The sequence below is a fragment of the Meles meles genome, chromosome 4 (assembly GCF_922984935.1).
Source record: "Meles meles chromosome 4, mMelMel3.1 paternal haplotype, whole genome shotgun sequence".
NCBI lineage: Eukaryota > Metazoa > Chordata > Mammalia > Carnivora > Mustelidae > Meles > Meles meles.
This window is the reverse complement of record NC_060069.1, coordinates 32,838,292-32,982,470: the sequence shown is the minus strand read 5'-3', so window position 1 is coordinate 32,982,470 and position 144,179 is coordinate 32,838,292. Positions and strand designations below refer to the sequence as shown.

Here is a 144,179-nt window from a genome sequence, read left to right as displayed (position 1 = left end):
AGAGAGAGAGCAAGAGAGCAGTAGTGGGGTGAAGGGCAGAGGGAGAAGGAGAAGCAGACTCCCTGCTGAGCTGGATGCCTGACAGGGAGCTCATTCCAAGACACCAGAATCATGACCTGGGTGGAAGGCAGACACTTAGCCAACTGAGCTACCCAAACACCTCTCCTGGTTCTTATATTTAGCTGAAGGGTTCCTGCTCTAAGGCAGGGATCTGCATATACTGTATGGAACTCACCGCCAAATCTGGCCCATTGCCAGCATGTGTAAATAAAGTTTTATTGGAATACAGCCATACCTGTTCCTTTACATATTGTCTATGCTGCTTTTGAAGAGTTGTGACAGAGACTGTGTATTCCACAACACCAAAAATATCTATTACCTCGTTCTTTACAGAAAAAGTTTGCAGAGCCTTCCTGTACTGTCAACACATTTCTGTTGTCTGGTTTTTTGATGGAATGGAGAAGAGCAAGCCACCACAGTGTACTTATTTGCTGTATGTTTAATAATGGTGAAGACTTTTCTGGAAAAAAAAAAATTCAAGCTCTTGGGGCACCTGGGTGGCTCAGTGGGTTAAGCTTCTGCCTTCGGCTCAGGTCATGATCTCAGGGTCCTGGGATTGAGCCCTGCATTGGGCTCTCTGCTCGGTGGGGAGCCCGCTTCCCTCTCTCTCTCTCTCTGCCTGCCTCTCTGCCTACTTGTGATCTCTGTCTGTCAAATAAAGAAATAAAATCTTTAAAAAAAAAATTCAAGCTCCTCATTCTCAGGTTTAAGGCAGTCATTCTGATTTAATCTAACCCTTTCAGTGTCCGACCATTCAGTAGGTTTACCTTCTCTCTGAACATTCTCACAACCCCTTCCAAGGAGGGAAGTCCAATGCAAGAGGGGAGACAAGCATTTCTGAACTCTCAGGAGCTTCCACGATGGAACACCTCTTGCAAACCCCATAAGTCTGTGAGATAAGGTCATCTTAGCATTTTTCTGAGGCTGTCCCATGTTTTTAAACACCTAGCAAAGCTGAGAATTGGAAAGCTTAAGAAACTCACCCAAAGTCACACAGCAGCCTTGTCAGTTGCACAGCTAAAATTGGAATCCAGGGTCCATGCTCCTTCTACCATGTCTTGCTGCCTGATGAATTTATCCACTTACTCATCCAGTAAATAATTACCGGGCACTATGAACATAGTTTTCCAGACGTTGAGGACACAAAGATCCTCAAAAACAATGAAGAGTGACGGATCCCACAATAAGATACCTTCCAAATAAGATTGCTATGACTCCCTACCTCAGAATCCCCCTCAATCCACAATCTAAATTTCTTTTGAAAATTAAGAGTAAGACTATCCTTGTGCTAATTCCATGATTTTATTTTTCTAAAAGATGTAGTGTTGAGTAATTAGGTTGTAACCCTGAAGTCTATCCATTATGTACTGAATGTTGGAATGACGTCAGAGAAGAAGCTGATGACATCTGAAACAATGTCTCAAGACAATTCAGTTTTTCTTTTATCTAGTTTGCTTTTGAATTTCTATTAACCTCCACCGCAGACATAATTCTGATGTCCTGTTGGCATGGAACGCACCTGATTGTGATAAGTCAGACACAATCGCTGTGCTCTCTAATTTGGCTGTCATTATTCTTTCAATATGGTCTTGGGCAATCTTTCTTGTCTAGAGTTTAAAATATTGGAAGTTTCTTCCACAATCTTTTTTTTAAAGATTTTATTTATTTATTTGGCAGAGAGAAACACAGTAAGAAAAGGAACACAAGGGCACCTGGGTGGCTCAGTGGGTTAAGCCGCTGTCTTCAGCTCAGGTCATGATCTCAGGGTCCTGGGATCGAGTCCCACATCGGGCTCTCTGCTTAGCAGAGAGCCTGCTTCCCTTCCTCTCTCTCTGCCTGCCTCTCTTGTGATTTCTCTCTGTCAGATAAATAAATGAAATCTTTAAAAAAAAAAAAAAAGAAAGAAAGAAAGAAAAGAAAAGGAACACAAGCAGGGGGAGGGGAGAGGGAGAATTGGGCTTCCCGCTGAGCAGGGAGCCCGATGCAGGGCTCCGTCCCAGGACCCTGGGATCATGACCTGAGCTGAAGGCAGACACTTGACAACTAAGCCACCCCCATGCCCCTCTTCCACAATCTTGATAGAGCATCTTAAATTTCCAATGGCAGCTCTGGATATTTCTTTCCACTGACTCTTCATAGCCGTATGAAGTGTTTCCTCGAAACCTAAAAGGGGTAAAAGAAATAGTATTGTAAACATTGCCACTCTAAATAATGTTTTTTTTAAATAATGTTTTAAATGTAAATAGTGAAGACTCCAGCAGAAACCTCAAACGTGATGTCTGTGCTGTGACAAGTGAATGATGCTAGGGACTGGTGTGTGGTATACACACACGTGGGGTTTTTTGCTATTTAGTTGAAAAGCAAGTCAGAGGTTCAACAGCAAAGATGTAAAATCTGATCATCACTGGATCAGCAATCCACTGAACTCTAATGCTGGAAAACAATCTCTCTTGAACCCATGTTGAAAAAAATGACAGGAAGTCATCTCCACTTTTCATCATTTTCAAACGAAGTAGAGTGACACACCCACAGTTATAGGTTAATCAGTTTCTCCCCACTGTCTCCAGAATGTTCCATGCCCCCAGTGTGACATTGTTAAATTGTTCACTAAGGGCTGAAAGAAAGAGCAAAACTACAGGTGTGGGACTCCATGCTGTACTCCTTACAGCAAAAACAGGAGTGAATACCTTGCAAAATCAGCCACAACCATCAAGACAGAATTATGCCTGTAGAGAAACCAGAGAGGGATATTGGCAAAAATCCTTTATCAAATGACAATATGGGGAGTCGCATTAGATCAGTGGAATACAAGGGGAAAGGGCAGTCTACACCGTGTGTGTGTGGTAGAAGTCACTTCAGCCTGGATTTGGACAAAGCACCGCAAAATGTCATCAGCTCTTGACCCAAACATGAGGGGAAAGTCCTCAATAACTCTCACACTCTGGGAGAAGAGTTTATTTTTGCAGCTGTACTGTAGACTGGAAAACAAAGGTTGGGGTCAGGACTGATGGAGACTCAGCCACCTAGGAACCAGAAAGGAAGATTCGGAGCCATTCCACACACAGTCTTATCAACAGAGGATATTCAGAGATCAACAGCATGCCTGCTGGTCCTGGTACCACGTCAAAGGAGCCAGTGAAAATCATGAACATGATCAAAGGACAGAGACGGAGTCAGTGTTTGCTTTCCCAGCATGCTGTGAGAAGGAAGGAGCACGAAGAACAATTCTGCTTTCCCACCCTCAAGGATGGACCGCTCAAGAAGTGTTACAGGGAATTACAGAGATGAAGATGAGATTGCCAAAGTGGCTTTTCCGTGCCATTGATAACATAAATAGAAGACTTCTTCTATGACTCCAAGTGGCAAGTGTCAGTGACATATGCAGGATCTTAGAGAAGCTGAAATTACAACCTCAAAGCTAATAAATATATCACAACTGGAAATATCAAAGATGAGATAGCAGACAATTCCAGAGGGGGATTGAGCTGTGGCACAGATGAGTGCATCACTGACTAGGACCTTTACCCTCCATTTTCTTTTCTTTATTCATCAGAGAAAAGTCATTATCATATTATTGAGCATGGTTAAAGGCCACGTTCAAACCCTGCACCAGACCATGAAGAAAAATCTTTCCTGGGCCAAGTCAAGCAATAGCAGAACGGGAATGAAGGAACGAATCTCTTCCAAGCTCAAACATTTACCCTCCAGGGCTCAAAGGGCAATGTCACTTTCAACTTAACAGACTTTGAGTGTAGTCTTCAGCACGCGATTTCTTAGTGATAGTCCAGTTCCAATATCCAAACAAACTAATAAAGCTATCAAACACCTGCTGATTTCCTGAGTGCCTGCAATTGTGATTTAGCAGAAATAAGGAGTTAGGAAAGAAAACAGAAAGAGAGTGAGCCTGACCTCCTGTTCATGCTGGTAGATGTAGATACCCTTGTGAGGAAAAACAAAACAAAACAAAACAAAACCTCTTCTTCTAGCTGATCTGAAACTATTGCTGTTCATCTTGAATTTTTAATGTCATGCTTTGTCATATTTGAAAACTGTGATGATATTTTGAACCTAAATTTGGTAAGTTGCCTGATCCAAATCCCCATGAGTGGTCCAAAGTAAAAAAACAGAATAAGTTCCCAAATAAGCATGTTAAAAATAAAAATACCACTGTAGCACAGTTATACTTGCAATATGAAATCTGGGCAGTCACGGCTGCGTCTGCATATCCATTGTCTTTTCTGTATGTAGTCCTTGAATTTGTCTTTACAGTTGCATAGAACCTTCCTGGCTTGAAATTTCAAGAATGCTGCAAGTCTTCCATGAATCTTCAGACCATCCCACTTGCAGTGAGAGTGGGTGGAGAACATGAGACCCAGGGAAATGAAACAGCCTTTTCTGTGTCACTGAAAAGACTAAGGATGAAAAAAATGTCCTAACTTTGTTTTGGTTCACCTTCAATAATACCGTTTCTTGCAGCATTTAACACCAAGAAAATTGGATAAAACCTCCTCACATTGTCCCTAAGTTTCAGAGAAAGTAGAATAATGTAGATTTTTAAGCTATTTTCAGCAAAGCATTTAAAAAGCACAATTATCTAACAAAGCAAAACTGATAATTATATAATTCCACAGCACTTGGCAGCATGATAACTTTAGTTTAAAGGAATGGGTGGGATTCGCTTTATTCCTTCGTGTCTACAGAACTTTGTGCCTCAGATCTCCAGAGATCTCTGGTGCAGAACAAGGTTATCACCAAGGAAATGTCTTGCAGGAACAGCCACTGTATTTCAGTCTCGGAAAATAGAAGTTGAAAAGTGTGAATGGAAATGAATGGTGATGAAAACAGTCAGGATATGGTTTAAAGAGTGTTTTCTCTGAAAAACAAAAGTAAATGTTCATGTCACACTATTGTGACAGAAGACTGGGTTCCCAGAAAGACGGCACCTCCCACACCTTGAACTTCAAGAAGGTATCACCTTGGTTCTTGGACAAAACCTCAGTTATAGCACATCTGTCATGTACTAAGTTCGTGTTGCTAGCTTTATACGAACGGTCCCATTTACTCCTCACAACAACTTATTTGTAGAAATTATTTCCACTTCAAAAGTGAATCAGATGAAGTGACTCACCAAGACCAGCTAATAAGCAACAAAAACAGGATTTGAACCCAGGTCTGTTGGACACCAAAGTCTTATATCACACTACATCACACAGTTGCAGGCTGGGAAATGAGTATATTGGTTAGTTTTGCTGTGTAACAAATAACCCCAAAACTTACGGACTTAAAATCACAATTGCTTATTCAGCTCATGATTTGTGAGTTAATGGTTTAGGCTGGGTTCTGATGGTCAGTTCCTCTTGCCTTGACTGGGCTCACTCATGCACCTGTAGCCAGCTGATGAGTTGGCTGGAGGCTATCTGGTGGTCCAGGGTGGCCTTGGCTGGCATTGCTTATCTCTGCTCCTGTCGTCTCCAGTCATAAAACAGGTTAGCTCAGGCCTGCACACACAGGAGCTTCTCAGTGTCCCAAGAAACAAGTGGAAGTATGTGAGACCTTGTGAGACCTAGGCACATCACCTCATTTCCATCACATTCTACTTTCCACAGCAAGTCACAATGCCAGCTCAGATTCAAGAGAGGAAACAAAGCACCTTTGTTATTATCTTATCTTTTATTATTTTTATTATCTTATCTTATCTTATATATTATCTTATATTGAAGAGAGGAGCTGCAAATCCCCAACGTGCACCACCAGCTCTGTGATTTTGCTTCCAGAAATCCACAGCATTTCTCTAAACATGAGACAGCATCTCATAAACATGAGAAAGAGGAACCCAAATTGAAGAATAGTCTTCAAAATACCTGACCGGTGTTCTTCAGAAGTGTCCAGGTCATGAAAGATAAGGAAAGACTGAGGAACCATTACAGATTGGTAGAGCAAATCAAGGAGACATGAAAACTAACAGTGACATGGGTTTGTGAATTGGATCCTGAAACAGACAAAGGATTTTGGTGGAAAACTGGTGAAATCCAAATAAAGTGACAGTTTTATTAAAAAGTAAAGTGTAGGGCGCCTGGGTGGCTCAGTGGGTTAAACCTCTGCCTTTGGCTAAGGTCATGATCTCAGGGTCCTGGGATCAAGGCCCACATCGGGCTCTCTGCTCAGTAGGGAGCCTGCTTCCCTATCTCTCTGCCTGCCTCTCTGCCTACTTGTGATCTCTCTGCCAAATAAATAAATAAAATCTTTAAAAAAATTTAAAAAAAAAAAGTAAAGTGTATTGTTTAGATTACTCTACTCATTCCTGACCTTGAAAGGAATGCTTTCCCCATTACCTCATTAAGTATGGTATTTGCTGTAGTCTTAATTGATGGCATTTATCAGGTTAAAGAAATCCCTGCCTTTTCCTAGTTTACTAAGAACTTTTCATAATAAAAGCATGTTGAATTTTAGTAATTTTTTTCTGTGTCCACTAGAATAATCATATGGTTTTTATTATTTCACATGCTAATTTACATAATTTCCTAGAATTAAGACAATCTTTTTTTAAGACAATTTTGTATTCTTCGAGTAATCCAACTAAATAATAATGTATTGATTTTTTTAATATATTGCAGAATTTGGTTTGATAATATTTTCTTTAGGATGTTTGCATTGATGTTTATCAATGAGATTGTTCTATAATTGACCTTACTTCATTCTTTCCTTGTAGGAGTTTGTTAGCTGTAATGCCAGACTGCTTCTTAAAATGAACAGACCTATCCCATTTTCTTAGATCGTCTATAGCAGTGAATATAGAATTAGAGTTAGCTGTTATTTCTGTGTTTCATAAAATTTGCCTGCAAAGTCAGACAGGTCTAGTATTTTCTTTGTAGAAAGATTTTGAATGCTTGATTCGAGTCATCATGTAGCTATAGGACTACGTATATTCTCTGCTGCTTCAAGACTTGGTTTTCATAAGTTGTGTTTATCTAAAAATTCATCCATTAATCTAACTTTTAAATTTTATTTGTATAAATTAATTCATAACATGCTCTCAATTTTTTTTAAGATTTATTTATTTTGGAGAGAGAGAGAGTGCATGAGTGGGGGAAGGGGCGGCAGGAAAGGGAGAGAGAATCTTAAGCAGACTCCACACTCAGCATGGAGCCTGACACAGAGCTGGATCCCATGACCTTGGGCCAAAACCAAGAGTCAGGCATTCAACTGACTGCACCAACCAGACATCCCACAGTCTCAATTTCTGTGTAATTTTTGTGGCACTGTCATTATGTTATTCTTTTGAATATTATTTATTTGAACCCTCCCTCTTTTGCATATTTTATTCATTAAAAACATACTTTGAGCCTGATCAACATTGATCATATGCTTGTTTAATATTTCATTAATTTTTGCACTTACCTTTTTTTCTACTCCCTTCTACTGTTGGGGTTTATCCTATCTTTCTTTTTCCGTCTTTTTTTTTTTCTTTTTTTTTTTTGAGAGAGAGAGAGAGACCAAGTATGGGAGAAGGAAGGGGCAAAGGAAGAGGGAGAAACAGGCTCCCTCCACTGAGCAGGGACCCTGACATAGGGCTCAATCCCAGAACCCCAGGATCACGAACTGAGCCAAAGGCAGATGCTTAACTACTGAGCCACCCAGGTCTCTGTCTTTTCCTGTCTTTTAGAGTTAAATGCTTAGTCCATTAATTTGGATGCTTTATTCCTCTCTAAGATAAGCATTTGAAGGCTCCACATTTCTTCTAAGTACTAATCACAAATTTTGTTCCATTCTAAGTATTTTCTAATTTCCATTATGATTTCTTTTCGACCCAGGAGTTGTTTTAAAAATGGGAGTCTTTAAGGATGCTTGGCTGGCTCAGTCAATAGAGTGTGTAACTCCCAATCTCAGGGTCATGAGTTCGAGCCCCACTTTGGGCAGAGAGCCTACTTAAAATTTAAAAAAAAATAGGAATCTTTGTTTTTAATTTCTAAATATATAATTTTTCTAGTTATCATTTTTATTATCATTTTCTAACAATTGTACATGAACATAATCTCAATATTTTAAAAATTGCTGAGGATAGCTTTATGGACTTACATGTGATCAACTTTTTACAAATTCAACATGTCCTTAAAAAGAATGAGCGTCCATCCACTCCTGAATACAACTCTCTATACATGTGTTCTAGATTATTTTCATTAACTGCATTTCCAAATTTTACATTATCTTTAGAGATTTTTTGCTGGTTAATCTATTAATTATTGAGAGTTGTATTTTGAATGTTGTGCCATAATAGTAGATATGAAAGCAATTTTCAATCATTCTTTTTTTTAAAGCAGAAGACTTTTTTTCTACTGAAATCTCACATGAAATCTTAATATATAAGACACACAACAGCAGAATTGTTTTTGTTAAAGATTCATTTTATATCGTCAGATTTATAACATATTTATGGTAAAGTAAAATGATGAGTATGTCAATGAAGTAAAGCTAAATGATGAGATTGTTTTGAGAACACAAAGTTTTGAAATGAGAGCTTTTGGAAGATAAGGTATTATGTAAGTCCCAGGATGCAGAAGGTAAGGTGTCCTAGTATATGGAAGGGAAGTCTGTGGAATATTAAAAATTTGTGAGAAAATGTTCAACTACAATTGCTCTGAAAGCAACATAATGCAGTGAGGGAAAAAAACAATATAACAACAGACAGAACCTCTTCTTGCCCATAGTACTCAATGCTGACAATTGTGGAGAGATAAATGCTCACAACCATTGCTTTGATAGCGGTATGGCCTTCGAAATATAATTAGGTTTGAGACTGTTAAAAAAAAATTGCATTCTTTTCCTCAGAAGTTTCCTTCCTAAAACTCTGTGCTGGAGAAATAGTCTTAGATACAGAAAGATGAAAGAAACTAATATTTACCTCATGTCTACTCTGTTAGATATTTTACTTGGGGTTTTGGACCCTGAAAAAACCATGAATTTTAGATACTAGTGATTCCATTTTATACAATGTCTAAGTAACTTATCTAACATCACACAGATATTCTTGTTCAGCTTGATCTAACTCTGAAGACTATACTTCTGTGTCTTTGAAATTTCTTGATTATCAAATACTGGTACTCAGAAGGACAGTCATTACTCATACTTCTTGGTATCCCACGTCATCTTCCTTCCCTCTTACCTAGAGTCCCAAACGCTATGACAAGCTGAGTGGGAATTTGAGGTTTCAAGAGACACAACTGAAGCCCTCAGCTGGAGAAGACTGATTAGATTCCAAACAAATGTCATCAGATGAAATTTTGTTCTTTTCACATTTGGAAAATTGCTGGAGGAAAACATCTGGATTGAAAGGAAGTTCTGAGAGAAACCCAAGCATGCAAGTGTGGGAACTCATCATAAAATTCTCAATTCTCAATGAAAAGTCCATCTGCAAGAGCACAGAGACAGATGTCGGTGTGTCGTGGGAATTGCACAAGGAATCCACTTAATGGGAAAAAATGTATTTTGGAGGCATAAAAATAATGCTGCTGTTAATAGTCTTCAACAACTCCCTTGAGACCTAAATCACAGAACATCCAACATGACTCAGGAACATTCTAGGGAATAGCTAATAAGACTCCCAAAGCCCCTTTTTTCTGCTCAGCCTACCTAAGGCTACCAATAAGCTGGAGTGCTCTGAGTAGTCAGGTCAGGAGAAGAAGACACACCCCCAAAGAAAGAGACTCAAAGAAAGAATTCCTAGATGGGGTTGTCATGCCACACCATCCATTTCAATATGGACTTTGTGGACAAGAGCATCATGAGCAATTACTGATGTCTGTCATGCTGATCTTGGGATGGAAGCTAAAGATCACCTAGGTGTGACTTGCCTTGTTGAAAGCCATGGATAAAGTTTGTTGTCCTGGCTAAGATCAGGCCTTATACCTTGGAAGGAAACAGTAATTTTTGGCTTTTCTAAAAGAATAAAAAATATGAAAGAAAGTGATGGCCACTTGTGACTATAGCCTGTTTGAGCTTTTGCCGGAAGTGAGGCTGCTCTCCCCTCCCTACTTCACCACACTTCTCTTACTGTTACTCAGGCCTTTCAGCCCTGCCAGCTTTGGAGGAGGGTTTTCTCAGCATAGGTGCACTTAAGATCACAGGTGATCCTTTAGATTCCCACAGGATTTGCATCCTTCCCGAAATCTGCATGAAGACAAGCCACAGAAAGAACAGGTTATAAAAAAAAATTCTCCCGAAACTCTTCACCCACCAGCCAGGCCCACAGTCTCTAAATGTCCCTGTGCCTCTGAGAATTCTCTCACGACAAACATAATATTTATCCAGGCCCTTGCATTGTTTCATTTCTGAGTCATCTGAAACTTTAAAATTTAGAAACATTGGAGAACAGGAAAGAAGCATCACATAAAAAATGAATAATAAAAAGGTCATATTCAATTACTGTATTGCTTCTTCTTTTCTAATTAAAACTTTCTTTTTCAGTCTTTGGAAAGTAACGAGAAAAAAAAGCTTTAAGAAAATATATGTAATGAAAGAAACATAAATATAGAATAAAAAGGGCTGGTGGGCTCATCAAAAATTTTCTAGCTACAATTTTCATACCCCTCCTCTCTCTCAGCCCCAGCATCTAGTGCATCAAAAGTCCTGTCAACTTACCACCAAAGTGACCCTCAAATGACCCGTCTCCATCTCAGCTACCACCACCCTTGTCCAACCTGTCATCACAACCTGCCTCAACCATTGCCATAATCTCCTAATTCTTCTCCCTGCTTAGATTCTTGTTCTTCACCCACCTAGTCCACACCAGAATCCGGAGAGGATTTCTTAGAATGCAAATATGATTGGGTCATGCTCCTGCATGAAAGTCTCTGATGGCCAATAAACATTTGAAAAGTTGCTCCCCTGTTTACTCATTATGAAAATGCAAATTAAAAACACGGTGAGATACCACTACAAAACAACCAGAAAAAGGGAGGAAAATACCAAGTATGCAGAATATATAGAGAGACCAGAACTGTCATACCTGCTGATGAAAACGTAAAATGCTCCCACCACTTTGGAAAACAATTTTGTAGTAGCTACTAAAACTGAACATATACCCATGCCAGAACCCTACAATTATACCATTAAGTATACGTCTACAACACAAATATGTATTTATTCATTATATTCACACAAGTTCTGAACAGCACAATTTGTAATAGCCAAAAAAAACCTAGGAACTTCCCAAAAGCTCACCCACATTAAGAATAGATTAACCATGGGGCACCTGAGTGGCTCAGTGGGTTAAAGCCTCTGCCTTCGGCTCAGGTCATGTTCTCAGGATCCTGGGATCGAGCCCCACGTCAGGCTCTCTGCTCAGCAGGGAGCCTGCTTCCTCCTCTCTCTCTCTCTCTCTCTCTCTCTCTCTCTCTGCCTGCCTCTCTGCCTACTTGTGATCTCTGTCTGTCAAGTAAATAAATAAAATCTTTAAAAAAAAAGAATAGATTAACCAAGTGTAGTACATTCATGAAATGACAATGACCAATCTATAACTACAAAAGTAACAGGTGAATCTCATAGATATATTTTTGAGTGAAAGAAACCAGATACCAGAGAGCATATTATGTAATTCCATTTATATAAAGTACAAAAACAGGCAAACAAATACAGTATATGTTGTTAAAAGTCCAGATAGTGCTTACTCTTGGAAGGAGGAGTGAGGACTGGAGGCAGGTGCAAGGGAAGTCCTTCTTGGTTTCTGGTAATGTTCTATTTTCTGATCTGGATGCTGATTATATGGATGTTCCATTTGTGAAAATCCAGCAAGCTGTGTGCTTATGTGCAATTTTCCATATGTGTTTATGGTTAAATAAAAATTATGTAGATTACTCAATCACTTCCCATTAAGAAAAAAATTCTAAATCCTCAGCATGGCCTACAAGACCACCAATTATCTAGTACCTGCTCCGTCCCTTCTCCCTTCTTGTGAACCATTCACTCCTGGCTTACTAACTCCAGTCACATGGACAGGGAATCAGTTCCTTGATTGTACCTCTTCTCTTCGAACCTCAAGGCTTTGTACCCACTGTTCTCTTGGCCTGGAATAGGGGTTGGCTTACTGTGGCAGGCCCACAGGCTAATCCTGCCCGCTACTTGTTTTTGCTAAAGTTTCATTGGAAGGCAGCTAACCATGCCCATTCATTCACGTACTGTCTACAGTTGCTTGGTAGTGCAAAAGCAACAGAGATGGTATGACCCACAAAATTGAAAATATTTACTACCTGGTCTTTTATAGAAAAACTTGGCAATCCCTGGCCCCAAACATTCTCACATGCCTGCTCTACCTTCAGCTCTCTAATTCCTGACCACCTTTCAGAATTCAACATTCTTTGTTCAAGGAAGCCTAAGTCCTTATTTTACATATTCCTGAACATTTTTTCTATGGCTCTCTCCTGTTTTGGGTCCTCATATGGCTTCCCTTGCTCTCAGAATAAAATGCGAAGTTCCTCACAGCCTATAACCCCACATGATTTGGCCCACATGTATCTCTCTGGCCTTTTCCCCTACACTTGCTCATTTGAGCTGATCTGAAAGGTGGTCTCATTCCAAGATTCAGTCAAGTTCTTCTATACCTCAGGGTCTTTGCCCATTCCACACCCTCTACCTCAAATGCTCTTTCCTCTCTTCTCACCTAGACAACATTTGCTCCTTCCTCACATGTCAGCTTAAATATCAGCCATAAGGGAGGCTGCCCCCTTACTGGGTTTAGCACAGCCCAATGCTGGCAGCTCCTCATCCAGTTTGGGACCCTTAGGTCCCACCCCTTTCCATCTTTGAGCTTCTTCTCGACATTGCCCATACTCACCCTTGGGTCCTACTTTCACTTTCCCCTCAGTAGAAGCTGCCCATTCCTCAGACACCACAGTTCCTCACACAGAGCCCACCTCTTGGCTCCTCAGAATGGGCCTTTCCTGGACACCTCTCCCAGCAGATGACCTTCACAGAAGTAGCTCCCATGATATCTTGCTCTCTGTCCTAACCCTAAACAAATTATGTCTCTCACTAGGAAGGGGACCAAGTTCCCTCACGGAGGGTCTCTGGGTCTTCTTTGTGGTTCAGATGTAGACATGAGCCACCCGGGCACCACCAAGAGAGAACATGTTGCCTACATCATCATTTCCTTCAGGATCAGCTGCAGAAAGCTATCTCAGCTGAGGTCATGCCCTTCCTGGGGCAGTCCACATCAGTTACTGAATGAGGGAAGGACTTTAGGGTCCAAGCATTTCAGGTCACCTCAAGATACTCACTCCAGGATACCCTGCCAAGATGGCCAAGACCTTGTTGGGCCAGCATTCTCTGTCTGCCCAATCTTTTTTAACTCCCTTCATTTCCCAGATTTTGATTCCTATAAACATCTTGAACCCCACACTGTGTCTCAGCATCTCCTTCCAGAGAACCCAACTTACAACATTTATTTATGTGGCATTATGGAGTGAACACAGAATTTGGAGTCAGAGAAACCTAGGCCTGAATCCTACCACTGGTACACACTAACTGGGTAGCCTTGGGAGAGTAATTTAAACTTCTATCCTCCTCATCAATTGGAGCTGATAATACCTTCATTGCTTTTAGGATTAATGGAAATTGTGTTATGTGACAGAATGTTAACATAGAGGTTGGGAATGAGATGCCAGGGTTATATATACCAGATACCAAACTGAACTGAAGGACAGAGCCCCCTGCTTTCAAACGACATTCAAAGTACCTTTCCCAAAATGGACTACAGAATGCTTAGAATTCCTCACACGCCAGTTTATAAACATTAAGATTACAGAATACATCTTAAAAGAGAGTTGTTTTGAGACCCATGCTTCATTCCTGGAGGTAAAGGTGAGTGGTACTTTTCAGTTTGCTTTGAGACAGAAAAGAGAGGTTCAGAAAACTGACTGCCCTAAAGTTACGGAGCTACCATGGCCCTTGCCTGATTCCCATGAGGGCTGGATGAAGTGGATGGAGGAGGGATTTCACTGTAGTGGAATTATCCTGTACTCCTTAACCGGGTCTAGGTAGAGAACAGGAGAGTATTTTCCACAGTCTGGATTTGGGGAATGCACAAGAAAAAGCCAGTCTGTGGGATGCCTTGGGAATTGTCTAGGAGGGCAACCTGGAAAGAAAAATAGAATTTAGCTCTGGAGAGGCTGAGGATACTGCCTGAGGGTCTAACCATGTGACCTGCATTATCTTAGCAGACATTAAGAAACCAAGAGTTAGCAATAAATAATTGGCGGGGGGTCTGGATGGCTCAGTCGATTGAGCATCCTACTCTTGATTTCTGCTCAGGTCATGATCTCGGGGTCATGGGATCAAGCCCTGCATTTGGCTCCCTGCTCAGCATGGAGTCTGCTTATCCCTCTCCCTCTGCTCCTTCTGCCGCCCCCCACTGCTCACACTCTCTCAATCTCTCTCTCTCAAATAAATAAATAAAATCTTCAAAGATAAAAGAAAAGAAGATGACAACTTGACCTTGTTAGAACCATGGGTTTGCCCAAGGTTGGGGCTTCACCCAGAAAGCCCTGCCAGAAAAGGAATCAGCGTCTTATGCCTGCCACGTCCAGGGCTGTAGAGACATCTTGTGATAGCCCTAGTTCCTCTCTGTGCTTTCTTCCCCTGTTCTACCCTGGAAGGACCAGAAACCAATATTACCCAGCAGGAGAGCAGTAGAAATGTGAGCAGAAATTCTCATAAACCTATGAGCATAAATTAAAAACAAAATAAAACAGAAACAATCCTGATAATATCAGATGCTGGTAAGAATGGGGAACAGCTAGAATTTTCATGATGTGCTAGTGAGTACAAAATGATTTGGAAAAGTATTTGACAATTCCTTATGAAGTTCCACATACACATCTTCTATGAGCTGGCCTCCCACCCTTAGGTATTTACCCAAGAGAAATGAAAACTACAAAGACCTGTACTTGAATGTTTACTACACGTTTACTTGTCATCATCCCAACCTGGAAACATGCCACATAAGCCACCAACTGGTGGATGGAGAAATTAACTATGTTCCATCCATCTAATGGAATGGTGCCATATGGATGATTCTCACATTTGCTAAATGAAAGAAGTCAGACAACAAAAACTTCAAGTGTATGGTTTCATTTCCATAACATTCTGGGAAAGGCAAAACTGTAGGAACAGAAATAACAGAAAGAGGAAATGGAGGACAGAACTGACTCCAAAGGGGTATGAGAGGACTTTTCAGGATGGTGGGAACATTCCGTATCTTGACACCGTTCACGGTGGTGGTGGTGGTGGAGGAGGATTATACAATTGAAGACACTTGCCAAAAACACGTAGAACTGTAAACCTGGAAGGGGGAATTTTAACGTATCTAAATGACAGTTCAATAAACTTTATTATTATGTAACTGGTGACACTGGACTTCAGACTTCCTTGACCTGTAAAGGACAAGAATAAAGAATAATAGAAGAAGAATAATAAGAAGAATAAAGCCTGCTGCATAACTTTACAAAGTAAAAATGTGAGATCTGTTGGTTTTGTATACCAGATACACTGGTAATGGGCCTCGTACAGTGCCTCATATTTAGTTGGCATTTAACAAATGCCAACTCCCTGCCCCCTACCAAGAGCCTCTTTTATCAACTACCTAGTAAATAGCAGCACTTACAGAAATCAGAAAACAAAACAAAAAATTGAAAATGGTAGAGAACCTGAAAGAAATACAACATTTGAGACTGATAAGGCAAAGATATCCCTAGTGTGGTTTGTTTTCCCACACAAATCTGAAGTCTGACTCATTTAGAGATAATTAAAAGACTGGTGGGCAGGTCTAAAAAGTGAGGTAATTCTTATCCAAATCATGTAACGGACACATCAAATAATATACGAACGCAAAAATGTTCTCCGATCTAAAAACTTTTCAATGAAGGAGAAGATTCTATGCATAAAAATATAACAGAATCAACTACTCAAATAAATATCAGAGTTCATCATGGTTTTCAGAAACAGCTAATACATAAAAACCATTTATAGGGGAGACAGAATAGGGAGATATTATTTAATGGGTGTAGAGTTTCAGCTTTACAAGATGAAGAGTTCTGGAGATAGAGGATGGTGATGGTTACAAATATATTTAGTACTGCTGGGCTGTACACTTAAAAAGGTTATGGTGGTCGATTTTATGCTATGTGTAATTTTACCACACTTTTTATAGTTGGGAAAAAAATCAATAGCAATTCAATCACTTTGGTTGAGTATCTACTAAAAATGAACATATGCAAACCCAATGATGTAACACCTCAGCTCCTAGGTGTATACTTTACAGAAATATGTACGTATGTTCACCAAAAGATATGTGCAAAACTGTCAGTAAGCAATGTTATTCACAACAGTTCATGAACTACAAACTATGCAGATGCCCATTAATAACAGAATAGACTAACTAGATGGTGATATATTCATATCCTGAAGTACCCGACAATCAATGAAAATGTATGATTTACAGCCCCAAGCAACAATATGTATGAATCTCACAAACACAAAACTGAACAAAAAAGAAGGCAGATGCTCATTGTCTCATTCCATTTATAGGAGGTATAAAAACAGGCAAAATTAATATAGGAAGTTAAAAGTCAAAGCAATAATGGCTATAAGGGGGCACAGATGGGGTTGCTGGTCAGGTTCAGATTCTCGGTCTGGGTGCCAGTTATATGGACGTGCTCAGTCGGTGGAAATCCACAATATGTTCATTTCTCTGTATGATATATTTACAATAGATAAACCTTACACAAGCAAAACCAATTAGACAATGTTGTAGAAAATAAAATCCTATCAAAGGGGATCAGAATATGCAATCCTAAAATATGCCACTTTGGCAGAAGGATGATTTTCAGTTGAAAGCATTTGAGAAGGAACAAACACAAAGGAAGCTCTCTACCTTCCCCCATCTGCCTAAAGGCAGGGCTTCGATTTTCCTTTGTCAAAGTAACATAAATCTCTCTCTGTACAGGTGTCTCCTCCCATACTAGGAAGAGGAGGATAGCCTTAGACTCTTAATCACCAACCGCTACCAACAGAAAAATTGAGGACTTGAATCTGCAAACACATCTTACTAATAATCCTTATCTTCCATTAGTTTCCTCCATATTTTTGCATTTCCACATTTACCACTCCTAAAAGACCAGAGTTAAAGAAAGAAAAGTAAAAGCAAATGCCACCACCTCACCCCTCCCCAGGGTCAGAGATGGCTCCCACACAGACTCAGACAATTGTTTCCAAATTAAAGCCTGGAAAGCTTACAGAAGAGTAATGCCTACACACTCAGTTCCTCCATCACTTGCATTGTTTTATCACCTGGATCACAAGGGGGTTCTTCTTCTCTCTCGGGAAGAACTCAATACTGTTCTGTCCAAGAGTCATTCCCTTATGCTGTGGGTGCCTTTGGTGAACTCACCAGTAAGGGAGTAACAGGCAGACTCAGCCTGAGGAGCCAAGGGGCAGAGCAGGCCTGCAAAACAGGTGTCAAGGGAAATACAGGACCTGGGTAGTGCACAGGACCAAAGAATGAGGAAATGAGGTTACACTTGTATTATTAAGTGACAGATAATGACAGTGGGTCAGGAGACTTCAGTCTGTAAAGATGGCTCCTGGAAGAGGTAGAGGTCAAATCTGATGAAACTGCAAGATTCTTTCTAGGTATCTCTTCCTGACCTGGTTTAATGATTTTATTTCACTCCATTTAGGCCTACATATTATATTCCCTGACCATACTAACTGTCCTCAGCTATGACATACCATACCATGGGGTCCACCTCTCCCTCACTGCGTGGGCTTTGCCCAACACCCCTTGCTCACAAGATGAGTAGGGAGGCATGGAAGAGAGCCCCAACTCAGCTAGGCCAGATTCTGCCAATGGCTTGGTCTCAGGATCTTTGTCTCTAATTTATCATCACTATCACCATCATCATCATCATCACCATCATCACCATCATTATCAAAATCATCAACACCATCATTGTCATTATTACCATCATCACCACCATTATCAACCACCATCATCACCATCATCACCACCATCATCACCATTATCACCATCATTATCAACATCATCATCAACATCCTCATCACCATCATCACCATCAGCAGCATCATCATCACCACCATTATCAACCACCATCATCACCATCACCAACATCACATTACATAACCCTTCATCTGTACCAGGCATTATTCTAAGAGCTATATCTATATTGTAGGGGCCAAGGACAGGCTGTTTCAAGATAAGCCACTTTGCCAAAAAGATTATTTTGAGTTAAAAGCAATCAAGACCCAACAAATTTGGGGAAAGTTCTTTACCCCCAGAACTGCCTAGAAGAATTTAGATAAAGGAGTTGCTCCAGGAAGAGAGCTATTGGCTAGATAACCACATTATGATATGAACTAGGTTTGGTAGACAGGAAGGAACCTAGCAAGTCCTATTTGATCAAAATCTCTCTTTGCCCCACTGTTTCTGAATGGCCCAGCAAACATTTATTTACCAAACATGTACTTTTTTTCATTCTTCATTCTTTAAAGATATGGACTAGTACCCCTTTCTCCTTAGTTCAGGATGACATACATACTTATTTTGCCTGATGTTCTTTGGAATTTCCATGTCTGTGGGTTCCCTGTACATATACTATAAAATTTTATTTTCTCCTGTTAATCTGTTTTATGGCAATTTGATTCTGAATCTAGCCAGAAGGACTTTGAAAGGGACAGAAAATCTTGCATCCTCACAATATTAACTCACTTAATTCTCAAACAACATAAGGAAGTAGGTACTAGTAACATTCTCCTTTTATAAATGTGAAACCAGAAACACAGAGAAGCTAAGCAACTTTCCTAAACTCACACAGCTAGTTAGTGGTAAAGCCTGAATGGGAACTCATGCAGTCTGACAAGAGTCCATGCCCTTAACAAATAGTTTCAATCATATTTGAAACACTGATTAATATGTAACTCACTAAAAAGGATTCTGGAAAAAAAAAGGATTCTGAAATGATGTCTGGATTCAAGAGGAAAAGTGCCACAATTGATTAGCAATGTCCACAATGATAGTGTCTATACGGTTTTTGCCATTATATTAGAGAATGATGAAGACGTTGCCCTTAACTAAACTTTAATCAGGCTCCTCTGAGCCCTCTTTTCTACTAGGTCTCAACATTGACCTTGATCCCATCTTTGGCCTGCCTATCTTGGTCTTAACAAGAATCCTTTCAAAGTCAATTTAGCAAGTTAGGGTAATACTTCAACAAGGGCAAGTGATAAAAGACTTATGCCAATGTGGCATACTTTGGAGTTGCTTATTCTGCTACCCTCAGTGGACACAGCATGATGAGAGTCTTAAAGTATCTTGATAAGTAAACAGTAGCTTCATAAGTGAGTGTTTGCCCTGATGAGCAAGATATGGTCCTGAGAAGGAAGCTTTTTGCAAACTGAACAAATCGGGTCATAGGAATTCCCTGAAGCAAATGAGGAAGCTATTTACTGGTTCAAAGCCTTAATTCCCAGACAAGAATTTTCTGGACTGGACAGGTGATCTAATTCTCTGTCCTGATTGTTAAGCTGTAAGGATGAAAGTAGTCTCAGTTCTTACAAGAAAAAGCACAGTAGGAACTGAGCTTTCAGCCTGGGCAGATGGTGATCCCAGCAACCAAATCTGGGTCTGGAGGATGAGGGAAGACCACATGGGGTCAGGAATTACACTTGAATTTGGAGGTGTTAAGTCTGAAGTGGCTAGGAGTCACCTAGATAGGGAGTCCAGTGGGCAGCAGGTGTTCATTGCTGAGAGCTGAGCTGTTGTTTAGAAGGGGGTGCTGTGAGGTGTTGATAGTTGTAGACAAGCCATGGGAGCATTTCAGTGAAAAACTGGCAGACGGTGCTTTATCCATAGTCCTCGACAGCTCTTCAGCTGTGGGTCTGGTGGATCCCAGATGGAGCCAGCATTCAGCCTGTTCCATGTGACGTTCTCTTTAGGAGGGGAATTCTAAAAATTTAATTTAGCCATGTAGAGCTAAAGACAGCTATGTTCTGGGCTTGATCAAAGACAGATCTTCTGTCTTTTGCTACAAGCATGAAAGCCTAGAGGCATCCGGTGACCCCAGAATTATACTTGATCCTCTATGCCAAAACCAAAATGGGTTGGTTAACTGCCACACTCAAAATGATCTCTGCTCAGCAAACTGGCTGTCTTAGACCCTTCAGTTCTGATTGCTTTCCTACATTAATCCTTTTCCGGCTAAAGCCTTTTGAAATCCATTCTGCTTATCCCCAACTCTCTCAGACCTGGCTTTAAATGTGAGTAGGGCTTACATGTGAGTTAGCAAGACACTTCCAAGATGTCATGTCAGGGATGTGGAGTCAATCTGGCTGCAACATCTGTCAACCCATTAATCGCCAAAGTTGATTTGGCTGATCTGGCTGGCTAGGTGAATGTTCCCTTCCCTACTCAGCAGTCCACATGTGTTCCTCCCAAAGCTGCACACTGGGTCAAAGAAGACAACCTTCCCCACTAGAAGACTGTTCTTTGCTCAAGGGTATAAAAGTAACTGTGTTCCTCTGCTAGACGCTCGAAGATGTTAGGTCAGAATCCTTGCATATGGCCCAAATGGAGTTCCATCTATACCACTTTCTCCAATATGCTGATTCAGGGAGCTTGCAGACTCCTATCAGCAATAATTCAATGGAAACCTAGGCTGGGAAGCAGGAGTCTCTAGTAGATCAGTCGTTTTTACTAGGATACACTGGGAAAACAAACAAAATCCTGGTGGCTTTTATCAGTGGTTTATTTATCATGCATCTGACATGTCTTCTGCTGCTTGGCTTTAACTTCTCCTTGTCCTTTTCATAATTGGATCAATGGCTGAAAAGACAAACCTTCTCATGGCAGAGATGAGAGCAATGTCAAGACAGAACAATGGCTTCCAAAGTTTCTACAGCAAGCAGCATTCATTTGTTCCATTTACATTTCCTTGGCCAAAGGAAGTCATATTTGGTCAAGACTGTTGTCGGTGTTAGAGAATCTTTTCCTCCTACTCAGAGGAGACTGCAAGTCACATGGCAACCATTAAGGAAGGACAACAAATAATTGGGATCAATAATACATTCTATGGTAGATTTCCTTCTTGGTCACAAATATTCTCTTCCCTGCCTTACACATCTGAATCCTGTCATCATTCATCCAAAACAAATATGCCATGGTGCCTGGCTGACTCCGTTAGAAAAGCATGCGATTCTTGGTATCAAGGTTATGAGTTCAAGCCCCATGTTGGGTTTAGAGATTACTTAAATAAAACTTAAATACAAAACATATATGTTTATTATTAATATTATTATTATTTATTATTAATATTATTAATATATATTATTTTAGAGACCAAAAAACAAACAAAAACAAAGCAAATGTGCCAGAAATCCATTCCAGTCACAGCACCAGTCTCAAAGTCCAGGATCTCACTATTGCAGATTGTGAAAACTGCCCCTCGCATCTTCAGCCCTGCAAATGGATATTTCAGATCCACAGATGTTCCATTGAAGAACAAGTTTATCTCTTCACCCACTGAATCTGGGCTTTGCCATGAAACTTACTTAGGCCAATGGGGCATTAGTGAACACAACACAGGCAGAAGCTTCAAGAGGACTTGACCACTTGGGCTTGCCCTATTACTGCACTTGGATCAGAACCTTGAGACCACCATGTGAATGAGCCTAGGCATGTTTACTAGATGTTGAGAGGTAAATAACCCAGTTATTCCTGCCTTAGCTAGCAACCCGTCAAACACCAGACATGTGAGTGAGGCTATCTTTGACCAATCAGCCCTCAACTAACCCACCAGCTGCATGCAGACACTCAGCTGAGCACAACCCAAACTGTGGATCCAAACAACCATGACTTAAATGAAGGATTTTTGGGGTGCCTCTGTGGCTCAGTTGGTTAAACAAACAACTCTTGATCTCATCTCAGGTCTGGATCTCAGGGTCATGATTTCAGACCCCACATCGGGCCCTACATTGGGCGTGGAGCCCACAATCAATAAATAAATAAATAATAAATAAATAAAAGGATTGTTGTTTTCAGCCATAAAATTTTGGGGTAGTTTGTTATGCAGCAAAAGCTAATTCAGAATAGTCTCTACATCAGATTCTAGGTGATTCTTCTTAATGGAATCACCCCCTAGATACACATCTCATGTCTGTACCAGTCAACTTAGGTTAACTTATGCTATGGAAAACACTAGCAACTCCCTGAAGATCTCCATGGTCTACAACAGCAAAGCATTATTACTATTTGTTCATATTACATGTGGACCACATCAGTATAGCCACACATGCCCCCTTCATTCTGGGATCCTGGCTGAAGGCACAGCCCTTCCTTACAGCATACCACTCTCACGGCAGAGGAAACAACAATGGTGGAACCTGATGCCTGTAAAGCTTATGTTTACATGTGGCAAATAGCACAGTATGTTGGCAAAAACAAGTCAAAATGTCTAAGTCTGATGTCATTGGTGGAAATGTCATCCAACCACATGCAGGAGCACCCACCAGAGAGGGGTACCCAAATGATAAACCTGGTGAGGAACAGGAGCTAACAATCAAGAATGATACAATATACCACAACTGATAACTAGTTTTCTAGTTCTGGCTCAGCTCTTTCTTTTCTGCCCTCACATCCTCTGCCATAAAGCGCGTGCGCACGTGTGTGTGTGTGTGTGTGTGTGTGTGTGTGTGTGTGTGTGTGTGGAGAGAGGAGGAGAGGTGGGAGGAGTGAGCCTCCAAGGATCTTTTCCAGTTTTGATGTTGATTTTTACAGTACCACTCTAGTTTCTAGATTCCCCTCTTGATGCTGATTTTTACAGTCCCACCCTAATTTCTAGATTCCCCTCTTATTGGTCCAACTGGGTTTAGAGCCATAAATTTCTATCCCTCTTAGCCTAGTAAACTGGATTGTTAACATAAACCAACAATTTTCAGTTTTCCTCTGACCCTAAGATTGACAGCTTCCATGCACAACCACCTGTGACCATTCCCAGTTTTATATGGAGAGGTTATATGAGAGTGGCAGAGCACACTTACCAGTGTCCCTCACCTTTATGGACGCAGTCAAGAAGTTCTGATTTGCTGTCTCTCACACACAGGTGTCTCCCTGCTAACACAACCTGCTCTTGGTTCCATCCACTATTCCTGATAATTATTGATGACTCCCCTCGAAATCCTCACAGCTGTATGAGAGTCTGTATGTGGCTGGGGGATGGAGGTGGGGGGGACTTGCTCTTCTGGTCCCACTGATTCCAGAACCCCATGATATAATCAGGGTGAATTCTATCCTTCCATCCCTGAGCCAACCTGAATCGCTAGCCCCAGATCAAACCACAGCATCACAACATACACATACATGTTTCTGTATCAAATGGTTGGGACAATCTTAGTCAGTGGAAACTTAAACAAGAAACAGAGTAGGGTGTTCAGAAAGGTCATCAAAAAGATGTGGCCACCAGTTGATCCGTGAACTGGACCCAGGCACTCAGAGAGACTCCTTACTCCCTCCTCATCCTTGGAATGTGGGTTCCCTTTGCCTTTCCCACTCCCAGAGGCTACTCCAAGGACACAGCCTTGAGATAGTGATGTGGTGTTGAGAACACCTGCACAGTATCTGTGACTGAGCCCAGTTAGGGCTTCTTTATGAACTTCTAAGATTTTGGGCAGCAGGTACAGGGGTACATTTGTCTTGAGCTGCCCAAGACGAGCCTTGTATATAAATTTCCTTCCTTATTAAACCTGCCACCTGCCAACCTGGAGTGGCCTGCCTCTTTCTTCCATCTCTCCCTGCCCTCTGCTGGTTTCAAATTTCACCTGAGAATTTCCCAGGGTTGTGAAAGGGTTTTTGGCCCTTTCCAGAGGCATGGTCCCCATGGATGCTTCCAGTTTCTTCACTCATCCTTTTTCCTATTGGACCTCCACTTTTCCATATTGATTATTCTCAACAGTATCTCAGTTCAGCGACCCCAACCACCACCTTATTTAAGTAACTTAACCCTTCCCACAAAAGGATGGGCTTCCTACATCCTGCAAATTTCCACCATGCCTCAGATTTTTAAGGCTGAACCATGGACATGAGAGGCAAACCAAAAGAGGGTACAAAAGATGCAAAGTCAACCTAAACAAACAAAGGCCTTCATTGTCACAGGTGTTAAGAACTGTGTAGGGAAAAACCATGTCTCCAGTCTCTGATGGGAGTGTAAGACGTCTTCAGTCACAGACCCGCTAATCTGTGATGCCAGGCAAGCACTACTAGAATGCAAATTTCCAGCACTAATAATATCACAAAAGTTGAGGTGACAAGGGTCCCTTATGGGCTGAGATCTCCTATGACAAACTCCCCTGAGAGCTGGCACACAGAGAATGCTGTTTGTAACTATCTCAGAATCCCAGTCTACATGACAGGCCACCAATGCACACCTGTAGGTGTGCCTTCCTAATGGCAGAGGCCATAGAGAATATCCTCATTGGTCACAAAGCTGATCTCTCAAGACACAGAACAAGACCAAAGGAAAAACCCAATCCAGTTTTTACGTGGGATACCCACCACAAAGTTTGCCTAAACAAATGTCTTCTGATGAGAACTAAGAACTCACTAGTCTGGTAGACTGGCTTGCACAACAGGCCAGTGGGTCCTATACCTGTGTCTTACGCTTTGGGTTTTTTGTTTTTTGTTTTTTTTTTTTCCTTATGACAAAGAATAGTAGCAACCAATTCTGGGAGGAAAAGGATCAGTAAAAACCAAGAGTACTCACACCAAATCTTCATCAGAGTCCCTATACCCAAGGATCTAGTTCCACAGATATTCTCTCCTGCTGATCTAAATTTAGAAAAAGAGAAAAACCACTCTTGCACTTTTGGCCCTGTCAGACCCTATAGACAGAGATCCAGGAGGCTGATGTCACAAGAATTCTTACCTTCTGCCAGCTTTGTGTCAGAGGTCCCGGGATCTCTTTGTCTGCGGCAGTCCTGGAAGTAGGCAGCATCTGATCCTGCCACCTGTACCCAAACTGTCAGAGAAGGGAAATTTTTCTACCCTCCCTGGTTCTTTTCTCTGCTCTAATAATTAAATTTACTGAGACAGGTTAATGGGAGGAAAAAACTAAATACATTCATACAGATGTCTCACCTATGTGTGACCCAAAGAAGTGACCCAAGTAGGTAGCTTTTATACTTTTTAGACAATGACACAATAAATTTGTGGAGAATTGACAAGACAAAGAAGTTTGGACTTGGGTAGTAAATCAATAAAGAAGTAACTAGCTGTGTTTTATGCCTTCTTGGCCTTGAATTCCCCCATCTCTGGCAATAAGGGTGTCTCCTTAGCTCCACGTGGAGATTCATCTCCTGCTTTCAGGTAGACAAAACACGGTCTGAGTGTTCTTCCTGCATCAGCTCTTTCTGTTAAGTAACTTTAATTAAAAATAATCAATATTCCACTTTTACTATTTCAGGGGGGACTGACCTGGGCCCCATTATAACTTTTCTGTAAGTTCAAAATTGTTAAAAATTAAAAATGTTATAAATAAAGCCAGAGTGAGGAAGGCTAGGGAAAAAAATCTTAGCATGCTGACTTACAAAAGAGTAAAGGGAGAACCAGACTTGCTTTCATGGCCACCTCTGTGTTCAGTGGTTTGGCCAAAATAGGTGTCCACTTAGATTACATTAATTCATTCATAAAATAATTATACACTATGTCTCAATATATTCTATGTCAACATTATGCCCTGGGGATACAAGAGTGAACAAACTAGGCACAGTCTCCCATCTACAAAAGTCAGTGAGCTAGCTGGGGTTACAGATAAGTAAAAAGGCAATAGCAACATACTTTATGGGCACATAAAACAACTACTCATATCCAGACTTTGGAAATGATGTAGTCTTCCCAAAGGGAGTAAGAGCCAAGGAGAGACTAAGCAAAAAGCCAGAAAGGAAGGTGATTTGAAGCATTTGCAAGCACATATTAAAATACGTTTCATATGTTATCAGACCCTAGCTATAGTTAATGCTAAAAGCTCAACCCCTCCTGGAATCAACAGTCTGATGTGGCAAGCATTTGAGCAGAGCAACGATGTTCCTTTGGAGATGTCTCTCCAGGTACTGTTCAACTCTCAACAAAAGATTCACTCTTTCCCCCATCACATGGAAGTGGGCATGGGTGTTAAACCAAAAACCATCTTCCAAAAGTGACAAAGCAAGGCATTCCTGGAGCTCTGGGGATTTTTCTGCAATGCCTTATAAACAGTTGCTATGAAAACAACCAAACAAAGCAGTTACCTAATGTATGCCTCTCAACTGGCTTTTGCTGACCTGCTTACTTGAGCTCATGCTCCCCTAAATGTTGCTCCCATGGAGTCTGTGCTTCAGTGCACATTTAGGGGGTTCTGTGTTGAGATGATGTTAAAGAGACTTAGTATATGGAATGTGAAAGAACTCGAAAACAAATAGCCAGGGCTATTTGGGAAAGAGACTAATAATATAAAGTGAAAAGCTTTTGTATTAAAATAACAAGTTAAAGCTTAGTGAATCTGGGGGTTTAGTTGTGCACAAATCTGCATAAACTCAAGATTTGGAGATGTCCTACCTACTTTTGAAATCGCCATACTCTGTTAGAGCATACCTAGAGCAATCTCGCAGCCAGGGTACAGGACCTTGGTCTCATTTTGCATGAAGGCACAGAGTCCTGACTCTTGGTTGGTTGAGGAAGATAAGACTGAATCACTTTTTCTACATCAGCAATGCCATCTGAGTTTTCTTGTTAGGTACAGCATTGGGCTGGACTAACTGGGGCCAGTCTAGAAGCAATTTATACTGGTAGAACTGTATACTGTATATTGGTGGAACTAGTCAAGCAGGATCTACCCCAAACCCTCAGAGGAGCAGAGCTTATAAAAGAACCTTGAACACCTATAGGTTGGAGGAAAGATGTTCCTCCTTTCTCTCCCAAATGTAAGGAATTGTGTGGGCTGCCAGTCTACAAGGCTATCTTGAAGAAGAGCCTTACAGACACTTCAAGTGTGATACAGCGACAATGCCAGGTACTGCCTAGATAAGATCAGGAGAAATCATGCTAATATGTAGGGCCATAGTCAGGTTAGCTGTGATAGACCTACAGCCCTAAATGCCTTTAAACCTGTCTGAAGGGTTCCATTCCAGTGGGCTTGGAAGGTCAGCGTGCCAATTATAGGCACTAAACTCTCTATGGGAACTTGTTCGAGAAAAACGTAGAGATGTGTGTGTTCTTGGGGTCTGTGCTCAATCTATTCCCATGGAAAGCAACCAGAAGAAGCAGGAGGGGACCAAATACAATTGGGGATTTTTAAAAAGTAGGCTATCTGAGCAGTTGACACAGAATTATTTGCTGTGAATGTCAACTGCCATGATAGTGACCCTTGTGCCTCATGGTCCTCACATCCCAGCCAATCCAGACCCCTTGACTGATCTGGGATGCACTCTTCAGCCCTACTTCCTCTTCCTCCTCTTGACAACCCACAACCCAGCCTCTCCCCACCCTTGGAAAAGGAGGAAGGGAAGCCTAGACAGGCCCCAGGAGGTCCATCACCCCACCCCACCTTTGCACCTTCAATCATTCATGCTTTCAAGAAATATGTACTAGGGTCTATGGTGCTGAAGAGATAAAAATGAATAAAGCAAATAATTCCAACTCTCAGGGAGGATAACAGGATAAATTCTAATTGTGGTAAATTCTACAAGGTTAGTAAAGCAGAAAGCGATGACTGAAGGAAGGTGGGGCCTCTCAGTGGTTTCTGGGCTAGTATGCTTGTGGCTGCTGAAAGCTTCAGTCCTCATCCTCCAAGGGAAGAAGAGAAGCACCTTGGGGGAGTGGGGGCGGTGTGGGGGTGGATCCCTCTGTCACTTCAGCAGACTGTTGGCATCTGAGCCCTTGTTGCCAGGCAACCCAGTCATGCCACAGGCAAACTTGGCCATGAGTTTGGAACCCAAGCAAGCAAAGTCAACTTCTGCTAAGCAAGAAAGCTCTCACCCAAAGTATCTTGGCATCTGGATGCCCTTGTCCTATGAGTCCTTGAAAGAGAGAGAGCAAGAAAAGCAATTTTGAGGGGGCCAGAATCAGAGGTCCCAACTCTTGGTTCATGGAAGAGGCAAGATTGAAACATTTTTTCAAAAAGAACAATGTCAACAGCAACAATGTGTAGCAGTAGACTAAATCTTGGCCAAAACCATCATCCAGCATCTCTTTTGATTACACCTCTCCTCCTTTCAGCTGATTGGCCTTGTGCTGCCCTCCCTGACTCCACCATACATCTGGCAAATTGACACTCAGTAGGAGAGACACCTAGAAGCAGGGGCTGTCCCTGGACGGCCAAATAGCTCTGAGGTGTGGACACCTGTATTGAGCAGGAGAGATGCCTCTCCTGCCCCCATTCTGACATCCCCCCCAACCATGAGCATTAGGTACGTTTCTTTAGCCCCAGTGGGAGAAAGCGCAAACGTTCTACTCAGAGAATCTCTTCCTACTGATGATCAATCCACACTTTGTGATGAGAAATCTACTCTTAAATCTTATTGAGTATCTCTTGTATGTGACCAATTCTCTGTTGCTGTTTTCAAGATTCTCTCATTGGCTTTTGGCTTTTGACAGTTTGAATATGACATTTCTAAGTGTGATTTTTCATTTTCAGTTGTGCTTTGCAACTCCAAAATTCCTATTCATTTCCTTTTTTATAAGTTCTGTCTTTTTATCAATGTTCCCTATGTCATGAAACCTTGTTCTCCTGCTTTTCTTTAGATCTTTGCCCATGGTTTCTTTTAGCTCTTTAAGCATATTTAAAACAGGTGGCTTAAATTCTTTGCCTGGTAATTCCAATATCAGGGTTTCTTTGGGGATAATTTCTATTAATTTCTCTTTTCCTATGAATAAACCACATTTAATAGCTTCTTTTCATGTCTTTTAATTTTTATGGAAAGCCATACATTTTTAATATTATAATTGGCAACTCTGGAAATCTGATCCTCTCCCCTCCCCCATATTTTTTGTTACTGCTGTTTACTATAGTTGTTTACTTAGTGAAATAATTTTATAGTCTGTAGTATTTGTCATGTGTGGCCTGAATTCTTCATTTCAGTAGTCCATTAGTGATTATCTAATGATGAGACAGATTTCCTTAAATTCCCAGAACCACAAAGTCTCTAGTCTTTGCTGAGAAGCTCTCTGTATATGTTGAGTTATATGTTTAACACAACCACACACTTTACAACCCTGCCTTAACCTTTACTTCCTGCTTCTTCAGAACCTTGAGATCAGAAGAAGGTGAATCCTTAGGACCCTCTTGAGTCGTTCCTAATAGCATGTGCACACACCTATGCATGCATGTGGCCTTCCATCCTTCCAGAAATATGTCACAACTTTTCACAGTCCTTATAGATATTTCATTGCTCAGCCTTTCCTCCCGAGATTTTAGGCTAGTCCGTTGTTGGCTCCAACTGTTACCTATCACCTCAAGCAGCACAACTGAGATGTTAGCCTGTTAGCTTGTAAAGGTTTTCAACAAATGCCCTTTGGGAAGCAAATTCAGCACTGGGCCAGGTCCAAGTTAGGCAAAATAAAAACAAGCTTTTGAGCCAGTCTTCCAGGAATCCAGCATACAATCAGAACAAATAATGAATTACAATTCTTCATGAATGAGGCCGATTTTTTTCCCTCTGGTACCAAGAATAGGTGCTATTGGAATGGGAAGTAAAGAATGGGGCTGAGATAAGTTAAAAGACCAAAAAGTTCATTATTATTACCAAGAATCAGCTGTTTTTCTTGAATAACTGTTCTCTGAGAGGCTATAAACCTTTGGTTAATTTCCAGAGTTTCAAAAATGTTGATTCTCACAGATTTTGCCCATTCTGTGTTGCTTTTATAAAAGGATGGAATGTAGAGTTCCTTACTCCACTGTTTTGCTGACTTCCTTACCATATATTTTTTTAAGATTTTATTTTTTTTATTTATTTGACAGAGAGAGACCACAAGCAGGCAGAGAGGCAGGCAGAGAGAGAGAGAGAGAGAGAGGGAAGCAGGCTCCCTGCTGAGCAGAGAGCCCGATGCGGGGCTCGATCCCAGGACCGTGAGGCTCCTTGTGCTTCCGCCGCCTTTGTGAAAAGGACATGCCCAAGCTCACCCACTGGTCCTAGGAGGGGAATGAAAGACAGAGGGAGCATATCTGTTCCAGTTAAGACTGCCTAAAGCTCAGCATGGAACAGAGACCCCAGATGACCCACAGACACATGAGCAAGCCTAGCTAAGATCAGCCAAACTCAGCCTCATGACCTGAGAGCTCTAAAAATAAATGATAGTCATTCTAAATGTTCTTTTTTTTTAAGATTTTGTTTATTTATTTGGCAGAGATCACAAGTAGGAAGAGAGGCAGGCAGGGGCGGGGGGAGCAGGCTCCCTGCTGAGCAGAAAGCCCCATGGGGGGCCCGATCCCAAAACCCTGGGATCATGACCTGAGCTGAAGGCAGAGACTTTAACCCACTGAGCCACTCAGGCACCTCTAAATGTCCTAAATATACTAAATTAAGGTGGTTTGTTACACAACAATTTCTAACCAGTAGGGCTGGAGTCAAGGTGTTTTAAGTATTATCCTGGGTGATATATGGTGAGACTAGAAGCAAATCGAGAGAGAGAAAGTTGAAAGACTTTTACAGTTTTGTTACTCACAGTTTCTCTTCTTCTTCACAGAGAGAAGTGACCATACAGGGTCAATCAGAGAAGCACAAAGGTTGGTCAGGAGGCAGAAGGAGAAAGGGAAACTATAGGCAAGTGCCTTTACGGTGGCTTCCAGGGAAAGGAATAGGCAGGCGGGGTGACCAGGTTTAGGACTGGCCAATTTGAATAATGTCTGGAGCATCGAGGCTGTCATTGGTTGTTCGGTTCCTGGCCCTGGGCGATCAGGGCAGCTGTGTGGTAGCCCTTGTGTGTGGTGATCGAGATGTAAAAACCTGATAAAGTGGGGGTGGACTTAGCTAATCAGGAAGGAGAACTCACCAGTCTCTAGCTAGGACCTCAAAACTGGATCAGGGAAGTATTTTTTAAAGCTACAATGCCCACCGTCATAGTCCCTGTGATCTTAAGGACTTTATCATGCAGTGTATGTGCTGAGAAGCAGTCAGAAGCAGCAATCCCAAAGGAAAACGAATCAGAAAAAGACTGCATCAATTATTGTTAATTATTGAGACTGAAAGCCCATTGGAGGTAGTCCAGTTACCATGGCTACAGAACAGACTACCCCAAAGCATGGTGACTTAAAACAACATTTATTTTGCTTACAGATCTGCAGTTTATGTAGGGTTCATTGAGATAACTTATCTACTCCATTAGGCATCATGTAGGGCAGCTCAAAGTTTGCGAGCTGGAATCATCGGACGTGTCTAGTGACTGGGTGTCTCATGTCGGCTGAGACCTAAGCCTGGGCTGTTGGTTGGAACACCCATAAATGGCCTTTCTGTATGGCTGCTTAAGCTTCCTTACAGCATGGTGGCTGGACTCTGGGAAAGAGAGCCAAGAGGAAGCCGAATCACTTCTTTTGACTTAGCCTTGGAAGTAACAGGTTCTTTCTATCATATTCTTTCCCTTAAGGTAGTAATAATGTCCTACCAGTTCAAGGGGATGGGAAATGAGCCATCTCTTTTTTTCTAAAGATTTTGTCTATTCATTTGAGAGCGAGCACACAAGCAGGAGGAACAGCAGAGGGAGAAGGAGAAGCAGGCTCCCCGCTGAGCAGGGAGCCCAACATGGGGCTCTATCCCAGGACTCTGGGATCATGACCTGAGCAGAAGGCAGACACTTAACTGACTGAGCCACCCAGGTGCCCCAAAGTGAACCATCTCTTGGTGAGAAATGTCGAACTGCTGGTAGAGCACATGGGCTAGAAATACTTTTGTGCCGTTTTTGGAAAACATAATCTGCCATGGGTGTGGGTGCAGAGAAAAAAGTCAAAGACAATAGAGGAGTCCAGGAGAGAGAAGGTGGGGGTGTCTCTTAGGTGAGAACTTGAGGAGGGGCATGAGGAAGCTGAGTTGCATGGAGCCCAAGAGAGGAAGCAAGCAGTCAGCTCCCCGGTCATGGTGGAAGCAACTGTGGGAGACATGGTAGGGCAGCTAGCAGGTTTCATGTCCGGCCTGACACTGTCCTCTTTCTTTAGAGGCATCTGAGCTAATGATGCAGTGGGGGCAGGGGTGGGGAGGCTGATGTTTTAACAGGAGTTGAGGGATTCAGAGGTACCTGATGCTTGATTGGGTCCTGGATGGGGTGCATGGCTCAGCCTGGTGGAAAGAGAGGCCAATCTGATTGCTGCTGAGGACACGGAGGGGACAGCCATAACGTCCTTCATGTGATTCTGCTCTAGCAAGGTGTAGAGCCGTGCTCAGCGAGGGGGGTGAGGGAAAAGCACCAGCAGGCAGCCTCCCCTCCTCACTCTTCTGTTTCAACCCTGCCTAATTTTCAAGGTCACCAGGAAGACTAAGCCCACTGACAGCCATGAGATCCCTGGCAGTCACTAGCTGCTCTGCGCAGAGACCACAATTGCTCTATTTGGATCGCTCATGAACTTTCTTGAGGGCAAATGACTGAACAATTCCTTCGCCAGGAATAGATTGAGTCCCAGGTGTCAACATGATCTTGTGAGGTTAATGCCTGGGCGCACTTAGAGGAAAGGCAACCAAGTTTGATCGAGGAGATGGCCCACTTCTTGATTTGCACCTGACGGAGCTCAGAACCTCCCACTCACAGCAGGAGGGCCTGCAGCCTGGCTTTCCCAAAGAAACCAGCTCCCTTTGGGCTGCAAGGGAAGCACCTCTGTTTGAAGCTAAGACTGACACACAGCCCTAGATTCAGCCTGGAAGATATCCAGGAGCCTTGCTCTTCCCCCTGGGCTTGGACCTCCCTGTACTCTCTACTGTCCCAGGCCCCTTCTCAGAGGCTAGGCTCAGGATGTTCTGGCTCCTCTGCAAGCTTGCCTGGCTGGCTGGGCAGTGCAGGACAAGGCAGCACAGTGGGACAGAGAACACAGGAGGCAGCCCTTGAAAATTCTGACAGTCCCAGACACATACGCTCGAATGCACACTCTTGGCCCTGATTCTGTTTTAAGCTGTGAGCCAAAAATGTGTCTCATCCAGATGGGAGAATGTATCTAGAATAGCAATTGTCTGCACCCACACACCCATACACACACACACACACACACACACACACACACACACACACACACAGCATCAGCCCCACCAAATTTGGGGGCTATATATTAGGCAAGTAGTAGGTGCTCAGCTCCCAGGCCTTCCCTTCTGTTCTCCCCATCCTTCTGCCCCTCAGGGGCAACTCTCAGTTCACTATGGAAGACGACAAAGCTGGTTCAAGGACACCAAAGACTCTCTCTCTTTTTTCTTTTAAGTAGTCTTCTGATTCTTTTACTTCCTCCAAAGCATATGTCCAACTTAATTCAACAAACATTTATGGAGCCCTTACCGCAGGCCAGGCACGTGTTTACCCCTAGGACAGGCATCTAGATTCTCGGGATCCAGAGCTGCACTGTCCAATAGAACATTCTGTGGCAATGGCAATGTTTTAGACCTGTGCTGTCCACTACAAAACCACCAGCCACATGTGGCTACAGAGCACTTGAAACGTGGCTGCTGTGACTGAGGAACGGAACTTTCAGTCATATTGAATTTGTCTGATTTTAGTTTAAATCACCGTATGTGATCAGTGACCTCTGGTGGACAGTGCAGACTAGAAGGAGGCAGGCATGTACACAAAAGTCCTATTGCACCTCTGCTAAAATGCCACAGTGGAAGTGCAGAGACCCCCTGGAAAAATAGGTGAATTTCCACGTGGGCATTATGGAGGTCTTCCTGGAGGTGGCAGCCAGGGAGAAGAGGATTCAGGGAGGGAAAATAATTTCAACAGATGAGTCTGGCTGGCAAATGGACTTGCGGGAGAAACCAGCATTGGGCAAAAGTGCAGGGGCTGGGAAGTGTGATATACACTCAGAACATTTAGGAAAGACAGAAAGTTCCTTGGGGGCAAAGGAGGCTGGAAAAGCAGGGTGGTGAGAGCCTGATTGACAGGCTAATGTTTAGGTGCCTCTGAGCAAGAGAACAATGTGGTCATCATGAGCTTTAGGAAGCAGATGGTATGGCTAAGACACAAATGAGGTGGAAAGATGAGCAGCACTGGGTGTGTGTGTGGCTGGGGGATGGGGTTCACAAACTCTCACCAGTACCCGAAGGCAGGCACGGAGAGACTGAGGAAAGAGATGGGCCACTCCAGATTGGCAGGTGGCAGTTTTCACAAAGAAGGGAACTTACTTACAGGCTTGTCTTAGGCGTCTGCAAGATGAATTGATCCCACACCTGCCACCAGAATTTTAGAAGTTTATGTAGGGGCCTTAAAGGGGCTCAGTCGTGTATAGTGTCCAGAGGATTTCAACCACACATTTCTCCCTCAAGGCTGTGTCCTTGAAAACAGCTCCCACTGTGGGAAAGGGGTTGGAACAGACCTTCCAATGAGAGGAGAAGGGTGAGGAGCCTCCAATTCCCCAGGTGTGGCTGCAGGTCATCCTCTCTATGACCTCCTCCAAGAGAGTGCCATGGTCCAAATGAGAGGGAACAAAGACCTGAGTCAGGACAGAGGATGCAGCTGGGGGGTGGGGAAGTGTGAACTCGTTCTTCAATGACACTCCTAGTGCCTCCTGCTCTGTCCTGCCTCCCTAACACCCAGCTACATTTCAGTCCATAAAATGAACTGTCAAGGGGCACCTGCATGGCTCAATGGGTTAAGTGTCTGCCTTCAGCTCCGGTCATGATCCCAGGGTTCTGGGATCGAACCCCACGTCAGACTCCCTGCTCAGCGGGGAGTCTGCTTCTCCCTCTCCCTCTGCTTCTCCACCCCCACCCCATGTTCGCTCTCACTCACTCTGCTTTCTCTCTCAAATAATTTTTTTAAATGGACTGTCAGAGCGCGTAGTAGATGTTTAATAAATGCAGAAAGATGGATGAGATTGAGCAAACTCTCAGGCTGGGTGATTGATTATAATTTAGTTTTGGGGATAAATTCATTCCATCAGCCTCCAGATAGTTACTGTGTGCCCACTAATGGCTGCACACAGAGGCATGGGAAGTGCAGCAATGAAACAGCCCAAGTCCTGCCCACAGGGAGGTCATAGTCATGTTGAAGGATGCAACCAGCTTCTTCTGAGACTCATGACAGAGGGGGAAGATGGCCCTTAATGGAGAGTGAGACATGAGGACAAAAGTTGGCCCAAGGGGGCAGAGCATTTTGTTTGGGGCACTGGAGTTTCGTGTACCAGTGAGAAATCAAGGTGGGAAAGGTCAACATGGCCTTGGAAGAGGTGTTGGGGCAGGAAGACGTGCTATGAAGCCATGAGCAAGCCAGGGAAACTGAGGCTGCCGGAATGATGGAGATATCCAAGCAGTAGGATCAGAAAAGACAAAAGGGAAACAGAAGACAGCGCTCAAAGGACTGCCTTTAGGCTACCCTTCAGCCGGCCAGTCATCCACGCCTTACTCTCAACATTAAGGTCAACTATCGTTTCTCAGCCTTTTGGCTAAGATCAAAAGTAGTAACATTATGGTCAACCAGATGTCCTCTCTGCTCAGCCCACACTTTCCCCTCACAGGCTCTGCTCTCTGCAGCTGGGCAGCCGGGGCTCACGGATCCAACCAAGAGCATTCTGCCTCAGGTGTTGCTCAGAAAAGCTGATGCTTTTACCTGCTGCTACAGGCTGAGTTGTATCCCCTAAAGTTCATAGGTCAAGGTCCTAACTGCCCTTACCTGAGAAGGTAGAGATAGGACCTTTTTAAAACCGGTAATTAAGGTGGGCCCTCATCTAATATGACCAGTGTCCTTAAGAAAAGAGGAAATTTGGACGCAGACTCACAAAGAGGGAAGACCGTGTGAAGACACACAGGAAAAACAGCCATTTCTGAGCCACAGAGAGAGTCTTTTGGAAAAATCAAACCCCTGGCACCTGGATCTCAGACTTCCAGCCTCCAGATCTGTGAGAAAACACATTTTGTTGTTTTAAGGCCCCTAGTCTCTGGCACTTTGTTATGGCGACCCTGGCGGTAATCTGCTGTGGGTGCGGGCTTCTCCCCTCCTGCCAGCTCCCTCCCTTGAGCGATGTAGTGCTTTCCCGCTGCCTCCAGCTCTCCGCTATCCCCGCCCCCACACACCTGCTCCCATCCCTGCAGGAGGAGAAAGGGATTCATAGGCCCCTTCAGACTCGGGCTCCCCCTTCATTATTTTAACTGTCTCCTGTAGAAAGGGTAGACAGAGCAGTGTTTTTCCCTTGGCAAAGACTCCTTCTCAGATACATTTGTAGATGGCAGTCCACTTGAACTACACAGCTGGGGCTTAATTACACCTGGACAACCCACCCCCACTCTGGGCAGCCTATTCGGGTTTTTTTTCTCCTTTAAATTAAATGCAAAGGAACAGACGGGATGAGAAATTCAACCACATGTACCTTCTTCCTTTATGCCCCAGTCCCCCTACACACACACACATGCGCGCGCGCATGCGCTCGCGCTCGCATGCAAGCATGCAGGTAGAGATGCTATTCTTTTCTCTTGGCCAGTGTCCCACCTGCCCAAAAGCTGTGCTCCTGGGGCCCAGGCCACATTCCTGCTCCTCAGCATAGACAGCCTGACAGCCGAGCATCTCTGGAGTCTACTTGAGTTCTAACTGGAACTGCTGCTTTAAAAATTTTTACTTGAGGACATGATTGGTTGGAATTTGAGGACACAGTTGGTTAAGCGACTGCCTTCAGCTGAGGTCATGATCCTTGAGTCCCAGGATCAAGTCCCACATCGGGCTCCCTGCTCAAGGGGGCGTCTGCTTCTCCCTCTGCCTCTCCCTCCTCTCAGGCTCTCTCTCTCTTTCTCATTCTCTCTCTCACAAATAAATAAGTTAAATCTCTAAAATCAAATTAATAAATAATAAAATAAAACTTGTATTTGAGAGCCCTTGATAGGAGGAAGATGAATGTTCTTCAAGGAAAGCACCACAATTACAAGCCCAGATCTCCCTGAAAACTCTGAGCATAAGAGTTTTCTTAAGAACCTAAGAATTTAGGTTCTTAAGAACTGAGTTTTAATGAGCCACAGGAAGTGATGATGAAAGTCAGCAATCCTGAGGACTCGGGTGTGGCATCAGGCACACAAAATCCAGCACGACCAACTGGATGTCGTGTGGCTTTTTTGAAGTCTCAGAGCCCTACCGGAAGGGCTTAAGTGTTCTTCCCCTCGCTCTGACCCAGAAGCTCTGAAAAAGCTTTCAAAAAGCTGAAAAAGTCTAATCTGTAGTTCTCTTTCATCCCTTGTGAAGTCAGGAGCATTCCATGTGAGGGACTCTTCCTCATCCTTGGATGCGCCAGAGCCCTGTGTGGTCCCAGGGGTCCCACTCCAAGAATGTCAACATGGTGGAAAGAATCCTTGACTTGGGCTCACCAAGTCTTCACTCTCACCAAAACAATAGACTTTGTGAACGGAGACTAAAACCAGACGCTGCCACCCTGATGAAGTTGTCGTGAGTGACCTTAAAGGGTCTCTACTATTCACAGCTCGCTGCAGATCCACTCAGTGGAATGGGATCAGCTGGGATGAGAGGCCCAGGACAGAGCCAGACCTCTGTGGGATCTCTAGGATGTCTAGAAGAGCCTCTTTTCCTACTGGATTGTCATCACCATGGGACATAGGACAGTACTGCTTTCTAAACACCTGAGAGGGGGAAGCATGTTCATCTCTTTGAGCAACAAATATTTGTCCCCTACACCTCTCCATTTTGATTTCTAAAAATAACCTTACTGGGGCGCCTGGGTGGCTCAGTGGGTTAAAGCCTCTGCCTTTCGCTCAGGTCGTGATCCCAAGGTCCTGGGATCGAGCCCCGCATCGGGCTCTCTGCTTGGCAGGGAGCCTGCTTCCTCCTCTCTCTCTCTCTCTCTCTCTCTGCCTGCCTCTCTGCCTACTTGTGATCTCTATCAAATGTATAAATAAAATCTTAAAAAAAAAATAAAAATAACCTTACTGTTTTCTGTGACTACAAATATAATCCAAACTAATTTTTTTTAAATCTGGCCCTTACAGAGTACTCAGAGTCACCATCACCACCTCTACCTCCTCCAATGTGGAATTCAATTTTTATTTATTTTTACAAAGGTGGATTGAATAGTAGAGCCTCCTTTTCAGCTTGAGTTTTCAGTGAGCAATTGATTTTTGCCATATTTCCACGCCAGCCCATTTAGTCCTTTTTAAAAACTGAAACATCTTCATGGTATTTGGCCATGTTCCTGCTGAATACTGGCGTTGTCTCCAATTTTGCACTGTCCCAGATGCTCCTGATGTTAGGAGGGATGCTGGCAATAAACATTTGATTGACTCTGTTTCAGTCCTAAGAAGGAAGGAAATTCAGACACATGCTACAACATAGGTGAAGCTTGAGGACTTGATTCGAAGTGAAGTAAGCCACCTGCAAAAAGACAAATATTACAGGAATCCACTTATATGCACCACCTAGAGTACTCAAAATTGTAGAGATAGGAAGTGGAAAGGTGGCTGCCAAAGGCTGAGGAGATGGGATATAGGGAAGTATGGTTCAATGGGTAGAGAGTTTCAGTTAAATTTCTGAAGACTGGTCACACAACAAGTGAATATAACTTAACACTACTGAGCTGTACACACAAAGGTTTAAGATTGGAAATTGTATGTTAGGTGTATCTTAGCCACAATTAAAATAATAATAATAAATAATGTTTTAAATCCCCCCACAAAAAATGGGAATGCCAAGTCCAAAGGTGATTCCAGTTGTCATTTTAAATCGATATTGGCCAAGTGCCTCTTGAAGGGCTGTACTGGTCTTATTGCCACCGCAGCCTGTGAGAGACCCATCGCCCACAGTCTTTCCGACACAGGCATTGCCAATCTGTTCTCCATCATGATTTGGTAATGGCAGATGGGGACAGAAAGAGGGCATAAATTCACACTCCCCTTGAAGTGTAACAAAAGAATGTTCTTCTGTTTAGCCCACCTCAACATATGAGGGACCACAAAGTGAATTTGGGTTGCAGCATTCTACAGGGTAGGTGTAGATCTCTTTGGATGCCTCCGGAAACTCCAGAGTTATTCTAGTTCTTCCCCATCCCATCCCACTCCCTCACCTTAAAATCATGACTCCAAATATCACGTACTGGCCTACATATTTTCCTGAAACAGCTGTCCCACAGAATCACTAAAACTTGGGTTAAAAATAGCCTCAGTCTCTAAAAGAAGGTTGAGTCCCTGGAAACAAAGCCCGCTTAGAAATGTCCCCACCTCCATAAAAGGCACACAAAAGCTGACCCGCCTCTGTCCCTTGAGCTAGTCTCTACCCGTGACCACCCCTTCCTGCCCTGGACACAAATACCTGCCTAAAATCTTTTCCCATTCTTGGTCCGTCTATGGAAGAAAAACAGGGAACAAGGGAGGATAGTGCAATTATAAACAAGCTACAAGCTCCTGTCCTTATTTCCATATTATAAATGCCCAAATGGGCTCAGAGACTTTAAATAACATGTCTGAATTCCCACAACCCATATAAAGAGCCAAATTTCAATCTTATGTCTCACTTCAAAGATACTGCAGTAACAATACCCTGCTTCCCCAGTGCAACCAGTCCCCCCTAAAGGGTCCTATCAGGTATTCAGGTCCCATCACCCCTGAAGAGGATCAGATGATGTGTCCTAGGAAGAAAACAGAGAATTCTGAATAGGGCTAGAATTCTGTAGCGCCAGGAGACGTTTCTAGACAACAACCCACCTAAAGAACGCCCGGTACCCTGTTGATGGCTTCTCCCTCCCCCTTAGCAAGTGGGGAGACACATTTCCCTAGGTGGTGGGTGGGAGTGAGGATCAGCTGTCTACTTTTGTTGGCAGACCTGGTTTCTCTGCTGTGGTAAGGACTGGAAGTTTATCAGGTTAAACAGGAAAGCTTCCCATGGGCTCTTAACCTCTGAGCTGTTATGGAGGTTGCCAGATGTGGAGATGGCCTCTGGCTGCCCGCTTGACCTTGCACTCTATGGTCCCGATCTCCAAAGCATATTTAGAATGACAAGATCTGACAAAGCCAGCCTCAGTTGCTTAGGAAAGATATTTGTGGCAGAAGGAAGAGCAGCTACCTGCTGCATTGGTTTACCCATCCTCTGAATCATAAACTTAAAGATGATCCCCAGGACACAGATGTCTGGCAATTAAATGGTATTGATCCAGGAGGACTTTCGGGGCATCCCAGACCCCAGATCAGCCTGGTGGAGAAGGCCAGGGATAATTCAGTGTGTGTGTGTGTGTGCATGTGTGTGTGAGAGAGAGACAGAGAGACAGAGATTGAGATGTTAAGCATTAAGATGGTTATTATGGCAGGAGAATCTGTGGATCCTGGATTCCTATCCTGCAAGGACCCTGCAAGGACAGAAGCATGAGAAGAAAAGCAGAGGCTTCCAGATCTCTTAAAGGCCAGACCCAGATCAGACAATGCCACTTCTGCTGTAATCTATTGGCCAAAGCAAGTCAGAAGGGGAAGAGAAACAGACTCCACCTCTTGATGGGCAGAATGACACATGCATGCAAGGACAGGAAGAAACAAGCAATAGCCATCTTTAAAATCTACCTACCATACTCCTCAACTCTTATTAGCTGTGAATTTGTGACTGTCTTCCCTGAGTGGCAGCAGGAGAAGACACGTTGGTTTCTTGGCCAGACATTCCACTTTCCTATAGGAAGACCGCAGTGCCAGAAACCGAGTGAGAAGTTGACATGGATGAGCTGTGTCAGTGCCCAGGGGCCAATTAGCATGTTCTATGTCCTGATACTGGGCGGCGGTGATGGGCTCCAGAAAGAACCACTGACATTTGCTGTTGATCCCAGTGCCTGAGTCCTCCACGGAGAGATGGGTGGCTGGCCTCCAAAAACCCAGTTCAGGTCTCAGCCCTGCCTCAGACAGGCTCTGTGACCTGGGGTAAGGTCCATCACCTGGACCTGTTTCTCCACCAACCATCTGAGGTGTCGGCACAGGGTTGTCGGCTTCCACATCAGGGCCCTTCCTTCTTCCAACCATTGGAAGACTGAACCCATGTCCGCAGAGAGAATCTGAGGAGAACAAGGGCTCTCAGCTAAGGACAGTCAGGCCAAATCTTGTGTGTGTTGGTAGGGGCCATCCAGCCCTTCCCTCAGCATCCTCCAGAGCCCTAAATACCATTCCGAATGGTTAATGCCGCCTACAAAGAAGTGGAATTAATGTCTGACACAGGTCAGAAAACAGCTGATTCTTCACAAGGAGGTTTTGGGAGATGAAAATTCCCTGAGAATTCACCCTCTGGGTTGGGGAGGAGACACTAGCTACGTACATGCTTGTCCAGCAGCTGGGTACCTGGGTGTCGGCGGCGGGGTTGGAGGGTGGTAGACAGGGTGGACCACAAGGCCAGCCGGTAGGGGTGATCATGACAGACCTCCAGCCTGGGGGATCCCCTTGTGCAGGAGAAAGTTAACACAGCCGGCCTGACTATTCTCTTATGAAAGGCCTGCTTATGAGGCTGCCCCTTGGCTGGTGTCTGGGAACTTGAATTTCTGGAGAGTTCCTGCCATCTCCAGAAGTAATAACCATGGCTCAAAGTACTCACACTCTTTGTACAAACAATGTAGTTTATGCTGAACACCTGCTTTCCTTCTGTGATGCTGTGACTCTGGTATATTCTAGGCAGAAGATGCCTACATGACCAGCCCCCATTAAAACCAGAGCACTGAGTCTCTAATAATTTTTGATTGGCAACAATTCATGTGCACTGTCACACTCATTGATGGGGGAACTAAGCGTGTCCTGTGTGAGTCCACTGGGAGAGGACCCTCAGATGCCTGTACCTGGTATCTGCCCCCAGACTCAGCCCACATGCCTTTTCCCTTCGAGGATGGTGCTTGGCATGCTTTGGCTATAATAAATCAGAGCCATAAATACAACCCCATACTGAGGCCTGTGAGCCTTCCTCATGAATTACCAAACCTGAAAGTAGTTTTGGGGTCATACAGCCCCCATCCTGGATTTCCAGGCAAGGCCAGGACACCAAAGCCCCTGCTACTGGGATGGCCTGCAGATTGAGGTCATTGGTGGGAATTAATGACCTGTTGCTGAATCCCATTCCTCCCAAACTCCACACCCACACGCTAAGCCACCCTATGAATTGAGGAGATGGATTCTTAGAAGTGGTTCTCTCCAAGGAGTCCTATCAGCAGTGTTGGTATAGAAGACAGCAGGCTTCTCTGGCCCACTTATGAGCCTCCTGGACCTTGAAGTAGAGGATCAGAGGACACTTTGTTCCCTGAGACTCGGCTGTCCTGCTCACCCAACATAAGCAAACCCTGAGATCACACAACCAAGACCTGAGGGTGCACAAAGCCATGGCAACAACTTACAGAACCACTGGGCATTGGGGCACAAAGGGCTCTGGGACCATTTGACTCCCCCAAAGGGGAAACTGAGGCCCACGGGGCTATATAAATGCAGCTGCCACCCCATACAATATGCATTGCTATCACGGCTGCTTTTCCACATTTACATCTCCCTCTCACAGCAGACTCCGAGCCCGCATATAGGTACTCAGTGATCTGACCCACCCCAGGTTACACTGCTCAGTAAGGGTGGGAGAGGATTCAGCTCTGGGCCTCCTGCCTCGCCCAGCTATGTTCTTGTTGGCGGCAGTCCCAGGAGGCAACCTTGAAGAAACTCCTTACAGTCCACACCCCAAATGTTCAGGAGGCACAGGCAAGCCCTCAAAAGACACCGCAACTAGCCATGAGTCCCCGTGGAGAGAGGGGACTGCATTTCAGAAGGCATAGCAAGCTTCCACTGGGGTCAGCATCAACCAGCTGACCAGAGAGAACCAGTGCTGGGGTTTACCCTTCACTCTCTAAGTGGAGACTAGAAATAAGTAAATGGACGGCTCCAGGTAAGAGAAACAATTTAACTTTATAAAAATGTGATAATACAGTAAGAGTTGATTGGGTTTTTTCCCTTTTTTTTTTTTCCGGCAAGTGAAGTTTATAAAAAACACCTGGAATAAAAATTAGAAACATAACCTAATAAAAATTAGAAACAAGGAAATAGAGTCATTTAGAAAGACAATAAAGAGAAAACAATAAGCAGCAAAAGCAGCAGCAACATGGGGAGAAGGTTGGCTCCGCTGTGCAGACAGAGCAAGGAAGGACCAACATAACCCAAGGTATCCCAGCAGGCGGAGCTGGGGGGCAGGGGAGGGGTGGCAGTAACCAGGATCGGCGTGAAGGCCTCCAGAATGGGACCACACGGACGGCCGCTGGCGTGGTGGGGGCTGGGGCTGAAGCAGCAGCCTCCTTCCGTCAAGAAAAAGAGACACAGGTAGGGCGACATACAAACACTTTTTGGAATGTCTGCACCATAGCCAAGGCAGAGTTAGGACCACCTTGGAGAGGCAGGCTGGGAACCCCCCGCAATGTTCCCCAGGCTTGCCTCCTAGGGCAGAAGTCCCGAGGCTCCCGCCCACAAGACGCAGGAGGAGCTCTGGACTACATTCTGAGGTAGTCTAACCGTCACTTGCACAGGGAGCTGAAAATTGTCACCAAAAAATGGGGAGAAGGAGGGCAGAAAAGGCGCACAGAAGAGGCTAATACACATAACAGAAGGGACCTTGCTCTTGCTACAAGTAGGTTCACAGATGACCAGAGGGTGTGGCGGGGGTCACAAGTGGCCAGCGTTGGGCCCACAGGGACCCTGGGCACACGCAGCTCTTAAACTACTTGATGCTGCAGCTGTGTGAAAGGAGATGAGGGAATCCGTGGAGGGATCTCCCAGCCCAGAGCAGCGCCAACTCTGAGATGAGGGTGTCCCTTGCTGATGACTCATATCACAATGGTGATGCACCAGAGACCCTCAGAACTTTGGGGTGAGGCATCTCAAGGTGATTTCCGCTATGACTCCTCTCATCTAAAAAAATTCTAGGGAGAACACTGCTAGACTTACAGGAGAGAGAGTGATCAGATCAAAGCCACCAGTGAGAGAAATAACGAGAACAAAAAATCAAAAGTGTTGCTAGACTCCCCTACTTTTTAAAACTAATTTACATTCCTTTTCTCATCTTCCCCAGCACTCAGAATTCTAAGTCAAGATGGAATGTTCTGAAGGCTTAAGAGGCAGCAACTGTGCGGACGTTAGTATTTTCTCTGCTTTCCACATTTCCGTGGACGTCTTCGAGGACGGAGTTCACCAAAGTCTTCCACTTCATTTTCATAATCATCTTCCTGAACAATACCTGTTTCAAAAGGAAAAAATATGTGTTGGGATGAGCACTGAGTGTTATACACAACTAATGAATCGTTGAACACTACATCAAAAACTAATGATGTTGGCTAAGTGAACATAAAAAAAATGGAAACAAAGTACAGAATAGTGATTTCTTTTTTTCACTCCACTATTAAATATAACATAATAGGAAAACCTGACATCTCTATAATTGTTTTAAAATTAAAGTGGGAAAAAAGCCTGATTCAGAGCCCAAGTGAACAACACCCTTCTCTAGAATTAAGTTCTTACACAGGCTGGTTCCTCTGCCCTCACTTCAGAGACCCGTTAAATGGCAAAGAAATCAAACAAAACCTAAAGACAACCACAAACTTGAGTTGCTATACCAGTTATCTTCCTTACAAAACAATCATAAAGGGCACCTGGGTGGTTCAGTAGGTTAGGCCTCTGCCTTCGGCTCAGGTTCCTGGGATCGAGCCCTGCATCGGGCTCTCTGCTCAGTGGAGAGCCTGCTCCCCACCCCCCTTCTCTCTGCCTGTCTCTGCCTACTTGTGATCGCTCTCTCTGTCAAATAAATAAATAAAGTCTTTAAAAAAAAAAAAAAAGAAACAATCATAAAAATCATAGTCCCAGTAGGCACTATATTCCAAAGATTTTTTACTGCCATAGATATTTGTGCCAGGTCCCTTCTAGTTTTCCCAGCTCTGGGATCAGGATTTTCCAGTAGTATAATGGATTAGGAGGACCCAGAGAAGAGAATTTTGGGACACATGAAATACATGGAGTAAGAAGAAATAAAACCTGGCCAGGAGCAGGCAACAATTGGAATGGGCAAGAGGTAAGACTTCCTAGTTGATAAAGAATTTGTCAAGATAATTCTCACTGTCAGGAGAGAAACTTGACTCACTCCATGTAAGTCCTTAACCCTCTATGGGAAGATGAATGCAAGTTTCTCTAATAATTTTGTTTGCTTTGCTCACAAATATGTTTGTTTTATATCCCCAAGCCCCAAACAGTTCTGATACATACTAGATAGTCAATAAATATTCACTGCCTACATGAATGGTTGACACAGGCAGGCTATGCACCAAGAGAAGGCTTTTCAGTACTTTGTCTATCCTTGGGAGTCACGATACTGCATGTGAGTAGTGACTGAGTATCATTGATAACAGCTCCCGAGTGGCAAGAGGTTGTCGAAAAAGCAATTAAAGGGAGCCCTCACAGTCAGATGGGGAAACTCGGATTCTATGTTGCTAATAATCTGACTGGGGGCAATGCTCCTGGACAGTGACTGGCCACTACTGACATCATAGGCAAGCCCACGTCACACTGACCCAGGAGTCAGCAGAACCAAGAATTACAATGCCCAGAGCATCACTCTGGGATAAAGGGCTGCTTACCTTCCTCCTTTAAGTGGAGCTCTGTCTTCATCAGCCACTCCCGTGCATCCCTGACTGACGGGATCAGAACGTTGACTAGTCGAGCCATCACTTCCTCTGCTACAGGAACCAAAGAACAAGGGCTCTGAGTGACGGAGCTATGGCAGAGACCAGACTACTCAGTACTAGAGCCAAGGCCCCCACACCTCAAGAGCCTGTCTCTGTGTTTCCCCAGAGGGGTGCGATGGGATAAGGACTCACAGCCACCATCTGCTGGCACAAACATAAACTACAATTAAATGCTAGCCTGACACCATCACCTGTGTGTCTATAGAAATTCCCAAGAGCAAACCTCTTAAGGAGGCTTTGTTCAACATGTCACTAAACCTTAAACTGGAGTGTCTGGATTATAGAATAAGTTTTAGACATCTAATTTCACTAATTTTATATATAACGTGACTTTCACTCAGTGTTGCTAAGAAATAGCTAATAAGGAAGTTAGAGGAAATCTGATTCAAAGGCCACATAAGAAATCTTATTGTTAAAGATTCATACTGGGTATGGTTTAAGAACCCTCCTAAAAGGAAGACACCAGCTACACACCTCCGGATCTTAGTCAAGAGTTCAGCACAGAGTAGGTGTTCAAGAAATAGTCACTGATGAACAGATCGGAATCTTACAGAGTTTGCTCAAGACTGAACGCTCTCCCTATATCCTCACCACAGAACTAGTCAGCCAGCCCTTTTTCTTGTCTGTAGTGCTGAGGAAACCAGCCTGGCCCAAGATAATCAGTGTTTTAACTGGCGGCCAGGGGGTTCAAAGAATGGGGTTTTGCTGTAATTTGAGAACACATGTTCCTCACTTGTGTCTCTGCCAACACCAAGTTCTATCATCCCCGAGGCAGATCTCGCCACCACAAAGGACCTGACTCTGACCTGTGTTCTCAAAGCCTGGGTTCTACCAGCACCTGGGTCCCCATTTCTGAAGACCCCCTTACCGCCAGCCCAGGCCTTGCGCCTGTAGAGGTCCTCCACCGTATCGGAAACCTTCTTGATGTTCTCCTGGACCTTCCTCTGCAGCATGTGGCTGTGCTCTTTGGAGCCCAAGTGACTGCGGATCCACATGCTCTGCTCAATGTCCTGTACCACCAGCTTGCCTTCAACAATGGCCGGGTCCACCTTCTCCCGGAAAAACTCGGAGTACTTCTGGTAGGCCACCTGCTGCCTCTGATGACCTTCTAGGTGGATGTGCTGCTCGTAAGACTCACTATTCCTCTCCCGACCCTCCGGGTCTCCCAGCTCGGCCTCGGAAATGGCCACCGCCTCTGAAGCCTCTCCCTCAAATGCCTTCCCGGGGCTGAAATAGTTGTCGGGACCTCGGGTGAACTTCACCCCACACAGGTCGCACTGGGTCCTGTCGACGTCGGCCTTCTTGAAGTTCCCGGCCCCGGGCTCCCTGGTCTCCTCCCGGAAGCACTCGGTCTGCGCATTCACCCTTCTCCTCCAGCTGATGCACAGGGACACCACCAGGCAGGCCCTCCTCAGCTTCCGCTGGATGGAAGCCTTCCGCTGCTTCTGTGAAAGGATGGCAGCAAGGAGGCGGTCCCGGTCTTCCAAGGCCAGCTCATCCGTCTCATCCTGACCGAACTCACACTCTGGCTCAGCAAAGTAGTCCACGGAGTCCACACAGAGCAGGCGGCTCAGTTTCACCTCCTCGTGATAGAGGCCGCGTACCACGGACCCCTTGGTGTGCACGCTGTCCCACCGCCAGTGGCAGTCCATGAGGTACTCTTCGTCCCGTTCAGAGAGCAGGTCCTGCAGCGCCTCAGCCACAGACTTCACATTGACCGCCGTTAGCACCCGCTTGACCACCTTCAGGAGCCTCTCGGGAACCTGGTCCGGGCAGTCCATGCTCATCAGCTGCAGCCTCCTCTGGATCTCCTGGAAGTGGCGGTACAGAAGAGGTTTGCAGTACGGCTGCAGAAGCTCCTCGGCATTCACCAGCATCACCAGGCACAGCACCAGCGTCCGCTCTGCCTCTCCAGACACCACACAGTCTATCTCACCAAAGGCATCGAGCAGGACATTGAAGTTCACATTCTCATAGCCACAGAGCACCTTGACGAGGTAGGAGAGGTGGAACCGGAAATCCTGAATGGCTCTTGTCACGTCCTTGGGTTTGTATTCCTGAATGATGGAGAACACGTCCCCGAGCTCCCTTTCCTTCTTGCTGAACAGGAACTCCCAGTAGTGCAAGAGCGCAATGTAGCTCTTGGGGAGGCACAGGATGGCGTTCTTCCAGAGGCGGGCCAGGACCACCGCACAGTGGACAAACTGGAACTCCAACAGGGCCACCGTGTTCCCGATGCTGGGGATGAGCGGTTCTTTGCACCTCTTGACCAGGACATTCATGAAGCGGAAAAAGAGCCTCTTGTAGTCTTCTGGGTTCCTGTATACATAGAACTGGTCAATGCAGTTCTCCAGCAGCCGGATGAAACAAAGGTGGGTCTTCTCAGTATTGTCATCGTCCTTGTTGGGCGCCAACATGCCGAATTTTCCTTCTATTCCCTTCATCTTGCTGCCTCTCCCCCTGCCCCTTTCCTCTTTTTCAGCCTCTAGAGCTTTGAGTTCCCTGTTGTAGTTGTCCTCCTCCTGGTGAAGAAGCTTTTCAAACTCCTCCGGATAGTTGGAGGAGACAAGGAAAGCCTGCATGGCGCTCAGCCACAAGTCTGTGGACTCCCGGCGGCTTCGTGCCCTTTCGTTTTGAAACAGGAAATGGATGTACTCTTTCAGAGCAGATCTGCAGGATCGAAAGGATTTGTAATTTGGTTTGAGGATTTCTTTGCATGCCATGGGGTTTTCTGACAACACTCTCTGATGGAAATGCTTAGGGAAGAGGACATTCAGGAAGGATTTACAAAGGCCATACATATCTGTAGGCAAAATATAACTAATTTCTTCAAGTTCTTCTGCTAAGATTTTAGGGAAGACTTTTTTGGCTTCCAAAAACAACCCACTGATGGCCACCAGGTGCATTTTTGACTGAACCAAACACTTGGCCTCACAACGCCGCAGAGGCCTGTGGAAATCTTTACAGTTTTCATCCTGACATTTCAAGCCTACAATAAACCTCATGCAGACTCCTGGGTAGGTCTTCCCAAGCAGGCTCTGTGTGATCTGACACAGCCTGCCCAAAAGGTGTTTGTTGAGGGCTAATTTCACTTGGTCAGTCATTATCAAGAAATAGTCTTTAGTTTTCTTTTCCCTCAAGTTCAAATCCAGGTCAAAAATTATTTTTAATATGGGTCCAGGGTCGTTCTGAGCTATCTGGCAATACTTAGCATCCACCTGAGAAATTCCAAAAAACTCAAAGCAAGACTTGACCATCTCCTTCTCAGCATTGTTGGTCACTCTTTTGAGGGCCCTGACAAGACTGAGGAGGACTTCTAGGCCTCCCGGAGCCAGGGCCAGGACCTTCTCAGCCTCAGCCTCACACTGGCTGGCAGCTTCGTAGAGTGCCTCTACCACTCCAGCTGAGTGATTGAGTGTGTCAAACTTGAAGAAGGCATCCTTGAGCTTTTGAAAGTCTCTCAGGATTACACCCTGGAGGAACTGGGCCTCAGCGATGCCAGACAACTGATTGGTTTGATAGCAGAGGTCAAGGGCTTCTCTCAGAATGGCCTTGGTATGCTCTACATCTGAATCCCTGGCCACATTGAGGCGGGCAGCCCCCAGCAGACAGGAGGCCTGGAAGTCCTTGTCGGCAGTGAGCCTGGCAGCCTCCAACAGGCAGCCATGTTGCTTCATCAGCAAGGCAGCCTCTTCTCTCCGACCCTCCCTGTTCAGCAGGTCTGCAGCTTCTGCCAGCCGTCCGCGAGACTTCAGGAACACCAGCTGGTCTTCTGTGTCTAGCTTCGAGAGGACAGCCATCATCTCCTTGATCTTACTTGCACTCAGGTACTTTGCTGCTGCTTCCAGGTAAAACTGACTGGCAGAATAAGACAGCTTGGATATGGGAAGGGTCTTGGCCCTTAGCATTTCTTCATACCTACAATGACAGACAACACAAATGTCAACTCATTACCACCCAATAGAAAGTGTTCTACAAAATACAGCACAGAGTCAGTTAACTACAATTCCCACACATAGATATAAATTACAAAATAGGACCTAACCAACCAGCATCTTTACAAAGCTTCATTTCACATGGATAGAATTAATTCTTTATTCTCCAAAGGAACCAAGCATTAGTATACTTAATTAATAAACATAATAAAGTTGCAACCTAAGCAAATGGAAGTTAGGTCTCAAAGTCAATTTGAGGGGCAACAATTATTATCCCTGAATAAAAAAAACCTTAAACTTTCATAAAATCATGATAATCATTTTGGGTCTACAAATTCCATTGAGTCCAAGACAAGACTAATGAGAAAGAATGAAGACAGAGAATGCACACATTCCAGCAGGACATTAACCTTCCTCTTATTACCCAAACTGTGATTTTTCTCTTCTACAGGTATACATGTGGTTGAGTTAGAGTGAGATTAATGAGGCTCTGAATGCTCCCCTTTAGTCTGCTGATCAAAGTCAATATATCCCACTCTACAGTCCCACAGTTTTCAAGGCACTGGAACAATCCAATAAAACGTGCTTGCTTTTGAACTCTCATTGGATAAAATCCATCTCATCACAATCAGGAAAGTGCCCGGGTGCCTTACGATGCCCCAGAGTTATGCTATAAACATCAGATTTCCTAGTAGAACAGGTTTCCCATGAGGGGTATAAATAAAGATGAAGAAAGGGATTATACTTCACATGTGAGCGGTGGCTGATGGAGTAAGGAGTAGTTTTAGCAAGCATAAAGAACTACCCAGGTATTTTCTTTTCAAATTTAAAGTGTCCTCAAAGTACTTTGAGTCAGGCCAGGTAGCAATTGAATTCTACACCCAGTATGCATGGTGTTCAAAAGACACTCAAATAGATCTAGTGTGAGGCTTCAGTTAAGACTCAGATTACACTTAGATCTCAACTCAACACATCATTAGAAACTCTCAGTTGTATACCTCAATAAAGCTGAAAAAAATAAATAAAAAAGATGTTTCTGGGGAAAATCTGTGACTGACTATTCAAGGTTCTTCTGGAAAACTGAGGACAGAAAGTTAAATAACTAATTAAAAGTTTCTTTTTTCTTTAAAAAAAAAAAGCTCTCAGTCAGTTTTGTCATATGAACTCACAAGGGAATTGGCCTGGTCAATTACTCCCACTGCCACTGCATAGTACCCTGATATCTGGGTACCCAATAAATGTCACAGCTGGCATCCTACTATGGACTGATAGTTTGTGTCCCTTAAAATTCATACATTCAGGCCCCAACTCCCAGTGTGGTTTTATTTGGAGAAGGGATCTCTAAGGAAGTAGCTAAGGTTAGCCCTGTTGCCCTGATTCAACAGAAGTAGTGTCCTTAGAAGAAGACTCCAGAGAGGGTCACCTGGGTGGCTAAGTTTTTTGGGGGCCTGACTCCTGGTTTAGGCTTGGGTCATCTTAGGGTCATGTGGTCCAGCCCCACATCAGGCTCTATGCTCAGCAGGGGGGCCTGCTTGAGGATTCTCTCTCTCCCTCTGCCCCTCCCCTCACCCATGCACACAAAAATAAATGAAATTTTTTTTAAAAGAAGACGACACCAGAGAGTGAATTCTCTTGTGTTCTTGTCTCTTTAAGAGCCAAGGAAAGGCTGCATGGGGACACAGTGAGAAGTCAGCAATCTACAAGCCATGGAAAGAGCCCTTAGCAGTAGCCCAACTGGTCAGAGCCTTGATCTGAGACTTCTAGCCTCCAAAAGTAGGAGAAAATAAATTTCTGTCATTTAAGCCACCCAATGTATGGCATTTCGTTACAGCAGCCTGAGCTGACTAATACACAGCTATTACATATATCCCATATATAATGGTACCAAACACCTGGATAGAAGAATATGCTTATTTGCTAGCCATGGCCCTGAATGCCTACTTTCCATTTCCAAAAATAAAAAAAGTAAAACTCAAGGTACTGAGTACCTTTATTGAGGTACTGGTTGCACAAGTCTATTAATTTTTTAAGAATTATGTGCACTTTTTTGAATATATATTATACGTTAATAAAAGCTGACTTAGAAAATAAAAATCTGAAGTTTGAACATCTAGGTCAGATATGTTCATTTTGTCATGTGTATAATTTGGTAGAAAGCAAAAAAAAAAAAAAGTAGAACCAACCCACACCCCATTTTCCCAGGAGCTGGGAGAGGACTCAAACTCCTGCTCAACAGAAATGCAGACTAGCAGACTCTGATTCTAGCCATCCCATACACCAGGAAGACTTCCTAGGAGGCATCAACAGCATGCTGTTTCTATATTCCTTGTCAATCATGAACCCCACCATCTCCACTTCACCTTTGGAATATGAACTGGGCTAAAGGCTCAAGAAGGCCTCCAGTGGGTCAAGTATGAAACTTATGAGGGTATGTGTTCATATATTTCATACACATAGGTATGAGTGCATGGCTGAGGATCTGCCAGTAGATGGTAGTGAAGCAAAATCCTGACGGCCCACCAGTGCTCTTACCTTTATCCATCCAGTCAGCAAAACTGTGAACTCATCAGGTAAAGGTGGAGAGGACAGAACCATCATTAAGCACCATGTGTGTTACATACACCCTTGTAACAAACCGCTCATCTTCTTCTACCCCCCTCCTCACCACACAGTGTCGAAGCTTATGAGAAGAGTAGAGCATATGAAATATACATATACTAAGATTGCATATGCTAAATGCACTGCAATGGCTGTCAATGAGGAGAGACCCAGAATGAAGACTGGCCGTGAAGAGAAAGAGGATAAACGAACTAAAACCAATGATGGGTTTGCTGTGAAAAGAAGATTATATTCCACTCTTTTTCCTCCCACACTTCCCATTCAGCTCCTCAGTTCATCCTTTAGGCTTGGCTCTTGCCTTCAAGGAGCTCCACCTCCGACAGATGCTCTCCAAGGAACATCCAGTACTGATGCCACCACTCAAGTGGAAGAAGGACGACTTTGGCAAGCCACTACAGAAGAGCAGGATAACACCATCCAGGGCAGGCTGACCCAGTGGGGCAGTGGGAGGGAAGGAGCAGGGTGGAGGAAGGGAGAGAATAAAACTACCTACTTTTCTACTGCGATAGCAGCTTCTTCAAAAAGCTCCTCTTGGCAGTACATTTTAAGTGCTAGATCGAATTCCTGAATCTGCTCAAAACATCTGAAAGCATCTTTGTAGCACTGGCTTCGCTTATAGAAACAGGCAGCATCTCTTATCTAGGACAGAGTAAAACATACTCTTAGAGTATTCAATAGCATAACTTTTTATCTTAAAAATAAGCCAACATCATGAATAATAATGTCTGCTATTTGTTAGGATCCAGCAAAAACACTAAGACATAGATAATATTAGGAAAACAAATTTGTTATAGAGAGAAAAACAAAGTTAAATCCCAACTTCACACCACATACAAATTTAACCTTCAGATAGGTCAAAGATCTAAATATGAGAGCTATTAGAAGAAAATGTATGAGAATATCTTTGTGACCTTTTTTTTACAAAAAAGTCTTCAACAAAACCCAAAACACTCACACTTCAGGGGAAAAACTGATGGATTCGATTACATCACAACTGTTGAACAAAGGGCATGTGAAATAAAGTTAACAGAGAAAAGGCAAACATCAACACCTAGATCAGCATTTTCAAATAAATCTTGCCATGAAGATGGAAATGTTCTACATCTATGCTAGCCAATATGGTAGCCACTAGCCACATGTGAATAGTGAGCACATGAAATGTAGATAGCGTAACTGAGGAACCAAATTTTTTATTTCGTTTCATTTTCATCAGTTTTAACCTTATTTTTCACCTGTGACTAATGCCTACTATATTCGACTGGACAGGTCTAGAACATTAAATGAATTCCTACAACCACAAGAAAAAGACTCCTGGAAACCCAAAAGAAAACTAGGTAAAGGATATAAGTTGGCAGATCATGGTGGGGGGAAACTTGAATGACTAACAAATCAATAAAGATGTTCAACCTCACTAATAAAGAAATGCAAATTGAAACCACAGTGAGATACACCCATGAAGTTTGCCAAAATTAGAAAAATCAGAACCCACTGAATGTGGTCAAGAAGGTGGGGCACCTGGAATCCCAATGCACAAACTGGCACAGCTGTTCTAGCAAGAAAAGTGGCTTCCACCTTCACTTAGTGAAATTAAGTATGTGCATACTCTAGTGCCAGCAAGGCCAGTTCAAGCTGTACCCAGGACCGGAAGGAGGTGCAGTGCTATATGTGGCAGTTGGAAGCTGGTGGCAACTTGGACGTTCACCACTAGGTAAATGTATAAGTCAAATGCAGGGATGCCCGTTGAAAAAAACTATCAGGGTTCCAAAACCTGACCGGACCTTAACACTAAAGCAGGGCGTGGAAAACGTAAAAAACAACAAAGCAAAACAAACCAGAAATATATGCCATTTAAACAAGCTTAAAATATGTATGTATAGAAAAATTACTATCTGCTCTTCAATTATGCATGCAAATGGGGGTTCCACATTAAATGTTCTGGAATGGCTGCCAGTGAGGAGAGAATGGGAACGGACACCAGCCATGAAGAGAAAGAGGATGAACAGAAAAAAACCACCAGTGGGTTTGCCGTGGACCCAAAATTATATCCCACTCTTCCTCCCACAATTCCACCAACCCCTTGGGCAATCCTTTATGCTTGGCTCTCCCAATGTTTCTCCAAATTCCCTTCCCACCACCTCCACCACCCTCATGGCAATCCAAGCCATATCATCCAGCCTCGGTCACTGCTCCCCACTGGCCTGTCTACTTCTACTCTTGTTGCCTACAGACCTCTACCCAGGGCATCCAAACAATGAGCTCCATGTTGCTCCTGTAGTCAGAACCTTCCACTGGCTCCTTGTCACATCGGAACAAAATCCCGTCCCTACCACGGATGTCGAGGCCCTACCTGATTTGCTCCTGCCACCCTCTCTGGCTCATTGTACCACTTCTACCCACTCACTCTGCTCTAGCCCAACCAGCTGTTCTTTGCTGTTCTTCAAGCTCTCCCACATGCTCCCACCTTGGCGGGCTCTTGCCTGCAAGGATGATTTGGCCTGTGATGCCCTGAAGCAGTTCTCCCAGTCTCTGCTCAAAAGGCAGCTCCCTTAACTGCAGAGAACAAACTGAGGATTGCTGGAAGGAGGTGGGTGGGGGATGGGCTTGATGGGGGATGGGTATTAAGGAGGGTACTTGTGATGATGGGCACTGAGTGTTATACGTAAATAACGAACCAACGAACTCTCTCCTGAAACCAATATTGAATTGCATGTCAACTAACTAGAATTTAAACTAAAAAAAAAAGGCAGCTCCCCGCCCTTCCCCTGCCTAAAACAGCAGCACCTGACACCTCTCTCCCCTCACCTAGTCACCTAGCCTCATCAGCACTGGCATCTCCTATACTAGTCTGTCAAGTCTGTCATCCCTCTCCCCCAAGGCAGGGCCCCCTCTGCTGCCACCTGCTGGCCACTGAGCACCCACAGTGTCCGGCACCCAGTAAGGGCCCATCTCTTTGTTGAATATTTCATTTCATAATTCTAACTAGCGGCACCTGACGTCCAAAGAGAAAACAAAATCCAAGTGAAACAAGACAAAACACATACACCAGTCCCTTTAATAAATCTTAGCTGGCTTTTATTTTTCTAGACAATCTACACCAAGGGCCAAAATACAAAGAAGATTCAGGCATGAGGTTCTTTTGTGTCCAGAGACCGAACAGAGCAGGGAGCATCTAGGCCCATCTCAACCACAAGAATACAATCCCAGAATCAGAGCACTTACCACCCCATCTCTCGTCCTCTCCTGACAATGCTGATTTACTCAGAAGGAAAACCCCAAGTGGGAATGCACCCGCTTGTAGGTGCCAAGCATGTGCCCAACCAGAGAGAGAGCAGTGGGATGGCTCAAAGAAATTCCCCTGCTCTGCACGCTCTGCTCCTGATGGGAGGGGTCCCCACCTGCCATCCTGAGCAAGGGCCTTAAGAGGTTTCCAGGGAAACCATGTTACTCTCAGGAAAGAAGCAAGAAGTAAGTGACGCAAAGGAATCCCTGGGGGGGGCGGGGAGGCTTGCATCTCCAGGGCCCCCTCACAAAACATTTGTTTGTGGGGGTAGCACGCAGGTGGGAGCTGGGAATACAGAGGCGATTTGATCTGAGGATGTTGATAAAGGCTGCTGCCAAACTGATCAACTTGAACCAGGCTGGTTAGTTTGGTGGGAGGACCACCTGACACTGGCTCAGGTTGGACCCCCTTCCAGGGAGGAGCCTAGGCAAAGAAAGGAATGAGACCGTTCCCTGGGTGGGGCTTGAAGCTGCTAGAACATGGGCGGGAGAGGAAAGAGAAGACCTGCCACCAGAGGTTAAGCCTGTGGAAGGGGAAGGAAACAAGGAAGGCTGTGTTTCCAGGAGCAGGATGGCCTCCACATTTTGAAGGCATTGAAGTCCCTAGGAAAGACTGCACTTAGGGTCTCTTGGTCCCCATGCCTCCTACTTTCTGAGGAAGAGCTTGCCAGGCTGGGGGAGGCAGGTGGGCAGTGTGAGTAAGGAGGAAATCTCTGACTCAGTCTTGGCAGGAACTGTTGGGCAAAAAGGGGAAGAAAAGGCTTAGGCTGCTTCCCTATAGTTGTCACCACTTCGGGTCCAGGTGGTGGCATGGGAGACGGAAGGAAGGGTTGGCAGCTAGGGAATGTGGTAAGGTTGGAGGCAACCCCAGTTCCTAGAATCTTAGGACCCAAACTCCTACCCACCCTGAAATCCCTATATCCCATCCCCATATCCCACAGCCTAACAAGTCACACCCCCTAATAAACATGGGGCAGGGCAGGCAGTACCAGGAGGGCCTTATGATCTTTAAACAGACTTGGGGCCACACTTCAAAGTCCTCAGCACGTGCCACCCGCACTCCACCCAATATCCAGGGTGCTCTGAGGATCCAGGAGCTAATACATTTCACAGAGAGATGTGGAAATCTACCCCTTCCTGGAGGGACATAAGTAGCCCCTACGGCAGTCGGGTTGGGGGGTTGCAGCAGCCCCAGCTGGGCTTTCTAGAGCACAGGTTCTCAAGCCACCGAGCTCTACACCTCTAGTCCCTCACAACTGATACACTGGAAATGAATCGCATGGGGTACAGCATGGTGGCTATAGTTAACACTGTCTTGTCTGTTTGAAAGTTACTAGGAGAATAGATCTCAAAAGATCTCATCACAAGAAAAAAAATTGTGTAATTCTGTATAGTGATGGATGTTAAAGAAACTTACTATAGTGATCATCTCGCAAAACATCCATATCATTGTGTTGTACCCCTCTCACCGATAGCATTTTACATGCCGATTATAGCTCAACGATAAAAAAGACAAAGGAATCGCTAAAAAAAAATCATCACCACTCGCATGTTATGGCAATGCCAAAGTGCTGTAACAGTCTCTCACTGGTTACTTTCATCTTCAGTGTTAATCTCATTGCAGACAAATAAAAATTTGTGGCCTGCCACCAGCCTGCCAGCCACTCCATGAGTAGCTATGTTTTAGACTATGCTTTCTGCAATGATGGAAATATACTGTAACAACGAGCACTTGAAGTGTGGCTAGTGAGACTGAGGAACAGTATTTGTAATTTTATTACATTTTAATTAACTCAAATTATAAATTAAATAGCGACACGTGGCTAGTGGCTGCCAGATTGGTTGGTACAGATCTAGAGCAACTGCTGAGAACACAGAAAAACCGCCATGTCAATGCCAGGCCATTCACGCAGGCAGACTCCAGACCGAACGTGGAGGATAGGAAGGCAGGAATATCCCAAAACCCGCCTCCCCTCTGATTTGAAGAGCTGGCCTCCCTGTGATTAATATCAGGTGGAAACATCCACACAGGTGTGGACATGCATGCGCACGCACATCTTTGGAGCTATGGAAATGCTCCGGCACGTGGAGAGGGAATGGCTGCCCTACAGTCCTCAGAGCCGACCTTTCCCTCTTGCGAGGCCTGGAGCCCTTCCCTGACACAAGCAGGGGCTGAGGGAGCCCTGTTCTCCCGTGGCCGTACCGGCTGGGTTCATACCTTCCCCAGCCTCTCACACAGCTGGGCGGACAGCTGGAACTCCTTGGCGTAGCTCAGGCACTTAAGAGACAGCTTTGGCTCCTTGCATTCCAGATAGGTCTTGGCCAGTTCCAAGTACTCCACCTGCTTCTCCCTGGAGGAGGGAGAGAAAACAGAGTACCCACCGAATGGTGACCTAGCCCCAACAGATCCCACCAGCTGATCTCACCAGAGCAGCCCTGAGATGACCCCCAGGGACTCTTACTTCGGGCTCACTTTCTTGGATTTCATGTTCAGGGCGGTGTTGTGGGCCAGCGCCAGCTTCTCCTTCTCAAATGCACCTCCTTTCTGGTAACACTTGGCTGCGACCTAAAACGGGCAAAAAGTCTTGATTCCCAGCAAGGGAATGGAGGTGACATACAGAACAAGGGTTAAAGCACACGTGCATGTTTGCGCTGACAAGGCACTGAGTCTCACTCCAGCCAAGCCTGAGGCGAAGGAGCAGGAATGTGCTGATGAGCTTAAAAAAAAGGCCCCACAGGCTAAAACCCAATAATGTTACCAGCAAATACTTCCCACTCAAAAGCTCCTTTTGAACAGCCCAGAGAGGTGCCTGGGTGGCTCAGTCGGTTAAGTATCTGCCTTTGCCTCAGGTCATGATCTCAGGGTCCTGGGATGGAGTCCTGCATTGGGCTCCCTATTCAGCAGGAATCCTGCTTCTCTTCCTCCCTCTGTCCCTCCATCCCCACTCAGGTGCACATGCACGCACTCTCTCTCTCTCAGATAAATAAAATCTTGAAAGTGCCCAGAATCCATGGAAAAGCAATACATAATATATTTTTATAAGCTGTCATAATTAACACCCTCACTTAATCTTCCAGTAGCCATGTGTGAGAAGTTTCATCCTTCTCATTGTATACATGAAGCCAGGGGCCTAAAGTCACCCAGTGGCTCTTCTGGGCCCCACACAGGTTTTCTCTAGTCAGTAACTACAATGGCTAACCAACAGTGTGGGTAGAAGAGCCGCAGCACAGGTAGAGATGGGGACGGAGATGATGTCACCACATATTCCAGAAAATAACTGGCTAGATCCCTGGCTCATGCAGGTCTGTGCTGAGCAAGTAGAAGGTGGGCAGATGGGCATCATGGGAATGTTGACTGGACCCCATTCCTGCCAGCAGAAAGCTGCTCTTCTAAATCAGGAATGCTGACACCATGTCTCAAAGACAGGCTGGAGGACAGAAAGTCACACTTGGTCCAGCATGTAAAGATTAGGTCTCAGTGTGGGTAGGGGAAGGATTAAGTAGAGAATATGACATCTTGTTCCCTTGGGCTCTTTGCTTCAGCTTCCCCAGCCTCATGGACCTCCTTACAGTCCCATGACCTGTGCCACACTCTTTCCCACCACAGGACCTTAGCACATGCTAGTCCTTCTGATTGAAATGCTCTTCCACCACTTCTCTGCCCAGTTAACTTCATTCATCCTATAGGCCTCAGTTCTAGGCTCCTACTTAGAGCAGCCTTCCCTGGCCTCCCTGTCCAGAACAGGTGGTCCTAGAGGCAGCTGGTCTCTCCCATGTGATACCTACAACAGCTAGAGCTGGACACCCTTTTGAGTGTCTGTCCGGCTCACCATCACATCCCTGCAACCTAAACACAATGTTTGGCCCACAGTTCAACAGGAATTTATTGAATGAATCTCAAGTGATTGCCATTTGTATGCTGGTTCTGGAATGTTTACTGACAGGCAGCCAAAAACTCAATAAATTCCCTGAGTCCTAAAGTCCCTTACTGGAGTCAAAATAAAATCAGGTGAGGAGAAGGCTTTTTATAACGTTCTCATCTGTGCCAACTCCCAGAGACAGATTTTAGACTCAAACCTTCAAAAGGCTTTTTTAAAGAGATAATGAATTGGAAACCCATGGGCAACATGTATGGGTTAACACCAACAGTGTTCTGAGGGGAATAAAGGGAAAGACTATCTGGTTTTCCAATTTCATATCCATACCTGCTGCCATACTATCCCTCCCTTCCCTCCCCGAAAAGGATCTTGGTTTTATAACAGCAGCCAAGTTATAACAAGGATGGGCATTGAATAAAGTTTCAGAGCTCTGTCAACCTCCAGCAGGTAAATACTATGGACTCATGGAAACAATTGCCGACACACCCAAACACACAACAATGTGCATTCTGTTTTCTCACCCCTTGGGACTGGTTGCAAGGTGGCGACAGTCCTTCTGTCCTCCCTGTATCCACCCACGCGCCTTTACTGTGCAATTCTGCAGCTTCTCCCAACAAGACTGCCTATGCCCCCTCCCTTCAGATCTGGGCTGTGACCTGCTCTGGCCAACAGAATGTAGCAGAAGCAACACAGGGCCAGCTCCGAGGCCAGGTGTCTGGGGGCCCCCTGTGCTCCTCTGCCCTTTGAACGCTGCTGGGGCATCAGGTGAACAAGCCCAGGCTCGCCCGCTGGAGGATGAATCACGTGATTCAGGAGCCCCATTCACTCCCATCATCCGAGCCAAGAGCCCACCAAGCCCCGGAAGTAGACCTGCTTGTTGACTGGTTACAGAGTTCAGACATGGGTCCCCTGGCTGAGACTACAGGAGCCACTCCGCTAAACTCGGCTGTTGATTAACCACCTGCAGCACTCCCCTATCCCTCCCTTGCATGATGGCAGGACCTCCCTCCCATGAAGAGCTGAAACTGCAGGATGGGACTGCTCTCCCAGACTGCCTTGCAACAGGCATGGCACGTGACCTAGTACCAAGCAGTGAAATGTAAGGAGAAGTCCACAGGGGACTTCATGATCAAGAAAGAGACCTACGAGAAGAAAAGGGTCCTCCCTTCAGCCCTGCCTGGGATGCTGTCCAGGGGAACGGGCAGCTTGGCACTGCATCAGTCATTAGGTTATCAGACGAGCCGCAGGTGACACAAGGAAGAACTGGAAGGAGACAGGACCCATGACGAGTTTGTTGAGCTGGAAGCGTCTGTGCCTAGCAGGTGGAGACTTCGTCACCACACATGCCATGGAACTGTGGGATGTGCAGGGATGCGGACGGTTGGGAGAGGGATGGGGCTCTTTGCGCTGGTTTCACTATTTCCAGAGGACCAGCAGAGGGAATGGTGGCCAGAAGAAGGCTGTGCAAGCTCACTAGGGTGGCCTGTGGCTGAGACTGCTCAACTCAGTCTAGAACGAAAGCTTAATCCCTGCTCACCAGACTCAGCTTGGGAGTCAAGTCCATGTCGGATCAATTTGAAAAACGAATGACCAATCTGTGACTATTTTAAAATGCAGTGGGATGGCAGCAAAAATGTTTAAACACAGAGCAGAGGAGGAAAAGGAAATAAGCAGAAGGCTCTGTCAGCGGGCCAGAGGCCGTGACGATCCATTATTGTGGCAGTCCAGCTGGCGCTCCGCCACAGTGAAGGGCTATCATGCTTGCCCTGCAGAAGGAGCTGGACAGGGAGCTCTCCTCATTGCAGGGTGGCCTGATGTTTCTGAAGAAGCAGCACGAGCACCACAGCCCTCGCCCTCTCCTGGTGACAAGCATGATGGTGGACAACCAGCCTGCAAAGCCAGACGAGCTCACCAGTCACACAGACACCCCCTCCCCTTACCTTCCAGCACTGGTGCTTAGCGTAGTACTCTCCTTGCGCGATCCACTCCTCGGGGGTAGAGGTCTTCACAAACATGCTGTCATCCAAGTCTGAAACAAAGAAAGAAGAGTGGGTTTGCTTCTCTGGGTGTTTATTCCCTTTAACTTGTCGTTATGGGCTGAAGTTTGCCCCCTTCCCCCACCACAAAAAAATACGTACATTGAAGCCCTAAACCTCACTGCTTCAGAATGTTTGGAGGCAGGGCTTTAAAATTGTGATGAAGTTACAACAAAGCCATTCAAGGGAATCCTAGTCCAATCTACGTCCTTAGGAGATGAGGAGATTAACACACTCGGAAAGAGACACCAGGGGCTCCCACGGAAGAAAAGCCATCTACAAGCCCAGGAGAGGGGCCTCAGAAGAAACCAAGTCTGCTGACACCTTGATCGTGGCCGTCTTGCCTCCAGGACTATAAGACAATACGCTTTATTACGGCAGCCCAGGCCAACAAATACACCTGTGCTGTCTGGCCAGGATTCATTTTAAGATGGATTTTAGCTTACCAAGCTAGGTCGTTGTGGGCTTTGGAAGGAGGAGTCAAGGATAAGAAAGGATATTGCTCAGTTTTTGAACTTCTGTCTACCTTCCTCTCCTATGGTGACAGATTAGAAGACAGAATATTCTAATTCCTCCTAGAAAATCCAAAGCCATGTGGCTCTTAACAAACTCCCACACAGGGGTTTTAGCAAAGAACAAAGTGACAGGGTTCTGCAGTATTTTCAAATGTGCAGACTTTGCCCTCAGGGTAAGCAACGTGACACGTCCCCATTGGTGGACACAGACAGTCACAACCACCAGCTGTCAGGCCCTTCTGTTGTCACACTAGCCTGTTGGCGACTAGATCAGTCACCCCTCCTGCAGCTCCCCTGAGCACCAACAGCCGTGGTCAGCCCTCTCTGAAGTTTCTCAGTCTCGGCTGCAAGAAGGACATGGAAATCTGACTATCGGCATGAAATTCAGTCAAATCTGGGCCAAAGGTCTCCAGGATACCCCGGTCCATGGATATCAAGGTAGGCAACCAGGCAGACACGCCAGCTTCCCTTAGAGGGCGCAAACCCCTCCTTGTCAGCCCTCTGCCGTGCCCTGCAGCAACGTGTGCAAAGATGGCTTTGCAGCATCTTGTCCTGACTCTGTGCGTGCTATCCGTGCTCTGGTGACATTTTGTCCTCACAGGGAGCTCCCCAGTATCTCCGCACAGGGCGGCTGAATGCTACCAGCACGATGATAAAGACACCCAAATTACACAGTTGCAATGCTCATCCCCAGCTCCCCCTGCACAGCGGTAACAGATTTCTCACAGACTTTACCATGTGCAACTTACAACACACTTAAGACTGTCCCTTTTTCTGGTGTTCTTAACACTACCAAGACAGAAAATAAATTGTGACCTTGTTTCATTCGGAATCTTTTTAAATGCAAGAAAATTGTCTATCTTGATGATCTCTTATAACAGGTGCCAGAATCTACTTTGGGGATGAAAGGAGTAGGCACCACAGGGAAGATTAAGAATGACCACAGCAAACCAGTACCATGCTCCCCCCACCCTAAAGCTTTTCTTTGAAGAAGTGAAGGCCCAGGTGAGGAAGTAGGCCTGGACAAGGTCACATGGCTGCACAGGTGGAAAATTCCAATGAGAAGCTAGGGTTTCTTCATTCCAAGACTTCAAATTTCCCCATTACACCTAACAGCCAGGGCCGAGGAACAGAACAGCTAACCCTGGGTGGGACCCAGGCTGAGCCATTGGCTGCAACCAGAAATAGTTTCCATAAAACTGGCCAGAAAATGCTCAAGAAAACAGCAGACCTCTGCACAGTGGCTGAGCCCTGCACTTTCCCCCATCCACAGAGAAATTAACTGCAGCCTGGAGGAGCCAACTTAACAGCTAACTCACAAAGACAACAATTTTCTCCGTTATGAAGGGCTGATGGCTTCTCTGCGAGTTATCCTATCAGGAGATCTTCACTCCATTTTTTAATTAGCCAGTCTCTGGAAGTGATCAAAACAACACACAATATTGGTTTGGCTTCTTAAACGTTGCAAATAGCACAGAAGGGCAAAAGGGGAAAAGTAAAAGTGTCCCTATATCCTCAACAACCCGCACTCACCAGACCCAGGACCAGAGCAGCCACCGTGAACAGTTCCTCACTAATGGACACTTAGGTCGTTTTAATTGCTTATAATTACAAGTGGGGCTGCGAGGAGCACTCAATGTGCATGTATCTTTGAGATTTTACACAAGAACATCTCTAGGATAGGTTCCTGGAAACAGGAATTACTGGGTCACTTTTAACCCAGTACATTTTTCTTTGACAGATATTGCCAGTCAACTGTCCAAAGACTGTAGCAATTTGTGTTCCCCCAACAAAGCCTATTTCCTCTCAACCTCGCCCAGGACCCTCACTTTTATTTTTTTTAAGGAGGCTCCACACACAACATGGGGCTTGAGCTTATGACCCTAAGATCAAGAGTCAAGATGCACTATTGACTAAGCCAGTCAGGCCCCCGCCATGACCCTCATTTTTAAAAGGCCAATAAAAGATCTTCCCTGAAGGAGTTAACCTCCCCCATCCCATTACAACCACACTTTCCCACACACCTTAGCAGTAAATACAAACTCTCATATCTCCAAAGAATATGGAAAGGAAAGAAAGCACTTCCCAAAACGTATATCCTTTATACCTCACCATAAGAAGTTGAGAGTAATATGTCTTGTTTTATTTTGTTTTGTTTTTTGTCGGGGAGTGGGGGTTATTATTTAAATGAGAGTAACATGCTTTGTATCCAAAATCCAGAATATCTTAATGAGATCTTACCTTTATTTTCATCTGTCTTTACAACTTGGACAAAATTTCTTCTCATGAAATATTTGAAAGCGGGAGCCCGCTTCTCTGGGTTTTCATCAAAGATCCAGAGGTTAACCCGGGCCCGTGTAATAGCAGTGTACAGCTGCTTCAGCTCTCCATTGAGGAGCTAAATTGAGGACAAAGACGGAGAGCATTTGTCTACAGCTTCAACGTGAAACACTTCAATGGGCTTACTCATTTTGGTGAAATACAAAAACCAAATTTAGGTATAGCAGAAGCATGAGCGGGACAGGAGGCTCACTGTGGCCACAGCAAAGATAAGTGAAGTTCCAGCAAGGGAGTACAACGTTAGCACAGGACTTCCCTTATCTGCTGTAATTTTATATTTTGAAATAATTATAGGTTCATAGGAAGGTAATATAGAATGGTCCTATGTGCCTTTTACTCAATTTATCCCAATGGCTACATCTTACACAATTACTGTAACTTATTTTTACAAATTAAGCCAGCCATATACTTCTATGACCACTATCATTAGTACAAAATTACTCATGACCTATGCCATGTTTGAGGGCTGCAGATATCAGGGTGTTATGACTTGAACACGGGGAGGCTCTACTTGATTAAATAATGCACATTTCAAAACAACAGTGGATTTGTGGCTACCTAGAGGTTTGCATAGTGAGGCAGTGATTTAACTTTTATTTCTGTAGAGCCTTCTGGGTATTTACTGAAATAATCTGATAACTGCTATTCTGTTTGTTTTGCACTTTGTAAAAGACTTAAAACCAGGGCAGTAGTTTCTCCCCAAAGTTTTTCATTTTACTGGTTCAGTTTTCACTCTCTCAAGGTTCCATCAACCTCCACCAGTCAAGAACTCTAAAGAACTGCTCAGCTTTGGCCTTCTTCTCAGTGAGGCAGCTGCGATGTGAAGGGAAAAGGAAGCTGGGTCCCTTCACAGTGTGGCGGAGAAAAATCTGTCACCCCAAAATGTGGACTGCCATCTCTTTGGCATGTGGATTATCTTAGGCTGATTTTTTTTTTTAATTTATTTATTTTCAGCGTAACAGAATTCATTGTTTATGCACCACACCCAGTGCTCCATGCAATACGTGCCCTCCATAATACCCACCCTCTGGCTCCCCAAACCTCCCACCCCCCCGCCCCTTCAAAACCCTCAGATTGTTTTTCAGAGTCTACAGTCTCTCATGGTTCATCTCCTCTTCCAATTTCCCTCAACTTTTAAGAAACAAAAGGTTCATGAAGAACCTTTGACCTTCCCCCTAACTGCCTAAGAGAATTTAGACAGAGAACCTGCTCCAGGAAGGGAGCAATCACCCTAGATAACCGTAGTATGCATGAAGTAGGGGTGCTAAACAGGGAGCACCATAGTAATATCTGTTTGTATGAACTCCTCTCTGGGTCCCATTGTTTCTGGATGGCCCAGCAAACATTTGCTTACCAAACATTCATCTTTTTCATATTCTGGTGAATTGCTTTCTTTCCCTTTGAAGCCCTAGATCCCTAGCCCCTTCTCCTTGGTTCAGGATGACATAAATACCCATTTTGCCTGTTTTTGGAATCTCATGTTTATGTTGATTCCCTGTACATACATAATTAAACTTTATTTTCCTTTTTTCACTTTTTTTTTTTAAGATTTTATGTATTTATTTGAGAGAGAGACACCATGAGTGAGAGAGCAGAAGCAGTGCACACAGCAGAGGGAGAGAGAAGCAGACTCCCCACTGAGCAGGGAACAAGATGCAGGCCTCAATCCCAAGACATGACCTGAGCCAAAGGCAGATGTTTCACCAAATGAGCCATCCAGGTGCCCCTAAATTTTATTTCCTTCTGTGAATCTGTTTCATATCAATTTAATTTTCAGACCAGCTAGAGGAATCTTAAAAGATAGAGAAAAATTTTTTCCTCCCCAACAACAGTCAAGCCTGGTATACAAGTCTCCACGAACTACTATCCTGGACTTCACAGCTGAGTTCCCTGTCAGCAACTTCAAAATTTCCGAAGAGAGTTGAGTTCCAGAGGTCAAGAGTAGGTACAACCCTCCCTCTTTCACTTTCAGACAGTGCCCCAGCCATCAAGCCCCACTTTCTGCTGAGAAAAGAGAGACTGAGATCCTTGCCATGCCTACTACCATCTTCCACTCCCTGGTGCTGACACACAAGAAAGCCAAGCAAGTACCGGGCTCTATTTTTAACCTCATTTTCTCATCCAAACCTTGTTTTCTGACCACCTGCCACCGCCCCCCCCCCCAACAACCCTGTCAAATAAGCACATGGACAAATGGCAGAAAATCACCTTGTACATTTCTGGATTCACCATGAGAGACCGACCCTGGGAGGAGCTGGGTTTCTCCAAGGGCACTTCAATCAGTGGTCGATTTTCCTGTCTGGAGTCAGATGATGAAGGAGTAAATGAAGAAATGATCTTCCACTCCTTGTAAGCCTGAACAACAATGACAAATTAAAAACCAATAGAATATGCCCTTCAACTGTACACACAGCCTCATGGTGAATTAAGCCCCTTTTCCTGGCTTGGGGGTCCCCAGCCCAGCTGTAAGGAGGGGGCCATCCTATAGCCTCAGCTGAGGGGACCTCAGGTGGCACAGGGAGGGAAAGGGGAAGCTACCATGGAAACTCTCCCAGACACTTGGCCAAGATGGCTGAGAAGCCAGGCACACACACCCACTTCCAAGAGGAATGCTAAACACCCAGGAATTTTCTTGCTTAAAGAATTTCAGCAAGCAGTATGGAGGGAGGAACCCAGTGTCCTTCACCCCTTTTCACAATGTGTGGAGAGATGCCACTTAGTGTCAGCTTTTAAGACATATATGACAAAATTTTCTAACTAAATTATTTACTCAAGGATGGAACAAAATTCAGGAGCTGTGGAGTACAGTGTGCATAGGAGACTGAGAACAGACAGAACACATTTTTATCTCTGTTCTTTCACTCCTTAGCTATGTGATCCCAAACAAATTGTCTATTTATTTCCTCCACGTCTCCTTTTCTTGCTCTCTAAAATGGGGATGACAGAACTATCCAAGTTTGTTCGGAAATAAAAGGAGATAATCAATGTCAAGTGTCTAATATAAACCTTGACAAATAGTTGGTATTTTAGCCATGTGTCCCTTTATCTAAACTCAACCACAAAACCACAGTGACTATGTAGACCAGAAGTTGGCAAGTTTTTTTGCCAAAAAGATCAGAGGATAAAAATTTCAGGTTTTGTGGGCCCTGTGGTCTCTCTCACAACTACTCAACTCTGTTATTATCATGCAAAAGAAGCCATTTTCAATTACATAGATGAATGGACATGTGTGTCCCAGTAAAATGTTATTTTTCAACACCAAGACTAAATTTATTGTAATTTTCATGTGTCATGTAACATTATTTTCCCTCAATTTTTTTTAACCATTTAAAAATGTAAAAACCACTGTTAGCCCACGAGCCATACAAAAGTAGGCAGTGGGCTGGATTTGGCTCGGGACCATGGTTGGCAGACCCTGGGAAAACTAAAATGCACAGAAAACATGCAATATTTAGAAGGCAGAATTCCTATGAAATTTCAGATTTCATACTTAACTGTATCCTGTGAGAGTAGCTAGTTAACTTCCCTCGGCCTTTACTTGTCCACATATAAAATGGTGCTCCTTGCCACCCAAGTATCTTCTCAAGAATAATGAAAACATGGAGTGAATACAGTTCATGACCTCCTTTAAGTAACCCCATAACTTAAACTAATAAGTTTCAGGTTAAATGCTTTAAGCACTAATTTATTTAATATTAATGAAATTATTATTACATTAAAATTATTTTTATAAATATAAACACAGTCTATTAAATAAGCATGGTTATGCTACTGACCAATTATGGAATTAATCACCACATTCTGAAAAGAGATGTGAATCATGTAATCATTGAAGTAGTTGGGAGTTTAAAAAAAAAAAAAAGCTTTCAGGACACATTTATGACTGTCCTCTTTGTAAAGCAGTTCGCACCCTGAATTTCTGGCCAAGGAAGGCACGCAAAAGATACAAGCATTTTGACGTTTGCAAGGCTCTCCTGGCACAGACCAGCCAACCTTGGAAGGGCTAGTAAAGCACACACAACGTATTTTAAAACTGCTGAATGAAAAGGAAAAACCACTCATACGGCCCAGGACTAACCTGTTTCCAGGAATAAAACACACTTTACTTTGAAGACAGAGCCTCTGAGGAGTGAGTATGTGTATTTGTGGCAAGAAGACAGGCCTACAGCACTGACAATGAATGCATGTAAGTCTTCCAGCGTCTTCTACTGGGACTGATCACTGTGAAGGTCACCTTGGTGGGGCCTGTTCTCTACGTGATTAACCCATAAAAGCTGTGGTTTTCCAAGTCCCTCCTATCCATTTCACATAGGAGTATGAAGGAAAGGACTCCCCTGCGAGTCCTTACACTGGGGCTGAGTGTAAATGGCAAGCACCCTTCTAAGTCCCCACAGGAGGGGTGTTTGGGGGTGACTGGGAGAAAGACTGCTGCTCCCCCAAATGAAGTCAAATCCTAGAAGAGAAGGACCTGGTGTAACCATTCGTTGATCCCTTCCCCATCTCAGAAGATGGCCCTGGCAACTACGTAGTTGAACAGGGAGCAACAAATTCTCTGAAGAGAAGAATCACACACCAAGACAACAAGAACACCCCCACACACATGTGCAGAGAGTGTCTGCCAGAAACATAAACCAAGGGTGGAAGAAGAGGCCAGGGGTGGGGAGAAGAGATCTCCACTGTCCCCTGTGTCAAATACAATTGTTATGCAGCAGCCTGCAGCCAGTCACCCCAAAGGAAACCCAACATGAGGAGCTAGACCTCAGGTGACTGAAGACTTAGGTGATCCCTGTCTTCCCTCTGCTTTGATTAAAGCACTTCCTCTCATTTAGAAATGAGATGTTTTTTTGGTCTTGACTCTGTTGATGATAAATGCAGGGTGTGCTTTGTGTTGGGGGAATGCATAATGACATTCCTCAGGAAGTCTACGGCCATACCACCCTGAACGCGCCCGATCTCGTCTGATCTCGGAAGCTAAGCAGGGTCGGGCCTGGTTAGTACTTGGATGGGAGACATTCCTCAGGAATCGAGAAGCACCACACGAGGAGACTTTTTGGAAGTCTTGTTGTGCACATGGGATGAAGTGGATGTTACTGAAAGATTCCACTTATGATTATTTTAATTTTATGCAACAAACTGAGCCATTGGTTGGGAGCACAGGGTCAAGATATCTGGGTCTTTGCCATTTCCATGATCAGGGTGAGACAAATAACTGGATTTTTCTTTCACAAACAGAATCGACCACAAGTTACAGATCCGTAAGTCCAGAGTTCCTCGGGCTTCTTACTGGCACAAGCATACAACTGGCAGTTAATAAAGGACAGGAACAACAAAGTCTTACCCCTTCCTCTTTCAGCACAGCCTCGGTCCAACCATGACCAATGGATGTATTATGAGAAAAAAGAGTTAGTTCTCAGAGAATAAAAATGGTTCCAGGATTAATGAAAGTGCATCTGATTTCATTAGCAAAAGTCAATAGAAAAGGAATGCACTTAAGGTATGGCAATGATATACTCATCGTGGAAGGTTCTGGAAGCCAATTTGCATGCGGGGCTTTAAAAGGAAAGGAGTACAGAAGGAAGATCGCAAAACTGAGAAACCAGAGCATCTGAGTTGGTGTCCGGGCTCTGGCATCTACACTATGACTATGGGCAATTTACTTAATTTCCATGACCCTCAGCTTTATCTGTAGAATGAGGGTAATGAAAATACATACAACCTCAGAGGGTTAGTAGAGGATGAAGGGAAACAAAACATTGGAAAAGGACTTTATAAACCGTGAAGTATCCATAGGAATACTAGTCAGAGGTATCATCAAGGCAATCCTATTTTTTAAAAGACTAGAAAAAAAAAAAATCAGGACTCCATTTAAAATAGTCAGTTCTGGGCAGGTTTTAAGGGGTCAAAGCTAACGGTGCTCCTCACCTAAGTATGAACCACAGCCCCTTCAAGCATGCACCATGTGCAGTGGGAAGTCTGCAACAGGGACCAGGACACAGCCAGCTAAGTGCCCAGAGGAGACCTCCCAGCACAGTCAGCAGCCAGCCTGAGCCCCCACCAAAAGACAGTGGTGAAAAAGGAACCAGTGGCTCGAGTTGGTGACTCTATCCATAATGTACTGAGCTCGGGAAGAAAGACCATCCCAAGGATTCGGGAGCCAAGTCAAAGCGGTGGGCTGGCACGGAGGTCCTGGGGGTCGATCCAGGCACTCTTTCACTGCCATGGTCTGCATGGGCCGCAAGCAGTGGTGAAGCCATGCCAGAAGGGATCTCCCAGGTGGGGCAGCTGTCCTCATCCCCCACATTACCTGATCCAGTGGCCAGGAACCAAGCCTCATTTGTCTTCCCGGAGTTTTCTCTTTCTATGAACTGAACTTGCCCAGTTCTGTCCTCATAGGGTGGACACTGCTAACCTTGCCTTCATTTGCAAAGCTCTCCTTAGAGCTCACTCCAACTGGAGCATCCTTGGGAGTCAAGGATAACAGAGCTAGTGAACACTGGTAGCTGGCACTCGGGTACCAGGCATTCAGAAGAAAGAGAGAGCAGGGCAGGGCACGGGAGAACCAGCCCATGACACACTGGGAAACCACCCACTGCCACTGACAAAACCCATATCCAAGCACACAAAGCCCCCACCAAATGGATGATGCTCCAGAACGGAAAGAGGTACCTGTGACAAACTCACTTCTACTCAGCTCCACGTTCTCTTTCCCAGAGCGGAAGTGTAGCTCATACATATACGCATGCACAGCATGAAAAAGAATCCAGCATAACATACCTCAGAGTCAGTGAAAAAGTTGTAAAGGAGGACATCGTCAAATTCTAAACCTTTTGCTTCATACACGGTTAGCACAAGGGCTAACCCCAGCTCTTCTGGAATTTTCTCTTTTGCCATTTCATTAGCTACAAGGATTACCTGGGGGAAAAGAAAGAAGAAGAAGGTAGGAAAGAGAAAACATCAAGTTCTACAACAAGGGATCTGGAAAAGCTCAGTCAACTTTTGTGGGAGGCAAATAACATCTTTTTTCTTTTTTTTAAGATTTTATTTATTTATTTGACAGACAGAGATCACAAGTAGGCAGAGAGGCAGGCAGAGAGGGGGGGGAGGCATGTTTCCCGCCAAGCAGAGGGCCTGACGTGGGGCTCAATCCAGGACCCCAGGATCATGATCCAAGCCGAAGGCAGAGGCTTTAACCCACTGAGTCACCCAGGCGCCCGAGGTAACATCTTTAAAAAGAAGTGGCTGGCCTGGATTTGGTCCACCAGTTGAAATATTAACAATTGCTCCCTCACCTGGAGCTGAAATTTACCTGTTCTGGCAGAGGAGCTACTGAGCTCTACAGCACAGAAAATTCACCCTCCTAAGCCTTTGTCCAACCACAGACTGCCTTTTATTTCACAACACGCAATCCCAAACTCACCTGGTGGGCTCCGAATTCAATAGGCTGGGTTTTCCTTTTGTTCCCTCGTAGCAAAATTGCCAAGTCGCTCACACTGCAAGACTCCAGAACTGTTGGTTTGGGACCATCAAAGAGGCCAGAATCCCTGGGGAGGCGATCAAAAGATTCCGGGAAATAGAACTGAAGTAAATCCACTACCCCCGATGCCAGATTGAGGATTCCTGAGATAAAACAGAAAACACATGTCAGATATGGAGCAACACGACGACAACATGACTGGGGGGGTTTTCTGGGTGCTTTTGTGGTTTTGTTTTTGTTTTTTAATTTGGCCTTTGTGTTTTGTTTTGTTTTGTTTTTCTTGAGGAACAATACTGGTCCTGATAGTATGGATAATTGCAAGTCAGTTTCTACTTCCCATTAGATTATCACTTTGGCTCTGGTTGGTATTACTCCAGGTACAGGGCATGAAGGCAGAGATACGTTGCTAAGAAGGTTTTGTTGGATCTCATTCCCGACCTAGACTCATTTTAGAAAAAATTACTTCATAAAGAAAAATCAAGGCATAAATATAATTTAAATAATTAGAGCTGTTAGAATGCTAATACAAGGGGCTGGCATAGATGGTAAGAAAACAAAAATTATTAGGACCCTCTCGTTGGAGCTTGGAGCCAGATAGACGTTGCCATGGTAACAGCAGTGCAGAATGTTAGGTGGGGGCCGCAAGCAAGGCCTCCATCACCCTCCCACTGGGTTTATACCCAGCTAAGAGGTCTAGCCTAAGAAAAATGGTGGAGCTGGAGATCCCTGGGTCCTGTTGCTTATCTAAGCTCTGAGTAATGTGGCCAGTCACACAGACTGAACACTACTGTGAGACAGGCACCTTCATAAAAATATCCCATTTAATCATCAGGACTGCCCAGTGATATAGATCAGACAATCCCACCTTTACAAGCAGAGACTCCAACGTCTAAGAAGTTAATAAAAACCTCTAAGTGATAGGATTTGAAGTTGAACTGAGCACCGAGCATCCTGGGTCTCTCTCCATGGTTCACTTGGTGCTGTGTGCCCTTTGCCTGATGGCAGGTAGAACACCGTGTTCTTGGTAGAACCCCAGGAAATGGGCCTATGGGCCTATGTGTCCCCACTGCTATAACCAAACAATAAGGAGAAATTTTACTACCCAGTAGTAATATTATTAGATGTATACAGTTGGGAGCACAAGTGGAAATTGCCGAACTGAAGAAAATCAGTGGCTACTGAGGTTCCCTCCTCTTTAAAAGCTAGCAAAGGCCAGAGGTGTACATTAATGGGGGAATCAGAAAAGGGCACAGAAGCATTGACTACAGTGATGAACAGGAATCCATGGAAATGCCCTTCCAGAGAAACTATATGATTAATCTTTAAATGAGCCTACCCAAAGAATTAAAGATGGTTCCACATAAAAAGGATCGAAACTCTGACACCTCCTACAACGTGGAGGAGCCCTGAAAACTTTATGTTAATCACTTAGCCAGACACAAAAGGCCACATATTGTATGATTCCTGTTAAATGAAATGTCCAGAATAGGCAAATCCACAGAGACAGAAAGTAGGGAGTGAGGAGGAGTGACTGCTAATGGTATAGGGTTTCTTTTTGGGGTGAAGAAAATTCTGGAATTGGGTAATGGTAATGGTTGCACAGCCTTGTGAACATATTAAAAGCAATAAACTGTATGTTTAAGCCAGTAATTGTTATGTTATGTGAATCTTAATTTTTAAAAAAGGGAAAATATTCCCTAAACATGGCGTATATTCACTACATAATCAATAAATACATGTGTGTGATAAATGCATTTAATGTATATAAAGAAAAAAGATCAAAAAGAAAAGAAAAAAAACGTTAGCCGTGAATGGCCTTAAAGGTAGCTTCTAATTTTTTTTTTAATGTTTTTAATGTTTTAGGTGTTTTACGAAGTCTCTAAAATCTAGTACATATGATTTGGGCTTTGTCTGGTTCTATACACAGAAGTATATACACACAGTCTTCACTCCAAGATGGGGTTTATGTAGTCATTGTCCTAATGGGTTACTTAGCAAAAACATCAAAATCCCTCCCAGGAACAACTCTTCCTGCCATGCTCTTTCTTGTCAATCAGAAAGGACGCTGGCCCCAGACCAGTGGCACTGAACAAAGGGGTCAGTCGGAATGAGGGGCTCATTCAACTCCTCATGCCAAACCCTTCTACTGGATCCAACAATAGAAAAGGGGGTGCCACTGCAGCCACATCCTGAGGACAGAAAGAGTGAGTTACATGCCTCGGTTACCCGGCCCACACACAGTGCCAGGCAGGGGAGCTCAATAAACACCTGAACAGATGAACGAGGGCCAGGGCTCTATTTCCTATTAAGAGAATCATTACTTTGTGCCAGCTCTTGCTACACAATCCAAGTCCCAGGTATAAGACCACGGAAGAACAAGAAGTTGAACTGCTCAGATGCAGTGAGATCCTGTGACTTTTTTTTTTTTTTAATGCACCATCAATGAGGAATTCCAGAGACCTGGAAACCTGGGCTGAGTTGTATGATAGAGCTACACTCTGGGGGGCCACCTGCCTTCTAATCATTTTCTGACTCCTGAACTAAACAAATCAGAGTTTTAATCTCATTTTACAATATGTGTGGGGAGAGGGTGGTAAGCACGTATTTTCTCTTTCCACCAAACCAAAGCCTACCTGAGCCGCATCTAGAAAAAAGCATCTATCAAAAACCTACAATAAACATTAGACTTAAATGGTGAAATGGTAAAAATATTCCCATTAACTGCAGAAATAACACACAGATGCCTGTTAAAGCTTCTGTTTAAGGTCCCAGCCAATTAAATAGAACAGGAAACAACGAATGACAAATATAGAACAAAGATAAAGACTGACCTTATCTGCAGAAAAATGCCATAATCTAAAAGTTAGAATGTTCAACATGATTGTTAGATTGACCAACTCAACACATAAAAACCAATAGCATTCCTCTATACCAGGAATAACTGATAGAAAATGTAAAAAAAGAAAGAAAGAAAAAAAAGAAAGAAAGGGGGGAAGCCATGATAGTTACAAAAAATATAAGACCCCCAGTACAAATCTAACAGCTGTGTAAAATGTCTGGGGAAAATTATAAAACAGTACTGAAAGCACTAAGAGAAGGCCTGAATAAAGAAATACGCCAACATCATGGTTCAGAAATCCCAAAGATATAAAGATGTGAATTCTTCCCAAAGAGCAATAAATTCAATGAAATTCCAATCAAAATTACAAAGAGTCAGAGAATCTGATAACTATGGCAAATGTAATATCATGCTAACAGTGCAAGAACAGACAAATGAGACAAATCAAAGGAAAGAGTAAGCCCAGAAACAGAGTCCCCGATACGTAAGAAAAGCCACCTTACAAATCAGAGGCAAGGATGTGCCAAGCAGTGAATGGCATCAGCACAACTGATTCTCCATATGGAAAAAAGTGAAATTAGATCAGAGAAGGATTAGTTCAATAAACACAATGTCACACCACATACATTTTAAACAGATAAAATTTAGTTACTTAAATTTACTCAAATTTAAATACCTGCCTACATATAAAAAGAAAAATTGAAAACCATTAGAAAATTATAAAGGAGGCTATCTTAATAACTTCAGATCAGAAAAATTTCTTAAGACACCAAAGAGCAAATCGAAAAGTAAATATTCATAAGTTAAAGTATCTTCCTACTCAAGAACACCATTATTTATACGCCATTTTACTGTAACAAAGAAAGACAAGAGCTGCAATTTTTATAATCAACAAAGGATGAGAAGGCAAAAATTCATAGGGAATTCTTAAAAAATCAGTAAGAAAAACAATTCATTAAAAAGGTAGGCAAAGGGGGCGCCTGGGTGGTTCCGTGGGTTAAAGCCTCTGCCTTCGGCTCAGATCATGATCTCAGGGTCCTGGGATCGAGCCCCACATCGGGCTCTCCACTCGGCAGGGAGCCTCCTTCCTTCCCTCTCTCTCTCTCTGCCTGCCTCTCTGCCTACTTGTGATCTCTGTCTGTCAAATAAATAAATAAAATCTTTAAAAAAAAAAAAAAAGGTAGGCAAAGGAGAACAGGAAATTCACGGAATACAGAATCGCCGGTAAACACACAAAAAGACGCCACATCTCAAGAAAATGAAAATTCAAACTATACCAGATGTCATTTCACACCCATCCCAAGAGCAAAGTAAGAGGATATAACATAGATCCAAAGAGACTTGCTCAGGAAGGTTCGCTCGAGCATTATATGTCACAGTGAAAAACTGCCAGGAGCTTACCATTCATTACTGGAAAACGAGTAATAAACTGATACAGCCATAAAATGGAATGCTAACGCTAGTTAGAAATGCAGGGTCTAGAGTACTACATCATCAGTATGCAGAAATCCCAGCATGTAACATGAAGCAAAAATACAAAGTGGCAGAAAGATATGTCTGGCATGATCCCATTAAATAAAGTTTCTAAGCACGTAAAATGGTACTCTATATTGTTCATGGACACATACAGGGCACAGGACGTGAATGGGTGAGCATTTTATAAACCTAAAGGAAGGATTCTGGCATGGATGTTGTGTTTTTCAAACACTGCGTGCCTCAGTGTCCTCTGTAAAATGTGAAGGCTGCCTACCTGGCAGGGTCATTGCGAAGATGAAGTAGGGGTGGTCTACACTGACTGCCTGGCATCACTCCTGGCACAGAGAAGGGGCACAACTTAGGTTCAAGTTAAAGGCCTCTGCATAAGTGCTATCTCGTGCCACGCCCTAGCCCTTTTTTTTTTTTTTTTTTTTTTTTGGCTTCTCCTTGGGAGAAAAGCTGCTTGGGAATTAATCTAATCAACATATTGCTTTCTGTGCCACAAGACCGTGCATCCGAAGTGCTTTACCAAAAGTTCCCAAGCAGTTTAAATGCGCCCCTGTAATGTTTACATGTCATGACATTTTCCACAAACTCTGAGATACTCTCCTTACTTCAGCTACAAAAGCCTAACAAAATAGTGCAAGATGGTGCCCAAGCACCTTCCTTCCAGGGAAGCACGAAGCCCGGACATACCCGAATGGGACCTGTAATTCTGGTACAGCTGGTGGATCTTCTTGGGCTTCCGGACGGCACACTGCTTGTCCATGGTGTTTCGGCTGGCATAGTGGAACAGAGAGCGCAGGTCGCTGAAGCGGAAGGCCACACCCTTCATGATGCTCTGGGCCGTGTCGCCCGTGAGGAACATGGCATTGGGGTCATTGATACATTTCATCAGCAGCGTCAGCTCGGCTTGGGTGAAGTCTTGAATCTCATCGCCATAGAGTTCATGGATGGACCACGGGAGCACCTTGAGCTTCGAAAGCCTCCGGGACAGGTTATACAGAACATCTTCTTCATCGAAATAACCTTTCTGAGACCTGATCTGCTGGTACAGGCAGAAGAGACTGTAGATCTCGCTCCGGTCTTCCTTGAAATTGGGGGACCGCTTCCTCCCTAATTTCTTATACGCTTCTTCTGTGAGCCTCCCCTGGGGGCAGCTGAGGGCCTCAAAAGACCCCTTCAGAAAAGATTTTATTTCTTTCCAAATCAGCGCAGGGTTGTAGGAGGTTTTCCCTTTGATCATTTTCGGCCATATTTCATTGGCAAAAACCTCAAACGTCACATACACCCGGGGGTCGCTCTCACACATACGTGTTTCTGGAGCTTTATCCTCCTCGCCATTGTCCCCGTCAGCCTCGGTTTCCTCCTCATCCTCCTGCCAGTTGGGGATGGTCAACTCTTCCTGTGTGGACCACCCCACGATGGCTCTTTTCAAGCTGCCATCTTCATTTCTCAGAAAAAATGGTTTGGGCAGAGAAGCATCAAGCAGGAGAAGCAGCTGCTTGGAAGTGACAAAGAGAGGAAAGTTCTCATCCCTTAAGTCCTGAAGTTTGTGGACATTGGGTTCCAGTGGTTTGTAGTGACTGGTGGCCTTGGTAGACTTGGAAAGCTCGATGAAATTCCTCTGCACCTCCTGACACAGGACATGGTTCTTGGTCACGAAGATCTGATGTAAATGCTCCAGCTGGTGGGGTTGCTCTGCGGCGCACACTTCCGCCGCCTGCCCGGGCTCCACCAGCTCTCCACTGGGTCCCCCTGCACAGGCTTCACTATCCTGATCCTCATCTACGCTGTCCACTGTTTCCACTTCCACGGAACCCTCCTCTTCCTCCTCCTCCACTTCTTCCTCCTTGTCCACTTCTTCTGTACGAGGACCTTCCTTTCCGGATTCCACTTCCAACCTTCTCTTCAGCCATATCTGCTTGGCCAGCAGCGGGCTTCCTGCCTGCTCGGCCTTCTCCCAGTAAATGTGGAATTTCTTCCACAGCCTATACAAGCAGCAAGTGGTCTTCCCAGTGCCACTCCGCCCAATGAGGATGATGGGCTCCAGCGGCCTGGGGTTGAGGTCGATCACGGCATACTCCAGCTCACCCACCCGGAAGGGGTACTCCACCGTCGCTGTGGTGTCGTTGAGGATGTTGGAGGCCATGCTATTACTGAAGCTGTGGAACTTCATGATGTTGTACTCCGTCTCCACGGCGCTGGCTGGAGGGAAATACTCCGGGTTCGCGTGCTCCCGGTTCTTCTCGGCTTCTGTGTCCTCCACGTAGAAGCGAGGTATGCGCTTTTGGATCTTCACGTTGGCTGACAGCTGGCCTTGGTGGATGCCCTTCAGCTTCTTCCGCAGGACACAGGATAGGCCCCGGTTGTAGGCACTACAGATGGCCCTGATGGAGTCAGACAGCTTGCAGTGGTCCAGGACGATGTCCCAGATCCGGATGATTTCTGTGTAGACCCGACCTGACTTCTCCGGGCTGTTCAGATTCCGCTCTGCGGCAGCGATGATCTTCTCTGGGTTCTCACTGCACCGAGGGGAGAAGTCAATGGCCAGCTCCCACAGCATTCGGGCCCCCTTGTCCAGCTTGGCCTCGAAGAGCTGGATGCTTCCCTTCAGGTGCTTCAGCCGCTTCTGCAGGCCCTGCGTCCACTCACCGTTCCCCAGCTGCTGGATAGCTAGGATGATTTTCTTCTTCATGACCTTTGTCATGACCTTACTGGACAGCTTTTTCAGCATTTCCGAGGTGCACTCAATCTCCCACGTCATGTTCTCGAAGTCCTGGAGGCAGGCCTCGATATCCTGCGTGTTCCAGCTGTCTGGATCATCTCTGCCCTCACTCCCTCTGTGGCCAGCAGGAATGAGCTGTGAGGCCCCGAGGCCTGCCTGCACACCTGCCCCCCCTGCCTCAAAGACACTGTGCTTGCTCCCACTTGAGTCAGAACCTTGTGCCCCCAGGGCTCGCTGGAGCTCATCCTTCTTTACTTCCGTTCCAACACCCGTCTGAAGAGGCTCAGAGTCCTGAGGACCGTCCTCGGGGAGGGATGTATCCAATTCAACCTGCTGAATTAAATCTGTGATGTCCTGTACCAGGCGGTCTCTCAGAGAGCAGGGCCTGACAGCTCCAGGCTCCTCCCTCATCGCCTGCACATTTGGGAGAGCCTCCCAGCTGTCGGGGACCATGGCTCCTTCAGGCAGGGCCCTGGCAGGGACGCTGCACGGCAGTGACTTGGATGAACCCTGGGACTTGAGCTGAGACGTGTGGCCAGGGGCAGTGGGCCTCGGGAGCTTCCCTGGGTGGGCAGCAGGGTCCTGCCGGTTCCTCCGTTTGCTCTCCATCAGAGCTTTGTTCCAGGTCAAGAGCAGAGCATCGTTCTTCTTGATCCGGTGCCTTGCGTCTTTGCCTTCTTTGTTCTTCAAGTTGAGGTTGATGTCGAACTTCACCAGCAGGTCTATCAGCTTCTTCATGCGTTTCAGCATACCCTTCTGGAAGATGATGTGCATCAGTGTGTTCCCGTTGCTGTCCTGGCTGTTGGGGTTGAGGTAGCAAAATTCAGTGGGGTTGGACCAGAAGAGAGCCAACAGGTGGCTGAGGAAGTTAAAACCGATGTCAGCTGGAAGACACAAACAAAATGCTGTGAGTCCTGAGCCACTCTTCCCAGGGAACAGAAACCCCTGGGTTTGGAGGGATGCCAGCCAGGGCCATCTCAGAACACCATACCTCCCCAAGTACTCGATAATCCCGTGGATGAAAATCAGGGACCATTTGCTCCCAAGGGATATGTGCCCATGTCTGTAGGAAAGTCAACTTTGAAACTTAAGACTCCTCCTCAGTCAACCCACCCTGACCATTCACCGTGATGGCTTCTCCTTCTCACCCAGCTATGGGTCGGAGGCCAGGGGATAACAGGTGGGCCTGACCAAGAAACAGAGCTTTTTCAGATCGTTGGTTTTCTCAATAAGATGAAAAAGTGTAGCATTGGTTGTACTATCCAGCTTCCTCTTCAAGGAAAAGACTACTTGAAAAATAAAGGCTTAGGGGCGCCTGGGTGGTTCAGTGGGTTAAAGCCTCTGCCTTCGGCTCAGGTCATGGTCCCAGGGTCCTGGGATCGAGCCCCACATTGGGCTCTCTGCTCGGTGGGGAGCCTGCTTCCCCCTCTTTCTCTGCCTGCCTCTCTGCCTACTTGTGGTCTCTGTCTGTCAAATCAATAAAAATAAAATCTTTAAAATACAAAAATAAAGGCTTACCATTAATGTCCAAAAAGATGTGGAGTGCTGCATGCAAAGGAGTATCACCTTCTGTGAGGGAGATTCTGCGGGGGTCTGCACCCTTGGTCAAGAGAAGAAACGCCAGCTCGAAGTCCTCATGTTTCAGGCACGTGACAAGTGGCGTCTCCTGACTATCATGGAGACCCTCGGGCAAGGCTGAGGAGACAGAGGAGAAGGGCACAGCCCCGTGAGGGATGTACCCTGTGACAAAGGACTGCCTGGCTCACCTGAGGAGGAGAGGATGGCTTCTGCCATGTGCTCCAAGAGAAGAGCTGATGCTGACCCGACTTCCTAGGTGAAGGCTTCCCAGAGCCCTCAGAGTGAAAGCCCAACTGCTTCCGGTGTCCCGTTCATGGGCCGGGCCTCTCCACTCTCCTGCTCCCCTCTGTGTCCCCAGGCCCCATCTTCAGCACTGCCCGGGAGTGGGGACAGGGCCTGGGAACAATAGAAACCCCAGTGCCTATCCAACACCCTACCAGACACATAGTCAGTGATCAGGATATAAGGATGGCTTCCTACATCCTTTGTTTCTAGACGCTTCTTCCTGAGGATGCCCACCTACCCTCAAATGGCATCTTCCCTGACACCTCTCCACCCCCAACATCAGCTTCCCTTTAGCTCAGTCCATGCCTCCCCTCTACGCTGCAGTCTCCGAGACCTGCACCCCTGCAATCTGCACACCCCCACACAGCAGCCGCACATTCACTCTGTCCCTGGTCCCTGGCACCCGACTGCAGGCAGGTGCTTCATAAGTGCTGGCTGACTCGGGAATAAAACAGGAAGGCCATGACAGCAGCAGTTTCCAGCCAAAGGTAATAATATTTCCCTCGAGGAATGGTTTTGAAGAAATAAACTACAGGAGGCATTCCATCTACCTCTTGGAACCTGTGGAAACAGCCAAAGCCCAAAGGCTTTGTATGGCCCTTTGAGAGCTAAGGACCAAGAGAGGGCATCCCCTCTTCAACAGCCAAGCAAGCAGAAAACCACACAGCCACAGTGCTCTTCCAAGAACGTGCATGCATGAGCTCATTTAACATTCACAACAGCCCTGAGAGAGACGGACTGTTATTTCCATTTTATAAACAAGGAGATGTCTGAGACCACACAACTAGTAGTGGCATGAGTAGGGGGGTGGGAAATGGGGACAGGAGGAGGCTGGGGTTTCCAAATGAGTTATAAAATAAAACCCAGTCCAGGGCACCTGGGTGGCTCAGTCGGCTAAGCATCTGCCTTCAGCTCAGGTCATGATCTTGCGATCCTGGGATCGAGTCCCGCATGGGGCTCCCCCGCCAGAGTAAGAGAGCTTCTCGCTCTCCCTCTGCCCTTCCCTCCTCTCATGATCTCTCTGTCTCTCTCAAACAAGTAAATGAAATCTTTCAAACTAAATTTTTTTAAATAAATAAATAATACCCAATCAGGCAAGGCACTGGCTCTTTCCAGACATACCTCTAGCCAAGTGTGATTGCGCTGATCACAGCGGCAAATGTTTCCACCCACCAACTATTTAGCTGTTTCTTTACAAAGAAGCACCTCAAATCCTAATCCGCTGATTAGAAAAGAATGCCGGAGAGTTAACAGGGACACACGCAGCATACTGAGTGCGGGGGGAAAAGTCTAGCCGGCAGTTGCAGTCGAAGTTGGGAGGAAAGGACCCTGTGTGCCACACCCAGGGCCAAGGGCCACCCCCACACACACACCTGAGGTTTCTCACACAAGGCAGAAGAAAAGACAACAATGGTGACTAGAGTTCCCAAGGACGCAGAACTACGAGGCCAGCACCCACTGACACGGCACTAACCGGGTCGCTGTGCAAAATGAGAAGCTGTGGAAGAAGACAATGGGCCAGACTCTAAAGCAGTCTCCAAAGTCAAGTGAAAGACCCAGGACCAGTGGCACCCAAGGGACAAGTCTCCAGGGCTCACTGCGAGCATTCTCACCTCCACTGTCAATGAGGCAGCCCAGGAGCTGCATCCTTCGAGGGTCCCAGGTGCTGAGGCGGGGGATGACAGTGCAGAGGTCAAGGTCTGAGAAGTTGCAGCCTTTGATGAGGCAGTCTCCCAGCGGTGGCTCCCCACTTACTTTGCGGGTCAGCAACAGAAGCACTTCTGGCCATTTCTGTTTCTCCAGTAAAAACTTGATGAAGGTGTTGGCGCAGTCACGGTTAATGTCACAGACCAGGTCAGGAGGAATTTCTTTCAAAAATAAGAATACACCACACTCCCAAAAAGGTTCATATGATTCCTGTCCCCAAATACCGCCCAACACCTTTAGGCATAATTAACAAGAATTGTCGGTCAGTATGTTTAACCTCTGGGGAAAAATACAGGCAAGTAATTGCTTCGGACAGCTACTCAACCACTCGTAAACGTCAGTATAAGCTCTGGCCATGTGACCTTCTGGAAAGGTCAGAAATACTTTAAGGAGAGTAGAGACTGGCCCGGGAAAAGAGCAGAATTGACTGTGTCTTGGAAGAATACGTGAGTTAGAGCATTCTACTGAGATCAGAAGGACAAGAGCCTGGCTTAAGTTTTGCATAATACTAATGGAGAGTGTGCATTGAAATACAGGGAGACACTATAGAATAATTAAAAAGTTGAGAGTCATCAGGTAGCGGTGAGAGGATGGTCTAATCTTCAATTCTTTTTTTTTAAATATGCAATAATTATTTTATTGATGTGAAGGGAATGAATTATTCATGGTTTCAAAGTATCTGTGAATAATTCTAATTACCTGCTTTTAAAAGATATGAGACCCACTGAAAGTACATTAACAATTTTGATTGAACACCTGCTATCTAGTAGTATACGGCAGGCAGCAGAGCCAGAATCCACTGTGTGTGCATGTGTGTGTGTTGTGTGCGTTCTGGTTTTCTAGGTGATCATTATACACTGTGCTTTGTTGGTCTTGGATATAATGCTTTGATAGTCGTAAAAATAGATCATCCAAGGTGATAAAGCCAAATTATTCCTAAGTCAAATACATTATGCATTTTCTAGCAATCTCAGTTCATTTGCAGCAATGAAACACATTTTGAAACATGGCAAATGCTTGCTGAGAAGGTTTTCTCAGATAGGAACTTGCTTATATATCTCTGTATTCTCTTCAGACTACTGGATGGAGAATACATAGGTATATAATCCTCAGTTCTTAAGTTCATATCATAATAGGCTAAGTATTTCCATCTGATATCTAACGTACGCAGACAGGATCATCGTTATCCCAGTTCATGATGTTGGTATATCCTATAGATGAAAAACTTCTAAAAGAGGTCCTCAGTAAGTAAATTGCCAGATTTGGCAAATAAAAACAGATGTCAGTTAAATTTGAATTTCATGTAAACAACAAATAAAATTTTACTATAGTTCATGCAATATTTGGGACACAAACTGTATTCACTGTTTATTCAAAGTTATAACGCAACCAGCATTCTGTAATTTGGCAACCCTACCAGTAAGAAAACGGGAAGGAAGAGAAGAGAAAAAATCAAGAGTTAACCTATATAAGAGCAATTTTATTTGCATTTGCTGGTTTTTGCTTTCCACCATGTTCTAGGATTTCTAACACGAATATTCATTTTGGTGTTTAATATTTAATGTGAAAACCAGAAAAACAATTTTGTGTGAATGACCCTGGATTAAGTGCTCCACACCCAACATCTCAGCAGATAAGTACCCTAGCTAATGCAAGAGTGAAGGGACTAAAGTTTAAGAAGTTAAATAATTGGCCCAAGGTCCCAGATCTGCTAAGTGGTAGAATTAAGATGAAATGTAAAACTCCAAGCCTTAAACACTAAGATCTGCTGCATCCCCTGAAGAGCACTTTTGTTCCGCTGGCCACCCCTTCCAGCACTCTCTGGAAAATTAAGAAATCTCAGCTCTTTGAATGGTCCGAGTGAGTACTTTACAGCCCATACTGACAGCCAATTTAAAAATACCAAAATACCAAATTTCACCTACTTAGGATTTCTAGAATCTTCCCTAAGTATTATCTAAAATGTGTCATCTTAAGTTCTTTTCTAGAACTTTCCTCATTTCCCCATAGTGGAAAAAAAAATTAACATCCACTTCCACAAGAACTTCATATACCAACATTAGCCAAGATCTATGGAAGAGAGAAATATTTTAAAATATTTAAAAAGGGGCCATATGTGCAAAAGTAATTCTAGCAGAATACGTGAAAAACCAGACACAGAGACAGACACTAGGGGTGGGATTTAGGTACTCCCGTTCAGGGTGGATGATCCAGACTTTCCACCAAATAACGTTCTGTGCTGTTGAATGTTTTACTTGTTTACTTTTACTTGTTTAATTAACTGTTTTTCAAGATATTAGCAAAGGGTTCTAATGGGCATAAATCATCTTCGGCACACCTGAATGTTGGGCGGAAAGTTACCTTGCAGAGAAGAAAGAAGGCGCAAGAACCTCTGAACTACTTCTTGCTTCAGAAAGTTTTTATGCAGTAGCCGGTTTCCTGAGTTCATGTACTTCACCAGCTGCTCAGAGGCCTTCCGGAAAATGTCGGTCTCACTAACAGGTCCATCACCATTGTTCAGTCCTGCAAAGCAAGTAGGTGATGCTTCTGAAGACAGAGACTACAGCTGTGGGAGATTGCAAAAATCACCCTGGTTCTCCACTCCTCTGGATGTCCTTGCTTTGCCGGGTGACTATGGGTCTCCTTCCATCGAGAAGTGGGACCTATTTTCTTCCTCCCCCTGGCCCAGCTTCCGGATTTGGTATGACAGATAGAAGAGAGTCATGAGATTTCTGTCCTTGTTCGAGGTGGGACCTCAAGAGGTCTGGCTTAGTTCTACTCACTCTCTTGAGACCCTGGCCTATGCCATGGGCACTGGTCCAGTCTCAACTTTAGGGGGACAAGAAACAGCATCGAACAAACAGGAATCAGCCGCTTGTCCAAACTGAGGATGCATAGATGTGAAAGAGCCTGGCCAAGATCAACAAGACCACAGCCACTGGAAGGAATTCAGTTAAACTTATGAAAACAGCCCAGCCTAAATTGCTGGCCTGCAGATCAGGAGCGAAAGAAATGCCTGTTGTTTAAAATGACTAAATTTTGGGAGCAGTCTGTCATACAGCAATAGATAACTGCCAGAAGCATTGAAGGAAGAGACATCAAGAGGAGAGCTTAGCACCACAATGACATCCAGCCACATGCCAGCCACCTATATGTCCTAGGGGCCAGCAGGAAACCCAAGAGGAAGGAGCCGCATCTCTGGCCGAAGAAGGGAAGACAATATCCCCTTGGTGAGTTAATTTGAGAAAGTAGTCATGATTAGGAAAGGAAAAAAAACCCTGATAGAAAGTTGAAATGGGCAAATGCTTTCTTTGGTATCAGGTAATATACTCAAAAAGCACTGTTGCTCAAAACAAAATCTTACTGAGCACAATAGGGGAGCAAAAATTTAAAAATAAATAAATAAAATAAAAGATATGGACTATTTGCAAATGAGGAAAAAATGAAAAGCATCCTATCTTCATCGGGGTTTCCAGCAGTGATTGCATGGAAGTGGTTCCCGGAGGAAGTGACAGGTAGGAAGCAGACTGGTGGGGTGGGGGTGGGGGGGAGCAGGGAGGAAGCCAGGTGGCCTCACCTGATCCCACAGGGGAGCTCTGGAGAGAGTGCTCCTCCCCGCTGTCCCCACCCAGGGACTTTCAAACTGTCGATCTATCACTGGCTACAGGCTGCTCTTGGAGGATGTGAGTTCTCAGGTGCTTCCAGCTTAGAAGATCCCCAGCAAAACTGGTCCTATACGCTGTTCCCTGTGAGAGGAAGCCTTAGGTGCTGGCTTCCCAAAGTGAAGGTACCCCCATGTCGGGCACACACAACAATGGTGAAAGGGATCTAGGGGATTCAAGCAGAGCTCCAACATTATCTGCTGTGCCTTCTCATACACACCGGCCTCACCTTTCAACAATTCAAGTCAGAACACCAGACACATACACGCACGCGCACACACACACACACACACTGACGTCAGGGACAAATGCTCACTGCCCTCTACTCAAGAGACCTTGAGGTGTCAGAGAGAAGCAAGACCCACTTTAGCACCATCCTCCAGAGAAAAAGAAAGGGAAACCACTTAGCAAAAGAAGACCTACATCACCTCAGCTAGAAGCCCGGAAAACGTCTATGCGCTCTGACAGTGACTCGGCTCTCCCACCTTCTTCCTAAAATACCTACGAACACACAGAAATGGTAAAAACTCACAGTACAGAAAAATACGACCCTTGGAAAAGGAGCAACTTCCTTCACTAGCATGTGTTACTTGTCCCCCACCCTCATGCCGTTAAAATCTTCTCTAGAACACCATTCTTCAACTAGGGAAATTATAAGTCACTTGACACTGAACAGAAACAGACTAAGCTGACCGTGCAGATAATTACAAGCAGTTGTATAATAAACGCATGGTTGTGTGGTTCAGAAAGTTAAGCAATGGGCCAGAGAAAGTTCCACATGTCAGGAAAGAAACCAGAGAGTGATATCAACAATGTAAACACACATAAAAGGAAAGGTGCTGGCGATGGTGCCCCTCGGTAGATAGACGTGGGCGACTTATTTATTACTCTGAGTTTGTCTGGTTTTCTTCTAAGTTTCCTATAAGCTTAGTAAGAGACAAAAAAAAAAATGTCAGAGGGGCGCTTGGGTGGCTCAGTTGGTTAGGCGGCTGCCTTCAGCTCAGGTCATGATCCCAGGGTCCTGGGATCGAGCCCTGCATCGAGTTCTTTGCTCAGCGAGGGGCCTGCTTCTCCCCTGCCTCCCATTCTCCCTGCTGTGCTTTCATGCTCTCTCTCTCTCTCTCTCTGTCAAATAAAAAGTAAATAAAAGAAACATCAGAATATAAAGTCGCTTATGTATTATAATCACAGATTGCTTTTTAAAAGATGATTATGTAAGTGCTAAACACCACCAACAAAAATATGCCAAAGTATAATTACAATAAATTTTTGTTTTTACATAAAACTATGCTTTTACAAATTTTCTACAATGATATTCCTTTCCTATATTTTGTAATTTTTTAAAGAAAACGTTGCATTTATAATAAGGAAAAAGTATCATGAGCATCCTTTAGGTGGATTCTGGACACCTGTATTTGCTGAAAACAAGGCACCATTTCAGTGCTGAGGGATGGTAAAATGACAAATCAGGGCCTCTGAGTCCCAGGCTCTGTCTGTGGGGAAAATCGACACAGACGGACGGTTCCAGTTTCCTCCGAGTGCTGTGTCTGAGGTGCCTGCATGAATACAAAGCAGAAAGCAGCCAGGTCCCACTGGAGCTTGAGAGACAAGGCCTCAGAGGCCTGGAATGGTCCTCACTCTGAGTGATCAGAGATTGCGAACCCTGAGAAGGAAGGCTCCAATCTGGTTCTTGAGCCTGAGAAAAGTGAAGCAGCAGCCAGAGAGGTGGACATGCTGCCACCTAGTGGTGACCATGAGAAGCAGGTAAAAGCAGGTAAGAGTTCACTTTCCACCCAACTACAGTCCAGAAGCAGATGATCCTCCTTATGACAAACCCTCAGAAGGTCAATAGTAGGGACACCTCGGTGGCTCAGTCAGTTAAGCATCCAACTCTTGGTTTCGGCTCAGGTCATGATCTCAGGGTTGTGGGATGGAGCTCACTGCCAGGCTCTGCACTCAGCTCGGAATCTGCTTGAGAGTCTCTCTTCCTCTCTCTCCACCCCTCCCCCCATACTCTCTCTCTCTAAAATAATAAATAAATCTCAAAAAAAAAAAAAAAAGGTCAGTAGTAGCCTAATGCTCTGTCACAGATCTTATGTCGTTCTCATTTCATCTGATCAGGGAGGCATTTTCTCATCCCATATCATCACAAGAAGGGTGAGTACAGTACAATCAAGTGTTTTGTGAAAGAGAGAGATGATATTCACATAACTTTTATTACTGTAGATTGTTATAATTGTTCTATTTTATTCTGAGTTACTGTTGTTAATCTCCCACTGGGCATATTTTATAAATCAAACCTTATGGGATGTATGCATAGGAAAAAACAGTACATACAAGGTTTGGTACCATCTGCAGTTTCGGGCATCCACAGGGAGGCTTGGAAGAATCCCCTGCAGATAAGGGGGGACTGCTGTATATAGTCCTGGCTGCTTAGGGGTAAAGCCTTGCTCCTTCAAGTGGGCTCTGCCTTCCCCAGGTACTCTGCAAGAGCTGCAGATTCTCAGATCCCGCCCTGAACCTGCTAACTCAAAACCTCCATTTTAAGAGGCTCCCAAATGGTTCCTGTTAACATTGGGAAGCTCTGGTTTAGAGAACAGCGGAAATCTTCAGCAAGACCCTTCATTTCTCACCTTGGTGCAAAAGCCACCTTCTCCAAAGTCATCCTCACCATAATCATCAAAGTGTTGCACGGCAACATTCAGGATGAGCCAGGGGTGAGAGCATCCTTTATCCTAGTCTTGAAGTTAGAATGCTGTTTGTCTGGGTACAAAAAGCTAACATCCTTATGGTGCTTTACCTGGGGCCACAGATGTGAAAAAACAAAATCATTCAGTCCGTGGACTCAGGTCAGGAACAAGGGTACCCAACTCCCCAACAGTAACTCCTCCCAAAGACAGTGTGCTTCCATTAAGCCCATTAGTGTGTGAGGATGGGGAGGGATTAAAGTCCATAAAATCTTCATTTTTATGACTGGAGATCTATCTTTATGCCCATGGCCCCTGGTCCTCCCTTTGCCTGTCTTCTCAATTGCTACACTGGTTAAAAAGACCATGTTAGGGGCTCCTGGGTGGCTCAGTCAGTTAAGTACATGCCTTCAGCTCAGATCATGATCCCAGGGTCCTGGGATGGAGGCCCCCATCGGGTTCCCTGCTCGGCAGGAAACCTGCTTCTTCCTCTCCCACTACCCCTGCTTGTGTTCCCTCTCTTGCTGTCTCTCTCTCTGTCAAATAAATGAAATCTTTAAAAAAAAAAAAAAAGAAAGAAAGAAAGAAAAGAAAAAGGGACCATGCTAGGACTAAAGTCTAAAACTACGCTACCCATTACAGTGGCCACTAACTTAATTATGTAAAATTAAAATGAATTAAGTAAAATCAGAATTTCAATTCTTCTGTTGCATGAGTCCCACCCTTTTCAAGTGCTCAAAAATAGGTGACCAGAGGCTATCCTATGAGACAGAGCAGATATAGAATATTTACATCAGTACCGAAAATTATATTGCATGGTCCTCGTTTACAAAGATTCCCCAGCTCCATCTCACGTTTTAAAGTTTGTACTACTGGCAAAGATCTTAGAAACAAAATGTACATATACAACTCTATGTCCATATGGATACGCAAAGGAGCCATGATATTAAGTACAGATGTCATATTCCAATACTGACGTCTACAAGGGTCCCACGGCTAGGAGTCTTTGGGAAGTGCACTACGGGAAGATGCCAACTCGCAAGCCCCGCCTGATAACTGGTCATCCTCCACTTGTCCAATTTTTGTCAGTTTCTTTTGCTTTTTTTGACTCTGTGTTTTCCTACAGTCTTTCAATATTCTTCTAGCATGGCAAGGAAAAATTCACGGTCGATGGTCTGAGAAAACTTTTAAGTAATCAAATTTCCAATAAGCTTACCAATGAGTATCAGTGGCTGTGGGCTTCACTGCATCCACTGCCTACCATCCACAAACTACCCAGTGAGCCAAAAGACAGGCTTGGAAGGAGGCACGTTCCTCTTGAATGTGCCTCTATTCCCAAGCGAGCATAACTGAATTCTAGTAAGGAGAAAGGGAACCAGCTACTTTTCTACTGACTCTTTTCTTCTGGTTTCACCACAAATATAGTTAGTGAAGGTAGAGAGAGAGGAAAGGAGAGTGGGACCCCGTCTCAGAAACTGAGCTGTTTTTAGGGTTAGCAGATATCCAAAGATTCTATTATGCTCCCCCCCCAAAAAATAAAAATAAGATAAAGAAAAACTTTAAAAAGTAAACAGAAATGCACGACTTATGTTACAGCCTATTAACATTAGATATAGCATACACAAAACACATATACAGTATTCTAAGAATTAAGGTTAGAACTAATTGCGAACAAAAAAATTAAATGTAAGAGAAAGACCTGCAAACAAATTAGCCATTTCCCACCCTTAACTGGTGGTCCTTTTTTGCTGTTACACTAAAACCTGGAAATTCGCTGGCAAAGAAATCTGTTCAGTTAGTTTCAATTTCTCAAACAGTAGAACCCAATCTGAAGCTGAGATTACAGGCATAAACTCTCAGAAAGCATTTCACAGTGATTTACTAATTATACTGCCTCACAGAAGAAATCACAAGTCCTTGACACAGCGGTCTTTTAAAAACTAAATATGATATCTCACGGCTTTTAAAAAAAAAATCCATGAAAAACAGAGGACTCTACAAATACACTTTGTTCCCATCATTTCAGTGATCTCATGGAAACAACAGCCAATATTTTAAATAAGTAAATGAAAATGAAAACATAGATGGGGCAATGAGGGGCTGAGGGACATTAAATGAAAAGCAGCTTCTCCCCCATATGAGACTTTCCTGAGCATGGCAATTGCGATGATCCCCACCTGTCCAACTGCCTCCCACTCCAACACACACACCCAATGGGCTGCCTTCACCTTGCCACAGATTTACCCACTCCAGGGGCAGGGGAGTGTTTCTGGGGAAATGCATCCAAGTAACTTCAATAAACACACTAACCGTCTATTAAGTATTAATCAGTCCAGTCCTTCATTCATGCACATAAACCATCCGAAGATCAGAAGATAATTAAAGAAAAGCAACAGTACAAAAGAGAAACAAGAAAACGAAACTACTCACCCCAAAAGAAAAAAATAATTCAGGGAAGAGAGGAGAACATTCTTTTAGGAAAAAAAAATACTCAATATTCTTAAATGCCATTCAAGAAGAGGTGGCAAATATAAAACAAGCAAAAGTTGCCATAGATTAGAAAAAAAAATCAGAAAACAAGAGTTCTTAGAAATTAAGACTGAGTTTCCAAATTTAAAAATGCAACGGGCAAGTTGAGTTATAAAAGGAAAAGCTGTAGACCAAGTTAAAGATATGAAAAGAAAAAGAACCTAGAAACAGTAGGGAACAGTAGAGAGACATGTTATAAATTCAGGAAGCTCACCCATTTAATACTTGCAGCGGAGGAGAACAAAATGATAGAAGATAAATTTCCCTGAGCTAAGAAAGTTAGATAGAGAGGGGGTCAAGAGCCAAGTGAGAAGAATGTGAGGACCCACACCAAGAAGCTTTGCAGGGACATTTCAAAACTCGAAGAACAGAGAAAACCTTAGAAGGGAAAATAAATGAGACTGACATCAGACTTCTAACCAGTGGCAAATGGAAGTTAGAATACAAAGACACAGTGTCCTCATGGTTGTGAGGAACGAGGTTTTACAGCATATTTCATAAGTCTAAGATCCCGTACATTGTCTGACACATCAGGAACGGCTGCACCCAAGTAACCCATCACCGATGGTGAAACACATTCCAGTTTTAAAGATGTGAAAATGTGGGGAGAGACTGCAATTTAGAATCAATGAAATACAGTCCCTAAATTTGAAAATATAATGCCCCTATTCAAGGACAATGTAAAGACATCTTCAAAAACTCCGTTAAGTCCATGCCTCCTCCAGTAAAAACTTACTTGAGTAGGTATGCGAACAGATCAAGAGAGAAGTCTGAACAGAAAACATCAGCCGCACAGTTGAGTGCAAAAACGAAAGGAAGCATTTACACACACACACACACACACACACACACACACACACACACTGGGGCTGAAGTCTAAATAAAAAGTCTAAATAAGGTCCAAAGAGTATATATGCGTACATACATGTATACACACACAGTCCGTTAAACTGGGATGCTTAAATGGTATCACATCGAAATAGCAAAGTTATCAGGACTTCTGCTGGTTCTTTCCTATGGGCTCTGCTATGCTACCAGTTGTAGAACACAATTTACATAACCATTTACATAATCATACCACCGCCACGTAAATACCATTTACTGGTTTTTCCTTTCTACAATTTATCTATGGATGAGGCCCAGAAAACTTAGAGCTAAGAAACAGAATGTAAATGACACAAATGACATTACTGGGCACAATCCAACAATTGGCGTGAACTTGTTGCATTTCACCCTATACAGCAGCCAGTCAATAGATGCTGTCCCAAACTGATAAACCATATCTATTCCAGACATAGGAATGCATTTTAAATTATTGGTTGTAATTGCTTCTGAGGAGTAGGCTCGATTTTCGTGAGCCCCTCTTCCATATGACTTTTTTCCTTTTTTCATCAACCGCGTGCATGCATGGAAAAAAAAAAATCACCAAAACTGCCCAAAGGCAGACCTAGTAAATTTATCAAGATGTCATAGACACTCTCTAAATAAATAAGAGTTTTCTTTGCCTTTCAAAAAAAAAAAAAAAAAAAAAAAAGGAAACAAGTTTTCCAAAGACTAGGGATTTCACTTCTATCCTTATAGATTAAGAAAGTATAAACTGATTTGTATCTAATGCCCCAGGACCATTTTACCAACCCCCCCCCCAAAAAAAGTTATTTCATTAGAAGCTGTACCTGATAGGTCCTTAGAACATGCGGTCAGCTTTGCCAAGTGACTGTTGATTTTCTCAATGGCCTTGAAGTTCTTATTCCTCTTGAGGACATCCATGGCAGAGCGAGACTGTCTATCCAGCAGGGTAGGGTCTGCCCCAAAGCGCAAAAGCATCTGCACATCCTCTGTTTGTCCTAGAGTGGGCCAGAAGGAGAAAGGGGGACTGTCATGGTTCCTTCCATAAGGAGATGTCCCCATGAGTGCTCTTCCTCCCAGTTCCCTGCCCAAGCAGCCTGGGGCAAGGGGATCAGTGTCCCACTGCTCGTAGAATCTAAACTGCTGGTTTTGGGCAATCCACCCAACTCAAGGAGTCCTGCGTGGAGTGGGTAGGACAATAGCTTTGAAGAGGTTCAGAAGTGCGCTCCTCTCTACCTTTCTCCCCTCTCCCTGGCAACAAGCAAGGAGAGGGGGAATCTGGTTACTAGGCAACAGTTACAGCTGTAAGGATAACAGCAAGCTGTGACTTCAGATTTCTTTATTCCCTAGAGAGGAAACAGAATATTCTTCCAGAAGGGGAAAAAAAAAAAAAAAAAAAAAAAAAAGCCTGTCTGGGGCTCAGAGAAGAAACTGGCAATTGCTTTCGCATCAGGGTCTTTTTGTTGTCACTGTTTGTACCCTCCCAGACCCAACCCTCTGGCTGCCAGCTCCATTTGCTGCTTTGATGGATCTATTTGCCAAGCATCAAGGTGTCTCCGTGATCACAGATGCAACAACTTTCCAAATGGAACAGGTGTATCCCTGGGGGTACAAAGATTGGCGTGGGCACAGAGAGTTCAGCAAATCAATGCCTTATCCCCAACTTCCTACCCATGCTTTCCTAAAATCCACTGCCCAGACTGGGCATCTCTACTCCAGGTATCATCCTGTTCATGGCGCTCTCCTTTCCCGTCTCCCTAGTCACAACTGCCCTTCTCCCATTTTAAAAAAATGAGACAAAATCAGAAAGCCAAAGTTTTTAGCCACAGAGTATCTGACTGAAGCAGGCAGAATTCTAAGGCAATCCCCAAGATTCCCAACCCCTAGTGCACACACACCTTCTCCCCAGTTAATCAATCAAATATGAATCTAAATGTGATGAGACTTGGCAAATGTAATCAAGGTCCCAAAGCAGTTGACCTTAAGATAGGGAAAGTCCCCTGACATCATCACATGAACCATAAGGTCAGAGGTCTAGAAGTCAGGAAGAGGGCAAAGATTTAAAATGTGAGAGGGAATTGATGCCTAAGAAATTCTCCCCTTCTGGCTTTGAAGAGAGAGGGAGCCACATGACAAGGAATGTGTGTGGCCTGGAGAAGCTGAGAGCCGTCTCCGGCTGACAGCCAGTGAGGAAACGAGGACCTTATTCCTATAACCAGACGGAACGAGATTCTGCCACAACCATGTGAGCTTGAAAGAAGGTCCAGCACTCCAGATGAGAACACAGCCTCTGTCAGGACCTTTGATTTCAGCCACAGGAGACACTGAGCACAAAACTCTGTCACGTCATTTCAGACTACTGACCTAGAGAACTGTGAGCTGGTAAATGGGTGTGGTTTTGAGCCGCTAAGTTTATGGTGATTTGCTAAGGATCACAGAGAACTAATTACTAACTAATGTATTGCCCCAAAGGTGGTGAAAATTCCTGACTTCCAGAGTATCCACTGAAGGGAAAATTAGGTGCCTGCCAAGCCCTTTTTAAAAGGCACTACAGGGGGCACCTGGGTGGCTCAGTGGGTTAAGCCTCTGCCTTCGGCTCAGGTCATGATCTCAGATTCCTGGGATCAAGCCCCGCATCGGGCTCTCTGCTAAGCAGGGAGACTGCTCCTCCCTCTCTCTCTCTGCCTGCTTCTCTGCCTACCTGTGATCTCTGTCTGTCAAATAAATAAATAAAATCTTTAAAAAAAAAAAGGCACTACAGGAGCACCTGGGTGGCTCTGTTAGTTAAGCGTCCAACTCTTGATTTCCAGCTCTGGTCATGATCTCAGGGTCCTGGGATCAAGGCTCCTTGCTCAGCAAGGAGTCTGCTTCTCCCTCTCCTTCTGCCCCTCCCCTTGATCTAGTGCTCTCCTCTCTCTCTCTCCCCTTCGTCTCTCTCTCAAATAAATAAAACTCTAAAAAATAAAACAACAAAACAAAAGGTACTACAATCTACCCTCCTTTCACTGCCTTCCAAAATTATTATTTTCATCTTTAATAATTACAGAAGATTTTAATATATTTCTGTTGCTTTGGTATCTGTAGTAATAATTTTTTTAAAATTTTATTTATTTATTTGGCAGACAGAGATCACAAGTAGGCAGAGAGGCAGGCAGAGAGAGAGGAGGAAGCAGGCTCCCCACGGAGCAGAGAGCCCGATGCGGAACTCGATCCCAGGACCCTGAGATCACGACCCGAGCGAAGGCAGAGGCTCAATCCACTGAGCTACCCAGGCGCGCTCCTGTAGTAATAATTTTGTAATAATTAAATCTAGAAAAATTTAAACCCTAGAGTCTTAAATCACAGAATATTTTTAAATTTAAAGCTATACAAGAAATTTTATTCCAGAAGAAGTTTACTAGATGACTAGTAAGACTTTCAAGCATAAACTATATGAGAGTAAACTTCTTTCTGAGAAGTAAACTAGAAATAGGATCCCAAAAACAGCAAGGTACAATTTGATATTTTGGGCTATTAAAGAGCTGGCCCATAGTTTCTTAAATAGATGTTAGAGATTATCAAGTTGCTGTAGTATGTATGTTCTATTATATGCCACAAAAGGGTATAATAGTTTTATTTTAAAATATCTGTGTACACAATTCTGAAAATTACCTTTTCTTACATACTTTTGACTCACAGTTTAAAAAAGTATCTACATGCCAATGTAAAAACATGTAAAGAGGTACACAGGTTTTCAAAATTCTTGAAGATAAGGAAGCAACATTTAAAAACATACTAGACTTTTTTTTTTAATTTACTAGCATCCATTATGCCTTTTCCTGATAAAAACACCTCAGTTTTTCTTTAAGAAAGCACCTTTCCCCCGCTTTCCAGCCTACCTGATTTGATGGGCAGAAACAAGTTCAGTCACCATGACATCCTCCACCACCGCCCCAGCCAGAGCTCGGGGGAACCGGGATGGGATAAACATCTGACCAGAACCTGACCAATCAGATCATTGCATTCTCTCGCTCTGCCCCAGCCCCAAATCCAGGGGGGAGCACCTGATCAGGATCTAGCCAATTAGATCATTCCATCCTTCTGGCGTTACTGATTGGTTCACGGAGGGCATGTGACCAAAATCAAGTCACAGAGACTCATTTCTAGGACTTTAACTGAAATACTGAGTAGAGATACTTTCTTTGGCTGTGACTAACAAATAGGCATAAGATAAACCTAATATCAAATGATTCCACTGCAAGAGAGCCTGTCTAAGAATGAACCGAACACAGAAGTAAGCAGAGCGGGAAGACAGGGCAGATTCTTGAAGACGCCTGGAGAGCACCTGGAGCAAACTCTGGACCGTTGAGTCACATGAGCCGATAAATGCCTTTTCTTGCTTAAACCAGTTTGAGCGTCTGTCGCTTATGCCAAGTTATATGCAACCACCGAGCTGGCCTCATGTCAGTTCCAGAAGGTGATCATTTCTAGGCTTTGGGTCTTGCTGCTGGGCGCTGGTAACTCCCTAAGACTGAACCCCCGGGTCTCCCAAACCACATGGATCCGGAACCAGAAGGGCCATCATAACAACCTCTGCCCACCAAAAGTCCGACAGAATGGATGATTTCAGAGGCTCTATGATGCTGCAATTATTTTAAATGACGGATTTGGAATTCGGGCCACATTAAAGTATCTGGAGAGTTCCTGACTCTCCATATATCAGAAAAATATTCAGATGGAGATAATCTCATACACTGTTGGGGCAACCTTTATGGGGTTCAAGTAAATAATAGTTTCAAAAGTCAAATACGTCCCAATATGCTAACAACATCCTAAAACTGTACATAATTTTTTACTTTACATTATAGAATATTTGTGGGGGGAAAATCACAAGATATGGGTAATATTGGTTTCTCAGGTTAAAGGACAGATGTATGTATATATACATCTGTATACAAATGTATACTTTTTGTGTATGTGAATTTGCGATTTGTGATTTTGTGAATATAATCTGTTTAAATTTTAAATAAAATGAGATTATCCAAACAAATAAAATGTATAATTTTTCGAACAAGCCATCTCTCAACTAGGAAATAATCCTATAGATACATTCCCATCAGTTCACAAAGATGTATATAGGAAAATATTCTCTGAGCATTGTTTTTGGTAGCAAAATAACTGAAACCATTTAATCATCCCTCAGTGCAGTGTAGTCATGTCAGAATACTGTGAGCTGTTTAAAAAAAAAAGAAATAGTTATGTAGGTAGTATTAGGGAAAGATGGCCAAGATTATTGTTCAGGGGAAAAGCAAATTGCTGAATAGAATGTCGAGTATGTGCACATTTATATTTAAAAGAGGAATAGAAAAATTGGCAAGACTCACCAAAAAATGCTTGGTAGACTTTGTGAAAGAGAATTTTACTTTTTATCATGTATCTCTTTAAAGTGTTTGAATACTTTTTTTTTACTAAGATCATGGCTTTCAAATTCTTTTCATTTTTTTTGCCTTTAAACTTTTTTTGGTAGAATAAATTCATAAATGCAAAAAAGTCATTCTTTTAAAGTGTACAAGTTAGTGGGTTTCAGTATATTTATGAAGTTGTGTAATCACCACCACTATCCAATTCCAGAACATTTTATCACTCCAAAAGGAAACCTTATATGCACTGGCAGGCGCTCCACATTTCCCCCTGCCCCACCTCCAGGGCGACCAGTGATCTGATTCTCTAAATGAGATGATGCAATATGTGACCTTTGTGACCAGTTTCTTTCCCTCAGCATAACACTTCAAGGTGCATCCATGTTGTAGCATGTGTCAGTATTTTGTTCTTTTTCATGGCTGAATGATACTGTATTATCTGGATGAACCATGTTTTGTTTGTCCATTCAGCAGCTAGAGATTTGGGTGGTCTGCACAGTTTTAGTTGTTATGAGTAATACTGCTATGAGCATTCATGTGCAAGTTTTTGATTGAGTATGTTTTCATTTCTGTGAGACATGTACCTAGGAATAACATTGCTGAATCGTATGGTAACTATTTGAATTCCTGTCAGACTTTTTTCCAAAACAGATGCACCATTTTTTCATTCCCGCCAGCAATGGGTCCCAAATTTTCCACATCCTTGTCAATACTTGCTGCTGTCCATCTTTTTTTTTTTTTTATTTCAGCCATTTTGGTGTGGAGTGTATTCCTGATTTTTAAACTAGTTTTTGAAAAGTGATTCAAAGAAGTTTATACGAAGGGGTGCCTTAGTGGCTCAGTCAGTTAAGCTTCTGCCTTAGGCTCAGGTCATGATCCTAGGGTCCTGGGATCTAACCCTGCATCGAGCTCCCACCTCAGCAGGGAGCCTGCTTCTCTCTCTCCCACTCTCCCTGCTTATGCTCCCTCCCTCTCTCTCAAATGAATAAATAAAATCTTTTTTTTAAAAAAAAAAGCCTATATGAACAATGAGACCAGTAGAATAGAACAGAAAGTCCAGAAATAGTGGCATCTCAAATTCTTGAGGTCATAAGAACACTCTTAAACAAATGATGCTGACACAAATAGGTAGCCGTCTGGAAAATGGTAAAACTAGATCCTTCCATGGAACTCCAGTGGATCAGGGACTAATGTGGAAAAGGAAACCATATAGGCACCAGAAAAAAAATACAACTCTTTAACTTGGATGTTCGGAAGGTTTTTTTTAACTCTGACTCCAAATACAGGAGCAATAAATCAATAGATTGATAAGTTTGACTACATAAAAAGAAAATATTTGCATGACAAAAAAGCCCAAAGTCAGAAGACAAGTGAATAAACGGGGGTGGGGGAGAGATTCATGACTTATACCACAGACAAAGAGCTAATGAACAAAGAATTCTTAAAAATTGAAGACAAAGGATCAAAAACTCTATAGAAAAATGAGGAACAGACATGAACAAATAACTTGGCAAAAAATAGATACGAAAATGGTTCTCAAATATAGTTTAAAAAGGCCAAACTCACACATAAAGTAATTAGAGAAATGCAATTAAAACAACCTTGAGATACCAATTCACACCTCTCAGACCAGAAGAAACTTAGAAATATAACAACAAAATTCTGTTGGTGAGACTGTGGGCAAAGAGGCACTCTCCTATATTACGGGTGGTTTTACAAATTGGTACCATCCTTCTGGATGAAGATTTGACAACATCTAGTAGAACTACATATGCATTCATGCCTATGAACTAATATTGAGTGATTTCCAGAACATACTGTTAATGAAAAAGATTCTGTGTCAAGCAGAATCTGTAGAATGGGACCCTCCACGTAAAAAAGGAGGTGTAAGAAAACACCCATGTGTCTGCTTGTTACTACAAAAGGAATCCAGGAAGATAAGCCTAAAAAAAAAAAAAAAAAGAAAAGGGGCGCCTGGGTGGCTCAGTGGGTTAAAGCCTCTGCCTTTGGCTCAGGTCATGATCTCAGGGTCCTGGGATCAAACCCCTCATTGGGCTCTCTGCTCAGGAGGGAGCCTACTTCTCTTCCTCTCTCTCTGCCTGCCTCTCTGCCTGCTTGTGATCTCTGTCTGTCAAATGAATAAATAAAATCTTTTAAAAAAGGAAAAGAAAAGAAAGAAGGAAACTGATCACCTACAGAGGATGAATGAGAAAGGGGCAGAAAAAAGGGGGAAATGGGAAACGGAAACTCAGGAGGTCAAGGAGGAGGAAGACGTGACAATTCTCTGAGTATATCTTTCTGCAAAGTTCAGACCCCCAGAACCATAGTAATGTTTCACATATGTGCCTTTCACATACCAAAATACAAACAAAACCAAACAGGATGTGAGGAGAACTCTAAAATGGAATGCAAAACCTAAAAAAAAATATACCTGAGTATACTACAAATGAGCAAAATAACCATATTAAATATGGTGGGGAAGAAGAGAACTTAGTGTCTTGACTAGATCCTATAAAACTGAAGACAAAAAGAACTGAACACAAACAAACATAAAATGAACATAAAACAAACTTACATCTATTTAGTAGATGTGTTTCTCAAAGGGACTTGGGTTAGTAAGTCTGAAACTCATAAAACTGAACAAGGAAGTAAATATATTATAGATGAGAGACATTACACATTTTAAAAGGCTAAATGACCGTGGTGTTGGACCAGAATCAGAGGTATCAGCATAAACTCATGGTTTTTAATACAGAGACACAGTAATACAATGTGTGTATCCAGGGGTTAGTATATGAACATATATTTCCTACCTCCATCTGCTGAGAAGGCACAGAAATAATGACACTCCAGTAACAATGATCCCACCAAGTAGCAGACCTTGTTTTCTACACCATTCTCTTACAAAAGGAAATGGGGGTCCTTGGAGAAATGGTTGGTTCCAGAGGGACACAGAAAATTCAAGATGAGCCTGAAGCAACTTGTGATGTCTGAAAGTAAGGAAGTGCTCAAAAAGAAAAAGAAAGATGGGGCTTGTCAAAGGATCACAGAAGCCAATCAGAAGAAAGGAGTGCCTAATGGCCAAAGATGGACCAATTTGAGCAACCGGAGATTTTATCCCACAGGATACATATCCATGAGTCCATACATACATACACACAGAGAAGAGACAGCTCTTCATTACAACTGAATTCCAAGTAATAAATGTAGAAGGAAAGGAGAAAATTAAAAATCAACATTAATCAAAGATCACCATGATAGCTGATGCTGACAAGATCCACCAATAAATATAAAATTAGTGTGCAAAAATTTGAAGATAAGCAGGGTATTTAAATAGCCTCAAAGTATCTCCTGCAAGATAATAAACCACTACAAAGAGAAAGATGGTAACTTTACAATAGAGAAATCCCACAGAACCCACCTTAACCAACTAATCGAGGTTAACATCACAGGACATACTGGCATGATGAACTCCTCAATATAATGTGGAGAAGGCCATAAACTCATTTTGGTTGTATTCTTAGCAAAAATGCTTAATTTTATTCCAGTCACGAGAAAGGCATCAAACAAACTCAAACTGATGGGCCATCTACAAAAAAACTGACTGATACTCTTCAAAAGGGTCAAAGGTATGGAAAACTGAGGAACTGTCAAAGACTGGAGCGGACTTGGGAGCCCTGACAAGTAAATGCTGTGTGGGTCTCCTAACCGACAAAGAACATTAGTAAAAACAAGGGCGAAATTCACAAGACGTCTGTGTGTTGTTGATAGCATTTTGTCAATGTTAATTTCTGGATTTTTTAAGGAGAGTTGGGTGAGGAATACAGAAACTCTTTGAACTATTTTTGCATCTTTTCTGCATGTCTAAAATTAGTTCAAATCGAAGATTTAAAAAAAAAAAAAAAAAAAGGTGAGCTTCCCTGATGAAAGAGAAGAAGAGGACGTGAGTAATGAGAGAGAGGTGGAATTCAAAGGAGGGGAATCAGCCTAGAAGGGTCTATAAGAAGGCTCGTTTGGCAGCAACTGGGGTGGGGGAGAGCAGCCCATGTTACACCTGCATGAAGAAAGGGCCGTCTCTTGACTTCTCAGGTTCATTCTCCCATGTTTCAGAACGTAGGAAGGTTTCCGCATTTGTAAGAAACAGTATTAAGGTGTGCTGTGCAGTATGGCAGCCATGAGGCACAGAGGTGGCTACTGAGCACTTGAGATGTGGCTAGTCCACGTGGAGATATGCTAGCAGAGTATAACACATGCTGGATTTCAAAGACTTAGCGCAAAACCAAAACACAGAATGTGAAAGGTCTCCATACTTTTTATGTTAATTACACCGGGCAATGACAAGATGTTGGCTAGATGGGTTAAATAAAATATGCTGCTCTCTTCCGCCGCCATTTTAAATCCAGCGCCATACAACGCTCCGCCCCGGCTGCCGCCGCGACCCGGACTGCGCGCCAGCACCCCCGGCCCACAGCTCCGCCGCCATGGAGGACATGAACGAGGACAGCAACACAGAGGAGTTCGCAGAGGGATCCAAGATCAACGCGAGCAAGAACCAGCAGGATGACGGTGAAATGTTTATTGGAGGCTTGAGCTGGGATACGAGCAAGAAAGACCTGACTGAGTACTTGTCCCGGTTTGGGGAAGTGGTGGACTATACGATTAAGACAGACCCGGTGACCGGAAGATCGAGAGGATTTGGATTTGTGCTTTTCAAAGACGCTGCTAGTGTTGACAGGGTTTTGGAACTGAAAGAACACAAACTGGATGGCAAATTGATAGACCCCAAAAGGGCCAAAGCTTTAAAAGGGAAAGAACCGCCCAAAAAGGTTTTCGAGGGTGGATTGAGCCCAGATACATTGAAGAACAAATTAAAGAATATTTTGGAGCCTTTGGAGAGATTGAAAATATTGAACTTCCCATGGATACAAAAACAAACGAAAGAAGAGGATTTTGTTTTATTACGTAGACAGATGAAGAGCCAGTAAAGAAATTGTTAGAAAGCAGATATCATCAAATAGGTTCTGGGAAGTGTGAAATCAAAGTTGCACAACCCAAAGAGGTATACAGGCAGCAACAGCAGCAGCAGAAAGGAGGAAGAGGCGCTGCAGCTGGTGGACGAAGCGGCACTAGGGGTCGTGGACGAGGTCAGGGCCAAAACTGGAACCAAGGATTTAATAACTATTATGGTCAAGGATATGGAAATTACAATAGTGCCTATGGTGGTGATCAAAACTATAGTGGCTATGGCGGCTATGATTATACTGGGTATAACTATGGGAACTATGGATATGGACAGGGATATGCAGACTACAGGGGCCAACAGAGCACTTACGGCAAGGCATCTCGAGGGGGTGGCAGTCACCAAAACAATTACCAGCCATACTAAAGGAGGACATTGGAGGAAACAGGAGGAAATTGCTAAAGTTAACCCATCTTGCAGGACGACACTGAAGATTGGTCTTCTGTTGATCTAAGATGATTATTTTGTAAAAGACTTTCTAGTGTACAAGATACAACTGTGTCCAACTGTATATAGCCGCCAATTAGTTTTCTTTGTTTTTACTTTGTCTTTTGCTATCTGTGTTATGAATCAGTGTGGATTTGTGTTTATACAAATTTTATTTGTATGATTTCATTTTAAACCCCAAATAAATGCTTCCTTATGTGAAAAAAAAATAAAATAAAATATGCTGCTAAAATTAATTTCACCTATTTTGTTTTACTTTTTCATAGGACTACCAGAAAATTTTAAATGTTGTATGTAGCTATCATGATGCTTGTACTGAAAAGCTCGCATTTATGTCCCAGGAAATGGACGCTTGCCAAGTTATTGATGCATAGGTTTAGAATCCAAGGCTTTGCATGCATCTACTATACACTAAATACTGCTCAAACCACCTGAATTTCAGGAGACTTGGACTTGTGTTTCTTTGCAAACTGAAGAGTTTTGTCTGGAAATCGTTTTTCTTGGACATTTTTGGGATGGGGATGTGTAAGGAGAGCCCAGTGATTGGAGGCACAGACTTTAGCCATAAATTACCAGGCCAATGGTAGCTTTATCAATGAATCAATGATAGCTTTATCAATAGCTAAATGATAGCTACTATCATTTAGCACTGAGGTGTGCTGGAACCGGCTCACACCAGTCCATGAGGATCAACTGTCAAATATTCAGAAATGTTACAAGATGGTTGGTAAACACTACCATTATTAACAACTAACTTATTCAAACTTACAATAAACAAATCACGTTAAAAACAAAACTCATCATTTCTTAATTATTTTACTATGCTTTGCTATTGTCTATGATGAGGTTTCTTTACATCTACTTTAACATGGATCTGTGTGGTAAAAATACAATATAATGCTATGCTACTGCACCTGTCCCAGCCCCATGTTCAATGACATCACATTAATAGCTTGAAATCAACCATGGTGGGAGTATTTACACCAAGGAAACTGGCAAACCTCACACGCTGGGGCTTTTTGAAGACCCAGTTGTCAAACATTTGCCAGGATACCACAGTCTCTCAGAGGGTACTAAAATTCAAGGGACACCAGAAAGACAGACAGTAACAAATGTTAACAAGGATTTAGGAAAACTAGAACCTTTGTGCTTTGCCAGTGGGCGCATAAAATGGTGCAGCCACTTTGGAAAACAGTGGCTGTTTGGAAAACAGTCTGGCTGTTCCTCAAGAGTTTAAATATAGAATTACCATGAGATCCAGCAATACCACTCCTAAGTATCTACCTGAGAAAAATGAAAATATATTCATATATGCAAACGTTCACAACAGTGTTATCCTTCATAGCTGAACAAATGTCCACCCACTGATGAATGGATAAATAAAATGTGGTTTATCTATACACTGGGATATTATTTGGTAGTAGTAAGGAAGGAAGTACTGACACACGCTACAACAAGGTTGAAACTTGAAAGCATGCTCAGTGAAAGAAGCCAGTCACAAGACTGTATGATTCCATTTATATGCAATGTCCAGAAGAGGCAAGTCCATGGACACAGAAGGCAGATTAGTGGTTGCTCAGGGCTGGAGAGAGGGGGGGAATGGGGAGTGACTGCTAGTGGAGACGAGGTTTCTTTTGAAGATGATGAAAATGTTTTAAAAATTCAGCCTAGAAGGGTGATTGTGGTGATGGTTGCACAACTCTACAAATGTACTAAAGGTACTAAAAACATGCAACTGGGTGTTTTAAACAGGTGAATTATATAGCATACAAATTATATTTCAATACAGCTCAAAGTGGTATCTGTAGCTCACCCTTTCTCTGTTTGCCCAAATGTGGGTTCTGGGACCCAGTCCAGTGGGGAATGACATTAGAGAAACACACCTCAATGCACTCCTCTGGGACATGCTGAGGACACAAAACTCTAAGTTCCCAGGACCAGCAGGCCAGGGGTCCCCAACCAGATGCCTCTGGGCTCTGTCTAGTCCACAGGCATGTTTAATTTTGGCAGACATTTTATAATCATGAGTTGTGTTATTTTTTTAAAAATCCATCTTCCCAACGTCTCCTGTCATCAGAAGATGGTGGCAAGGCCTAGTTCCCATGATGGGCAGGAGGCTGTGGCCATACTGAGCCAAATTCCCCAGCCCTCCTTTTTATCTCCCTTCCCCTGGGGCTGGGAGTCCGCTACCATTCATCATCACCACAGCCACCCTAACATTTTTATAAAACAAAATGTGCTATCTCCACGGGTTTCCAGAAAGGCGAGAAGCATCAGAGAGCCTGGTGGGTGGGAGGACACACAGCCTTCCTGTTTCATAGGCTAACAAGGTATGTCTGCGTCAAAAGAACCAGCTTGTCCTCGTACACGCCAGCTTCACTCTTTTTCGTGGCCTCCCTGGCCCTGATAAGTACGCAAGATGAAATCCTTGTGTTAGATTCTACCGTGGCCAAGAAACAGGACCACGTCTGTTACCAGTCTCTCTGGTAACTAACACAGTTACCAGTCTCTCTGGTAACTAACACAGATCTGGCCTAAACTAAAGCACTTAGTAGCTGCATGATGAGGAAGGGAACAAGTGCAGCCAGAAGCCCTTGTCCTTGAGACATCCAATCCCATGGAAGCCACTGAAGCGGAAAGAGCATGTAGAACCCCGCCATCCTTCCTTCTCTTGTCCCCCGTCCTTCCTGCAAACAGCCTGCCCTCCCTGTGATGCTTCATTCGAAGTCAGGTTTAGCCCTGAGCCTGTCCCAGGATGGATGGGTAATACGTGTGCTCGATTGCATGGGCTCTCTAATGCCTGAGGTCGTCCAGCCCACAGCACACCCTCCAGCCTGGGGCTGCTGCTTACGTTTGATGAGGTATCTAGGGTAGGGGGCCGCGGCGACGATGTGGAGGACTGTGCAGCCATCCTCGTCCTTCTGGTTGATGCGGCCTTTCCACTCGGGCTTGTGGTCCATTAACCACCTGAAAAGATGGTTTTCCTCTGCAGGGAATTAAAATGAGTGACTGATGTTATTTTCTCCAGACAGAAAATCAGTAAAGCACATTGATGTGTAGTACCCTGAGGGAACCAAACGGGGAATCCCACACACATTTGGCACTCACCACAAAGAGGTTCTGGAGACACAGAGTTTGTAAACTAAAAGGATGGGTTATAGAAAGTTATTCATAATAAACTTCAGTCAGGCTCCCTAGGAACAGAGCCTGAGGCAGGGATTCTTGTACATGTGAGTTGTTGACAGGGAGCTCAGGAAAAAGAGAGTGAGGGAAGCAGGCCAGGGCAGAGGAAGGAGGCAAGTAGAGATGCCTCCTTCAGAGGTGAGACCTCAGCTGAGTCAGCCTCAGCCTGATCCCACAGGGAGCTCTGGAGTATGAACCACCCACAGTGTTGACCCACCATGAGGCAGTGCCTAACCTTTTGTACTGTACATTAGTCAGTCAAGAGCTAAAAACACTTCCAGGGAGGGGGCTGAGGTTGAGGGAGAACCTCTGTAGGAAGTGGTTCTTATTGGCAAAAAGCAGTGCTCTGGGGAAGGAGGTAGCTACGAAGCAGCAGGTGGGGAGGGGATACTGGTGGTAAAGAGGCTCCAGGCCGGGCCCCGACGGCACCCATGTCAGGAATCAGGTCAATATCTGAAAAGATTACCCTGCTCATTACTCTCAATAGGACATATATTTAAAAATTATTTTCCCAGGCTCCTTCCTTGTAGGTCCTGGGCTCAAGGAAAGCGACACACTTCTGCCAACTCTGTGGATGCCATTTGTCACTATGTCAGAGTTTTCCTCTGAGAAAAAAATCACGGATAAAGTTAAGCACCTGATCCCACTGATTCCTGCCTCTACCCCCAGGAGCTAAGGTAAAGAGCAGACACAGTAGGGAATCATGACTTTCACAACTAGGGACACACTGCTCTGGGTTCCTGATTCCTACTTGAAAACTGGAAGGATTTGCTCAGATTCCTTTTAATCAGACTTTACTTTTAGATCTTTGATCCACCAATCCCTGTGTGAGAATAAAATGTCTTATTGACTCCCCAGTAGGAAATGGATAACAGCAGGACAAATGTGGCTAAAGTGAAGCCTCGGCCCAGGGCTTGAAGTCCCTGACCACGCCCCTCACTCCTTCATGCCTGAGAAGGCAATCCAGCCGAATGGTTAAGAGGAAGAGAGTCTAGGGGCACCTGCGTGGCTCAGTGGGTTAAGCCTCTGCCTTCAGCTCAGGCCATGATCTCAGTGTCCTGGGATTGAGCCCTGCTCAGCAGGGAGCCTGCTTCCCCCTCTCTTGCTCTCTCTGCCTGCCTCTCCGCCTACTTGTGATCTCTCTGTGTCAAATAAATAAATAAAATCTTAAAAAAAAAAAAAAGAGGAAGACTGTCTAGAAAATCCTCTTGGCCCCTTCTGGCTCTAAAACAGTATGGGTACATGTCCAACACTTATGCCATACATGCTTGGAAAAGAAAAACAAGCTTTTTTACCTAACATGCATATGCGTTAATGAAAATTTTTAAATATTTTAAATTTAAATCTTATTGCCAGGTGATGAACCCTTAAAAAAGAAAAAAAGAATTTTATGAACATCAGCATCCTTTAGAAGAACCACAAGCAGTACGTCTCGGCAAGAACCAGGGGTTCGCTTGGTATCAGCACCCAGCACCAGCACCAGCACCATGCCAGTTAGCCTTCTGGTTAGAGAGAAAATGAACTTGAACAAGCAGGAGGGAGCACCTGTGCCTTCATTAGCAGGAAGAAATTCCACAGCCTCAGGGAGCTCTGCCCAGCCAAGGCTGTCTGTCCCAAGTCCCCTGCTTGGGTCTCAGGGCTCGTCTGCTGCCAGCATCTGTCTAGGAACACAGAATCCTTTCAACTTGGACCCTGTGGCTTATCAGGTCCCAGGCGAAATAAAAACAATGCTGTTGAAGGACATCTTGGCTCTTTCCACAGTTTGGTTATTGTGGCCATTGATGCTATGAACACTGGGGTACATATGGCTCTTCTTTTCACCACATCTGTACCTTTGGGGTAAATACCCAGTAGTGCAATAAAGCCCTTCAAAGGATGAAGGGATAAAGATGATGTGGTCCATATACACGACGGAGTATTATGCCTCCATCAGAAAGGATGAATACCCAACTTTTGTAGCAACATGGATGGGACTGAAAGAGATGATGCTGAGTGAAATAAATCAAGCAGAGAGAGTCTATGATCATATGGTTTCACTTACTCATGGAGCATAAGGAATAACATGGAGGACATGGGAGATGGAGAGAAGAAGGGAGTTGGGGGAAATCGGAGGGGGAGATGAACCATGAGAGACTGTGGACTCTGAGAAACAAACTGAGGGTTTCAGAGGGGAGGGGGTGGGGGTCGGGTGAGCCTGATGATGGGTATTAAGGAGGGCACAGATTGCATGGAGCACTCGGTGTGGTGCATAAACAGTGAATCTTGGAACACCGCATCAAAAACTAACGGGGCATTTTATGGTGACTAACATAACTACAATAAAAATTTTTAAAAGATACTGCTGTTTCCCTGCTGTCTTCACGCAATTGAATAATCAGGCTATTTGCATATTCAAATCATATGAATATTCTACCTTCCGGTGGCTGAATTCTGGTTTCTCATGAGCTCAGCAGAGCACAGGCGCTCAGGGCTGGGAGGGCGGCATGGGCAGTGCGTTACTGGGAGAATACTCACTTGCTTGGATACAGAGTCTCATGAGGGCATGAAGAGGGTACGGTCCTATCGTCTCAATACTTGCACCAATGCAGATAAGCCACTGTACTAACTTGGGCACCTGTTCCATCTTCTCATAAAGTCCCATGAAGACGTATTTCTGGAGGAGAAAAACACACAGGAAGAATCCCAGAAGTCACTCGGTCAATATGAGACACCAAACTCCTTCAGTCATAAAGTTCGGGATCAGTAAAACCTGGAGAGCCGAGACCCAAGCCCGAGATGATTATAAATAATGAATTTGCGGTGACACAGCTGAGGTCCCCTTAGATAAGGTGAGGTCCCAAATACAAGCCTGAGTGGCCAGACTTGAAACCGTACAATTTCAGAAGCCACCTTACCTCAAAGAGACTCTTCAGTGATAAGTCTGGGACCTGGATATTTCTTGGTAGCCGGTCTTTTCTCGCCGATAGAAGTAGGAATGACTGATGAGAAGGGAGAAAAAAGAAAAAGCTGGAATAATCATGTTCTCCAAATAGGTTATTAGAACAAAAGTTATCTTTGGGGTTAAAATAAACAATCCAAAAAACAAACAAACAAAACAAAATCCCCTCCAGCCCACCTCTCTTTTTAAGCTGCCTGCCAAGCTTTACAGCCTGATCTATACTTGAAGTCCCTCTGCCCAGCCAATGCCCTGTTCCCACTGAGAACAAAGCTCTCTCCACATTTCCTCACAGCCTGCTGAAGATGGCACGTTGTGCAGCATTGCTCAGAGTACAGTGGGTTTAAAAAAAAAAAAGTGATTCCCTACAAAGTTCTTAAAGCTTACTTAGCAAGCAGAAGAATCCAATCCTTTACACATAGTTCATTCCAGCTGATTCTTCAGCACTTTGGTGTTTCATAAGCACCAAGGGTCTGGGGTCCGTTAGACTCCTATGTGCTCATGAGAGCCAACTGCCATTCAAAATTCCCAATGCTATGACCTGTAGCTCTATTAGTGACTTCAAATTGGTCATGGGGATAGTACGGACACTACAGAAATTGACAAACTTTTTTTTCCTCAGAAAGCCAGTTGTTAAACCGTTAACGCTATCTAACATCACTGAAGAAACTGACTCCCACAAAGGTTAAGTGGTTTTTCAAAGTCACACAGACAGCCTGTCCTGCTGAGATCATCCAGGTGCGCCAGCGGGTCTCAGGGCTCCAGGCGCTGGTATGGCCACGATGGGAGACCCAGGCTCAGCCTCAGACTCCGCCATGCATGCGCCTGCTAGTGGATGTGGGACCACAGGAACCCAGCCTTTGGCCACATCTGGATTCCAGGTTTTCAGCCTGATGATCACTCTTTACTGCTCACCCTGAATAGACCACAGTATCAAAAGGACGTGCTCTTGGGGATCCTGGGTGGCTCGTTGTTAAGAGTCTGCCTTCGGCTCAAGTCACGATCCCAGGATCTTGGGTTCAAGGCCCCCATCAGGCTCCCTGCTCAGCGGGAAGCCTGCTTCTCCCTCTCCCACTCCCCCTGCTTGTGTTCCCTCTCTCACTCTCTCTCTATGTCTCTCTCTCTCTGTCAAATAAATAAATAAAATGTTTTTTAAAAAATTACATGCTCAGGGTTCTGACAATCCTGATTGCTGACCTGTTTTGTTGTTGTTGTTATGTCTCTATTTCCAGTATATGAAAAAATGATCAGGGCCCCACAGCTGGAATACTGGGCCAAGTGGACCTGCCACTGGGCTGTATTCTTGGGTCTCTCCTTGCCTGCTTGCTTTCTCTAGACCTTTTAATATAGGAGCGAGCTTCAGGGAACTCATTGTTGGACTTGAGGGGATTTTCCACGAACCTCCTGAAACTCTACCCATAACTGTGTGTGCATGCGAAGAGAACCCCATCGATTTCATTAGATTTGCAATGGAATCCATGAGCTTTTTAAAAGTTGAAGACTTCTACATTCTAAAGTCCTTTGCCCTGCCTGGCTCTAGAGGCCTTTTGGGTTGCCCTTGCTTTTGGTGACTTTTCAGGACTGCCCAGCTTCAGAAAGCCCAGCAGGCCTTTCCTGACCAAACTGCCTCGCTTGGCCAGCCCTTTCCATGCGCGCTGAGAGCCCAGCATCACGACAACTACTATTCAGTGGGCAGGGAGCACACGCCAGGTATCGTAACGCTCCATTAGCTCAGTGCCTGGCTCAAGGTAAGCCCTTGATAAACATTAGCTAATATTATTATTAGGTGTTCTTGGTCCATTAGTTCTCATCCTCACCAAAACCCTGAGGGAGTAAGTTTATATCTTGCAAGTTACAGATGAGGAAGTGAGGCTCAGAGGGGAAGTAATTAGCCCAAAATAGAAAGTGGAAGATTATGATTTGAGGAGGCATGAAGCCCAGGTTCTCAGTCCACTCTGCTCCTCCGTTCCCTGGACTCCCAGCCCTGGTTTGGCTCCTGTGGCCTCACTGTTATCTGTGGGCAGAAGTCCCTTAAAGGTACACAGAAGCAAGGCACCTGGGTGGCTCAGTCGGTTAAGCGCCTCTCTTCGGCTCAGGTCATGATCCCAGGGTCCTGGGACTGAACCCCACATGGGGCTCTCTGCTCAGCCAGGAGCCTGCTTCTCCCTCTCCTTCTGCTTCTCCTCGCCCCCACCCCACCCCACCCCCTACTCAGACATGTTCCTACACGCGTGCTCGCTCTCTCTCTCTCTCTCTCTCGTGCTCTCATGCATGAACATGCTCTCTCTCAAATAAATAAATAAAATCTTTTAAAAAAATTTTTTTTAATTGAAAAAAAAAGCCACACAGAAGTGCTCAGAGCAACACAGGCAGGTCTCCTGAGCCAACACTAGCAAATGCGGTATTACAAAGATGATGCCGATGAAAGGAAATTGTTCGTATTCCTCATTCCACATTATCATTAGCACCTGAACTCAACACTTCTGTGATGACAGTGAAGACACAGAACACGGTGTGAGGCGATAAACATTAGCTAATATTATTATTAGGTGTTCTGAATACGTTTCCTATTTAAAAAAAAAACAAAACAAAACAGAAACTGGCTAATTGATATCCCTCAGTGACTTTCCATCTTTAACGATGGTGCAGTTAAAAGTTATTTTGGCATCAAAATAAATGGATAATAAATTACAATCCCCTCCCCAATGCAGGCAGAAAATATCCATTTAACTAAGAATGTACTTTTCCCACAAGAGAGCCATCTTCTTTTACTTACGTGCCATAATCCTTTCTTTGCCAACTTTTCTATTACAGATTGCCACACTTGTGTTGAGAATCCAGTAGTAAAAATATGATCAAAACAGGGCAAGAAACTTTGCAAAACAATGGGGTCACCTGAAAGAAAGTTCCATAGTTTAGGAATTTTAACCCTGTCAGAGTCTAGAACATTTGGGAAAAGGTCCTCCAATTAAGACCACAGATAGACAAACAGAAAATTAAAAATATCAGAAAGAGAGGCATTTTCAAAGTTAAAGTCCCCTATAATGGAACGAAGTGGCAATCCCTTTAGGTTCATCTATAAACTCAATACCCCAACAGTCAGGCGGTGTGATGTGAGCTAACTACAGTCACTTAGCTCTTCCATATACCAAGCCCAGTGATATGTGTTAATATTTAATTCCTCAAACAACCAACAAGGCATTGGCCTATGATCTCTGATTATAGAGGAGGAAATAGAAACTCTTAAAAAAATAAAACACCTCACGTCCTTTAAGAAAGATGTGATAAATATTATTTTCACCCCACCGATGAGAAAGGATGACAAATGAGGTCAGGCTTCATGGCATATCATGCAGCTAGTTAATGACAAAAACAAAGACGGGGACCCAGATCTATCAACTCTCTTAGTCAATACACATTCTTCTAACCTAGTGGCCCATTGCATCTCATGATCCCCCAAACCACATCTCTCAAACTGATGAATGAGATCATCCAAGGAGCAAGGGCAGCTGCCAGAAAAACACAGCACCTCCTCCAGGATCATCAACAAAAATAAGTAAATATCAAAATAAATAGATATTGCACAAAAGGATGCAGAATTTCCATAAATATATTTTTCAAACTTTAGAAATTGGGCATACATTTACATTCCAAATAGTAATACTTTGGTATAAAAGTATGGGATTCATTGCCCTTAGAAGTCCTATGAAGTAACCCCCCTTCAAGATGGCGGCAGAGCGGAAACTATCCAGATTTCTTAAGGGAGCAGTCACCCAGAAATGAGCAGTGACTTTACAAAGACGCAGAGAAAACATGAGGGATGGTAGGGAACAGGCCTCAGACGCAGAGGAAAGGGAAGCAGGCTTGGTCACTGGCAGCAAAAGGCTGACTGGAAAGCTGGGACCCATCAGCATTTGTCTGGGGATCTTCTACTTCTCTGACCAAGGGAGTCAGCTTTGCCCCCCTCCAACCTCTTCCCACTGCTTGCCTGATATGGCTCTCACCACCCCCCACCCCATCTCCCAAACTTGCCCAAATTTGTAGAATGCTGGCCACAGACCACAATAGTTGCTTTCCCACAATCACAGTGGGAACAGTTGAATCTGTAACAGCTGAATCAATTTCCCCACCTCTGAAAGCCAAGGCCATTTTTCCCACAATTCTAACATGTGCTGTTTTTCACATTCTAACACCTCTAGAATCGGGACATGTGTGACAATTGATTTTGTCTCTCAGTGAGCATTGGTACAATCTTAAACACAATCAAACACCGTATTTGAAAACAATGGCCTACATTGGCAAGACTTTGGACTGTGAAAGATAAGCAGGAGAGAGCTCCTTTGTCACTGGCAAGGAGTATGTTACACTATGTTCTATGGTTTTCTGTTTTTGCCTAACCCAACCTGCTGACAAAGCCAGCTCACCCACCAGGTCATTAGAGTAATAACTCAAGGCAGCGGCGCATAAGGCCCCCCCGTGCAGCTCTCCTACACTGAGTGCCCAGGTCCTCCATGGCCGTGAGCACAGCAGGTGAGACCCTGAGCACCACGTCCACTTCCACAGGACCCTGTGTTAGCAGTTGGTTGGACAGTGAGGTATTCCGGGCCAGCGTCCCTAACAAGACAACATGAAGTCAGGACAGCTAAGACAAAACAGCGCTGACATCCTGTTCTGCGGCTTAGGACACAGTGACATTCTGCTTTGCAGCCTTTGCAGAAATGACTTCTGCAAAACGTTCTTAAAAAAGACAATTATCCTCAATGCACTTGTCACTATCACGGGTCAGGAGCAGTTAAAACGTAAGCCCTTAGGTGTCAGCAAAGAAAGACCATCTGTGCTTGATATTAACCTAATAGGTAGATAAATGACCAAAGTCCTGATTGGCACAACTCAGCACACCCTGATTGCTTAAGATTTGTGGAACTATCGTTTTGTGGGGAAAAAAAAGAGCTCATAAAAACTCCTAAACTTAGAAACTCCAGAGGCAACCCACTCAGGCTCCTCCCCCCCAGGAGCCTTGTACAATCGCTCATTGAACTCTGCTCTGCTGCCCACCTCTCTTCGTCTGGTCTCCCTCTTCATTCTTCCAAGCATTGTGACCAAGAACCACAGCACTAAAGGCAGAGAATTCCTGAAAATAACTCCATCAGCTCTTCCACGGTATTTTTATAGCAAAGAGGAATATTTCCCAGCGTATTGAAGAAACACAGCAAACATCACAGAAAAGAGCACAAATCACATGAAATCAGTAGCGTAGGGAGGGAAAGATCTGTCAGTAGCGATAAGGAAAACTGAGGTCTGATCAGCAGCGCTTTAAGTGGTTTCTGCAAAAGGATTTATTGCTTTTACAAGGACATAAGCCACCAAAGCTTCCAAAATGCTTTCTAATGTGAAAATCAGTTCCATTCAAATGACATAAATCAGCTACAAAGAAACACCCTAGAATTATCTCCCCAGGAGCCATTCGAATAAAATAACAAAGACTTTAAAAAAAAAAAAAAAAGGAAAGAAAGAAAGAACAAACAAAGTCTCCCCCCAGTTCCGACTTACTGCCCATGGTGGTGAAGACTCCCACAAGGAAATCAGCAATTTGAATCTGGTCTGGCGTGCCTTGCAGAAGTCGCAGACCCTCGAAAAACATGCGAGCTGCTTCGTAAGGTTGGAGCAAACGCAGCAAGGCATAACCAGCTCGGTAGTATCCCTGGGACAGGAGAAAAGCAAAATCATAACTTGGCCCATCTCTTCGAACCAGCTGCTAAACGGAAAGGCAAGATTGATGACCTGGGGAAATGGACTGTTAGAGGTTTCACTTCTATGTAAACACAGATTTCTAACAAGCACTAGACACAGCATTCCCACGTTACGTTGCTTGCCACATTTTTCCTGTCATTTTTTAACTGCCAAGAAAATAATGACTTTCAAATCCATGACATATACAGCATCTAATACATGACATGGAGCGAAGGAAGCAGGCCTGGTTCCAATTACATGTGTGGCTTATTTATTCATGCCTCAAATCACAGCCCGGGCAAGAAGAGAATGAAAAAAATCCTATGATGACAGTGTTCCAGAAAAGATGAGATTGTCATGTAAACACAGAAGTTGTTCCCTGCTCCTTTCAATCAAAGTAAACACAATTTCCACTGGGTATGTAGCCAGGGGGGAAAAAATGAAAATGCTAATGACAAGCATCGAGATGTGTTGAACTCCAAATTGTAGGCAATGTACACCAAGGCAAACATTTTTTTCTTTCTGGAGAGGAAAATTACAATGCGTAACAGAGGAAAACGGTTTAGTTTTGCCTCATACAACTGAGTACCTCGAGTAGGAACAAAATGATACTGCCTTCCCCCTCTTAGATTCTCTAAAGGAATCCACACCAGGATCTACCAAGACAAATTCTAAGATAACGAAAGGTGTTCACCAACCAGCTTCATAAAAAAAGCAAGCACTTAAAAACCTCACTTGACACCAAATCTCTGATTATTTATCGATTTGCTTCCGCCTTCATTTGAAAGTCTAAAACCTTAGATAACAACCAGAAAAAAGGGTTGGGAGAAGGTGGGGCTTTTTTCCCCCTCCTGGGTAATCTGGATACAGAATTCTCCACTTCCTTACCCTCCTCAGTTTAAGTTTCTTTCATCTTTCATTTTGGTGGGGGGATGAAAGGGATCAGAATATGCCATCCCAAAATATAACACTTTGGCATAAGGGTTATCTTGAGCCCAGGGCATTTGAGATTCAACAGATGTAGAAAGAAGCTTTCCTGGAGCTTCCCTTATCTGACTAAAAGCAGAAAGTCTAAGAAACAAGGATTCCCATAAATCCCCTCTCCCGGGGGATTTTTATGGCCATGAAGAAGATGGAAATTGGCGCTGAGCGGGGCCAGCACAGCTAAGTGCTGCTAAGATAGCCCTGATCTCCCTCCCATTAGATTCCCCCATGTAGTGTGTCCCCACAGTCCACAGCCCCAGAAGTCTAAACCCCTTTCCTTTGTCCGACCCAGCTCCACAGTTTTGTTTTTTTTTTTTTTTTTTTTTTTTTTGCTCTTTAGTAAAAGAGCTCTAGGAGCGCGGCTCTGTCAGTTTTAAGCCCGACTCTTGATTTCGGCTCAGCTCATTAACTCAGGGTCATGGGATCGAGCCTCTAGTAGAGCTCCGCGGTCAGTGCCGAGTCTGCTTGTCCCTATCTCTCTGCTCCTCCCCCCCGCCCTGTCTCTCTCTATCCCTAAAATAAATAAATAAAATCTTTTTTAAAAATGTATATAGGCTCTCAGGCCTACCTGCTTCTCTTGGGGTCTTTCTAGAAAAACACCTGTGTCGTGTAAAAATTAACAGGAAATAAAATTTGGTTTTTCTCCTGTTAATTTGTCTCTTGCCAGTCATATTCGCAGGGTCCCAGCCACCGAACCAAAAGAAGACAGAAGCACTTTTCCTCCCCTACAGAGGACATCTTGGGGAAGACAGGAGGTGGGAAACAATGGGGAAAGAAGGAGGCACCCAGGAGTAAGAATGGGGGGTGGGTCCTGGTCACTGTGCTGCTGGGGACTGTGCAGGTCCGGCCCCTCACGGAAGTCTGTCCAGCGCTTGAGGGATGTGCGCATGTCCCAACTCCTCTCCCCGCTCCAGTTGGGGGATGGGGGAAATCCTAACACGCCTCTGGGGAGATTTCCTCAGGAATGCTTTCCCATTTTCAAAATTATTCAATAATTCCTAAAGTATCCACCCTCCAATAGAAGACGCTTAAGGTAAAATAGACAAATCCCTCCCTCGAGGATGTTGAATCCAGAATCTGTAGGTCAAAGCCCCTCTCCACTTACCACTGTTCTGCTTCTAGCAACTGTACACAAAATGCAGACCCCTGAGAAAATAATGCAAACTCCTATTTACCGAGTGCCAACAACTTGAACCCAGGTCTCTTAATCCCTGAAGCAACTCTAGGATTCAGATAGCATCTCCCTCAACTGCTGGGAAAAGGAAGCCTTAAAGAGGGAAAAGGAGCTCCTCCCAGCTGCAGAAACCAGTCCCCGGCAGAGCGCTGGGGAGAAAGGGCTGTGCTCTTCCCACCTTGGGGCCTCACTATACATGGTCTATATCACTAATGTGATATTTAGTTGTATGGGCCTCCAGCGGCTTCTGAATGACAACTCTGTTATGGTGTCTGATTCTGCTTTCCATCATCTCCCCAACTGGAAAGTGAGTTACTCAAGAACTGGGATGGTGTCATCCTGTCCTTTTGTTTGCCACGAGGTGCGAAGAACAATGTGGAGGCGCCTTGCAGAGTGGGCAGGGACAGCATTCCAGCTGAGAACAAACTATCAAATGGTCATTCATTAACCTTTGCTAACTAACACCATAGAGGGGCTGACTGGCCTCCCAAACCTCCTCGGTCCCTCCAACGGGGCTGATTTCCACGTAAGAAGTTCTTCCTGAAGAATCCAGAAAGCTGTGTCCCCCCAGCAACAAAGCATTGCTAAAGCGAAACTTGCAAACATCAAAGAGCACTTCAGCCTCCCAACCATGATGTAACTACATCAGAACAAGCTCCCCCGACAAGGACATTTCCACATGTGGCCACCAGCGTTGCTAGTCTTCTCCCGATGGGCTTCCCATGCCCTATGGGCATGTGTCTACAGTGCAAAGAGTTGAATGCAAAACTCTTCTCACGTTTCCATTTTATTATTTTATTGTTTTTTAAAGATTTTTTTATTTGTTTGACAGAGACATAGTGAGAGAGGGAACACAGGCAGGGGGAGTGGGAGAGGGAGAAGCAGGCTTCCTGCTGAGCAGGGACCCTGAGGCAGGGCTCCATCCCAGGACCTTGGGACCAGGACCTGAGCCAAAGGCAGACACTTAACAACAGAGCCACCCAGGTGCCCCTCAACGTTCACATTTGAAAAAGAAGGGAGGAGAGAAGGTGGATGAAGGAAAGATAGGCAGGGCTCCCAGCTGTCACCATACCTTCACGTAGGTTGGATCCCACTGGAGACATTCCTTGGCTGCCACGAAGGCCTCATTCCATTTCCCAAGGCTATAAAATGCATTGGATTTATTGCAAAGCAGCACAGCCAGCTCCCTGGGGGGAACCCTGTCAGAAAGAACAGACCGGTGGTCAGGAAAGCTACCTTTCCGCAAAGACAGAAAACCACCCTTGAAGACCACAGTGCTGGGCCTGGATGCCACCATCGCCAGTTAACGTCCCAATTTACACTTATTACGCCTGGTCCCCCAGCCTCCTCGAAAACCCAGGGCATTTGCAAAGTGTAAGTCTGTCCTTCCACCCTCCCACATCCTCTGCTCCTTTTCAGGACAAATGTTTTCTCAACACCTCGGTTCTACCTCTGCCTGATCTCCACAAATTTTTTCATTGTTTTAGAGACCACTTTGGTGAAGATACTGTGAAAATAGGGACCATCCTAAGGATGGAGAGGATGGGAGTTCCCACAGAGCCTCAGCAGAGTCCAGACATTGACTGGGGCAGTGTGGGGTGAGCTCCTCCACGTGCATGTCCACGCTGGATGGATGCAGAGCTTCTCACAGGAAAGGCCTTTCAGAACATGGGACCGCACCGTCCGCACGGACCTACTATGACAGGTGCAGGATGAGCACCATTGTAGTGAAGGGCCAGAGTGCAAAAGGGGATCTTTCACCCTGGGGCTAATCCGCACTGTCCAATATGGTAGCCACTGACCATGTGAAGCTATTCATATTTAATTTAATTTAATTTAATTTAAATGAAATTTAAAATTCAGTCCTTTAGCTGTATTAGCCACATTCTAAGTACTTGATAGCCACATTCTATATTACAGAAATCTTCATCATCAGAAAAGGTCCTATCAGATGGGGCTGGCCCAAGTACTTGAAGGTCATAAATCAAGTTCCCAAAGTGTTCCATAAAACATGTTCTATCTTCCTACTCTACAATAACTGGTTCAAATTTAGAACTGTAGGAAGTGTGTCAGGGCATTGTGAGCCAGGATAGCACCCCTGCCCACACCTTCTACTTCAGCATTCATCCCCTGCCGCAGGAGGCATGATTCCAAGTGAGGTCTGCACCCCTGAACTTGGTCAGCCCTCAGAAGAATGGGCTGTGGGTAGGAGGTCTGTGAAAGCCCTGGGAGCAGAGTCCATGGGCAGGAACTCCAGAGTCCTGGTACCCATGGAGTGGACCAAAGGGGAGGAAAGACTCTGGGTGGGTAAAGCCCGTGGCCCCACAGACTCCTGTTTGGGTGGTGGGCGCAGATGGAGGGGAGCCACAGGACAGCCCTCTAAAGCATGTCATGGCAGGTCCCTCTTGCCTGGGTCTAGGCATAATATGATCACGTTGGTGCCAAACCACATCAAAATTTGAAGACAAATGCAAAGTGTACCATGCTGTGTTAAAGCCCAGGTGTCATTGAATTCAAGCCATGTGTGTGGGGAAAAAACAGGCCTATACTTCTTTTTTATTGACTATTTTAATTGCAAAAGCACTGCAAATCACTATAGAAAAGTTAGGTGATGCGGATAAGCATAAATAAAAAGCAAACTAAAAATCAGCTCTACTGCTGCCTCATCTTCAGTGTTTAGCGTTTCCGGCTTCTGTCAATAGCCACCATTCCCTCTAGGTGAAGGGACGAGGGCCCATAAGCACAGGAAGGGGCAGTGGGGCAGCCAGGGGTCACTGGCAAGGAAACTATCCCTGCAGGTGTCCAGCCCACAGACCCTGAGGCCCAGCCAGCCATCCCCAGCTGCAGTGAGCACCAGCTGCCACTAGGGGCTCCCAGTGCCCTCTTCTCCAGATTTGCCCTCAACTTAATGGGAGCTGCCCTCTCCCCAGGAAGTTATGCCCCTGCTGTGGACTCAGTTGTGCCCCTCCATCCATATGTTGAAGCCCTGCCCGCCAGTGTGATGGTATTTGGAAATGGGGCCTTTGGGGAGGTAATTAGGTTTAACTGAGGTCATGAAGAGGGGCCCTTGTAATAATATTAGTGCCCTTATATGAAGAGACCCAGAGAACCTCCTCTCTCCCTCTTTCTCTCTCTCTCTCTCTCTCTCCACCCTGTGAGGACACAGTGAGAAGGTAGCCACCTGCAAGCCAGGAAGAGAGCTCTCACCAGAAACTCAATTGGCCGGCACCTTGATTTCAGACTTACCAGCCTCCGGAACTTCGAGAAATAACTTCCTGTTGTTGACTCTGCCCAGTCAATGGCATTTTGTTATGGCAGCCTAAGATGACTAATACAACTCCACTCCTTAGGACAACTCCTAAGGGCCAGACAGCCTACAACAGATGGCTGACTGACATGAGAATCAAAAGGTCAGCTCCCTTGCCCCAAAGTGGGACCAGCTGTGCAGTACAGCTCATGCTCCAGAATGCCGCAGGGCATGAGGCTGAAGCTGCCCCCAGGTGATACACCATCCCTGCCTGGAGCCTTCCCCTACCCCATCCTGCTTCCCTCTGTCTCCTGCTCCTGAGAGCACTTGCACCTAAATCCCTATGTCATCTTTCAGGTGCAGGAAGGCAGACAGCAGCTGGGTCAGGAAGCTCATGAAAGACAATACACAAGGGTCCAGACAGAAGTCCCATTAGTGGCCCCACAGTGTGGGGTCGGTCCACAGCCATAACCACTGCACAGTATATCCTCTTTAAGAAAGGCAGATGCTGGGGCACCTGGGTGGCTCAGTGGGTTACAGCCTCTGCCTTCAGCTCAGGTCATGATCCCAGGGTCCTGGGATCGAGCCCCGCATCGGGCTCTCTTCTCAGCGGGAGTCTGCTTCCTCCTCTCTCTCTCTCTGCCTGCCTCTCTGCCTACTTGTGATCTCTGTCTGTCAAATAAATAAATAAAAATCTTAAAAAAAAAAGAAAGGCAGATGCTGTTGGCGCCTGGGTGGCTCAATCGGTTAAGCATCTGCCTTTGGCTCAGGTCATGATCCTGGGGTCCAGGAATCGAGCCCCATGTAGGGTTCTCTGCTCAGACAGGAATCTGTTTCTCCCTCCACCCCTCTCCACTTGTGTTCTTTCGCTCACTCTCTCAAATAAATAAATTCTTTTAAAAAAGAAAGAAAGAAAGTCAGTCAGGTGCCTTGCACTCTGGGCCCAGCCTTGACACCGTTCTGATCTGAGCCAGAAAAGGCAGAATTACAGGCCCAAACCAATGACACTCAACTCACATCAGCTAGCGTGTAGACACCAAAGTGATAGAAGGTAAGAAGTGGAAGGAGTGATTCTGTGATTTCATTTGGTAGCATTTCCTAGCACAAGTTCAGGCTGCATGCCCCCCCCACAAATGACAACCTCTATTGCAGCTGTTCCCAAAGCCTGGTGTGGGAACCTCTGGGGTTTCCTAGTGGGATTTCAGGTGGTCTGCAAGGTCAAAGACTTTCACCATAGTACAGACTGAATCGTGTTTCCTAAATAACATTACCTTTTATTGGAAAAAACAAAAACAAAAACCCTTTGCAGATGTGATCAATTTCTAGATCTTGGGGGGAGATTATCCTGGGTTAGGATTCAATCACAAGGGTCCCTGTCAGAGCGAGACAGGGGGAGACATGATACCAAACAGGAGACCATGATACAACACAAAAGCCCGCTGTAAGGATGCACTTTGAACATGAAGGAAGGTGCCACAAGCCAAGGCGTACGGACAGCCACGCAAAGCAGAAAGAGGCAAGGAAATGGATTTTCCTCTGCACAAGAACAGCCCTGCCAACACCTCACTTTTAGCTTTGCGAGACTCATTTCAGACTTTCAACCTCCAAAACTGTAAGATAATAAATATATACTATGTTAAGTCACTACATTGTAGTAATTGGGTACAGTGGTAACAATGAACAAGGACATTATGTGCCTTTTTCATACATTCTCTCACATGTATTCCAGGAATCTACCAGGGGCTACACGACGTGTGATGGTATCCCAAAGAACTGAACGCGAAGCAGATAGGAGACGTCAGATGTCTTCTATTGAGAAAGAGCTCCGCGAAAAGGAAAAATGAGCTACTACTCTTCTCACAAAGCTTCTGGTTTTGGAAAATCTACTTATTTTTCATCAAAATACGTGACTGAGTTTGACATGGAATGAGTTTCTTATTGAAATTTTAAGTAGGTGATTGAATACATATTTCAAACTTATCTCGGGTTTAAGTTCAAATCCAGGCTATACTGGTCGCTTCAGCTTACATAAACAAAAGCTCTTAGAGGTCCTCCATAATTGTTCAGCATGTGATGGTACTGAAATGTTTGGGTACAGGTCGACTTGAAGCTGAAGGGCAGGGGAAGAGATGAGCCTGAGCTCCCCTGAGGTATGCACTGTTGCGGGGAGGGGGGACGGCCCAGAGAACCAGGAAAACAAAATAAATGACAGAAGGGGAGGTTGGGGCCTTGAATCATCCCAGGAACGCTGATTCCCATCACCAGACAAAAGGCGAAGTTGTGCAACTGCCCCTGTGTTTCACTTTCTATTTCCCCATTACTTAGTATTCTCCGTGCAGTTTCTGAGCTCCCAGTACAGAGCAGATACATAACATAGGAAGTGGGAGGGGGGAGGGGGGAGAAGAAAACAGAAACTAGGCGGTGTGATAAGGAAAGGGAAGAAAACCTAAGTGACAGAGGGAGTTTCCATTTACTGAAAAAAAGTACACAAACAAAACCCAGAACCAAAGGTGGGGGTGAATCCCAGCACTTACCCCCACTGGTATAACTGTAGGAGGATCTGGATGGCTTCATCGTACTTTCTGATGGCCAGGGAGAAGTTGCCGTTCTTCAGGACCTGGTTGCCAGACTCTTTCAGCAGCTGGGCGTAAGCTGTGGGGTCCATCCTGCGAGGAGACGACGGAGATAAGGCTCGCTGCCTGGCCCGGTGTGGGGCCGTCTCCCCTCACATCTGCATTGCTTAGGAGTCTACAGAAGCCTTCTGTGTGCTCTGGCCCCACCCACCTGCCCAGAGCACATCCTGACAACGCCCCTCACCACCAGGGGACCAGACAGAGCTTCTGATGAGACCATTTCTTCCTCAGTTCTTTTCTGACATGGGAGGCAGCAGCCAGAGCCGTCCCATGGACTCTGTGTTAATGATCAGCCAGGCCCTGAGGGGAGAGGAGGCTGCCAAGCACGAGACAAGTCACACCTCGCCGGTAGTGTGCTCCCCAGAAGTGGCAGCTATCCCCCAAACGGGCTCTATTGCTCCTTTCTCATTTACCCATACAGCCAGGAGGAGACTTCTTCCCCGTGGTTCAGATGAGGAAACTGAGGCTCGCGGAGGGTCAAGTCACTCTGCCCAAGCATCTATCTGCTAATGGCATTCCCTGGTTCTGACCTCATGTCCAAGTTTCTGCGCGTGACACCTGCACCACATCACCCACCAGTACCAAAACTCAGTGGGTGGTCCTTCCATTCTCTTGGGAAGGGGAAAAGAGAGGGGAAGGCCAGTTCTAAAGACCTCCGTATACGAGGGGCTAGGACACAACCACTGTCTCTCCTTTCTCCTTCCTTCCTAAAACACTGTAAAATAAGCCTCAGAGTATTTGTCCCTCAGATTGCTTCTTGCAGGTCATGACTTTTGTCTTACTCTTTCTGTAGCCTCACAGACTAGCATATAACAGGCACTTAAATATTTGTGGCGTAACAGGGGCACCCGGGTGGCTCAGTGGATTAAGCCTCTGCCTTCGGCTCAGGTCCATGATCCCAGGGTCCTGGGGTGGAGCCCCACATCAGGCTCTCTGCTCAGCAGGGAGCCTGCTTCTCCTTCTCTCTGCCTGCCTCTCTGCCGACTTCTGCCTACTTGTGATTTCTCTCTGTGTCAAATAAATAAAATCTTTAAAAAAATCTATTTGTGGCGTAACAGATGTGAAGGCGGGACCCAGAAGGTAGCCTGTTCCTGATTCTCTCTGGGATAGCCTGGGGAGTCGGAGACAAGTGCCCAGGGCCCTACCTGCCCATGGAGCCCAGGAGTGTTTGCTGGGCAAAGGTAGTAGAAAGGAGGGTATCTAGGGAAGCCTTGAGAAGCAGCGCCAAGCAGAGAAAATCTGGGACTCAGAAGAGATGCCCCTTAGGATCTCCTCCTCCCAGGGTGGGTGATGGGGAAGGGGAGTCTGAAATATGAATGAGGATAATTCAGGGGTTTGCATGGGCCATATACCTGGGAGTGAGGGGTCATACAATCTATGGGAGAGGGTTATTATTGACTTTAGGTAATGACTCTTTTTGTTTTTATCACTTTAAATCTTGGTGAGGGGTTTGGGGATGGGGAAAGCAGATCCAACCAGATGTAAGTGGTGCCCTACTTTAAACCCGTATGAGCTTATCAAGGATGGGGTTTTGAAACGGCGTTGTGTCCCTCAGCCAGAACTGAATCTGAATGAGGCTCATGGTTCCTAAACAAGTCAGAGTACAAAATTCCACCTCCACCTGCCATTAAATAACCTCTCAATTGCATGACTCGAATTTACACAAGATGACTGAGTTGCACATGAAAAAATGTTCAAGAGTTGATTGGCTACAGATAAAAGTATGTTTCTCTTCTGAGTGTTGTCAGCTGTCTGTCCAGTTTTTTACACTGGCCACGACCAAACAACTAGGAAAAAGAAATCACCATTAACAACTAACAAAGATTAGTGTGCCTCTTTTGGGCTCCCTGCTCAGCAGGGAGCCTGCTTCTCCCTCTCCCTCTGCCACTCCCCCTTCTTGTGCTCTCCTACTCTCTCCCTCCCTCTCTCTCTCAAATAAATTTAAAAATACAATCTTTTAAAAAATAATATGCCTCTTTTAATTTTTTTTATGACATAATCTCTATGCTCAAGGTAGAGCTTGAACTCATGACCCCAAGGTCAAGATTCCCATACTCTACCATCTGAAGCAGCCTAACACCCGAATATCCCTCTTTTAGAAATACCTTTCCACTGCAAGAAAAGGCTGAATTTATCCTAAATGTGTAAGGCCCTAAACACAAAATCCACACAGAAATACAAGTAATTTCTAAGTACGTGGAGAGTGGACAAGCAGGGTCTGCCTCACTGGTGAGCAAAGAAATGAAGAATTACAACAGCAACGTATTACTGGAAAATACTTCCAAAAATTACCCCTAATTTTGGGGGCTGTTATAAGCTGCTTACAGGGGAAATATACCGCATTGTGGATAGATTTAGACTCCTGGATGTTTGCCACAGTGAAAAAGTGGAAATAATCCTAAATATCCTATAACTCATAATGGATTTGAATCAGTTATAGAATAGCCATATGGTAGAACACCACAGAGCTATTTCAAAAATCACGTTGTAAAAGAATATTTAATGTTGGCTAAGTTAGTAAATAAAAAGTACATAATTAGGTGTATAATCTCAAATTGAAATTTTTTAAGGATTTTATTTATTTAGTTAAGAGAGAGTGAGAGAGAGAGAACCCAAGCAGGGGTAGGGCAAAGGGAGAGGGAAAAGCAGACTCCCCACTGAGCAGGAAGCCCAATGCAGGGCTCGATCCCAGGACTCCCAGATCATGACCTGAGCCAAAGGTAGACACTTAACCAACTGAACCACCCAAGCACTCCCCAAATTGAATTTTAAACACATATAATATATTGAAAATATGCCAAAATGTTAACTAACAGCCACACCATTGGGATTAGGCAGGTTTTTAATTTTCTTTCTTATGCTTTTCTGAATTTTCAACTGCTCGACAATGGACAACATTAATAATCAGAACATAAATGTTATTAAAATGAAGAACTCAATTGAAGAACTCTTTAAGGGCTTAATTGAAGAACTCAAACCCAAAACATTTCCACTGTATTTACAAATACAATAAAAACTATCCAAGTCAGAATTTGGGACTTTTTCATACTCCTCTAGACACCAAGAGTGAGTTCTTCATGTTAGGTGAGCAAACATCAAAGGCATCCCTTCACTTGTTTCTGCTTTGTCTTGGTAAAATCACGTCACAGGAAATAGGCGATTGCCAACCACCCAGAAAGGTTTTTGCTTCTTAATAGGATTTACTGGCAGTCACATTCTTATTATAGGGAAGAATGCTTTACATCTCTTCCTTAGAACACAGAGGACTCGGTTTTCGAAACTTTTCTTTTTTTAACAACTGGTCCGTCTATTTATAAGATGAAATTGTTGAATACAAGTGGTAATGACAATGTGCTTGACGGCCAATAGGTACTGAGCACCTACTACGTGCTTTATGTCAATCATCCCACTCTATTCCTACGAGAAAGCCCATGAAGTAGTCATGATTGTCCCCTCTTGACATACAGGAAAACCAGGGCTACTTGCCACAGTTACCTAGAAGGCGGAGGCGCTAAAATTCAAACCCAGATGGTGTGAATTTAAACAATACCCTGGGAGCACTTGGGTCACTCCATCTGTTATGTGTCTGCCTTTGGCTCAGGTCATGATCCCAGGGTCCTGGGATGGAGCCCCGTATCGGGCTCTCGGGCTCCCTGCTCAGTGGGAAGCTGGCTTCTCCCTGTCCCAATTCCCCTGCTTGTGTTGCCTCTCTCGCGTTCTCTCTCTGTCAAATAAATAAAATATTTTAAAATAATAAATAAACAAACAAACTATACTCTGAAAGGCCAAGACAGAGGCTCACAGGTCAGCACCCAGTCAGTCCCCATGGCATGTGATGATTTGGCTGGTACCCAGCACTCACTTCCAATTTTGTTGGTGGTATGAAAGCTAAGAGTAGACATGGTTTCACAGCTGTGTTGCTGGCTTTCAGTCACTTTCGCTGTGTCCCTATCAGAATTCGGGGTCCGGTTAGGGGGAGGCCTCATGCCCAAGGAAGTCAGAAGCAAGAAAAACACAAATGCACTCAGTAGATTTCGAAACAAGAGACACGGACTGAGCAGACTCAGGTTGTTCAGTTTCAGATCGTTGTGGCTTTTATTGCTTTTGTATAAACACATGAACTTCTATAACCGACTTATGGGAATAGAGCGAAACCTGCAAATGGGTGGGGTTGAGGCCACTAAAATGGACAAGGGAGGCTTCACTTTCATACATCATCTGAGTGCTACTCGAAATCTTCATAGAAAATTCACTTTCCTTGTTTTGAGGGCTTTTTCCTCCTTTTTTATTAAAATCCTTTCAAAGACCCCAAAAGCTGTCAATGATCTAAGATGAACTCTGGAATCCTGGGGATAGAGATAGTTCCAAACTGAGACCAGGGAGAACAGTTCTGAGAACTGACTCCTTCTTACTCCCCGCATGAGAGAAGGCAGCCAAAGACGGTATGGGATTAAAAATTCAAAGTCAGGAGGCACCTGGTGGCTCAGTTAAGCACCTGACTCTTGGTTACAGCTCAGGTCTTGATCTCAGGGTTGTGAGTTCAAGCCCCATGTCAGGTTCTGTGCTGAGCAGGGAGCCTACTTAAAGAAAGAAAAGAAAAGAAAAGAAAGGAAAAGGAAAGAAAAGAGAAATCCAAAGTCAGAACTCATTCTGGGGACTCCAGATTGTTTTCTTTGCCTTTCTTTCTTTTTCCTGAGGGAATGGGTATAAACGCGGAAGAAGCGTAGAGGTTTTCTTAAGACACTCACATTTTTTTCGAAAGACCTGTGGAAAAGTATGAAGTGTTGGGCCCAAGCTTTTCCTACCTGGGTGTTTTAAATAGAACAAGAAAGATCAGACCATTGTGTTGCCTCCCCTCCCCCAATCTCAGCTGTCTCACCAGCCTGCCCTAACCCACCAAAGCCCAGGTCAGTGGCCTACCATAAACCCTGGGTTGTCCCAATCTAGCCTGTTCCCTTAATCCACCAACTTTAAATTATTCCACCTCAATTTATAGCCTCATTTACCCCCAACTACATGTACGCCAAAGTCAAGATGGTGATTTGAAAACCAGTTGCCTAGTCCAGCTCCAAACTGCCCTTGTAAAATGTATATCCTAAAAGCCATATTTCCAACAAAAAAGTAAACACCATAAGTAACTATCTTCCTAATATGTAGGGTCTCTTGATTGCTTTTAGATCTATGCCCCTTTTGATGAAATTTTCACTTACCCAACATACTTCTGCCTCTCAAGAGGATCTAGAACTTTCAGATACTCCAACTTTAATAGAGACACGGAATTTACCCTGTGCTGGGCACTGTCCTGGGCATCAGGGGTTTGATGGTGAAAGGACCACCACTATCCCACCTTCAAGAAGTGTACTGTCTGTGGGAGATGGACATTAAATAAATAATCACACAAATATTATAGCTGATGGAATTTTCTTCTGGAGCAGAAAAAGTAGAGGGTATAAGAAAGCACGTAAAAGGAGAATATAACTTTAGAATGTGGGGGCAAACAGGTCTCTCTTGAAAGTGACATTTAAGCCAAGATCCAAAAAATGAGTAGTTGGCCCAGTGAAGAGTAGGGCAAGGGGAACGGTATATGCAAAGTTCCTGAGCTTCACAGTTCAAGAAGTGCCACAGGGTCGGGGACAGAAGTAAGGCTGGGGAGGCAGTAATGGCTGCCAAGAGATGGACAACATGGAACCATGAAGGCCATCCGAGGGCTCTAGAATTCATCTTAAATGCAACTGGGAAAGCAGCACTGTCCATTACAACTTTCTATGATGATGGGAATCTTCTGCTCTGTACTATCAATACAGTAGCCACTAGCCACATGTGGCTATTACACCTTTGAAATGTGACCAGTCCAACTGAAGAACTGAGTTGTTTATTTAATTTTCACCAACTTTAATGAATAGTCACAGGTGACCCGTGGCTGCCATGCTGGACAGTACAGAGTTAGAGGGTTAATAAACAGAGGTAGAGGGGATTAATAAACACTAACTGCCTCATGCTGGCTGCAGGCAAGATGGAGAGAAATTGGCCACTATAAGACACAGTCAGGAGGCAGACAGACTTCACGGGACGAAATCACCGGGAAAGTCAACACCAAAGTTTTAGTCAAACCTGACCTTGCATTACAGAAATAGAAGCTCCGGTTTCAAACATAAGTACATGTAATGCTGAATTATCTTCTACACACACACAGCCTAGCCCCTGAGGAGAGCCATTCTGAGGACGCTGAATCAGATGGTACCTGCTCTGTGAAGCACACAATTTAGGGAAATACACAAAGCCTAAAGATGGGTCATCTGTGACAATCGGGGTCGTAGCACATAGAAATATATTCTGTGGGGGAAAAAAAGAAGTACCTAGAGAAAATTTTCTCTACCACTTTAAAATGTTTTTATAGGGGCATCTGAATGGCTCAGTCAGTTAAGCGTCTGCCTTCGGCTCAGATTATGATCCCAGAGTCCTGGGATAGAGCCTCAAGTCAGGTTCCCTCTCAGTGGAAGGATTGCTTCTCCATCTCCTTCTGTCGCTCCCCCTGTTTGTGCTCTTTTGCTCCCTTTAATAAATGAATAAATTTTTTAAAAAATAAATAAAACATTTTTTATAAAACTTACTAATTTTTAAAGGATGATACTAATGTGAGAGCAGCAGAACAAAATAGAATACCCAGAAACAAATATATACTATGAAAGAATTCCACGTGTGATAAAGATGACTTTTTAATGGATAGGAAAAGAATGAATCAGTTTGGTACAACGGGCTGTATATCTGGAACGTGGTAGGCCAAACAGGAAACACACACACCCCTCGCAAAAATGTCTGTGCCCCAAAGCCCAGAACCTGTGAAGGCAAAAGGGGCTCTGTAGATGTAATTAAGATTACAGGCCTTTGGACAAGGATATCATCCTGGATTCCCTGGGAGAGCACAGCCTGATCATACAACACTGAAAAGCAGAAAACCTTCTCTGGCTGGAGTCAAGAAGATGCTAGAAGAAGGCAGGAGAGATGCAGCAGAAAATGTGAAACTCGAGAACCTCCAGACTCATCACTGACTGCCTCGACGATGGAGAGGAGGCAATTTCAAGAGGAAGGCAGGTGGCCCTGGAACCTGAGGCCCCTGAGTGACAGTCAGTGAGGGCCCAGGGCCCTCAACGCTACTGCTGCAAGGAGCTGGGTGCTGCCAGCTCCCAGCTGGCATGAGTGAATGAGCCTAGAAGGCACTTCTACACAGACCCTCCCAGTAAGAGCCCAGCCAGCCAACACCTTGACTTCAGCCTTGTGGAACCTGCCCAGTTAACCCAGACTTCTGACCTCCCAACTGTGACCCAATTCATTTATGTGGCCACTAAGACTGTGGTCATTTTTTATGGTAGCAACAGAAAACCAATACAGATTGTGTAATAAAAGGCACAGCAACATACAGAACCTTAAAAATAGTACGATGAGCAAAAGAAGCCAGACTCCAAAGAATGTCTACTGTGTGGTTCCGCTTGGATGAAGTTCTAGAACTGGCAAATCTAAGAAAGCAGAACAGTGGTTGCCTAGGGAGGGAAGGCTATTGACTGGAAAGGGGAATGATTGCACTTTCGGGGAGAATGAGAATGTTCTATATTAAAGCTCACTGAACAGTACACTTAAAATCTGCACCTTTCATTACTTGCAAATATCTCACTTTTTAAAAAACCATTGAGAGAAAGAAACCATAAAGGCAGTGAGAGAAAATGTAGGTACAAATTTTAGATCATCTGCAACAGCTCTAGGAGGAAATTTGAGAATACTGAACCAAGTGACACATACATACAGCCTCTGACCCAGCAATTCCATTTCTGGAAACCAGTCTTACAGACGGATTACACACACCGGAAATGGAAAATGTACAAGATTATTCACTTGCCAAGTTGTAATTATAAAAACGAGGATCAACATTAATGCCCATTAGCAGGAGATTGGTTTCATAAATTGTAGTGTAGCCCCCACAACAAAGTCTTACAAAAGTGAGAAAGAATGAAAAACAAAGAATGAAGATGCTTTCTATGTACTGATCTGGGATAATCTCCAAAATATATTTAAAAAAAGAAACAAATGCGGAATAGCATGTATATCACCTTAACTTTTGTACAAGTTAAAAAAAAAAGGTAGAGGGAAGAGTTGAATAAGAATTTATATTCGCATTTGCCTACATGTGCATAAAGAAGTTCCAGAAGAAAAAGAAGTTCTGGAAGGATCCATCAGAAATAAATTATTTACCTTTATTGGGGGGGGGCAGAGGGCTGAGAAGGGAGACCTACTCTCTCCTTTCCATGGGAACCTTTTATATTTTTGGATTCTTGAATTCGACAAATTTTAAAAAAAAAAAGTTTTAATGCAATGAAAAACACTGTATGTAATCTTCACACTCAAGAAGGCCACTCTAATGATAGCAAAAGCAGAAACCATAGACAAGAATTCATTAAAAAGTAAATGCTCTTGTACATCAAAAAGCCCCCAAAACACCCTGAGTCAGTGAGATGATGGATGGAGAGTCACACACGCAGCCAATGGCCAGGTAAAGTGGGGGTCGTCTGTCTAGAGAAAAAAAAAAAAGCACATACTTCCCCACTAGCTACTTAGCTAAATGGGTGTGTACTCTACAAACATGTTTCTTTCACGTACCTGAGGATATTAACTGCCTTTTCCTTTGTGAAAGCTGAACTGCGATAGAGATCCAAAAGTCCGATAAGTGGAGACCTTTATACAAAGAAAGGTATGGCTGACTGCAGACCACAATACAGTTGTTAAAACCATGAAGCTGATCCAAGTAAGAGGAAGCCATGTCAAGATGCGCAACGAATGTGGATAAAGCAACCTGAAGACCAATTTGTAGAGGTACTTGGGGAGCTTAAGGGTGTGTGTGTCGGGGGAGTGTGTTTGTGGGTGTGGGGGTGTGTGTATGTATGTACACACTTGACCTACTGAGAGAATTTCTGGAAGGCCTTAAGAAGCGAACAAGAGCGGTAATCTCTGGGGAGCAGGTCTGGGAATGGGGAGAACATTCCCCAACAATGACAGAATGAACTTCTGTTGAGGTAAGTCACCCAGGATGTGGTCATTTGTTCTTGTAGCCCTAGGAAATGAAGGTGACACCTCTCTGGATATGCTCACAGAACCATATGCATAGAAAGGACTTAATAAAGTGAGGCCTTTATTATCAGAAAGACCTTTTAGTTCTTAATAAAGTGAGACCTTTATTATCAGAAAGACCTCACTTTATTAAGAACTAAAATTTCTGGAGCAAGGAAGCCAAGGCTCAAAGGCTCAGGGGCTTGACCACAGTCCCACTGTAGTGAGCACCAGAGCTTAAACCCAGGCTGACTTCCCAGCCTCCGCCTTGGCACCATGGTCCCCAGCACTGTGGGTGGGCAGGAAAGCAGAAACCAAAAGCCAAATCTTGCCCCTGGTCTGCGAAGGTTCTGGTTAATGGTACTGGCCGTGATAATCTCTGTAGGTTATTTGAGTGTAATCCCTGCAACATTTACAGAACCTTTGCTTTGTTTACCCAGCGAAGAGAAAATATTTGGTAAAAAACACAGGCCTAGTGTTGGCCTGTTTTGATAGGGGTTCCCTGAAATTAACAGTCAGTTAAACCGCTACAGCTGAGAAAATCTGAGCTTCCAGGCCTTCCTTGGATGAGAAGTGGGAAAGGGTCAGCACTATAGCATCTGAAAATGGCCCCAAGCTTCCCCTACTGTGATGGTTCGTTTGAAAAGGAGGGCCCGCCTCCTACTTACTGGCTCTCATAAACCCTTGTCAGCTGGGCAGTCATCAGGGTGAGCACGCTCTGGGATGGCTGCTCAGCTCTCCACAGAGGCCTGAGGGAAGGTGTGAGGTGCACAGAGATAGGCCCCAAAGCTCCCCCACATGCTCTCTGTGCCAGACCCGCGGGCCAGAGTTTCCTGACAGAACACTTCCCTGGGACTTTTGAGTCAGAACTTTGGGAAGAACCTCCTCTGGTAGCGGCAGCTGACGTGAGAGGCTCCAGAGGGGTACAGCCTTACTCCCCACCCTCAGAAGAAGCCACTCTGGACTGAGAGCATGTAATACCTATACCCAGAGAAAGCAGAAGAGGGACTCCCTCCACATTCCCCTGCCTCTGAGCCCCAGCTACTTCCCTATCCCTTCCCTAGTTACTAAAGACATCAGCAACCTTCTAGAACTTTCCTCCTTTTACCTAAACAATTTGAGTTTTTATTTGCGTCACTGGAAAGGAGGAAATGAGAGCGGCTTGCCCATTTCATCCTTCTCTGCAGGTTCACGTTAGACAAGGTTCTGTATCGGGGTATCCGGCGCCCACCCCACCCCAGACATCGCCACTCAGAGTATTCTTTCCTGCAGGGCCTGACAAAGGCCTCAGAATCCTCACCCCAGCATTCACTCCAGGTGGCTCACATCCATGCCCTAAATGAATCCTATGTGCCATTCCCAGTTGCACACCAAAGATCTGGGCCAAAAATCAACCTGTCCATCCGAACACAAATCCTGGAAGTGCAGTAACTAAGAAACAACAGGCTGAAGACCAGGCAACTGATCCCCACCTCTCCTTCAGCTTCATTGTCCCTAAGAAGCACCCAGGCCCCAGAACAACCGTCTCCCGGTCTGATTGGCACACATCCTCTAGAGACAGCTTCCCTATCGGTCTGGGTTACTACAGTGTCCGCCTTGTGATCATCCCCCAGCCTCCCCCAGCTCCAGCTCAGCCTCCTCATCACCATTGGCGAGATGGTCCCCAAATCCATCCAGGATCTCCCATCCCACCTCCTCTCGGGCATCATTCCCATGCAAGTTCCCAAAGGTTTCAGACCCTGTGTGCAGCTTTTATACGGTCTAACACTGTGAGTTATGGTCTGCTGCTCTCAACAGACATCTCCCACACAGCCTTTATGCTTCGCACCCAGTGCGAGATTTTTCTGCTTTCTTCAGGCAGAAACTAAGTCTTACCGAGTCTTATTATGCCTGCAAGCAAGGGCTTAGCATTGTTAAGTGAATAAATGAATTTCTGGCTATTTCTTTACTCATCAGATTAAGCTGGAGGAATGGGAAAGGAATAAAGGTTCTGGAGTTTAATCTGAACTAGACAATTTCACCCCTGGTTTCAGATTTCTGACCATCTCCTAGAAAGCCAAGAATGTCAGCTGTTCCCTTGGAGAAGGACACACATTTAATAAAAAGCCAACCACCTAAAGGACAAACCAGAGGCAACCAGATAAGTCCAACCAAAATCTGCAAAGTCATTAGCTTCTTGGGGAAAACAAATTTATAAGCATCTGTTGCAAATTCAACAGACAGAACACAGGGCCGTATATTCCCATGTGAAATTATATTCCTGGAAATTCAGAAATACTGAAAGCAAAGGATAATCCTATACATCAGTGGGTCCTAGACTTTTGGAACTGACAAACATTTGTACACATAGAAAAGAAACTGAAGGGTACCAAGGGGCCTGGGTGGCTCAGTCAGTTAAGTCTCCAACTCTTAATTTTGGTTCAGGTCATGATCTCAGGGTCCCAAGATAGGGACCAGCACCAGGCTCTGTGCTCAGTTTGAGATTCACTCTCCTTTTTCCTCTGCCCTTCCCCCCATCTCACACATACATACAATCTCTCTCTCTAAAAAAAAAAAAAAGAGAGAGAGAGAGAGAGAGAAAGTGAAGAGAACCTAAATAGACTTGCCAACTCTTTATTTTACCAAATAAGAATATATTTTTAAAGATTTTATTATTTTATTTATTTGACAGAGAGAGAGATCACAAGTAGGCAGAGAGGCAGGCAGAGAGAGAGAGGAGGAAGCAGGCTCCCCGCAGAGCAGAGAGCCCCACGCGGGGATCGATCCCAGGACCGCGAGACCACGACCCGAGCCGAAGGCAGCGGCCCAACCCACTGAGCCACCCAGATTTTATTTATTTGACAGAGAGAGACAGCGAGAGAGAGAACACAAGCATGGGGAGTGGGAGAGGGAGAAGCAGCTTCCCGCTGAACAGGGAGCCTTATGTGGGACTCGATCCCGGGACCCTGGGATCAGAACTTGAGCCCAAGGCAGAAGCTTAACAATTGAGCCACCCAGGGACCCCAAGAACATTTTTTTTTTTTAAAGCGTACCATCAGGGGACTTCTGGCCAGCTCAGTCACTAGAGCATGACTCTTGATCTCAGAGTGATGATTTCAAGCCGTACATTGGGCACAGTTTATTTAAAATTTTTTTAATTTAAAAAAATTTTATTTTTGTAAGATTTTTGTTATTTATTCATTTGATAGAAATACAGAGACCAAGACAGAGAGAGCACAAGCAGGAGAAGAAGCAGAGAGAGAGGAAGAAGCAGGCTCCCCACTGAGCTGGGAGCCTGACATGGGGCTGGATCCCAGGACCTGGAGATCAGGACCTGAGCCGAAGGCAGATGCTCAACTACCTGAGCCACCCAGGTGCCCCAATTTAAAAAAAATTTTAAAAGACTTACCATCTACTGCCCCCATAATTTCATAAAAGAAGGGATTTTTTAATTGTCCCCCCCAAAAAAGGAAAAAGAATGTAAACTCAGACTAAAGAATGCCATTCTTGCAAAAGGATGAGCCAAGAGCCTTCCAGTACATTGTAGCTTTGGATGGTGTGCAGTTAGAATGAGCTTGGAGAGCAGACATTCCAAATTCCTAAAATCACATCAGGTTCCTAGAAGGCACTCAAGAAATATTGCTAAGGGCAAAGATGGATCAATTACAACTCTTAGTTCTGAAGTGGGATCCCAATCACTTGACCTCCCTCCCAGGAGGATACACGGGCTGCAAGCCCATGATGGGCATGACTTCTCCTCAGTGTGTGCACAGACTAGCACCCTTCCATTTTGCTATTTGCATGAGAGTAATCTGAGGCAACCGTGTAATAACAGCTGAAATTTACTGAGCACTTATGATGTGCCAAGCCCTGTGCTAAGCCCTTCTTGGGCGTTTTCTCATGGAACATCCCTAACAATGCTAGTGAGGGAGGTATGATTTTTACCCGAATAGTACAGGTCAGGAAACCGCTTTCATCAAGGGGAAGGGACTTCTCCAAGCAAGGTACAAATACAAGTCTGATACCAAAATCTGTGTTCACAACTCTTCAGAGAAGATGAAAGTAGAAAGGGCGAGAGTGACTGGAGGAAAACGGGAAAGATGGCCTTCAAAATTAAAATCAAGTCCAGGGACACCTGGCTGGCTCAGTCAGTAGAGCAGGTGACTCTGATCTCAGTTGCAAGTTCGAGCCCCATATTGGGTATACAGACTACTTAAGAATAAAATCTTTAAAAAATAAATAAATAAAGTCTCTATAAAAGCAAACCTGAAGGAAACTGAAAAGTGAGCATTCCACACTCTGCCTCAAGACAGGTGAGGAAACTAAGCATCAGCCAGCACAGGTCACTCACAAATCCTGACTCAGGGTCTGTGCTAAATCCAGGCTCCCCAACAACTGCCACATTTCCCCTCAGTTAGCTTTCCCACTCTCTCTTGGAGCCCCTGGGAGCTAGAGATGGTTGTGAAGTCAAGGGCAGCCCCCAATGAGGACACAGGGCCCTCCTATGACAGCCCTTCGAAAATGGTGCTTTCTCATTCAAAGGAGAACTTGGAGTTTGGTTACAAGAAGCCCTGTCATCTTCTCCTTCAGATCCACCCCCAAGCCTCTCTTTAACCATTTAAATGCTAGTTTATGGTCCCCATTTTACCCCCCACCCTCAAAACCACAGTTGTCTGCTTCCCCCTCAATCTGGAAGGCAAGACAAAGCCAGCAGAGGGTTAGAACACCATCCACTGCAGCCTGGGGAAGGGCCCAGAGGTGTCTGGGAGCTCCTCATAAACAAAACAGTCTCCCCCAGGCAGGGACCCTGAAAGGCACACCTGGTGAAGGGAGGTCCCTTAGCAGTGCTAGGAGGACCTGAGTTCTAGTCTCACCTCTAACACCCTTTGACAGATTCCTGAAACATGGGGAACTTGAACTTGGCCTCGAAAAAAGTATAGACTTTGGCCCACCTGAACAATTATTCATCCACAGTCTCAGCCTTCTAAATAAAACAGAGTTACACACACACACTCTTCATCTTAGCTTTCCAGTATTCTCCAACCCAATATGCCTACCATGTTGTAGCCACATAACCCTAAATTCTTCTGGCTCCCTCCCTCTCATATGCCTCTGCAGTGCTGGACCTAATGCCAGAAACAGAATATAAAGATATGAGTGTGTTCTCCTCGTATGAGAAAGGCCAAAAATGTGAGATAGAGCCAAACTTTATCTATTTGAGGCCCAGTACCATATAAGCCTAGGAAAACAGGGACAGCACCACCTCTATGACTGGACTCTCTGTTTCCTCCATTGATGAACACTCATGAGCTGCCTAATGCATGCTATAACACTGCAGGATGCCTGGGATGCATGGATGAGTGCAACCGACCAAAATACGGCTGCCCAGAAGCTTATGTTCTGGCGCAGGGACGTCTGTAATATGGGGATTGCTCATAGTCCTTCCACAACAGTCACCAGAGAGAAACATCTGAAACATACCCTATGTAAATGCTGCCTCCAGGTCAACTGTTATTATTATTATATATTAATATATTAATATTATTTATTATATATATTACTATTATTATATCAATCTTTAGAGTCTAAGCTCTTTTACTTACTGTTATTCATGATAAGAAGCTGTTTCTTTTACCTGGACTGTCTCTCTCTCCCTCCTAGCATCCCTCGGTCTGCCCACTGGAAGTTCTCTTTGTCTTCCCAGACGTGGTTCAAGGCTAACCTTCCCTACTTCCTCCTGGGAAGGATTCAGGAGCTGGCAACTATCATAGCGTGTCTGTCTACAGCTCCACGGATGCCTCCTCACAGGTCTGCCTGGCATGAACTCTGTTCTAGCATCACAAGAAGCACCTCCGGCTCATATCTTTATGTTCTCCAGAGGCCAATGGAGGGCCCTCAGTCTATGAGGAGAACTGACTTGGACAGTGAAGAGCAAAAAGAGGGGAGAATAGGTACAACCCTGAGGGGAGAAGAAAGGGCCTATCAGAGAGAAAGTCTGAGGGCCAGACTATAAGGACTCTTGGTCCCTGGCCAATAAGTTTAAAGTTGAGTGAGCCCTCAAGATTACCAATTTTTGAGCCTCCAGGGAGAGTGGACCCCAAAGGACAGAAGATGAGCTGACCCAAAGGTGAGGAGCCCTGGAAGCCACAGCTGAATATGAAGCTCATTCCCGTTCAAGGCTGTGAGCCAAGTGTTCCTGTCACAGGGAGTGAAACTGCCCAGTACGACACTGTAATTCTCTGTATTTTCTGTGTTGTGTCACGCTGACCTGGCTTCCCCCCAAATATCATCAGCATTTTCCAGGGTTAGCAATCTTTCTGAATGCTCCGCATTGACAGGAGGACCCAGTGCTTCTAAATAAAAACATCTCGCATCTCAGTCTAAGTGGTGTTGGAACTTCAACGTGGACTGCTTCTGAAAGACAGAGAGTCCCATAAGCTTGCCAGGCTCACAAAGGCTCAGGTAAACACGTCATGGTGGGTGCGGTGGGCACGATATTGACCAGGCAAAAGATGGAGTCAGTTCCGGTATACTGGGTCCAAGGTACCACAGGTAAGGCTCATTCAGCTTTCCAGATATTCAACAAGAACAAGGAAACAAGGCACTGCTTACAGATGAATGTTGAGACCAAGAAAAATGTCTGGTCAGGCAGAATGGACAACCACACTGACCAAAAGAACACTGCTCTTGGTTTGGGCACTGTGACATTTTGGGGTCCCAAGGTATCTGTTTACCTGGTTCAATCCTTTTAAGTTTAAACCTGAACGTCCACCCCACCCCTGCCACTGTCCCCATCATCAATCTCTGCTGTAACTTGAAGTGTCATCTTGGCTAAGGAAACTGTCCGTTTCCCCAATTTCCTCTTTCTTGTAAAGATTTGTTATAACAAGGATTTGATGGCCGTAAGAACTTCAGGATTCCCCCCAAGGAAACTTGTTACCAAAGCCATGAGCCCATGTGTCACTGACTGGAAAACCAGGGGCAAGCCAGTATCAGTCAGTTCCACTTCCCCAACTGGAAAGGCAAAGGATAGCTTAGTCCTCAAGGTCAAATGAAACAATGCCATACTCTACGACAATGGCCGGAGGCCCACACCCCAACCTCCACTCCGGTTCTTAAAAACATCCAGAGGGTCACTTTACCTTCCTCAAAAACAAGACCTCAGGCTCCACTTTAGCTACTAAAAAACATCTGCAGTACTGTATGATCTCTCTTATATGTGGAATCTTAAAAAAAAAAAAAAAAAACAAAACTCATAGGTACAGAGACTAGATCGTTGGTTACCAGAGATGAGTAAGGAGGATGGGAGAAATGGTTGAAGGAGGATGGAAGAAATGGTTTCTACTTATCAAATAGAAAATTCAAAAAAGAACTTAACTGATCTGACTTTGCATACCTCACCCTGGAGAAAAGACTTTCATTTATTTTTGTTTTCCATCATCCAATTAACTCTTAACACGCATATGTACAAAATGCTGTTACCCATTCTATGAACAGAAAAGGATTCACAAGTGTCTAAGACATGGTCCCCACCTTCAATACAATTTTAAATCTTATTTGACAATTAGTGAGGCTATACAGGTAGCATATGATAAATGCCAAAATATAAGGAAAGCCCTTAAAATAGTGACTAGTATATGGCAGATGTTCACCAAATGTCTTGACCAAAAAAGTATATGTGTAAAATGATTTTTAAAGCATTTGTCTTTGGTAGCTAGAGAGGATAAAAGGAAGGTGGTACTATAGTCTGGAAAACTCCTCTGTGACATTTTCCGAGTGACAACTAAGTCTATGAGATGAAAGATGGGGCCATACCTTAAGTGAACTTAACGTAAAAAAATAAATAAATAAATGAAGTCAGCAGCTATAGATCCAAAAAGAGGGGGAGGGGCAGTGATCCTGAGAGATGGGAAATAAATGAGGGGGAATCTTGGGGTGCCTGGGTGGCTCAATCAGTTAAGCTTCAGGCTCTTGATTTCACGATCTCAGAGTCGTGAGATCAAGCCCTGTGACAGGCTCAAACTTAGCAGGGAATCAGCTTGAGATTCTCTCTCCCTCTGCCCCTTCTCCCTGTGCTCTGTCTCCCTCTCAAATAAATAAATAAATCTTTTACAAATAAGTAAAAAAATAAATGAGGGGGGAACCTTATAATTGTCACAATTTACTGCCAGTAAATCATTTCTTGAGCCTAGCACATGCAGGGGGAAAGCAAAAAGAAGGGGGGAGGTCATCATTCCAAGAAACAAAAATAAAATAAGAAGACAGTGTGTGTCATAGAAATGGGTCTTTGGGGATGCCTGAGTGGCTCAGTCGGTTAAGCGTCTGCCTTCAGCTCAGGTCATGATCTCTGGGTTTGGGATCAAGTCGCACATAGGCTCTTTGCTCAGCAAGGAGCCTGCTTCTCCCTCTGCCTGGCTCTGCCCCTGCTTCTGCTCTCTCTCTCTCTGTGTCTCTCTTTCTCTGATAAATAAATAAATAAAATCTTAAAGAAAGAAAGAAAAGAAAAAGAAATTGGTCTTTGGCAGCAACCCAGGAAAACAGAACTCATCAGCAAAAAGAAGTTTGAGAATTCAGCAAGGGCAAAGTCTTTGTTTGGTCCCTGAGAGCAATGGGCTGGGAAAGCAAGACAGCGGGTGTCTAATCCCAGAGCTACCCTTATTTAGCTGTAATGACTTATGGGCTTCAGTTTCTCCATCTATAAAATGCTCATGGCTCTGCTCCTAACACTGCAGTTGTGGAATTCTGAGCAGAGACTTTAAGAAACCTCTTTTGAATTCATGAATCCAGAGTTTGTGGCAGCTGGCATCACTCTCCTTTCTTTTTCCTCCAGCACCCTAAAAAAGGCCTAAGGCCAAGGGGCCATTATGTCCCTATCACTCCAAAACTTCTACAAGGCCCCATTGGGGTCCATACTAGGTGGCCAGTTCTGTGTGGACAGACAGATGGACCTAGATTAACTAGAAGAATCCCTTGGTCTGCCTTTGTAGATTCTACTGGGGGAACCACACAGTCATTTCCTATGGTACTCTCACTACCCAAGCATGAATTTCCTTTACCTGGTAGGAATTTCAGCCTCCTTCCTCTCTCTTACACCAACTCCCCCCTTCCAAAGTTGCATCCTCAGTGAAATGCTGATGCTTTCCTCAGCCTCTCTTGGGGTGTCCCAAAGAAAGCTTGCAGTTGCCACCTAAAACTGATTAGTTGATCACGACATCAAGTTCATGGATTATGACTAGTTTTTTTAAACAACAGAAAATAGAGTAGAATAGAAAATATCATTGTGCTTCATTCTGTAGAGAGAATAAATACTGTAAAGCCCTTGTTGCAATTTTATACTTATGAGAGTAAGTGCAGGTCTCTATTGTGGGTCTGGTTTAAAAAAGAAGAAGAAGAAGAAGAAGAAGAAGAAGAAGAAGAAGAAGAAGAAGAAGAAGAAGAAGAAGAAGAAGAAGAAGAAGAAGAAGAAGAAAAAGAAAGAAGAAAGAAGAAAGAAGAAAAAGAAGAAGAAGAAGAAGAAGAAGAAGAAGAAGAAGAAGAAGAAGAAGAAGAAGAAGAAGAAGAAGGAAGAAGAAGAAGAAAGAAGAAGAAGAAGAAGAAGAAGGAAGAAGAAGAAGAAGAAGAAGAAGAAGAAGAAGAAGAAGAAGAAGAAGAAGAAGAAGAAGAAGAAGAAGAAGAAGAAGGAAAAGACAAATCAAGGAAGCCCACATCCTGAGGCAGTGGAATTCTATTCTGAGGGTGAATACCACACACACCTATCCTACCTCCAGCCCTTGCGGAGGACGCAAGAACGGCAAAGGTTACTTAGAACTTAAAAGCCAATCCTCTAAGTCTCCAAAACAGACCAGCGTGAAAAACAGTTAAAACAAACTTCTGGGGGCACCTGGGTGGCTCAGTGGGTTAAGCCGCTGCCTTCGGCTCAGGTCATGATCTCAGGGTCCTGGGATCGAGTCCCGCGTCGGGTTCTCTGCTCAGCAGGGAGCCTGCTTCCCTCTCTCTCTCTCTCTCTGCCTGCCTCTCTGTCTACTTGTGATCTCTGTCTGTCAAATAAATAAATAAAATCTTTAAAAAAAAACAAACAAACTTCTGACTCTCCTACAAGGAAGGACTTCCATTAAGGCACAAAACAAATGGATGCTCAACCAAAGACCAAGCCATCCGGGTAAAAGCTTTGCCTCATAAAGGTGCTTGGCACGGGGGAGGCTCAACACCAGGCAGCGGAAGGGGGGGGGGGGGGTGGCGGGGAGAGGAGGGAGGGAAACCTGGGCACTGGGAATCCTTCCCTCCCAGCTCTTTCTCCCCACCTAAGGACTGCGTAGGCCAACAGCAACTAGGCCGAGGACTAGAGACCTCTGGAGCCCCCTTCTCTCCCATTCTTTTCAAAAATTTTCTCTTTATTTTTCACACTGCATATCTCCCTAGAAATTGTTCCTGGGAAGCACGAAAGCTCGCAGGCTCCCAGAAACGCCTCCAGCTGGGAGCGGAGCTGGCCCGCGCTGTTCAGCCGGGCTGGGGACTCCCAGGGGGCGCGCGGAGAGGTGGGCGGAGTGCGCCTCACGCCTACTCGCTCGGAGCCCACGACTGCAAACGCTTGCAAGCAGAACCCTCCACTTCTCTGCCGCGGGGCCCCGCTGCTACCCCGCCCCTACACTCCTTTAGCAGAGAATCGAGGACTGGACAGCCCCTTTCTGGCAAGCCCAGCTCGCGACCGCGCGGGCCAGGGACGAGGCCTGCCCAGGGCTGAAATCGCGAACCTCCTCCTGCCCGGCAGCGGCCAGCGCTGTCCAAGTTCCCGCAAATCCCGCCCCGAGCCCGGACCTGCCAGCCAGAGTGCGTGCCCCGGGGGCGCGTCCGCTGGCCCGCTCATCGCCACCTGCTAGCGGCCCCGGGGTCCCGCGCGGGAGGTGGGAGGTGGGCCCGGGAGCCGCAGCTTCGGTGCAGGGGTGGGTACCGGGCAGGCCGCGCGCCGCCGCAGTCCTGTCGCAGCGCGTGCCCTCGTCCCCCGGGGCCGGGAAGGCCGGAGCAGCCCCCCGCGCGCACCCCCCCCCCACAACAGGCCCAGATCGGCCCTTGGATGACCGCGGGGCCCACGGGGATGATAGTTCGGCCTCCGCCTCGGGGGTCGCCAGCCCCCTCGCGTCGCCGCTTCCCGCCGGGAAGAAGCGCGGGGCCCGGCAGGCCGGAGGCGCCCCCAGCGTTTCCCGCGCCACTACGCACCTAGCTGCCCGCGGGTCCCACATGGCCGGGGCCGCCGCCGCCGCCGCCTCAGGGGCTGCTTCCCCCTGGCAGGGCGCGGCGGGAGGCGCGGAAGCCCGAAAGCTGCGGCCCTGGGCGCCGGCGGCGGGAGATGCGGCCGCGCGGGGCCCCTGCTGGCGGTGGCGCGGCTCCCGGGCCGTGCCGAGCGGGCGGGGGCGCGGGGACCCCGGAGCGCGGGCTGTGTGCAGCCGCAGCCCTATTCCAAGTTTCCACGTAGTTGCGAGAGCCCGAAAACTGTCACGTGCACGTCGCCGCTGGGTGGGAGGGCGTGTTTGTCACCGTGTTCAAAAGAGGCGTTTCGATGTCGCCCATCAAGCGTGAGAGTGCTCCAATGGGGTGGCTCCCGGCCGCCTTTGAAAAACGAGTGCTTCGTGGAGCCGACTGCCACGACGGACCGAGTGCGCACACAGGAGCCTGCGACACATTTGGGTTCTTGAGGTTTCATAGGCTGGACCCACCGCGATGGTTGGGAAAACTGAGGTCAGCTGAGGGCCCCGGGCTCGCCTCTTCTCTTCCCTCCCGTCCCTCCAACAAAGAAACTAGAGACACCTGAGGTGGTCAACCAGTACTGTGCCCCACTCCGCGGTCGCCTGGGGCTGTCACTTCCTGGCTGTCTAGCACTTACTGTGTGCTCGGGCCTCCATTCTGGGGACACTGGGCATTCAGGTCGGAAGAGGCCAGCGAGGGCCCGACGTCTTGACGCTCACAGCCGCGT

At 44.7% G+C, this 144,179-nt stretch overlaps 1 protein-coding gene and 1 pseudogene across 3 annotated transcripts; one reads left to right on the top strand and one right to left on the bottom strand.

Moving 5' to 3' along the window:
• Positions 1-43,136: 43,136 nt before the first annotated feature.
• TRANK1 (tetratricopeptide repeat and ankyrin repeat containing 1) lies at positions 43,137-143,615 on the bottom strand. Of its 3 annotated transcripts, none has more exons than XM_046003231.1 (24): positions 143,426-143,615; positions 123,038-123,169; positions 118,329-118,455; positions 114,919-115,069; positions 112,145-112,263; positions 109,328-109,411; positions 108,948-109,086; positions 106,102-106,236; positions 93,212-93,382; positions 85,022-85,183; positions 82,567-82,821; positions 80,609-80,785; positions 77,059-79,974; positions 71,991-72,190; positions 71,348-71,485; positions 66,782-66,928; positions 64,475-64,631; positions 61,623-61,711; positions 58,267-58,370; positions 58,023-58,155; positions 53,019-53,164; positions 46,840-49,889; positions 45,864-45,962; positions 43,137-44,473 (listed from the first exon to the last, which is right to left on the bottom strand). In XM_046003231.1, the coding sequence occupies exons 1-24, from the start codon at positions 143,446-143,448 to the stop codon at positions 44,373-44,375; spliced, it is 8,955 nt and encodes a 2,984-aa protein (XP_045859187.1). In that variant the 5' UTR covers positions 143,449-143,615; the 3' UTR covers positions 43,137-44,372. The 3 variants fall into 3 exon arrangements, with proteins under 3 accessions (XP_045859187.1, XP_045859186.1, XP_045859188.1); XM_046003230.1 differs by lacking the exon at positions 143,426-143,615 and adding an exon at positions 141,268-141,344; XM_046003232.1 differs by lacking the exon at positions 143,426-143,615 and adding an exon at positions 123,288-124,016.
• Positions 102,165-106,550, top strand: LOC123940415 (annotated as a pseudogene).
• Positions 143,616-144,179: the final 564 nt, after the last annotated feature.

Bases quoted from the DNA above. Each gene is read 5' to 3' on its own strand.
- TRANK1 (XM_046003230.1), bottom strand. From the start codon at position 141,329: ATGCAACTTTGGAAGGGGGGAGTTGGTGTAAGAGAGAGGAAGGAGGCT. The intron at 109,412-112,144 runs GTAAGTAAAAGA...CCTTCTCATCAG, and splicing joins CAAAGAAAGGATTATGGCAC to TCATTCCTACTTCTATCGGC. The intron at 106,237-108,947 runs GTGAGTATTCTC...AATTCCCTGCAG, and splicing joins GAGACTCTGTATCCAAGCAA to AGGAAAACCATCTTTTCAGG.